The 137,810-nt window shown below is 36.2% G+C and overlaps 1 protein-coding gene and 1 pseudogene across 2 annotated transcripts; one reads left to right on the plus strand and one right to left on the minus strand.

Moving 5' to 3' along the window:
• The first annotated feature begins 1,076 nt into the window (after window positions 1-1,076).
• On the plus strand, window positions 1,077-109,216 carry LOC150076847 (spermatogenesis-associated protein 20). 2 transcript variants are annotated; one of them, XM_090386050.1, is made up of 14 exons: window positions 1,077-1,418; window positions 26,814-26,984; window positions 38,435-38,499; window positions 40,309-40,463; window positions 43,164-43,310; window positions 47,969-48,173; window positions 57,958-58,088; window positions 61,869-62,048; window positions 65,823-66,032; window positions 79,655-79,847; window positions 92,593-92,761; window positions 95,268-95,476; window positions 107,640-107,839; window positions 108,036-109,216. In XM_090386050.1, exons 1-14 carry the CDS (start codon window positions 1,249-1,251, stop codon window positions 108,315-108,317), a joined length of 2,487 nt encoding a protein of 828 aa, XP_090242176.1. In that variant the 5' UTR covers window positions 1,077-1,248; the 3' UTR covers window positions 108,318-109,216. The 2 variants fall into 2 exon arrangements, with proteins under 2 accessions (XP_090242176.1, XP_090242177.1); XM_090386051.1 differs by having other exon boundaries at window positions 1,315-1,425.
• LOC150076848 (5S ribosomal RNA) lies at window positions 97,438-97,557 on the minus strand (annotated as a pseudogene).
• Window positions 109,217-137,810: the final 28,594 nt, after the last annotated feature.

Here is a 137,810-nt window from a genome sequence, read left to right on the forward strand (position 1 = left end):
GATTGGCCAACCCAGAGTTCTGATCTGAACCCTATCGAGCATCTTTGGGATGTATTGTTTCGGATCATCGGGTACGTGCAAGTCGAGATCGCCCTTCATTTGTCAATGAAGTTTAATATTGACAAATGTAAAGTACTACATATGGGAAACAGCAACCCCAGAGCAACGTGTCAACTCTGTGGTATTACACTGACAGTGGTAGAGAATGAAAAGGACCTGGGAGTAATTGTGCAGGCAGATATGAAGTTCTTTGAGCAGTGCAGACGGGCTGCAAGAGTAGCTCATCGTGTCTTGTCAATGATATACAGGAATTTTTCTAGCAGGGATAAGGAGGTGATTATTCCATTGTATAAGGCAATGGTCAGGCCACACCTTGAGTACTGTATACAGTTCTGGAGGCCTCATTTCAAGAAGGATGTAGAGCTGCTGGAACGAGTACAGAGAAGAGCAACAAGATTAGTGAATGGAACAAAGGGTTGCTCTTACGAAGAAAAGCTTAAGTTTTGCAAATTACAGTGTCTGGAGACTAGGCACCGGCGAGGTGATCTGATAGAGGTGTATAAAGCCTTGAATGGTTTGAGCATGCTCAATGCTGATAGGATTCTTCCTCTTGCTCAGAATAATCACCTGAGAGAGCATAAATTCAAATTGAGGAAAGACAGATGTAGGATAGATGTGCGGAAATTTGCTTTTAGCCAGCGGGTAGTTGGTTGGTGGAACAGACTTCCATCCCTTGTTGTGGAAGTTGATAGCCTAAATAAATTTAAGGCTCAGCTGCACAGGTATTTCGAACGAACGGAGGGGTGAAATGGAAGTGTTATTATTATTATTATTTTTTTTTTTTTGGCTGATGCTGCATAAGCTTGCTTTCTTACATCATATGCCTCTACTAATGCTAATGCTAAAGAACAAGGCCGAACTGGTGGCTGCGTTAAAGTACGAGTGGAGGAACATATCACCTGACATTTATAAAAAGCTAAATTTTTTTCTGTTTGAATCTTTAGTCGAATTTATCTTACTAGTGGCGCTTGCGTTGCGCAGTAGTAATCGTGCTGTGAGAGTTTTGTCTTATTTAATGTTTCAACGAAAAGATTTAATTTGACAGGTGTGAAGAATTAAGGAGTAAACCCTGAAGTTCAACCCTCTTTGGTTGTTAACAGATAATAACTGACTTTTTTGTTTCTATGGCTGTCAAGATAAGTATTTGGGCATTGCCATAGGTACAAATGCAAAGCCGGTAACGTTCCGATGGACACTTTAGCTGTGGTTTTTCGAACATTCGGACTTCGATTGCTCGGTGTTCGATTAAGTGCACACAACCAAATTTCTCACAAGAGAGGCGGATTACAATTTTTATCGTCAAGTTCGTTGAATCAACAGATTTCGCCCACCTGTATCATCGTTGACAGGAGGAAGAAGTAAGAGGTATTAGGCCTAAGAGAGCTAGGAATAGAGGAAGGGTACGCATGAGTAAGGGGAAAGAAAACTTGATAGATTTGGGTTACTGATGCGACTGCTTACTTTTTTGAACGTGGGTCCTTGTGCCCTAGGCAGTTTCAGTCATTATACCCTTATTCTAGCTATCCCTGGATGGGAGGGTTTTAGGAGCACAAGCAACCAAGGCCACATTGCTCCAAGGAAGGGAGGTATTTATATTTAGCCCACATTCTTCAGGGGCTCACATCAGGTGAGTATGGGCTTGGCACACCCAGAGTCCTGAGCTGGATATCATTCTTCTCTTTCTTGGTGATTCCCTTCTGCTTTTGACACTCTCTCTCTCTCTCTCTCTCGGCGCCTCCGTAGCCAGGTGGGAAGGAGCAGCAGTGCGTAGCACACGCTTCTTGATTAGACCTGGGTTCGAGCCCGTCACCACCAAATACGGAGGATGCGGAAAGGTCAGGGAATGACCACCGCATATCCCAGAGCAATATGGCCATAGTTGCTAATGCTCCTAAAAACCAAAAGAACAACAACAATCTCTCTCTCACTCAGGGTAACTAGGATTTTTTTTTTTTTTTTTGGCTGCTGCAGCATAAGCCTCAGGCTTCCTTGCACTGCACCATATAGCTAATAATAATAATAATTGCCATTGGCCAGACTAGTTGATGAAATTGAATTCTCTCTATGTTAGCAGTGGAACAAATATATCATCCTGATTTATTAGATTCCATATTAATTTATTTATATCCTTTCACTTTGAACCGTGCTGTTGTGAAGTACAGCATAAAAGGAAATTCAGGATAGTTAAGTTTAAAATATGGAAATTAATATTCTTATGGAAATAAATGCTCCAGCAAACCACCTTGTTTACCCACCAGTAACCTGTAGTACCTTTCAAAAAATGTTTTTGCCCTTTTAGCATTAGCAGAGGCACATTTTGCAAGAAAGCAAGCTTATACAGCATCAGCCAAAAAAAAAAAAAAAAACAACAAGAAAACTTCCCATTTCACTGATCCAGTCGTTCCAAATGTTTGTCTAGTTCTGCCTTGAATTTATTTAAGCTATCAACTTCCACAACAACAAGTTTGTTCCAGCAATCAACTACCCGCTGGCTAAAGCAAACTTCCGTACATCTATCCACAACTGTCTTTCCTCAGTTTGAATCAGGTTTGTAATCTGAGCAAGAGGAAGAATCTCATTAGCATTGCACCTGCTCAATCCATTCAAGGCCTTATACACCTCAATCAGATCACCTCGCTGGTGCCAAGTCTCTAGAAGCTGCAGTTTGCAGAACTTAAGCCTTTCTTGGTAAAAGCACCCCTTTGTTCTCCTCACCAATCTTGCTGCCCTTCTCTGCACTTGTTCTATCAACTCTACATCCTTCCTAAAATGAGGCCTCTAGACCTGTGTGCAGTATTCGAGGTGTGTGGCCTGACCATTGCCTTATACAAGGGAACAATCACTGCCTTATCCCTGCTCGCAAAATTCCTGTATATCATTGACAAGACCCCATGACCTACTCTGGCAGCCTGTCTTCACTGCTTAGAAAACTTTATATCTGACTGCACAGTTACCACCAGGTCTCTATCATTCTCCACTACCTTGAGTGTAACACCACCCAGTTGGTACATTTCTCTGGGGTTACTGCTACCTATATGCAGTACTTTGCATTTGTCAATGTTAAACTTCATTTGCCACTTCTCAACCCATCTGCCCAACTTTTCTAGATCCTGTTGCAGCAGTGTACTGTCATTAACAACTTGCCAACCTTTGTATCTTCTGAAACTTTGACATTAAGCTTGATATACCTTCATGAGTATCATTGATAAATATATAAAACAACAATGGACCCAACACCGAACCCCCCCCTTTGCTATTAAAAATTTGCAAAATCTTTTAAGAAGGATAAAAATTATTATTATTACCCTGAGAGAGAGGAATCATCAAGAAAGAGAAGAATCATGATATCCAGCTCAGGACCCTAGGTGTGCCAAGCCCATACTCCCCAGATGTGAGCCCTTGGGAGTATGACTAGGTGCAACTATCACCTGTTAACCCTCCATTGTTCTAGTGCTTAAATTGGGCAGATTTGTTCATTTAATACCTGGGAGATGCCATACTTTGTTGTTATTATTAAAAAAAAAAGAATGTTTTTTATTGAATTGGAAATGGTGATCTGTTAATTATGATGCACCTAACTAAACAAAAGAAATGAGTACTACTACTAATAATAAAGAATGTTTTTTAGAAATTTTAAGGTCATTCATCACCTGAATTGAAACACAGACATTCACGCACTGTTTGGCAGATGCAGTATGAATATCTGTATTTTTGTCAGCTATTTGCCAGCAAAACCAAAACATCCACTTTCTTTCAAAACTTTGTATCGAGTAATATAACATGAATGTGTGCTTCTCTGTGCTGAAAACCATGTTATTTACTGCTTGTGCACTTCAGTTTTACAGGTTGTTGAGGAATAGACACCATGTGCAGAATAACAAATGTAACTTGGAATTTTCATGTCTCTAGCACTTTTACTTAAAGTTATTTGTATTTTTCTGGATTCTCATTTAAAACAATTGCCCTCTATTTTGTTCCATTAAACATATATATTTTAGAAATATGATTGCTGTTTTGGATAATATAAATGGTTGCTTTAACACATCTCTGTTGATAACTTGCAGAATAAATTGTTTAGCACTGTATTTAACCCAAAGGTGGGTGCATCCCTTGTATAAAGTATGCCAGAGCTGTTAAAATTTAAAAAAACAAAAAATCTGTTAGGTTAACATCAATGTCAATTTTAGAATACATCAATTAATGTTTTCATCCAATCTGCATTATTAATTGTTGGAATTGAAGTAGTTTTATCACAAAAAAATTCATAGCAGGCTTAATTTCATTTGGCATATGTTGTACAAAGATGTGCTTGTGGCTGTAAAGCTGATTTTCACCTAAACATCTTTAGAAAAATGCGAATTATTGCTCATTATGTTTCCATAGTAACACCCATTGTGTTGCTTTGCCCTCACGAACAGTGGTGTGCCTATGTATAATCATATAATTTTTTTTAATCTATGCCGAAGCGTAGATTAAAAAAAATTATTTAAAAATGTTTTCAATATGAAAAATTCCTTATACATAGCTGTGTTCGCTATATTTTTATAACAAAGGATAGCTTTAAAACATCAACAATTCTGAATTATTCCTTTCGGGTTTTAAAGTTATAAAATGATATTCTTTATCACAAGGTGCACTTGTCACTTTTTTTGCTGGCTCATTCCAGGGCGAAGCATGCTAATTACTGTATTTTCCAGATGATGAGTGAGCCTTGCCCACATTTTTGGAGAGGTAAACTTTGGCAGATGTAAGCTAGTCTACCCACAAATCTGTGTTTCAAATATATGCAATGAAATTGCATATATTTGAAACACAGATTCACAAGTGCTTACTGAAGGAATCCATCATGTAAACAAAGCTTTAATTTGTCCTTCCTACTGTCACACTCATCATTACTAGTGTTATGATCTGAACTTTCACTTTCTTCAAAGACCTTATTGTTTTCAATGCCATCAAGGGAATTGCTGATTCACATTTTTCAAAAGACGGCAATTCTTTTGTTTCACAAATAGCCATGAATTTTTCATCCATTTGTGCTTCTATAAAATTGTTAGTTGTTTCATTGGTGGTAGTAGTAGCGGCATGTGATGCAAGAAAGCTTATGCAGCATCAGCCAAAAAAAAAAAAAAAAAAAATCACACCATTCCTTCCAAATGCCTGTCCAGTTCCTCCTTAAATTTATTCAACCTATCAACTTCCACAACGACAGATGGAAGTTTGTTCCAGCAATTAACCACCCACTGGCTAAAGGCAAATTTCCGCACATCTATTCTACATCTGTCTTTTCTTAATTTGAATTTATGACCCCTTAGGTTCGTAATCTGAACAAGTGGAAGAATCCCATCAGAATTCAGCGTGTTCAACCCATTCAAGGCCTTATACACCTCAATCAGATTACCGCGCAGGTGCCTAGTCTCCAGCCACTGAAATTTGCAGAACTTAACCCTCTCTTGGTAAGAGGATCCCTTCATTCCCCTCACCAATCTTGTTGCCCTTCTCTGTACACGCTCAAGTAAATCTACATCCTTCCTAAAATGAGGCCTCCAGACCTGTACGCAGTACTCAAGGCGTGGCCTGACCATTGGTCCTGTTGGTGTCTGATCCTGATTTGATGCTTCCATCCATTTGGTCTACTCCTCATGCATGAAAGCTGTAAAGGATTTGTTAATTGATGTTCAATGACTGCAGTTGGCTAAGCCCTTTTGAATTTGTACCAACTGTGTGCTTAATTCTACAACTGGCCTTTTTGTTGCTGCCACAATCCACATGATCTAAATTGATCAAACACTAAGTGTCATTTTCTGGAGGCCACCTGGACATTTTGGATATACTTTCTCTAGTTTAATTAGAGGTAAAAACATCACTGCATGCTTTTAGAAAACCTTTAGTCCATAAAACACAGTGAAATTTTAGGAAACATTTTTCAAGAAAAAAAAGTGCATCTTATGGTCCAGAAAATGTGATAATAATTTGAGATATCAGAATAAAATATAACATTATTTTACAGCACGTTCCGTAATAATGTTGCATAAAAAGGTATTAATATTTAATATTGTTTTAAATGTAGTACCTAACATGAGATGATAGATATCTATATGCAGATTGCCCTTGTTTATTTTGCTGAAAGGAAAAATAAAAGAAAAAAAATTTACGCTGTGTTTTACCTATAAACTATTGCCATCGTCTTTAACAGATGGAAAGGGAAAGAAAATTGCCATGTAATATAGTTAGGGAAGGATATGATGTGGTTGTTTTCCATGAAAATTAATCACTATAATTAATAACCACTTGTAGACCATGTGAAATTAGTAATATAGTTTATTAAGCGTATAACCCAAACCACTATACATTTAAGGTGGTGTTTCAGCGATACCCACCATCAGACCATGCTCTTAGGGGTAGAAAATAGAAAGTGTTACAATTTGGAACATTTGTAATTAATTATATTCCAATAAATATTATGTATATAAAGTGCTTAGCATCATAATACACAGCCATTTCTGTATAAACAGAAAATTTTTAAGGTGGCATCGTTTTAGGTTATATCTCATATTGTGAATACCTTCACAACGAGTTGCCATGATATTGCACTACTTCGAATAAGTAACGCTTCACCTAAGGAGAAGACTAGTGTTACTTATTCTCAGATAGGTACCACCACCCAGACAGCACTGTTTCAGGGCTATTTGGCCCTTCGTCAGTGAGTGGGTAGGTACCCAAGTGATGCAATGATGGCAAAAACAGTTATGTAGTATAACTCCACAATATGAGAGATGCCTGATGGTGTATGATGTATTTAGACTAAGGCGCATTTAGGGCTAGAGCCTCAAGCTGCGAACAAATTTAGACTATGTATATAAAGTGCTTAGCATCATAATACACAGCCATTTCTGTATAAACAGAAAATTTTTAAGGTGGCATCGTTTTAGGTTATTGCATCACTTGGGTACCTACCCACTCACTGACGAAGGGCCAAATAGCCCTGAAACAGTGCTGTCTGGGTGGTGGTACCTATCTGAGAATAAGTAACACTAGTCTTCTCCTTAGGTGAAGCGTTACTTATTCGAAGTAGTGCAATATCATGGCAACTCGTTGTGAAGGTATTCACAATATGAGATATAACCTAAAACGATGCCACCTTAAAAATTTTCTGTTTATACAGAAATGGCTGTGTATTATGATGCTAAGCACTTTATATACATAGTCTAAATTTGTTCGCAGCTTGAGGCTCTAGCCCTAAATGCGCCTTAGTCTAATTCCAATAAATATTAATTGTAAATTTTAAGTGTAAAGGATTTTAGGTTAAATTTCTGTTTGGGTTACACTAGAAAACAGAAATTAAGGATACATAAATACATATGGATAAACATACATAAAAATGAAATTCTTACCTGCTGTCATACTCCTGCTTGCTGATGCTTTCAAAACTTGATGTGCATACTGGCAAGAGGTGTTGTCAGCAGTTAATTTATGGGTGAGGGTTAAATCTATTGACCGATAGTAAGATGCCAAGTTTTACTATCCCGGATCCAGTAGTTCTTGTTGGAGTGGAAGCCCCGGGGTGAACTTTACCCTCATACTCTGATCATCTGTGGTTTCTTCAGGCTGGTTCTGGGGGTCTGGAGGGGAGTTGTATGTGGGCTGCTCTTCCAGATATCTGGACTATTTTCTTTCTTGTTTTTCCCATTTTCCCATTTCTTATTCTATTTTCTTCTTGTTGAAGATTGCCACGATTTTTAGTTTGAGCAAGGGGAGGCAAAGGTGGTGATGCATGGCCTCTTTATTTTGTATTCTTACATTTTTTAAACGTAAGTAGAATAAATAGGAAAGGCTAAAATTAAAAGTTTATTGTGACATCAGCCTTTCTTGATCCAAGGCACCCCACCCCAGACCACATGTAAAATTGTAGACAAACTGCATCCTTTGATGATTGGCACTATTGCAGAATGCATCCCATAAGAAAGCCTGACAGGTGATAGTTGCCAACCGGGCTAGCCGGGTGGGTAAAGTGCCTGCCTGGCAACCCAAAGGTTGTGGGTTCGAATCCCACCTCGGGCTTGGATCAGAGTACATGCAAAAACTTGGGGAGGCGCATTATGGCCACAGAAGCTGATGTGCCAACAACTAACAAAAAAAAAAAGAAAAAAAAAGGTGATAGTTGTAGTCAGCTTAACTGGTGGTTTAATTTTTTTTTTGTTGTTTAATACACTATATAATCCCCCCCCCCCAAAAAAAAAAAGAAAACATGACATGCCATTCCTACATGTGGTTCATGTGTGTCACATCTGCAAGAGTTAAATATGAACATGTGTTCTTATCCTGTTTGCATGTTTTTCCGGCTAAAGAATTTAGAGGGAATACAAGGATATTACCATATTTAGTAGTGGTGCTGGCTTGAACTCCATTCACTCAAAGCATGTGCAGTTTTGTACCCTCGTGCTTTACTGCTGGGATGTGGTGACCTGTATTTTTCCGGTTGAAAAAACTCTATTACTTCATGAGGGAGAAGAAAATCTTAACTATAGCCCCAAGTGAAAAGACCTTTGTAAGAAATTATGCTAGCTACTTGCATGATTTAAACCTAAACCTATCCAAAGAAACTCCACTATATCATGGTGGTTGCTTTAAAAATGCATTTTGTGTATGGTTGTCAGTTGTTCAGATTTAGAATTGCATGCCCAGTTTTGATCTAAAGTTTTCAGACATCTATTTTTGAATAGTTTTAACTATTTTAAGTATTTATATGAAATACTTTCGTATTTTTAATATATATGCAATACTGAAAAGGCTGACTAGAAGGTTAGCATTTTAAACCAAAACAAAGGTCATTTTAATATTGCATGATATGATGATGGAAAATGTAGATCTTGGTTATCGGTCTTGAAAGCATTTTTGAATCCTTAGGGAGGCGAGATATTGAGAGTGCTGTCTCATTTATCTGTGCTCCTTTTTCCAGGCAGCGATGTCCTGACCCTGTCTTCCAATTTACATAAGAATCCTTATGGGAAGGGGGAGTTTATATTATTATATTCCAGTACAGTAAACTTTATTTCAGCCAGTATAATAGGGCTCAGGTAACCATCCTTTGCTAGTATGGCATCTGACAGATGTCATTTTAAATGTTTCTTTTTTTATTTTAATTTGTAAATGAAATCAGATTCTCCTATGTACCTTGGCCAACCAGCATTCTTTAACTAGATATATAGTATTTTCTGCTTTCATTTTGATATACTATGAATTATGGGACATTAAATTTTTGTTTGATGTTTGATAGACACTAGGTTAGCAAAACTGTATATCTTTCTTCTAAGGAAAACCCCCTTCCCATGTGGAATCTGTGAAATACCAGTGAAAGTCCACTTGGTTTCATCAGATAAATGTGAACAGCTGAAATATAGGTTTACATTGCATCCCAGATGCCAAATGAGTGTCTACCAAATACGATAACAGTGATTGAGTTTCAATCCAGAGGATGTGAATGATCTTAAATTCTAAAAAAAAATTATAAAAACTTTTTAAATTTTTATTATTTTTATTTTCTCTTGTTAATTTTCATTTGATATTTTTAGTTTAGCAGATCATAATTAATAGATTACCATTTTCAATTCAGTAAAAAAGCTAAAAATTAATTTTTTTTAATTATAACAAAATGGGGTATCTCACACAAGTGTCTTGGTTAAATCGAGGACATGAGAGATGGAAGAGTAACAATGGGCCACCCTTTTTTTTTGTAGCATATAAATTTGGTTCCATAACATATACGATTGATCATATTGCTACACCAGGTCGCAACCAGGTTGTTACAGTGAAAAGTAATGGAATTTATTTCATTTATCTTTTTAGTAGCATTGTGCTTATAATTTCAGAGTTCACTTATTAAAAACATTGTCAGCTTTCACATAGTCCACACACAAAAAAAAAAAAAAAAAAAATATTGTTGCTCCCCACAGTGAAAAAATGCCACTAGCATATAGATTGACTGACTCTTAAAATTTTGTCATAATAATTAAAAGCTCATTTTTCAGTAACAAGTTGTAAAAGAAATGATGATGTAAGTATATAACTATTGTAAATTTATTTACAATGCTAATTATTTATTTACAATGCAATACTAATTAATCATCAAATGCAGACATTGTAGGGATAGCAGAGATATGGTGTCACTCAGACATAGGTGATGCTGAATTTGAATATGGAGTACAATGTATACAAGAAGGACACATAGAACAGGAGGGGGTAGAGGGTATGCTCTTAGTTAAAAGGCATATTAAATCTAAGGCAGTGCATTCAGGCAACATGGGTGACCATTGTAATGTTCAGTCAGTTTCGTGTGACATAAGCACTGGGAAAACAAAAATGACAGTAGGAGTGTGCTATGTGCCTGACTATGATGAGTATACCAAAAAGCTATACAGAGAAATAGTGGGCCCATAACTCAGAATGTCTTATAATGGTAGATTTTAACTTTCCAGATATTGACTGGAATTTGAGCTTTGTCACTCGCACAACAGCAAGACTTTTGTAGATTTATTAGATGAGTGTTTTTTACAACAGCGTGTTAGAGAGGTAACAAGAGGATGCATTACTCTTGATCTGGTTATCAGCAGTGATTCTTCAAGCATTAAGAAATTGCAAGTAAAAGACCCGCCTGGTGGCAGTGATCACAGTGTACAGATGCAGAATTTATTTAAAAACATAACTAATGTCAAAGGTAAAGGGAAAGGCTTTTGTTTTCGTAAGGGTGAATACAGTGATCTCAGATAGTTTTTAAATTCTATGCAGTGGAATGGACTGACGCAGTTCTAAAGGGGAAGCATTCAGGGAAGTAATTATAGAAGATACTAGGTTTTTCATAGTGACTAAGAGATGGTGTTCCAGGCTTAGACCGAAATGGATGTCAGATGAACTGATAAGACTTGTGGCAGAGAATTAAAATGCATGGGATGTGTATAAATTATCAGGTGATACAAAATCCTGTGGTAGATTTAAACTAGTCTGTTGTAATCAAGTCACAAAGGAGGCAAGGTAAGCTAAGGCAGATTGATAAAGCACTGGTAAAGAATGCCAAGAAAAGCAGCAGACTTCTTTACTTATATTAACAGTAGAAAGAAAGTGTTGAACCACATTGGTCCACTTGATGTTGATTGTTTAACTGTTGAACCTGCTCAGGTTGCTGGCAAACTAAATAGGTATTTCGCATCTACATATATGCATTAGGAGTTCTTTAGGGAGGGAAATTCCAGAAATTCATCAAAATCTAACTTAGCAAAATGATTTTGTGATAACTGATAGGAAACTTGTTAAGCTTCAACAGAAGTTGTTGCAGTTTAACATAAAGGCACCTGAGGTGGATTCGATCTATCCACTCATATTAAGGGAAGCAGCAAAGGAAGTAAGCAAACCCTTAGCCATAATTATAAGACCATCTTTGGATTCAGGGGAGGTCCCTATGGACTGGAGATGTATGAATGTATTCCCAGTTCACAAAAGGGGATCAAAAGGTAACATACATGATTACAGACCTGTTAGCTTAACTTCTTTTCCTGGGAAAATAATGGAGTTACTGCCCCAGGGGCTCACATCTGCTGAGTATGGGCTTGGCAAACCCAGGGTCCTGAGCTGGATATCATCATTCTTCTCTTTCTTGATGATTCCCTTCTCTTTCTCTCTCAGGAATTTTTTTTTTTTTTGGCTGGTGCAGCATAAGCCTCAGGCTTCCTTGTGCCATATGGCTAATAATAATAAGTAATGCAAGCCCATCTAGACAGGAGTGCAGTTATACTTCAGTTACAGTATCAGGCTTAATAGTTTGCAGATGATACTGAGGTTGGTAAGCTGCTGCAACAAAATGTAAAAAAAAAAAAAAAAATTGGCAGTTGAAGCTTAACATTGACAAATGCAGTGTACTGCATATGGGTAGCGTTATCCTAGATTAATGTACCAACCCTGCGGTATTACATTCAGGTTATTGGAAAATGTAAAAAGACCTAGGGATAATTGTAGTCAGATTTGAAGTTCTCTGAGCAGTGCAAACAGGCTACCAGTATAGCTCGTGGGATTTTGTCTCTGACAGGGGTGGCAAACCTTTTTAAGGGTGTATGCCAAAATTGGCTAAATCTTTTAAAAGACTACCCTCGCGTGCCTCTCGGAATTTTTTGTATGCCCCTCGGAAGGTGATATTCAAGACATTTAATCGCACAGTTTTGTCAGTATGTCTCTTACCACTTCAACTTCAAACAAATCACTGCATGAATACAGCTATTTGCTGAATGGTGTCACGTCACTGCATGCCTGGTAGAGAACTGCCGTGCACAGGTCACGACTCGAGGGAGTTTCCTGGAGTGATGTTTTTAAGTTCGAAATTTTTTTGGCATGCTCTGAGTTCCGAGTGCCTAAAAAATTTGTATGCGTGCTACAGGTTCGCCACCCCTGGTCTTTGGCAATGGTTATATAAGGCAATGGTTAGGCAGCATCTTGAGTACTGCATACAGGTCTGGAGGCCTCATTTTAGAAAGGATGTAGTTCTGCTTGAACAGGTGCAGAGAAGGGCAACCAGATTGGTGAAGGGAACAAAATTGTGCTCTTACCAAGAAAGACTTCAGTTCTGCAAATTGCAGCATCTGGAGACTAGGCACTCGTGGGGAGATCTGATTGAAGTGTTTAAGGCTTTGAATGGATTGAGTAAGCAAAGTGTTTATTACGTTCATCTTTCTGGGACTACACACATGAGGGGACATAAATTCAAGTTGAGGAAGAACGGTTGCATGATAGATGTGTTGAAGTTTGCCTTCTTCAGTCAGTCAATGGTTGATTGTTAGAACAAACTTCCATGTGTTGTGGTTTGAATAAATTCAAGGAAGACCTAGACAAATTTTTAGAGCATTTGGATGGGTGAAGTGTGTAGTGGTTTTTTTTTTTTTTTTTTTAATATATATATATATATATATATATATATATATATATAAGCTTGCTTTCTTGCATCATTTGCCATTACTAATACTAACTGAGTAAGTAATACTTTAAAATAGTCATTGCCCTTTCACTATGGCCTTTAAATTTAATTTTGCTTTTAGTTAAAAATCTGTACAATAACTTAATTATTTTTCTTAAAGCAATATACTAGTTAAAGTATTCATCACATGATTTCTTTGTTTTGTAATTTATTCTTTTTTTTCCTTCCTCATATTAACTTAAATTTTTTTTTTTTTTGTTATTATCTACAGTCCACCCAGAAGGTTAATTTATTTACATAACTGATAATCAGTCATAGATAAATAAATTTTCATTTTTACTTGGTACTGCCACTATACTAATGAAAAGTTTTTTTTTTTTTTTTTGTGGCAGTATTATAGACTCAGTCTACTAATGTTTAATAGGAATTTTATCATGCTTAGAGAGTTTAGCTACATACGGGTTGAGAAAAAAAGCCTGGGAACTCTATCTGTAAAATAAAATTGTTGATATTAAATTTTTTGTTACTTTAAACTTTATTTTTTAAATTTCATTTATAAATAAAAAAAAAATTATTCCATTTATATTGAGAGCAGACAGTTTCGTTTTCTTACCATAGACAAAGGTCTTGAAAAAGAGATCATAACATATTATTATTATTATCAGCCATATAGTACAAGGAAGCCTGAGGCTTATGCTGCACCAGCCAAAAAAAAAAAAAAAAAAAATTCCCAAGTTACCCTGAGAGAGAGAGAGAGAGAGAGAGAGAAAGAAAGAAATAAATAAATAAAGAAAGAAGTAGAAAGGAATCACCAAGAAAGAGAAGAATGATGATATCCAGCTCAGGACCCTGGGTTTGCCAAGCCCATACTCACCAGATGTTAGCCCCTGGGGTTAAATATGGTTGTGATAAAGTCCAAATTTTCTCTTTTTACTGTTAATGTTTATGTAATTTAGACCTCTAAATTTTATAAATATTTACTGATACATGCTGTGAAGTATTTGTCTTACTCTTTACTGAACAGTTACCACTAAACCAATTGTTTGGAATATGAATATAATTATTTATATATCTCTTGACAGTAAATTAAACCAGATATTTTTAACCATTTTCAGAGTATGTACAAGTTTTTTTTTTTTTTGTGTGTGGGCCTTTGAGAAGTATATACATTTTTCCATATAATTTTCAGTATGTTTCAAATGTCCCTAGTTCTGTATAAATTGGCTCGAAATCTTCAAGTAAGTGCTGCCATATCTCATTTGTGTTCCTAAGTGATTGTAGACAATTTATCACAATAGACCATATTACAGACAGACAGAAAAAACAGAAGCAAAACACAAAAATAGGTTTTAAAATCAGAGGAGGAAAATTGTGCCTACCAGCTATTTTTGTGTAGTTTTGGCTTACAAATGCTGAATTTTTCTGCAATTCATATCCAAACATTAAGCACAAGAATTTGCAAGGCAATGGTTTGTGATACTACATACAGTTGCCAAAGTGAGTTAATTGGAAGACAGTTCAACTCTTTGGGTACATTGATCATTGGTCCATTTCCAACATTTCAGATTTAACTGGCATTGGCTGCAAGGATTTTTCAGACCATTCCCTAAGTTAAAAGCAATGTAGAGATGGGGTGGGGAAAGGAAAAGTGGTTTCAGCTTCTTTCATGGGCTGTATAGAATTAAGAGATGAACATTATAAGGCAACCATTAATCATTCTTGGACATGGATTACAATAACTTGCTCATCTGGACAAGATTAGATTATGTAGTGATCCAAAGTCTAATAGGTAATTAGGATTAGCATTAGTAGAGGCATATGATGCAAGAAAGCAAGCTTATTCAGCATCAGCCAAAAAAAAAAAAAAAAAACACACCACTCCCATTTCACCCCTCTGTTCGCTTGAAATACCTGTCCAGTTGAGCCTTAAATTTGTTTAGGCTATCAACTTCAACAACAAGTGATGGAAGTCGGTTCCACCAACCAACCACCCGCTGGCCAAAGGCAAATTTCCGCACATCTATCCAACATCCGTCCTTCCTCAATTTGAATTTATGCCCTCTGAGTTGATTATTCTGGGCAAGATGAAGAATCCCATTGGCATTGAGCATGCTCAAACCATTCAAAGCCTTATACACCTCTATCAGATCACCTCGCCGGTGCCTAGTCTCCAGACTCTGTAATTTGCAAAACTTAAGCCTTTCTTCGTAAGAGCAACCCTTTGTTCCATTCACTAATCTTGTTGCCCTTCTCTCTACCCGTTCCAGCAGCTCTACATCCTTCTTGAAATGAGGCCTCCAGACCTGTATACAGGTCTGGAGGCCTCATTTCATCTACTCAAGATGTGGCCTAACCATTGCCTTATACAAGGGAATAATCACCTCCTTATCCCTGCTAGAAAAATTCCTGTATATCATTGATAAGACACCATGAGCTACTCTTGCAGCTCGTCTGCACTGCTCAGAGAACTTCATATCTGCCTGCACAATTACCCCCAGGTCCTTTTCATTCTCCACCACTGTCAGTATAGTACCGCAGAGTTAATACGTTGCTCTTGGGTTACTGTTTCCCATATGTAGTACTTTACATTTGTCAATGTTAAACTTCATTTGCCACCTCTCAGCCCATCTGTTCAACCTTTCCAGATCCTGTTGCAGCAGCATAGCATCAGTGGTGTCCTTAACAACCCTGCCAACCTTTGTATCATCTGCAAACTTGTACATTAAACTTGATATCCCATCATCAATATCATTCATAAACACCGAAAACAACAACGGACCCAACACTGAACCCTGAGGAACCCCACTAATAACATTAGTCCACATTGAGCAGTGTCCATTGATTACCACTCTCTGTCTTCTGCCATTCAACCATCCCCTTATCCATAGCAGCAATTTGCCTCCAATGCCACACTGCTCCAATTTGTGCAGCAGTCTTCCATGTGCAACAGTATCAAAAGCCTTTCTAAGATCCAAATATATAATATCAAAGTTATTCCCTGCATCCAGTTCTTTTGTGACTACATCATAGTATCCAATCAAATTGGTCAGGCAAGACCTGCCCTTAACAAAACCATGCTGCGTCTGAGCTATAACTGAATTCTTGTCTAGATGATCCTGCAGTGCTTCTTTAACCAGTGCCTCCATTAATTTACCTGGAACAGAAGTTAAACTAACAGGTCTATAATTACTTGTGTCAGCCTTTGATCCTCCTTTGTGAATTGGGGTTACATTTGCACATCTCCAGTCTATGGGTACCTCCCCTGAGTCCAAAGAAGCTCTCATAATTATGGCTAAGGGTTTGCTTACTTCCTTTGCTGCCTCCTTTAATATAACTGGATAGATCCCATCCACCCCAGGTGCCTTTTTTATGTTTATCCTCAACAATCTCTCCTCCATTTTCCTCTCAGTTATTACAAAATCATCCAGCTCACTGCCAATGTTTACTTTACCTACATCATTCTCCTTCCTGAATACCTCATCATGCTTGAATGTAGATGCAAAATACTCGTTTAGATTGTTAGCCACCTGAGCAGGATCCTCAACTGTTGAACCATCAATATCCAGTGGACCAATCTGATTCATCCCTTTCCTTCTTGAGTTTAAATAGGTAAAGAACTCTTTTCTGTTTTTCTTTGCATCCTTTGCCAAGGATTTTTCGTAGTCTGCCTTTGCCTGCCTAATCTCCTTTGTGACTTGGTTACAGACCAACTTATATCTATCATAGGCTTCCATGTCACCCATTAATTTGTATGTATCCCATGCATTTTTCTTCTCTGCCACATGTCTCATTAGTTCATCTGACAACCATTTAGGCCTAAACCTTGAACAATATTTCTTAGTTGGTATGTAAAGCCTGGTAGCCTCCAAGATTAGTTCCTTGAATGCTTCCCATTTTGAGTTTGCTGTTGGTAACATCATCAGTTGGTCCCACTGTATAGAATTTAAATACTGTCTCAGACCATCATAGTCGCCTTTACGAAAACAAAAACCCTTCCCTTTACCTCTGATGGTAGTTACCTCCTTGAGTAAATCCCACTTCAACACACTGTGATCACTGCCACCTAGTGGTTCATTTATCTGCAGATTCTTAATGCATGAAGAATCACTACTGATAATCAGATCAAGAGTATTGCTCCCTCTTGTTGCCTCACGAACATGCTGATGTAGAAAATGACAGCATGTGTCCAAGCACTTCACATTATTTGCCACTACTAATGTTGGGGTCTTCCTGTTTTTTAGTATTTAATAACAATATTGAAATAAGGGTATCAAGTTTCATGTTCAAGTTTGATGTTGATGCAAAGGTGGGCAGGGGATTAATGGCAGTAATTAAGAGCATGACAGTAATCCATATGAGGTTTTCGGCTGTAAAGTAATAACAGTTGAGGTTTAAATATTGATAAATGGAAGGAATTGAAATTTAGGTAGCAGTAATCACAGCATAACATACCATTTTGGTGGTACTAAACTCAAGGCAGTGAAGAATGAAAAAGACTGAAAAAGAATGAAAAAAGAAAAAGAGTAAATGTACAGTCCAACAAAGAGTTCTCTAAACAGTAGGACAGGTGTTCTAGCAGCCTGTCTGCGTTGTTAGTACCCAGGTTTTTCTTGAGGGGGAGCAAAGGTGACAAAATAGGCACTTTTGCTGTCTGTTTGTGATATGGTCTATTTCCCTGTAAAGAAATTGTGCACCCTTCCATAGGTGCCATTTAAGGCAAAAATGTTGCAAGGAGAGCGAATTCTCCCCCTGCACCCCCCCATAGGTATGCTACTTCCTGTCTACCTAACTAGTACAGAGTTATTATTAGCCATATGATGCAAGGAAGCCTGGCCAGAAGAGTTGGTTATTAGTTACGTAGAGAGTCTGTACTATTTAGGTACAGCCTGTCTGTTCCTAACTAGTACAGACATGCTGCTAGGACAGCTCATGAGGTTCTGTCAGTGATATATACAGGAACTTTGCTAACAGGGACAAAGGTGATTATTATTTCATTGTATAAGGCAATGGTTAGGCTACATCTTGAGCATTGCATATAGGTTTGGGAACCATATTTTAAGGATGAAGATTTTTTGTGGGGTTGGGTTCAGAGAAGAGCAGCAAGGCTATGAAGAACGTAAAAAAAGGTATTCTTATGGTGAAAGACAAATTCTGTTTAAATTTCAGCATGTGGAAATAAGGCATCTGCTGGGAGATCTGATTGAAGTGTTTTGAGGCTTTTAATAGTGAGTAAACTAGGTGCTGATGGCATCCAGGTCCGTTTTTTTCCATGGGCACTTTAGCCACTGACTTGACTAGGCCTATAAAAAAAAGAGCAGCCCAAAAAAAGGAATTCAAATAGAATTTAATGATTTTTTCCCAACAATAAAATTCTAGAAACTAATTTTTAAAGACATATTTCCAAGAAGTTTTTTCTTTAGTTTTTTTCTGTTAGCAAAATCATTAAGATCATGAAAGTTCATATTGTAAGTCAGTGCTGGAATAAGTGTTGTGCAAATAACTTCAATACCAAATTTATAGAAACACTTGAATTTCTTAAAAAAAAAAAAAAAAAAATAGACCTAACACAGGGACATTTTAATAAGTTAATATGTTTGATATAATGTACACACCAGAAGATAGCTCTGATGACATCTTTACTCTTTCTTGGATGAAGCACTCAAGTGGACATAAATTTAAATTGGAAAAGGATGGTTGTGCAGAAATTTGCTTTCAGCCAGATAGTAATTGATTATTTGGAATAAACTTCCACCCTATATTGTAGAAGTGAGCAGTTTTGAATAAATATAAGGATTTGGACAAATTGTTAGAAGGAATGGGCAAATGATGGGGTAGTTTTTTTTTATGATGTATAAGCTTGCTATTTTTGTATCTTTTTACTAATTCTGATATTTACCTTTAGTGAATTTTCTATATCTTGATATTTCTTGATTAATTTCTATAAACTCTATAAAAGAGAGAAAGTTTATTTAATTATTACTTAAATTATTATATTAAGTTATTTTAGAGAAAATTTTTAATATGAACCTAGGTTCAAGTGCTTAATACTTTTTTTTTTTTTTTAATTTTCAGAATTAATTTTTTCTGTTTTTTTTTTTTGAAAATGACAAGTGATAAAAATAATAAACTATTTTATAAAAATTTATTTTTATTATTATTAACAAAAATTTTGAATATTAAAAGCATATAGTTTTGCTTATGATAGTGAAAATTGACTATAATGAACAAAATATGTTAGGCACTTAAATTTCATTGTAATATTTATATACCCACAAATAAACATTGTTATCAAAAGTATTGAGACACTAGGAAATTCAACAGTGGTTTACAGATCAGGTTTTAATGTGGTGTGGATCCTTTACCAATTTGTAATACAGCATGTAATCTCTGTGTGTTGGTATAATGAATTTGCTACTTGTCACTCATTTGAAGCAGTCTGGGTTCAAATTCTTTTAGTGACGGGAGGAATTCTAAACCCAAAAGTGGTGGCACAGGTGTTTCTTGAGAGGCACCTGACAAGTAAGTGCCTTTAAAAATAAAAACACTCCAAGTTACCCTTTAATTATTAATTAAAAATCTGAAATTATTTCTAGCTTTATGAATATAGTCAAGCTTTTAACTCAATAGTTCCTCGATTATTATTTTTGTTTTTTTGTAGAGTAATTAAATGCAAACACCTTTCAGGTGCTGTGCCATCATTTATGTGACACTTTTTTCATTTGCATGAATAGTGCTGTGGGAACTGACTTTGCTACAAAGTTTCAAATTCCATGTTTAACTTTCAAGGTTAACTGCCTTTCCACTCCCATAGTTCAGTAAGCGTCTGTGGTCACGCAGGGGTTGTTTTGAAAGGTTTGTTATTGTAGTCACATAGTAAAGGTGCAGAAATGCTGCATGATATTCATTTAAGATGTATGCTATTATGTGAGCAGCAAGATAATTAGGTATCACATGTTGTGCATTGCGAGGTGTGTGCCAAATCTGAAATAAAATTTTGAAAAAATTTGAAAATTGATATAATTGATTGATTATACATATGTATAATAGATACTATTCTACATATGTACATATATATACATATCTATGTACATATGTATTTTTTACATATATATACATATCTAATATGTACATATTTTTTAATTTTTTTTGAAGTAATAAGCAGAAATGTAAGTGCATGCATATGCTTAAAATTTTGGGCACTTAACAGTCTTTTCAAATTGAACATATATCTGCATTTTATAATAATTTATTTTTTATTAAAAAAAAGATATAGTAAGTATTGCAATTTTTTAAAAACTGAAATATTGGTATAGTCCTTGGACATTCAAAAACACCAAAAAGTTTTTCCAGAAATTAAAATGAAAATTGGCACCTCTCAGATGCTGCATTACTGATTGTATAATAAGATTTGCACTCTCACTGCTGAATTAATGGCCTCAACAGTCAAGACTGTAGCTAGCCAATTTAAGCCAGAGGGAGAAGTATATTTTTCCTTTGTGAAGCTATTCAGAGGTTCACATCTGGTGAGTATGGGCTTGGCACACCCAGGGTCCTGAGCTGGATATCATCACTCTTCTCTTCCTTGGTGATTCCCTTTTATTTCTCTCTCTCTCTCTCTGGGTAGTTCAGAAATTTTTTTTTTTGGCTGGTGCATCATAAGCCTCTGACTTCCTTGCACCATATGGCTAATAATAATAATAATAAATCCACCATGCTCAACGGCAGCAAGTATGGATATAACTTCAAAGAAGGAAGAAAGAACCTGTACACCCTCACCCACCTGATGTACATGGATGACATCAAGCTCTATGCGGCAGCCGAGAAGCAACTCCAGCAACTACTCCGGATCACCGAAGAATTCAGCAAGGACATCAGGATGGAATTTGGTCTAGAAAAATGCAAGACCCACACACTGCACCAGGGAAAATTAGTTGGCCAAAACTACCAGCTGCTGACTGGTAAAGAGATTGAAGCTATGACAGAAGGAGAGACCTACAAATACCTAGGGATGATGCAGCCTGAGCAGTTGGAACACAAGGAAATCAAGAAGTGCCTGACCGAAAAATATCATCAGAGACTCAGAAGCCTGCTGAAAGCAAAATTGAACGGAGGGAATACAGTTAAAGCCATAAACATCTATGCAGCTCCAGTAATAACATACACATTTGAAGTCATAGATTGGACTAACACCGAGCTAGAAGATATCATGTGAAAGACAAGTAAAATGATGACCAAGAGTCTCCAACACCACCCGAAGTGAGCAGTGGAGAGAATAACAATACCTCGGAAAGAGGGAGGAAGGGGCCTGATAGACCTGACAGAACAGAAAACAGTGATAGTTAACCTGATGGATTACTTCGAGAACAACACAGCACCACTCCACAGGCCATAAGGAAGATAGATAAGTGGTATATCCCACTCAACCTAAGCGAGGAAACCCCTCCCGCCCAAATGGTACAAGAAACGAAGATAGAAAGATGGGCAAAGAAGACACTCCATGGCAGACACTACAATGACTTCCATCAAGATCATATCAATAACATTGCTTCCAATGCATGGCTCACAAGCGGGACACTCTTCCCCAAGACTGAAGGATTCATGCTGGCCATCCAAGACCAGGTAATCAACACCAGAAACTATAGAAAATACATTGCAAAGGAGCCCAGAATGTCAGATGACACATGTCGACGATGCCACCTGGCCTCAGAAACGAACCAACACATCACCGCGGGGTGCAAGGTGATCACCCAGACTGAGTACACTCATAGACATGACCAGGTAGCCAGGATAATACATCAAAAGCTAGCGAGGAAATACCAGTTGACCAAAGAAAGTGTACCATACTACAAGTACGAATCCCAGGCAGTACTAGAGACCCGAACCTACAAGCTGTACTGGGACCGCGCCATAATAATGGATAAGACCATCCCGCACAACAGACCGGACATAACCCTTGTGGACAAGATGGAAAAGGCTACCTACCTGATTGACATAGCGGTGCCCAACACTAGCAATGTCCAGAAAACCCAAGAGGAAAAAATTAGGAAGTACACAAACCCGAGACATGAGATCAAGGAGATGTGGCAAATACAAGAAGTATCAACCATCCCAATCATCATGTCAACAACCGGTATGGTACCAAAGACTCTACATAGCAGCCTAGCAGCAATAGGTCTCCCAGAGAACGCCTACAAGGAACTCCAGAAAGTCGCAATCCTGAACACCTGTAGGATAGTCAGAGATTTCCTTGACCGACAGTAACACCAGACATTACAACCACCCTGTGTACTTGGTAGCAGTACCTGTCATGAAGTGGAATCCCCCAATCAGGGAGAAATAATATAAGAGCAACAACAATAATAATAATTCCAGGTTTATCAGCCTGCACAACATGCATATTGCCTTGTAAACATTCACCTGTACAGACATAAAAAAAAAAAAGCCATAATATATAATAAAAATGATCACAGGTAAAAACATAGGAAGTGGCACAGTACAAAGCATTCATCAACCAAGAAATCCCTCCCTCCCCAAACAACAATCGTTGTGAAATACTTCAGCCAATTTATGACACATCATAAAGTCGTGAAAAAAAATACAAAATAGAAATATTTCCCCATTTATCTAGCAGAACAGTTTTCAATTGTTCAGCTAGGCCTGGGGTGACTTACCTTTTTCTGCAACATGCTACATATTATGTTGCAAATGCATTTCATGCCACCTATGGGTGGATCCATAAGCTACTTGAATTAATACCCTCCCCACTGATCAGAAAATGTTTTTGTTCTGTAAAGAGGACTTGAAGATGAGCACTTGCAATAAAAAAATTGAAATAATTTTACATTTATAAAATAAATTTAATTTAGATCAATGAATAAATGTTTGACTTAACAGAAGTAGGAGCTTGCCAACCAATGTACCTATTAAAGGTCTTGATTAGACTGGGGTTCGAGCCCGTCACCACCAAATACGGAGGATGCGGAAAGGTCAGGGAATGACCACCGCACCGGAGCAATATGGCCTTAGTTGCTAATGCTCCTAAAAAAAAAACCAAATAACAAATAACCTATTAAAGGTAAACTGCAGCCATTATCAATTCACTGCAGAATGGAAGCCTCCTCAATGATTCATGTTGAGGGAAATGGACCATAATCACGCATGCTGATCCAGTTTGGGTCGGCAGATTGACCTTATTTAGCAGTCAGGGGCTTGAAACTCAGTCTATTCAAAGAGCTTGTGCTACTGCACTCCCACCCTTGACCATTCAGCTATGGAGGCTGTCTTGTGCCTACTTATCTGTGCTCAATTAAAAGGCATTAAATGTGAACCATAGTTTCTCATCACATTAAAACCCAGATCATAATTTTTGGTAGTAAAAGTTATATAATTTTTATATCTAATTTATTTCCTTCCCTAACTATATTAGATCTAATTTATAGTTATATTATTTTTAACATTTCTTTTTTCACATCGGGAGGTATTCTACTAATGAGCTGCTTTATGCTGTGAGTTGGCCACCTCTGTGCTAGGAAAATTATTAGATGGTGATGTTGGCCTCTATGGATGAGATTTTACCCATTTTTTTTTGTTTATCCCTCACTTTTTCTGCTTGAAACCTATTGGGATACTGAGCAGGCCAGTCTGTCAAGTCACATTTTCCCCAAACTCAGATATTATATACTCAGTTTTGTGACTAGGTATATTGTCCTGTTGATAGACAATGTTCTGCACCATAAAATTGCATTGCTGTTCCTGGCAACCCAAAGGTCGCGGGTTCGAATCCTGCCTCGGGCTTGGATCAAAGTACTACAAAAACCTTGGGAGGTGCATTATGGCCACAGAAGCCGATGCACCAACAACTACCAAAAAAAAAGCATTGCTGTTAGAGCAGTGATGTTATCAGTACAGTCACAGTATTACTCCTGCAAGATAGTACCACCTTAAAAACCATCAGCCCAATAACATGCTATGAAAGGCCCAATCCATAAAATACTACTAATGTTTCATAGTTGGATGAGACAGTTTTTTTCAGACTATGTTGCATGTAAGTTCTTCCATCATTGCGATTCATGACCCCAGATTTTTTTTTTTTTTTTTTTTGTTATTTCTTAAGAGGATATTTCCTCTAAGCCTGATGCCATTGCACCTGGCACTGTACATTTCTTTGATGAAAGCTTTGGGATAAGCAGTCTGTCATGGAACCTCGTTTGACATAATGCTGGGAACATAGGAGCAGTTGTTAGTGCAACTGCTCCTTTGTTCTCTTACATTTTGAGTAATTTGGTAAGTTTGTTCATATAGTTTTTCTGAAAATTGCGACCCAGTGTTTAGCGATATATTGTTGTCAAAGTATGCAACCTCCCTGTTGATGGTGAAATTTGGCATAGCCAGCTGCTTTTAGTTTGCACACATGATTCTGGGTGAGGTCTTTTGAATGTTAAGAAGCTCCAAATTTGTTGTATCCTCATATCCTGCCTTGTGGTGTCCAACCTGTTTCGTGTTCAAATTCACTGAGCTTATATCTGTGTGGCTCATCAATTGTAACTCCTTCATTCTGTAGCTTATCAGTGCAACATTTCCTTGAAGACAGTGCAACAGCCTGCGTGCTGTTGCACTGTCTTTTGTAATAGTTGTATAACCAAAAATTAACATAAAATATACTTTTCTGATAGTGTCCCAATTCTTTTGGTAACAATTAAAGTCAACTAAGGTGAACACTTTTAAAATTACAAAAGTAATTTTTTTTCAATTGATATGAAATTACCATTAATTTTGTGACAAATTTGAAATAAAATATGAATCTGTAAAAGTTAATAGATAGTTAATAGTTAAGAGATAAAGTTAATAGTTAATAGCATTTGTTTGATCAAAATCCATGGTTTGACTTTGATCAAACTTCCATGTCATTATTCTTGATTTGTGCTATGATATTCATATTTTTTTATCTTTATATTTTCTTATTTATTATAATTTCCTTTTTTATATGCTTTTTAATTTTTGTGTAACTTATTTCTTATGTAACTTTTCCTTTTTCCAATTTTTATCACATGCATCATTTTCTGCCCTAATGTAAAACTCTTATTGTTCCTGGTACTTGTACCATACTTTTCAGCAATAAAAATAATTTATTTTTAATTTAATTGGATGATTTTTAAAATTTAGAATAATGGTCTGAAAAATTGTCACAACTGTTTTTTACCTGAAAATATTTTGAAATGATATACCATTTTTATCTTTCTTTCCAAAAGTAAAAAGTAGGCTTATGAAATCACTGTGTGTGCTGTTTATCCCTTAATAATTTTTGTGTTTGCCATTGATCTAAACCAAATTAAAAATGTGTGTATGGTAGGGGATTGTTTAGCATATTTTTATATTTCAGTCTACTCTTGTATCAAGATGGTGGCTACTAAAATTTAAAGGCGCCTCCGTAGCCAGGTGGGCAGGAGCAGCAGTGCGTAGCACACGCTTCTTGATTAGACTGGGGTTCGAGCCCGTGCCCACCAAATACGGAGGATGCAGAAAGGTCAGGGAATGACCACCGCATATCCCCGGAGCAATATGGCCTTAGTTGCTAATGCTCCTAAAAACCAAAAAACAAACAAACTAAAATTTAAATTGTGCATTGCCCCACTGGAACTCATGCTTACAGTCTGTGAACAAGATGTGCAATATGAGGGATGTTCCAAAACAAGGTATGAAAGGACACTGATGCAGCAACATTTATTACTGCTTGCACATGTAATTACAGATGTAATATTACTTTTCTGTGTAATCACCACCACCACTGTTTAGATACTTTTCCCAGGTAGAAACCAATATATCAGTGTCCTTCAAAAATAAGTCATAGTCAACACCTGTAACGAGACTGTCAGCACCACAGCATCATTATTCACATCATCACATACCTGATAAATGCTGTTTGAGAGGTTCAAGGAGAAGGTCTGAGTGTGCCAAGTTGGGAATGTGTATGGGTTGTTGAACACTGTCTCCGCCTGTTTGACTTAGTGCATGATGGCCTAAGCTGCCATAATTAATGAAATCAATCAATCAATCATGCTCCTGCCCATACTGCTAGAATGGGCATGGCTCATTGTTTATATCACCATGTCCAGTTCGGAATGCAGTACTCTATATGTACAAACTTGTTTCTGTTCAACATATTCTTCATACCCAGCAGCAAGCTACCAACACATTTGCATTGATGTGTTCCCCTTTTTCACTTCTCAGTTCTCTGCATTTGTCTTCTGGTCTCACTGCAGTTTTTTGAGTGGATGCCATATGTGTATGCCCAGAACTAGTGGACTCTTTTTGTTCAAACAACTACATTTACCACTTCGACAGTTGTCAATAAAATGCCTCCAATTGTGAAAATTTACCACGTGCTATGTCTGTTTACACCTCAGTTTTGGAACATCTGTTGCACTTGAGGTTCCCCTGTGAGGTAATTTTATTTTGATTTGCTATCCTGAAACAAGATGAAATAGGCTCCATTGTTTGCCTTGTTGAAAGAAGCAAAAAGTAGGCTGCACTATTTTTCTCCCTTTAGACTATTTTTTTTATGACTGCTAACTGCTACGTTGTGTTAAATGGGCTAATCCATATAATGTTGGTTAAGAAGTGTGCAAATTTTTATCAAGATAAAAAAAAAATAGTCTGCATTTTGTAAAAGGGTATGCGTTCTGTTAATCAGGCTTAATGCAATAGCTTAATTTAAAAAAAACAAAAAAAACATAAGCAGTTAAAAGACAGTTTGTGTATATAAATCTTATGGCATATTAATTCTGAATCTTTTTATTTGCAGACCACATTTTTTAATACCAAAATTTGAAAGATCCATTATGGCATCTGAAATATCATCAACTTCAACAGACTGTTCTTCAGGAAGTTCATCTGGAGAAAAACAGCATAGTAACAGACTGTCAAATGAAAGATCTCCATATCTTCTTCAACATGCTACAAATCCAGTTGATTGGTAATATATGCTAATATTATTAAATTGGTTATGTTCCAGAAATATAAAATTTTGAATAAAAAATTATAAATTTATTTGCGTGTTTCTTGAAATATTGTCCAATTTGTACTCCAAAATATATGATCAGCAAAGTGCAGCACACATATCCTTTTGGATGGGGGGTCAGGTACTTCATATTCCACCAGAATGGATATATGCATGAGAAATATATTTCCAAATCGGTAAAATGCACACTTAATTTTGTTCACTTTATCCAAAATTTAAATATTTAATATTGCTTTTCTCTCTTTATATTGCAATAAACTAATTTCAAAGGTAATTATTTTAAAATTTTTGAGATTAAATTTATAATTTACCTAGCCAAATATATGAATGGTTAATACATTTTCTCTGTATATTTTATAAACAAACACAGATCATCCTATTATGATGTGCCATATCGCATGTTTCAAGTTACGTGCATATATATTTGACACCTTGTCTGCTATTACATGCATGAAACCCATGCATTGTTATATTACACTCTTTCTCACTAGCATCTCTTTGGTTTATGGTTGTCTGTGAGCTTGCATTGCTTATTTTTTGTGTAAAAATTTATACACAGTTCCTATATATATATTCTTACTACCTGTACTGTAAGCAATGAACAAAAAAAAAAAAAAAAAATAGAAAGAATTAAATATTGAAATAAAAATGGAAGTTTTAAAGGTTTGCAAAAATGGTTATCAGTATGGATCTGGATATTGAAAAGAAGCTGTATGTTCAAAAGAAAATTAAATGATCTGATTAAATGATTATACATTTATTTTAGGAAAAAAAAAAAAAAACCCAGTAAGCTAGGCAACTGATCAACCGAAATTACATTAATTATTTAAAATAACCAGCCCAATACAAGATTTCTGCTTGCTTCCTCCAATTGAAAAATTAACCATCAGAAACAAAAACAATATTGCTTGTGCATGTTTTATTTCAATAAATTTTTATTTAATAATGTTTATTTTAATATGTTATTTACCAATCACAGCATTGTCTGTTTTGTTAAAAATAAGTTTGATAATGGAGTAAGTATTGACAGTTCATAGCTTTTATTGAACCTATCCCTGACTGTTATTTGAAATATGTATGGTATATCACACATTTCTACTGCTTGCTGATTTTTTTTTTTATTTATTTATTTATTTTTTTTTTTTTCAGAACTTATTTTCTAGAAAGACTGGTTATTAGACTTCAAGTAACATGCAGAAGATACTTACTCTTTATTTATTCCCATTAGGAGTGGAAAAAAAATAATATCCATAGTTCAAATTTGATCATGTATGTAGGGAAGGGAGTGAATCATACAGTCCACCAATGATCCTAAGCAGATAGCTGATGGGCTCATATGTGAATACTAAATTAATTTTTTAATTTAGTATTCACATATGAGTACAGCAGACCCCCGTTATAACGCGGTTCGCTTTACGCTGATTCGCTATAACGCTGTTCTTATATTATAACCCATATCTGACTATAATGCTGTCACAGATCACTATAACGCCCTTTTACAGATTGCATTTTTGGCATATTTAACGAAATCGTTTTCATTTGATGGAGTCGATATCTTGAAAATCTTCCCACGACTTGAGAAATTTTTCCCACGCTCAGTGAAATTTCTGGCACGCTAATTTAATTGCAGTACAGTGACTTGTTACGTAGTTCCGAGATCAACATTTTAAAAAATGATCAAGTATATTGCTTGTAATATTTGCGTTATATGCATTTATCCGAAGTCTAGTCTGTTTGCTGGACGAAAGTACAGTACAGATTTAGACATCGTGCATAACGGACAGTTTACTTGAACATTGTATCATAATTAATGCAACCAATGCAGTTACATTTTCGAAGAGTTAATAATGGCCGATAAGCAGTGGCGGATTAAGGATAGTTGGGGCCCCTAGGCAAATTATATTTGGGGCCCCCCAAAAAAATAATAACAATAAAAAAAAAAGAATAAAAATTAAATAAAAAGTTAGGTGGCAAATAAATGAAATTTTGTACTTTTGAATTTTCACTTAAATTAATCAAGATTTTTATGATGTTTACTGAAAACATTAATCTATTTTAGAACACTATAGGAAAATGTCTTGGCTTGGGGCACCCCCAATGCCTGGGGCTCCTAGGCATGTGCCTCATTGCCTTAATGGGTAATCCGCCACTGCTGATAAGAATGAAAAAGCAACAACGTCTGAGTGCAGTACGAAGACTATAAATGTAAGAAAAAGACTGAATTTGAAAATTAAATTAGACGTTTTGAAACGAATCAACTCCGGTCAAAGACAAGCGGATGTATGCCATAATTTAGGACTTGAAGTTTAACTGCAAGAACAATTATAAAAAAAAAAAAATAAAGAATTAATTTTAGCAGCGGGAAAGATAGCTGTTCCACTGCAAGCAACTAGGTCTAGACCGGCTATTAGGATTGAAATGGAAAGTAAAGTGCAGCCATTATCAACCCACTGCAGGATGGAAGCCTCCTCAACAATTCATGCTGAGGGAAATGGACCATAATCTGCCACGCTGGTCCAGTGTGGGTTGGCAGATCGACCGTATTCAGCAGTCAGGGGCTTGAACCCCGTCTACTCAAAGAGCGTGTGCTACTGCACTCCCACTCATGACCACTCGGCTACGGAGGAAAGACTTTAACTAATTTTTATTGAAGATAATACCCAATGCAGAATTCAGTTAAGTTTAAATATTATTAAAAAGAGAGAGAGAGAGAGAGAGATTAGCCAATGTAATGATCTGAAGCAAAACTCACCTAAAAAAAAAAACAAAAAAAACTGTGGAAACCATTTAAAACTAATTAAGGGCTGGTTGAATAGATTTAAAATCCAGGGAGAAGCCGCAAGTGCAGATCAAGGAGCCGAAACTTTCAAAAAAGAACTTCTTAAAATTATTTAAGAGGGATATTATGTGTTATACTTCTCAACAAGTTTTTAACATAGATGAAGCAGGACTTTTGTAGAAATGAATGCCTAAAAGAAGTTTCATATTGAAAGAAGAAAAAAACATGCCAGGTTTCAAAGCGGCAAAGGATTGGTTGACTTTATTGTTGCGTGCTAACTGCGGGGGATTTAAAATTAATACCCCTTTTAGTTTATTTGGAAGAAGGCCAAAGTTCAACCCAAAATCACACATTTTTCATGATTAAATTCATGAATTAAATTAATTTAGATCAATTAAATTCATGATTTTAATTGAAATTTTAAGTTTAATTTTAATACGTAAGTAGTTACCACATAATTATATACGTATGTAATGCAGAATATTTTATATGTACAAATATTTGAATATTAAATATTTTGACCGACATTTGTGCATCTTTTCACTACTGTTTATTATTGATTAAGAGATATCCTATGGCACCGACCACAACTCACAAATACATATGTTACCTTATGGGAATGCGGCGCTCGCTTAGCGCGGATTCACTTAGCGCTCTGTTTTTACGGAACGAATTATCAGCGTTAAGCGGGGATCACCTGTATTGTTTTAGGTTTGATAGTACTACAAGATAACAAGCACACCCTGCCCTTAGTATTCATAAGTTCCTAATACATTCCTGGGATGATTGCAAATAGCAAAATTTGTGAATGAGCTCATGGACTCAAAAATATCTTTTTAATAAATATTAAAATTTGTTTCAAAATAATTGCAACTTTTAAAGGCAATTTTTGGTTGCCAATAAAATAGTAATAACTACAACCACCCTACTATTATTCAAGCCCTCAATGATCCTTAATTAAGTACAGAACTTTAAGTTCTCTTCATTGTTTGTGGTTTATCATCATTGTAATTATTGCATTTTATGATATCTATAGTTAATAATAATTGAGTAATTGACAAAATAATATGTAAATAAAAACTGAAGTATTATATAAATTTTAAATAATAATAAGGATTAATCTTTATACTGTACCATATATTGAGTGAGGCATTCAAAAAAGATTTGTATTCATTCAAAATTAGTTGTGATAGAAAGATGAAACTTTTTTTGTTTGATACCTTGAAATCTCTATAGCAACCACACAAATTTTGGTTGTGATCTGACAATTCATTTTTTTTTTTTTTTCTTTGCAGTGCTGAACGAAGTGTCATGTTGAATAAAGTGGAATACAGATCACAGATTCAGTCCGTCTTTCTGCAAGGGAAACGTGAAAGTGTGTTGAAAGGTGACAGAAATGTGTCATTTTGTCTGGTGACTATGTTGAAAAAGTGTAATATACGATGTTTGTTTCAAACTTCTATTACAACTGCTTCTGAATGAATACAAACTTTTTTTGAACACCCCCACCTCGTATATTTTTATTTTGGTTCATTAGCATTAGTAGAGGCATATGATGCAAGAAAGCAAGCTTATGCAGCATCAGCCAAAAAAAAACGCTCTCATTTCACCCCTCCGTTCATTTCAAATACCTGTCCAGCTCAGCCTTAAATTTATTTAGGCTATCAACTTCCACAACAAAGGATGGAAGTCTGTTCCACCAACCAACTACCCGCTAGCTAAAGGCGCAAACTTCCACACATCTATCCTACATCTGTCTTTCCTCAATTTGAATTTATGCCCTCTCGGGTGATTATTCTGAACAAGCATTTTGAACTTTAGATGGTCTGAATATATCATTTGTCATTCCTTATAGCCTTGACACAATTTTTTTTTTGATTTCAATATCTTTTCCATCTTCATATGAAAGGATGTAGCAAGATACTTAAAATTGCTTACTTGCTCTAATATTTTATTACCATATACACTTTTGCTTCTAACTAGTCCATTCTTTTTTAAATGCTATTACAGGCAACCCCCATATAACACGGTACTTCTACAACATGGTTTCGCTCTAACACGATTGATAAATTGTGGCAATCCTCGCATAACATGATACTACTACAACAAGGTTTTGCTCTAACACGGTTTGAGAATTGCTGGAAATGTCACGTAGCACGGTATTTTTGCGCTTTTGTGCTGAGAAAACCCTGCTATTATGTTAGATGTAATTTTCAAGTTTCCATTCCTTTTTATGAATCCCTGCTGTTGACTCAGTAGTTGTTATCGCCTTTGTGATATTTTTCTAAAGCACATTTCTGGAGGTCACTACCATAAAACAATAAAAACAATTTGCAGTTTCTGGTTTATTGGTGTTTTCTATTAGTGTAATCAATTATAAACGGGTAGTAAACTCAATCTTCATGCATTTGCTATGGTACCGATGGCTAGAATTCTTTGGGTTTTCACGTTATTATGGTGAAATGTGTTTCCCTTCCATGAAATATTCAATCATATAAAAAACATAAATAAATTTTCAGAAACTCATTACTCCGTATCAAGTAGAGTGAGAATGCAGATTTTTGAATGAAGTAAATGTGTGTCTCTCCTGCCCCTTCTCCTGGTGGGTTCCCCACTGCCAACTAACACAATTACTCCTAGATCCTTTAAATTTTCTACCACCACCACCCTAAGTGTAGTATCACATAGTTGGTATGTTCCTGTGGTATTATTTCTACCCATATGCAGTACTTTGCATTTGTCAATGTTAAACTTCAGTTGCCACTTCTCAGCCCATCTTCCCAAATTTTCTAGATCCTGTTGCAGTAGCACACTGCCATTACTGTCATTAACAACCCTACCAACCTTTGTATCATCTGCAAACTTCGACACTAAGCCTGATATACCTTCATCAATATCATTGATAAATATACAAAACAGCAGTGGACCCAATACTGAACCCTGTGGGACTCCACTAATAACATTAGTCCATGAAGAGCAGCACCCATTGATTACCATCCTCTCTCTTCTCCCACTCAGCCATCTTTTTATCCATTGTAGCAACTTACCCTTAATACCACTGTGCTTCAATTTGTACAGTAGTCTTCCATGCGCAACAGTGTCAAAAGATTTCCTGAAATCAAAGTATATGATATCAAAATTATTTTTTGCATCCGGTTCCTTTGTAACCACATCATAATATCCAATCAAATTTGTCAGACAAGACTTTCCCTTAACAAACCCATGCTGTGTCTGAATTATTGCTGCAGTCTTTTCTAGATGATCCTGCAATGCATCTTTAATCAGTGACTCCGTTATTTTACCCGAATAGAAGTTAAACTAACTGGTCTATAATTACTTGTGTCACCCTTCGATCCCCTTTGTGAATTGGGGATACATTTGTACATCTCCGGTGCATGGAGACCTCCCCTGAGTCCAAGGATGCTCTCATAATTATGGCTAAGGGTTTGCTTAGTTCTTTGCCACCTCCTTTAATATAACTGGATAGTTCCCTTCCACCCCAGGTGCCTTTCTTATGTTTAACTTCAAAAATTTCTCCTCCACTTTGCTCTCAGTTATTACAAAATCATTAAGCACCCTGCTACAATTTGATAACCTTCTGGCATTTAAAAAAAAAAGGTACCCGGGGTGGATGGGATCTATCCAGTTATATTAAAGGAGGCAGCAAAGGAAGTAAGCAAACCCTTAGCCATAATTATGAGAGCTTCTTTGGACTCAGGGGAAGTACTCATGGACTGGAAATGTTCAACTGTGATCCCAATTCACAAAGCAGGATCAAAGGGCGACACAAGTAATTATAGACCTGTTAGTTTAACTTCTGTTCCAGGAAAATTGATGGAGGCGCTGGTTAAAGAAGCACTGCAGGATCATCTAGACAAGACTTCAGTTATAGCTCTGACACAGCATGGTTTTGTTAAGGGAAAGTCTTGCCTGACCAATTTGATTGGGTACTATGATGTGGTCACAAAGGAACTGGATGCAGGGAATAACTTTGATATCATATATTTGGATCTTAGAAAGGCTTTTGATACTGTTGCACATGGAAGACTGCTGAACAAATTGGAGGCAAATTGCTGCTATGGATAAAGGGATGGTTGAGTGGGAGAAGACAGAGTGGTAATCAATGGCCACTGCTCTTGGTGGACTAATGTTATTAGTGGAGTCCCCCAGAGTTCAGTGTTGAGTCCATTGTTGTTTACTGTATTCATTGTATAAGGCAATGGTCGGGCCACACCTTGAGTACTGTATACAGGTCTTGAGGCCTCATTTTAAGAAGGATGTAGAGCTGTTCAAGCGAGTACAGAGAAAGGCAACAAGATTAGTGAATGAAATAAAGGGTTGCTCTTATGAATAAAGGCTTAAGTTTTGCAGATTACAGTGTCTGGAGACTAGGCACCTGCAAGGTGATCTGATTAAGGTGTATAAAGCCTTGAATGGTTTGAGCATGCTCAATGCTGATGGGATTCTTCCTCTTGCTCAGAATAATCATCACCTGAGAGGGCATAAATTCAAATTGAGGAAAGACAGATGTAGGATAGATGTGCGGAAGTTTGCCTTCAGCCAGCGGGTAGTTGGTTGGTGGAACAGTCTTCCATACTTTGTTGTGGAAGTTGATAGCCTAAATAAATTTAAGGCTGAGCTGGACAGGTATTTGGAAAGAACGGAGGGGTGAAATGTGAGCATTGTGTTTTTTTTTTTTTTTTTTTGGCTGATGCTGCATAAGCTTGCTTTCTTGCATCATAGCCTCTACTAATGCTAATGTGTGAATGTAGATGCAAAATACTCATTCAGTTTGTTTGCTATCTGGCTATCTGAGCAGGATCATCAACAGTCGAACCATCGATATCAAGTGGACCAATCAGATTTATCCCCTTCCTTTTAGAGTTTATATAAGTAAAGAAATCCTTGCTGTTTTTCTTAGCATCCTTTGCCAAAGATTTCTCATAATCTGCCTTCACCTGCCTAACCTCCTTGGTGACTTGATGACAGACTTGATTACTGCAATCAAAGATTAGTATTCTTTGATTGCTGTCATTAACCACCCCACCCACCTTTGTATCATTTACAGCCTGTGACATTAAGCTTGATGTGTCTTCACCAATATTATTAATAAATATTAAAAACAGTAAGGAGCCCACTACTGAAATCTGAGAGATCCCACTAATAACAGTTGCAGAAGAGCAGTGCCAGTTAATAGCACTCTCTGTCTTCTGCCATTTAACCATTCTTTTATCTATAGCCGTAAGTTTCCCCTAATGCTAGACTGCTCCAATTTGCACAGCAGTCTTTCATGTGGAACAAGGTTAAAGGTTTAATGAAATCTAAGTACAGTATATGATTTCAGATTTATTTTTTTGCATTCAGTTCCTTTGTTAGCTAATCTGAACTAATCATATTGGTCAGACAAGATTTTTCCTTAACAAATCCATTCGGTGATTGCCATATAACTCTATTCCTGTCAAGATGATCTTACATTACTTCTTTAATCACTGACTCCATTATTTTCCTTGGAATGGAAGCCAAGCTTGCAAGTCTATAATTGCCCAGTTTGCCTTTTTATCCCCTTTTCTGAATAGGAAAGACATTTGCACATCTCCAGTCTGTAGGTACCTTCCCAGAAATCAAGAATGCCCTCATAATTATGGTGAAAGGTTTGGTTACCTCCTTTGCTTCTTCTTTTAATATAACAGACGGGGGGGGGGGGAGATCCCATCAACTCCAGTTACCTTATTTATTTTCAGCATTAACAAAATGCTTCCAAGTTCTTTTCACTTACCACAGAACCATTTAGTTGGCAGTTTTAACTTGGTATACTTCTGGTATCACCATTCCTAAAAAGTTTTGTACAAGAATGTAGATGCAGAATATTTATTTAGTTTTTCAGCATCCCAGACAGGATCATCAACAGATATGTCCATTATATATTGTGGGCAAGTGTGGTTCATCCCTTTCTTTCTAACATCGACATAAGCAAAGAATTCCTTAATTTTCTTTGAATTCTTAGCCAAAGAATCTGAATTTGATAACTCCCTCCTGTCGAGTCTGGGTAAAAATCCAGACATTTTCAAATTAATCCTAATTTGCAGATTTTCTCAACATTGCGCTATACCTGTTAACTAAATCCTCAGATTGCTTATTCTTACTATCATTAGTACAAATGTGTACAACAGTATCACCTTTTGTGCTCTTAAAAGATAACCATTCTACAACATCATTGGTTTTTGCCACTTGCATTCATACTCTGGTCCTATTCCACCTATCCTGTTTGCACAATATATTTCTTGTTCCCTTGACAATAGACTTGCCAACAGTAGCTCCTTTGCTGTGGGACCAGAGCCTTTTGCTTTGGAGATACTGTTGTGTTGTCTGATGAGTGTAAGCCCTGGCATTGAACTGGGCAGCTAAGTACTTGATGGATACCTCATTTTAATTCCTTTCAGAGCAATCCTGTTTTTCAAGTTCTCTTATTCATCCATCAGAATGCTGAATTTGCAGATAATCTCCTCCACAGAAGAGACACAAAGTCATCCCCATTGCCAGTATCATTTCTCTCCCTCAGCTTTAAATGGTTTTGCAAACATGCAACAAGTAGCTTACACTATAAAATCCTAATTTGTAAGAGAACTGTTCTCAGCAGTCTTCTCCAAACCAGAGCATTCCCATTACTTTGAACTCTTTGCTTTGCTTCTATAGTCTTAGTCATGATTTTAGCTTAAATTTAAATTAAAAATATCACACTGAACTAAGAGATATGTACGTACAGTAATAACACTACACTATTCCTAGATTATGTAATACTATACCATTGTTTCAGTGTTGTGTTATGCAGTTATGTTATCAAATCATGTTTGTATTATTATAATTTATAGTTTATAGACTTAATAAAAACGCTTCTAATATTAATTATACTCTTATAGAATTACATAAAATAGCATTAAATAGCATTTATATCATTCTTATTGTTGATTCAGTAAACACTAAACAAAGCTGGAATAATTCACATTCATACATACCAGGAATGTGAGGATGAATGTCTTTCTGTTCACTTGCTTTAAGCTCTTGTAGTGTGCAAATTTTGTTTGTGTAATACTAAAGCAACACCCAAAACACCTTCCATGCTATAGAAAGAAACACATACAGTGGAGGTAACAACACTCCTGTTCTGTGACTGTTGCTGTGCAAAGTACTCTGTGATGGTTGTGATCTCCTTGTGTGCTTCATCAGTAACTATCTGCCCTCTTCATGCAGCACTGTGCTGAACCTTCTTGTTTCCTCAAATTTCTTTTTCAGTGGGACTGCACATGGTCCTAACAGTTAACAGACCTTTCTGATATCAATATTCCTCAAATGATACCACCGTTGATAACATTCACATAAAGCAATTCACTAGGAGTTTGCAGTCATAGAGAGAGAGAGAGAGAGAGAGAGAGTGCTATGTTTCAATAGAAATGTCTTCACAACAGGTGTGGAATGGGCAGGGGCATTGTCATACAAAAAGAACAAGCTGCTTTTCTGTTGAAATTGTGGTCTTACCCAGGAAATGCTCTTCAGTAGTCTTAAGGAGCTGTATTGACTCTCTCCCCTTCAGATATAATTACTTGTGAATCACATCCTGTTTGTTGAAAAACATGATCAGCATTGCTTGATCCTGGACTTCTGTAAATGAAACATTTTGGACCTTGGTGATGATTTTGAAGTCCACTGCATGTTGTGACGCTTCATCTCTGAGTTGTAACTGAAACGCCCAACACTCATGCCCAATGAAAATACAGTCAGCAGAATTAGGATTGTCTTGACAAGTCTGGATGAATTTTTCACATGATGATATTCTTTGTTTCTTTTGCTCATCTGTGAGTCTGTGCAGCACAAATTTTGCACAGACCTTCATTTTCCCTAAATCTTCATGCAGAATTTAATGAATCATCTCCTTATTCATACCCAATGCCATCAGCCCTCATTCTGAGGGTCAAATGACAATAACAAATGACAATAACAGGAAATGGTAGCAATCTCTTGCTACCATTTCCTGAACTTTTTCAACTCGGTCCTCATTTTGAGAGGTTCATGGACACCACTTCTTGGGTCATTGCAAATGTCCTCACATATGTCTTTGACCCTCTTATACCATTCAAACACATTGGTACAACTTAAGATTTCATCACTATAAACAGTTTTTAACATTTTGTATGTTTGTATTACAGATTTTCCCAGTTTAAAGCAAATTTGGATATTGTTTTGCTCCATTGCAAAATTGTGACACAGATGTTAGTACTACTAACAAAAGTTGTTACTTGCAACCTGTCAGCCTACTGGACAATCTCTGTACCATCATCTGTTGGGGGAAATATGATCTACAATGTACCACTTCTGTTTATTTTCAAACTCATTGAACGTGGCCACAACAGTACCAGTCTGGAAATTTTATTGCCACACCTTGTATGTTAAAAATGTCTTTAATAATATATAATAGATTGCACATTCACACAAAGCAATATGAAATATTGCACTACGTTTTGCAAAAAAAAAAAAAAAAAACTGCTTATATAATGAAACTAGAATTAAGCATTTATTAAAATTAGTCACTGTATTCTTTAAGAAAACTATGGATTAATTTATTTTTTCATAGGTATTCATGGGGAGAAGAAGCCTTTCAGAAAGCTAAGAAAGACAACAAAATGATCTTTTTGTCTAGTAAGTTTATTTTTTATGTATTTATATAGTATATTTCTTGCTGTATTTGTTGTTACAGCATAAACATTTGTTTTCACCAGTATTGAGATTTGTTCTTCCCCTTTAAAAATAAGCAGTTTTAAAATATAGGATGGCATTCAATGACAACATTCTTAAGCGACTCACAAAATTATCATATATATATATAACTTTTCTCATTTCAGTTTCCAATCTGCTGATGATGAATTGAGTTCTGACTTTTTTATCTGTGCATGTGTGATTTCATTTTCTATCAACTGTTTTCAAGCAGTTAACTAACTAGCTACATTACTATTTTCACATTGGATGGCGAAGTATCTACTACCTTAAGTAGATTTGTTATATTTCTTGTTCAGAAATGAGCAAGTTTCCTAAATGTGTTATCGGTCAGTTTATGATAGGTTTATAAAAGTTATCAGAAACTGATTTGCTCTCTGAAGTGAGTTTTTCATGAAATTTTATAGCTGTGTAAAATTGCCAACTTTGTGCATAAATAGTTTATTATTAATTTTAATAATAATATTAATTTATTCCTATTTTGACTTGATCTTGTCAATAATGTAGTGTGAATTAATGATTAACTATGATCAATCGTGTTTCCTATAAACACAATCGTGTTAATAGGCCTCCATAGCCAAGTGGTCAGGAGCGGGAGTGCAGTAGCACATGCCCTTTGAGTAGACCGGGGTTCAAGCCACTGACTGCTAAATACGGTCGACCTGCCAACCCATATTGGACCAGCGTGGCAGATTATAGTCCATTTCCCTTAGCATGAATTGTTGAGGAGGCTTCCATCTTGCAGTGGGTTGATAATGGCTGCAGTTTTTAATCGTGTTAAAAATCATGTCAGTGATTAAAAAAAATTGCACGTCTGGAGATTTGGCCCTCACAAAGAGATCTGATTGAGGCATTTAAGACCTTGAATTAATTGAGTAAGCTCAATCTGATGAAATCCTTTCTCTTGCTCAGACTGTACACACAAGGGGGCATAAATTCAAGTTGAGGAAAGATGGTTGCAGATCAGAGGGTGGTTGATTGTGGAACAAACTCCCACTTGGCATTGTAGAAGTGCATAGTTTAAATAAATTCAAGGAAGAACTAGATAAACTTTTAAAGGAGATGGGATGGACAGGTGAAATGGGATGTGTGTTGATTTTTTTTTCCCTTGCATTCTTGTTTTCTTGCATTATTTATTTGCCACTACAACTACTGTTTTTGTAATGAGAATAAAATGGAACCTTCAGTTGTAATGAGAATAAAGTAGATCCTTCAGTTGTAATGAGAATAAAGTAGATCCTTCAGTTGTAATGAGAATAAAGTAGATCCTTCAGTTATAATGAGAATAAAGTAGATTCTTCAGATGGAGAATCCTCTCTATTCTCCCTAAGTAGTAAGAAGTCAAATGGTGCAAAAGTTTGACTTCTTACTACTAGCAGGTACCAAAACTTTGCTGTAATAGATGCATTTTTTTCCTTTGGAGGAAATCTAGCAATATATATTTGAGGGCACTAAAATTGATATCAGTAAATGAGTTCTAAAAATGCTTCTAGTTGTGGCAGAAGAGAATGGCTTCATATAAAACCTGCCAAAGAGGTTACTTTGAAGGATATAAAAGCAGGTAATTGTTAAGTTCAGTTTTAATTTACTTATAAAGTCATTCCTGGAACTTTTTAGCCACACTTTATATTTAATACTTAGTGGACTATAATACAAAACATTGTACTTTATAATTTAAAATTTTAAGGATATTTGAGAGCACTCTGAAATTTTTATACTGTTTGTTATTTATAGTTGGCTACTCAACCTGCCATTGGTGTCATGTGATGGAACGGGAATCCTTTGAAAATGAAAATATAGCCAAGATCATGAATGAAAACTTTGTGAACATTAAAGTGGATAGAGAAGAAAGACCTGATGTTGATAAAATTTATATGACTTTTGTTCAGGTATAATTTCTTTTTAAATTAGTCAGTAATGATATTTTATATTAATTAATATATGATATTCTCCTATTATGCTAAAATGCTGAAAAGGGAGGAGGCAAATAGTTCTGATAACTTAAAAAAAACATATTTCAAATATTAATATTGTTGAACTGCTTCTATTATCAAATTGCAGATATTCTAAGGTGAAGAGCAACTTAAGTGTTTTTATATTGTTTTCATCTAAGTTGAATAAAACAAGCCAGATTATTGTCTTTCAAGTTTCCTTTCCCCATATCTTAACTACAGATTTTTATTTCATTATGAAATAAATATTATACAGAAATGTTATGCAAAAAATGAAATAATTATTGCCAATTTTTTGGTCTTACATTTTACTGATATTTGTGAAATTTGGGATGATGGCTCTTTCATGTAGATTTGTAAATCTTCCTGAAAGAGCCAAATATAAAATTTAATGAAAATCTGCCATTGGGCATCCAGTTGTTAACATGCAGACAGGCAGAGATATGGTGAAGGTAATAGACACTTTATGTATATGCATATATGCTTGAAAATGAGCACTGTTTTGTCAACATGTGATTGGAAAGAACCAATGAAGAATTCAACATTTTATGATATTAATATAGCCATAGCCAGTTAAAGTAATATACTGGAGATGTGAATGACTTTCAGCAATCCTCATTTACAGTGAAATTAAGAAGGAAAGTACTTATTTTCCTTCTTTCTTTTAAGATAACAAACGAATGTAAGAGTGTGTCACATCATTGTGCAGCCTGTTTTAAGTTGGAGGGAAGAGAGTAAGAGAGGATGGAAAAGGGAATCTTTCATTGAATTAGTCATCAGGCGGTTTAACGTATCCTGACTCTGTTTGGATCCTCTTCTTTCTGAAGAGGCTCCAAACAGAGTTAAGATATGTTAAATGCAACAGACTCTCAATTTACCGGGATCAGTTTAACCGGGACACTTCAAGACTCCAAAGTAAAAAAAATCCACCGGAAATAGGTATAAACTGACGTTTTGCAAGTTTTAAATAAGCAACAAGAAGTGCTGTTATTATAAGTCATCATTGGGAGATGAATGTACCATATTATTCCTCAACACCTGCTGTCTTCACACCCACTGCTCAAAAAAACAATAGAAAGAGAGCAAATGTTTAGTTTGTTTTAGTGCGTTACATGGATTGTTGTGTTCCATCGCACTGCAAAAAAAAAGACAAATTTTGTTTCGTTATTTGTCAGGAGTGTCAATTTTTTTTTTATAGTAAATATTTTTTTTTTGTTTAGAAATCACAAAAATGATTGGTAAACACAAAAGAGTTGTGCTTTCAATTGAACAAAAACTTTAAATTATTCAAAAGTTTGGAAACGGTGTGATAAGGCAGCGTTCAAACGGCGTGATTTTGGATTAACCAGGAAATCGATTGTCCAAGATTTTATTTTTACTGTCTATCCCAGAAAATTGAGAGGCTACTGTATATGTTTATGAGTGTGTTTCTAAAAGTTCATAGAATAGCCTAGTTGTATTATTCAGACGACCTTGAAATTTTTATATATGTAGAATGTTATTCAATAGATAAGCCTTGTGTAATGATATAACTGTACTAATGGTAGTGAATTGTTTTAATTACTCTCATTTTCAAAATGACAGAGGAATATAAGAATTGGCTGGTACTATCATGAGCCAAAGTAAAATAACTACTTTTTACTTTTTTTGAAAAAAACTCAAAAGTTTAAAAATCTCAGAGGTCCCAATTCACACTGTTACCAAGTGTATGCATTTAAAGGACATAATCTCACTGTGGCCTGGAAACATGCCATCTCTGCTATCCAAGAAATTGTGTTGCTCTTTCAAAAGGCAGGGTGATGGCCTCCATTTTTTGGGATGCTTGTTGATTACTCCAGTTATATAACCACATTTCCCAGCCCAGCCAGTATTATGCACAATTAATTGTGAAACTCCTTTAAACTGTCAAGATGAAGCAGTGAGGGAGATTATATTATAATGTCTTTTTCTACCAAGACAATGCACTAGAACATAAGTCCACTGTTACAATGTCTGTCATTGCAGATTTGGGGTTAAAAATCCTTAAATATTAATTTATTCCACAGATCTGGCTCTTATTGGGTAGCTTCTCCTCCAAAAGGTAAGGAGCATCTTCATAGACAAAGATTTCACTCTGATGAAGAGGCAGTGTATTCTGCAGTTCAGGGGTCAGATGTTGAATGCTGAAGTAGGAACTTTTTTTTTTAAAAGCTTTATTTTTGCATAATCATTCTGTGAATTTTTTGAACCACCTTTGTGCAGTAACCTGCAGTTTTGATATACTGTAACTCAACAAACATCGTTATGTTTGTTATCAGCTAAGAATAAAATTTAAAGACTTTTTGTCCAGCTTTATTTTCTTAGAGACACTGAAAAATTTCAGCAGGAAGTCTTTCAGAAATGTTTGAGCAGATATTCTTAAGTGCTGAGAAATTAATTACATGAAACAATTCTTTTATGCAAATCACACTTGAGTCACTTAGGTAAAATTGAATGACCTTATCTTCCTGTTATCTGTGCTTTAGCAAAAACTTTCAGGTATTAATAACTGTGACTACTTATCATATATATATATTAAAAATTATATTATTTTCCTGTAATTGAATTTAATGTTTTAACTTGTTAAATTCTATTAACTTGTTAAACTTGTTTCATTAGGCAACAACTGGTGGAGGAGGATGGCCAATGAGTGTTTGGCTTACACCAGATCTGAAGCCTGTTTTAGGAGGCACCTATTTTCCACCTGATGATCGCTATTTTGGTAGACCAGGGTTTTCTACTGTTTTAAGACATGTGGCTCAACAAGTAAGTTTATTTTTTTAAGATATTTTCTTAACTATTTATAACAGGATAGAAGTATACTTAGGGACATTTATATTGGAATTTCAGAAGTTATTAAATATAGAGACATACCCATTGTGGTAAATCGAATTTTGTTTATTGATTATATATATGGAAGGATACAATGTCCTCTACCTTAGTACTCTCAGTTACTAAGTTATATAGGCTACATTTTGGGCCCACTGTAGGAGTCCTCTTTGGACTAAGAGTGGACTGGAAATTTTAAGTGTAATCTAAGAAAAATCAACACGAAAAAGTAATTGTGAGAGACCACTGCCAAAAAGCTTAAAAAATTTGTTTACCAGACAAACTGGAAATTATTGTTCAAAAAGTTTGTGGACAACCTGCTGATATGTGCTAATCCTAAATGGATGCAGAATTTGTATTAACTGTTAATTAACATCAACTGGCTTGCTTAAGTTGTAAATATAATAACTTGTCAACAGGAACTTACTAGGCCAAAGGGAATGGGGGATAAATTGTTCAGGTACGTACAAGTTGCAATAGCAGCTCTAGAGTCTCACTAAAGTTATAACCCCATTCTATAAGGCAATTATAAGATTGCACTTGGAGTACTGTGTCCAAGTCCTCACCTGAAAAAAGACATCGAGCTTCAAAAATGGGACCAAAGACAGGCAACCCACGTGGTGAGATATGTAAAAGGATGACCACACGAGGAAAGACTTCAATTATGTGAGTTACAGAGCGTGGCAACTGGGGGCCTTAGAGGGGGACCTGAGTGTAGTCTATAAGGCTCTGAGAGGGGATAGTAAAATGAATGAAGGCAAAATTTTTAGGTTTAAAGGATTCTTGAAAAAGGGTGCCCATAGATTCAAATTACAGGGGAAGAGGTTAGACTGGATTGCACGAAGTTTTCTTTTAGCTAGCAAATTGTTGATTACAAGAACAAATTACTTTCATGGGTAGTTGAGGCTGACAGCTTGGATGGATTCAAAGAACTGGACAGTTACTTACATGCAGAAGGAAGCACATCATTAGTCTATTTTCTTATGTACTTTTTTAATATATTTTTATTTTTTATATCTTTCTTTATATTTTTATTGTTATTTTTGATTTATCTATTATTTTTATCCTTTTATTATTATTGTTTATTATTATTTATTTTATTTTATTTTTTTGCTGATGTAACAAAAGCATATGGCTTCCTTGCACTATATGGCTGATACTTTTCTTTAGCCTTATGATAGGATCCTCTAGCAAATCAAGGAACATCACCAGATAATTTAAGTAGGTTGATAGTTCAAGCATTCAGGAAGTTTGCATTCTTGTTGTCTGTAACCTTTATAAATTGACATCAGTGAACTAAACTGAAATCCAAATCATGTGTTATAAAAATGTCCTTTCCTTATGTTGCAACATATGTTATGAAATATGGAACTATTCATTGTAAATGAAAAATCTTTTAATTAATAACCTCTGTTGATATGATCACAATATATAAGAAGACAAACTTGTTTATACTTCTGTTAAACACTGACATTTTTTTCCAGTTGGAGGGTTATTATGTATTATTTTGTTAATGCCTAAATATTAACGACATCTTAATCGATAAGATTTGTGTAAATAATTAACTAGAAAAAGATATTATTGATATCTTAATTTGAAATAATGAAGTTATTGACTGTAATTTTTCATTTATTATTATGAACTCTTCACTGGAAAATATATTCCTCTAGAATGGCATATACATTACAGTTTAGTGTTAATCTCATATGTTCCACTCTCAAAAATTTCAGTTTTGAAATTTGTTATCCATGTTATCAGTTTCCTCAGAAATTAGCTTTATGCTCGTCTTCATTTTTAACTGCAAGAATTCAATTAATACAGTTACAATAATTTACAGTTTTTGTATTCATTTTTAATTACAATATAATTAAGGCACCTCCGTAGCCAGGTGGGAAGGAAGAGCAGTGCGTAGCACACACTCCTTGATTAGACTGGGGTTCGAGCCCGTCACCACCAAATACGGAGGATGCGGAAAGGTCAGGGAATGACCACCGCATATCCCGAAGCAATATGGCCTTAGTTGCCAATGCTCCTAAAAACCAAATAACAACAACAACAACAATATATGATGAGGCTATAGCCCTACCAAAATCTGAGAGAGTTTGGTAGGGCTATAGCCTCAACATACATAAAGATTTCACTTAACAAAAATAAATATATGATAAAAACAATTTACCAATTTGGTAATTCACTTCTTAAAAAACATGATGCAATTTCACTAACTTTTTTTGTTAGTATAATTAATCTTAATTTTGTAGTCTAACCAGTTGGCTAATCCACATAAAATTCATATAATTTCCTTAAAATTAGATAAAGGTTATGTGGATTAAACAAACATTTGGTATGTCTTCACTGTGCCAGAAATATGAGGGTGTAGCAATATTGTGGTCAGCTGCTGCATGTCATTACGGTTGTAAATTCTCTGGTCTTATTTGACTATCCCAGTGTAAAAACTGAAAATTTACTTATGTAAAAACATTGTGTTCCTTCTCTCTTGTCTTGGCTTTGAATAATTCACCATTTTGTCATTTATTATCTCCATAAGTGATTTTTTAATTTTTACATTAATTACATACTCAAAGATTTTTAAACTATTGGGCCATTCATTTCTATTATCTATTATTCATCTTCTTTGAATTCTTTTTTGGTTTGAAATTTATTATTGAAAGTGCTTCCAAAAATTGAACCTCATTTATAACTCTCCTTAAATAGAACACCACAAAACCTTTTTTCATTCTACTATGTTGATTTTGAGTCTTATGCAGAGCTGTCATACTTTATATCCGCCCCTTCCCACATACAATAATTTATATACTTCAGTTAAAGCACTTTTTATTCCTTTTTTGGAGCTCAGTTATGTTAACTGAATGAAGAATGTATTTCCCGTTCTTTTAGCATCCATCTGAAAGCTTGGTGACCAAAGAGAGACATAATTCCAAATAATGAGTGAAATATATAGAGGTACTATAATTTTTATTGTTCTGTAGATTATTTTTGTAAATGAAATAATTGCTAGTCTTAGCTATGTGCTTTGCTAGCATGTATTCTGAATTTCAATTTCATTGTTCATTGAATTTCTTAAAATATATATATTTATACTTGAAATATCTTTATGCTTGGTAATATTTTTATAAAAAATGTTATTCCAGATATAGAGTCAAGTAATTCTTACATGATTATATTTGATTGTATTCATTCCTTCCTCACTTTAAATCTCAAACTCTACATACTGTCAATTCTCTTCTCTTCTCTTTAATTCAGATTTTAAGCTAAACATATATAAATCTCTATAATTTCCTCTTACTATTGCTTTTAATAAGTTATTGTTCTATATCAAAGGTGACCATACTCATTTAGAGCTGCATATGGATCAATAATACAGCATCAAGTAAAAAAATTTAAATCTTTAATACATTTTTAATATGAAATTCAAATGGTAAACTTTTTTTTAATACATTCAGTTTCATTTAAAACTACATTACTTCCAAAGAATTATTATTTGGTACATTAAAAATTCCAAACTCCAAACTGACTTCTTAAAATTATTAGTCATTTTTAATAAAAAATTGAATTATTTCTTAAATTCTTTACTACTTGTGATTTATTACACCAGAAACAAAGTTATGTTATCTATAATCCTAACGTATCATTACACATTCATAATAATAGCAAAAAAAGTTATATTTATCATAATAAAGTTTATTAAAAAGATGAGTAAAAGATATTTACAATCCCTTTACTACTGATATTTGATACCTCTGGTTCAAAATTCGGTATGGTCTTGTTGATCTATAAATGCTGTACAGTGAATTTTGTGTGCTGAAATATTTTAATTAAATGTTTATCTTAAGTGTATTATTTGATAGGACTTAACTTTTGTGCATCACATTTAAACATTAATTTTTCAAAAGTTTCATTAACTATAGAAACACGAATTTCCGTAGCAGTTCGCTCTGTTACAAGAGGTTGGTAGTAGAGTTTAGATTCCTATTTATCTTTGCATCAAGAAAAATAAGCAGTTTATTTCTTATTTATATATATAAAAGCTTCCTTTTTGTGTGTCATCCTGTTTGTTGAAATTATATTCTTTTCTTTTCACTTTGTATTCTTTTTGTCATAGAAAGTGTTGAGTAATCCTATTCATGTTACTCTGAACTGGTGATAGTTTTTAATGTAACTGAGAAAAACTGACAAAATAGTAGAACAAAAATGTTCAGATTTTTTTTATTTCTTTTAAAATTAATTTTCTTCATGAGTTGTTATGAACCATCTGAAAACTGTGGGTTGAACCATTTCCTATTCTACATAAATGAACTTGCTGTCTCTATCTTTTTTTTTTTTTTTTTTTTTTTTCTTGAAGGTTTTTTTTTTTTTTTTTTTTGAAGGATTTAAATTTTCAGATTAATATCTTTCAGCAGTAATTTAATCCTATTGTACCTGTGTTTATATCTGTTGGCTTTTTTGTTTTTGTTATTATTTTACTTTGTTTTCATACTTTATTTTTAGGAAAATGTTTAATATTTATTATTAATATGTATACGCTATATATAATTTTTATTTTATAGATACACATGTTTTGTATGTATATTTTTTAGTGGAAAGACAATGAATCAAAAGTAAGTGATCAAGGGACAAGAATTTTGGATATTCTGATGCAGACATCAACACTTAAGCTTCCAGATGAAATTCCTGCTACAGCACCAAGTTTGCAATGTGTACATACTTGTTTTGAGCAGTTAACTAGATCATTTGATAAGCAGTATGGAGGATTTGGATCAGCTCCAAAATTTCCTCAGTGTGGTAAGAAAATAGTATGTTATAGATATAATTTCATAAAGATAGTATGTAGTCCTGAAGATGCATGTAGGACATATCTTATTTTTATATAAAATAATTCATAGTTCATTTAGGAGTTTATTTACCTCTATTATTTCACGAGTTCTTTCCTTCACAGTGAAAATTTGCTATGCTTTCCATATATTGACATTAGAGCAAAATTTCATTTAAAAATGTATATCTATTATTATTACTAAATTATTTTATTAAAATATAGTGTGGCACCATATGTGCAGCATTACTTGTTTTTAAAATTTTGCACTGATTCTGCTTGTGATATGTTTTTCTTGAACTCTATATTCACAATATTCTGGATGATAATGCTATATTCAAAGGAAGAATTATTTAACCTTCGTCCACTGAACAAAGGCTTACCATTCTTGTCTGCTATTGCTATCAGTATTCTTATTGCATGGAAGCATCTCCCCCTCCCAAAAGTAGAACCTGTTTGAAGTGTTAGGCACCACAAGATAATACATGATATGAGACTAACACCTTTTTGAACCCTATCAATCAGATTTACCTGATGTGTCATTTTAGCACTGTATAAATCTCACTAAATGCTGTTGTTGATAGTTATTGTGTTCCTTTATTCTTTGGAAACAATAATTGCCACTTTCAGGAAATGGTCAGCCTGCTCACATTTCCATAGATAAAATGTTATCAACTCTCCAAATTAACTTTCTAAAGGTGGTTCTCAAAGTGAAGTTGGTAACTACAGACTGGTTAGCCTGACTTCTGTGGTAGGGAAAGAATTAGAGGTGATCATTAAGAGTGCAGTCCAGGAACATTTAGAAGGAAATGGCATTCTGAATAATGCATAGCATGGTTTTGTTAAGGGAAAATTATGTTTAACTAACCTAGTAAACTATTTCGACACAGTTACTTGTGAGCTGAATATAGGGAACAGTTTCAGCATTGTTTATTTCGATTTTAGCAAAGCATTTAATGCAGTTTCTTATGGGAGATTACTGAATGGAACAAGCTGGAACATGTTGAGATTACAGGAAAGATTCTAAGATGGATTGCAGGGTGGCTGCAGGCAGAAAGCAGAGGGTTGTGATCAGTGAATATTCTTCATATTAGTGTAATATCAGAAGTGAAGTCCCCCAAGGAACGGTTCTTGGACCACTTTTTTGTGATTTTCATAAATGACATAGATTGAAGGAATAAGGGGTGTGATGTCAAAATTTTCAGGCAGTATAAGATTAGGAGAGTTGTTAATGATCAGTGCCATTCCTTCAGGGTGACTTGAACAGACTTCAAGAATAGTCAGAAAAGTAGCAGTTATGTTTTAATGAAGCAAAATGCAAGGTTACCCTTGGGAATAGCAACCCAAAAATAAATTATACACTTGGTGGGGTCGAATTAAAAACAGTAGAGGAAGAAAGGAATCTGGGAGTTACAATATGGGCAGATATTAAGTTTTCAGAGCAGTATAAACAGGTGGCTAGGAAGGCTCATAGTATCTTATCGATGATTTATCGAACATTTTCTGTGGAGATAGGGAGGTGTTAGGCACCACAATAAGGCAATTGTAAGACAGCATTTGCAATATTGTATCCTAGTATAGAGAGCTCATCGAAAAAAAGATATTGAGCTTCTTGAACTCACATCGGGAAATTGGCAGAAGGGTGACCGTATGAGAAAAGACTCCGATTATGTGGGCTACAGTTTGGCAACCAGGCACCTCAGAGGTGATCTGATTGAGGTTTATAAGGCTCTGAGAGGAATTAGTAAAATGAATGAAGGTGGAATTCTTACTGTTATAAAGAATTCCAGAACTAGTGGCCATAAATTAAAATTACAGGGGAAGAGATCTAGACTAGATTGTAAGAAGTTTTATTTTAGCCAGCGAGTGTAGATTATTGGAACAAGTTACCTCCATAGGTAGTTTGAGGCTGACAGTTACTTACATGAGGCAGGCAGTTCATAATTTGTATTTTCTTATGTGCTTTTTTTTTTTTTTTTTTTTTTTTTTGCTGCTGCAGCAAACACCTGTGGCTTCCTTACACTATATGGCTATATTAATGTGAATATTCCTTGTAATAGTTTTCACAGGATTAACTTTTTGGGGCAAAACATATGTAGCTTAAATAATAATATCTCATAAAGAAGATCTCATTCTTTCTCAATCTTTTGATGTCATATGTCTTAATGAAACATGTTTATCTATAATTACATCTGGTCTTCTTTTTCCTCCCTATTGCAACTTATAATATGATTCTAAATAATAGAGACAATAAAAAAAGGTGGGACGTTCTTCACTCTTTAAGTGTGCTTTCAAAATTTGAATTTTGTTATGCTACTGTTATCAAATATTATTATAATATATATTATCTTAATTATCAGTAATATTTATTTTCTGCTTATGGTCGATGAAGAGATATTTACGAGTTTATTTTGTGGTTTGTTTCTGTGGAATATATAAAACTTCCCACCATAATGTATGGGGATTTTTAACTTTCTTTTCCTTGCATACAAAACTCTCAAATTGATTGTTGAGAGTACTTTGTCACACTCAATTGTATGTTGTCACAAATTGTATGTCATCATACATGGAATCAACAGGTACTGGATTTAGTATTAATATATCATTGAATAACATAGTGCTATGGAAGAGTGCCTTCTCATCACACTATAAATTGCCGACCGGGCTAGCCGGGTGGGTAAAGTACCTGCCTGGCAACCCAAAGGTCGCGTGTTCGAATCCCACCTCGGGCTTGGATCAGAGTACTGCAAAAACCTTGGCAGGTGCATTATGGCCACAGATGCTGATGCGCCAACAACTACCAAAAAAAAAAAAAAAAAATCGCACTGTAAATTCATTATTTGGTCCTTTGACATTAATAAAATTCAATCCTAAACACGATATCATAAAAGTATGTCTAAATTCTCCTTCTCTCTTAAATATTTAAATATAAATATGGTTATTGAATTACTAAATCTCTTTCCTTGGGAATTTCTTAAAAAAAGCTATTATCTCTTTACTACCTGGCTGGCCGGCCTGTTTTTCCAAGAATAATGCAGCTATGGTCAAATTTCTCTAATCTCCAGCTCAGTTGAGATGATGAGCTATCCAATGCTTTTATGATTAAGGCAGAAGCTATATAGGATCATATTAAAAAGTCCATTAGATGAAAATACACATAATCATTGGTTAACAAAGTCAAAATTTGTTGTCCTTAAGAAATTCAGACTTAATCAGTTACCAAAGAGCAGATTGCCACTCTTAAAAGTTATTCCTGATCAGAATACTAGTATCACACTGCCAAATATAGAAGAATGGATGGGCTTCATCTGCAGGTTTTCATCATAAAATCTTACTTTATCTTGGAAACAAAACTGTCATCAGAATCTTCGGCCGACCGGGCTAGCCGAGTGGGTAAAGTACCTGCCCGGCAACCCAAAGGTCGCGGGTTCGATTCCCGCCTCGGGCTTGGATCAAAGTACTGCAAAAAACCTTGGGAGGTGCAATATGGCCACAGAAGCCGATGCGCCAACAACTACCAAATCAAAAAAAAAAAAAAAAAAAAATCAGAATCTTCGCTTTAATACATAGATTTAGTAAAACTGCTGTTTTTCATTGATGATGGTATATCAAGCTTAATGTCCAAGTTTGCAGACGATACAAAGGTTGGCAGGGTTGTCAAGGACACTACTGACACTATGCTGCTGCAACAGGATCTGGAAAGGTTGAGCAGATGGGCTGAGAGGTGGCAAATGAAGTTTAACATTGACAAATGTAAAGTACTACACATGGGAAACAGCAACCCCAGAGCAACGTATCAACTCTGTGGTACTACACTGACAGTGGTAGAGAATGAAAGGGACTTGGGGGTGGTTGTGCAGGCAGATATGAAGTTCTCTGAGCAGTGCAGACGAGCTGCAAGAGTAGCTCATGGAGTATTGTCAATGATATACAGGAATTTTTCCAGCAGGGATAAGGAGGTGATTATTCCATTGTATAAGGCAATGGTCAGGCCACACCTAGAGTACTGTATACAGGTCTGGAGGCCTCATTTCAAGAAGGATGTAGAGCTGCTGGAACAAGTACAGAGAAGGGCAACAAGATTAGTGAATGGAACAAAGGGGTGCTCTTACGAAGAAAGGCTTAAGTTTTGCAAATTACAGTGTCTGGAGACTAGGCACCAGCGAGGTGATCTGATAGAGGTGTATAAAGCCTTGAATGGTTTAAGCATGCTCAATGCTGATGGGATTCTTCCTCTAGCTCAGAAAAATCACCTGAGAGGGCATAAATTCAAATTGAGGAAAGACAGATGTAGGATAGACGTGCGGAAATTTGCCTTTAGCCAGCGGGTGGTTGGTTGGTGGAACAGACTTCCATCCCTTGTGGTGGAGGTTGATAGCCTAAATAAGTTTAAGGCTCAGCTGGACAGGTATTTTGAACGAACAGAGGGGTGAAGTGGAAGTGGGGTTTTTTTTTTTTTGGCTGATGCTGCATAAGCTTGCTTTCTTGCATCAAATGCCTCTACTAATGCTAATCTGTTTCAGATCTTTTACAAAATTTTGTTATTAAAATGTCCTGTATGTACATTCTTGAACCCCTGACTAATATTTTTAATTATTGTATAAAGAAGAATTTTTTTCCTGCCATGGTCATTGTATAGTCATACCTGTTCCTAAAAGTAAATATCCCACATTTGATTGAAGGGTTGGTGGCCTATTGCAGTGACCTCTTTTATTTTAAAACTTTGCACAGATTGCTATTACTTCACTGACTAGAATAATTCTTCTCTCACAAGTTTCACATATTCACTATGGAGATAAAATGTCTTGTGTATTATGAATCAAGGCTACATTCTTTGCTACTGATGCAATTAACTTCAGTGCTCAGATGTATGTTATTTATATTGATCTAGCTTCTGCCTTTGATTCTGTCCATCCAGTGATTTTTTTACAAAACTTCTTTATGAATTGTCTAATATTAATAGTGATATGCTTTACTTTATACAAAAATCACCATCTAATTGTACCCTTATCTCTGTGTCTGACAATTAAATATAGCATAGGGTGGTTTGAATGGGAATTCCCTAAGGAGGTACTCTCTCACTGTTCTTATTTTTTTTCCAGCTATTCTTCCTCTCCTCGTTCAGGAGAACATTCTGATAATTGGGTATGCAGATGACTTAAAGATCTGGGCTATCTCTGGTTAAAGTTATGAATCTTCAATTAATAACTCATATGGTACACTTATTACAGTCTATACCTACTTTAACGCTTTTGATGTAGGCCTGACATAGCTGAATGGTCAGGGGCAAGAGTTCAGTAGCACACACTCTTTGAGTGGACCATGGTTAAAGCCCATGACGGCTAAATACAATTAATAATTGTATTCATGATTTATTGTAAACTCCTCTGACCCGGTCATTGTGCTGGATTATAAACAAGAACATGAACCCAAACAAATCTGCTCATCCAACCATCTGACAAAATCACTGCCATTTATTTTATAACCTACATGACACAATCATTCTATCAATAAAGTTTATATTTAGAATGATTTTGGAGTCTACTTTGATGAAAAGCTTTTCCATATTAACAATATTAAGAGTAGTACATTTTGCAGGGTATGGGGTGCTTAAACAAAACCTTTTACATATCTCTACCCACACACATTCTAATGAAATATGTTAAATCTCATATTTTTACTCATCTGTTATATGGTGTTCAGATTTGGTCTGCTGTTGCCAACACCAATCTGAATGGCATCCATTCAATAGACTACAGTATTATTAAGTGGGTTAATGTTTAGTCATGATTTAAGTATACCAGATCTAGAATGCAAATTTATAGAAACCTTGAAAATATTCCCATAGACAGGATCATTCAAGCCAGAGTGATGAATTCTTTTTTTACAGCTCAAAATGGGATACCCCACTCATTGTGGAACAAGATGACATAGAACAAACCCCCCCTCCAAGAAATACCAGATCAAGACCAAAGTTAATTCCATTATGCAATAGAATTCATTCTCTTGATAGATTTTCCTCTTATCCTTCCATCAAACTAATGAAGAAGCTTGAAATTGACTTACTTTTGTATGTATCTGAAAAGAATTATAGGAATAATATCCTTAATATCCTCTTGACCTTAATATCCTCTTTACAACCTTGTTGTGCTGCTATCTTTTACTTTGTGTTATTTTGAAGTATACTTTTGAATTATTATTTACATGTATTATTGTTATTATTATTTTATGATGCTTGTAAAATCTTTCTATACATTAAAATAATTTTCCTCCTAATGATATTTATTCAGCCAATGGGAAAAGAGAGATGCGGATTACGTGGTAATACGTAACAAATACAAAAAGACGCAACGGAAGCTTGTTTTACTGTGGTAAAACAAAACTTCTGTTTAAGCATGGTCACCCGCTATGTTTCTCTAACATGACCACGCTGTACCATTCTTGATTTCCTTATGTAACATATTTATTTAAATAAACTAAATGCAACAAGGCATAATATTTTAAGAGTTTAAGATTCTATATCTATATAATATTAGTGTAGATACACCACAGACAACTCTTAAAGAAAAACTACAATTGTAGTGTGAAAGGCACCCACTGATGAAAAGTCAACTAGCTTTGAAACGGTGCCATCTGGGTGGTGGTGGTGCCTACCAAGAATAAGTGACAATAGTCTTCTCTATTAGTGAAGCGTTACTTATTCGAGGTAGTGCAATACATGGTAACTCATTGTGAAGGATGAGCACAATATGAGATGCAGATGAAATGTGATGCCTTCCACATTATGATCGTAGTTTTTCTTTGAGTTGTCTGTAGTGTACCTACACTGATATTATATAGAAACATATTTATGTATTCATAGCTGAGGAAGAGACACACACAGAGTCAAAAGCTCCTGTAAGTATTTTATTTTATCAAAAGAAGCGAGTGCAGCGAGCAGGAGACAAAGCCCCCTAGTATACATTAATTTTGAAAGCTGTGCAATGTTATGACTTATCTATTCTTTCTTCTGTAATTAATTTGCTGTTATTCCATAAATAGGATTATTCCATTAAATTAGATATCTTATATCTGATTTACTGACTAATAAACTGATATTTATCTTATTTTTATAAATTAATTACAAATTTTAGCAAGGATTGTCAGTTCAGATATACAACTGTGTTATTTATTTCTAGTTATCAAATAGCATATGTTCCTGTACCACTTCCTCTGAGCGGTAGCAGAAGTTTCACACTTCATCTTGATAATTTAATATTGTCTTTGTTTTGCATACATCTCTTGGTTGGGGCATAGATTTATGAAATTATGGTTACTTACTAGTAACCATAATTTCATAAATCTCATAATTTCATTGATTGTTGATAATGATTAATCTCTGGAAAGAAGTATGAAAATAAAGACAGGAATTTAGAATGTTTTGTTGCCTATTCAGAAATATATAATGATATGCAGAAGGAAGGAAAGCAGTTGCTTGTCATTAACAATTCCAGGTGCCCTTCTTATGTTTAACTTAAACAATTTTTTCTCGACTTTGGTCTCAGTTGTTACAAAATCATTTAGCTCCCTGTTAGAATTTGATAAACTTCCTGCATCCTCTTCCCTAAATAATTCCTTGTGTGAATGTAGATGCAAAATACTCATTCAGTTTGTCAGCCACCTGAGCAGGATTATCAATAATCAAACCATTATTGATAATGGTTTGATTGTTGATAATCGAACCATTGATATCGAGTGGACCAATTTGATTCATTCTAGTCTTTAAGTAAAAAAGTTCTTCTTTGTATCATTTGCCAAAGATTTCTCATTATCTTTCTTCACTTGCCTGACATCTTTTATGACTTGATTACAGACCAGCTTATATCTACCATAGGCTTTTGTGTCTCCCAACAATCTATATGTATCCCATGCAGATTTCTTCTCTGCTAAGAGTTTCATCAGTTCATCTGAATCCATTAATATAAAGAGCCTAGTAGCTTCTATGATTAATTCCTTGAACATTCCCATTTAGAATTTGCTGATGGTAACTTCGTCAGTTGTTCATCGCTGTATACAGTTTAAAAACTGTCTGAGACCACTGTAGTCACCTTTACAAAAGCAAAAACCCCTCTCTTTACCCTCAGTGGTAGTTACGTCTTTAAGTAAATTCCAAATGAATACACTGTGATCACTGTCACCTAGTGGTTCTTTTATCATCAAATTCTTAATGCATGAATAATCACTGCTGATAATTTAATCAAGAGTATTACTCCCTCTTGTTGCCTCTCTAACATGCTCCTGCAGAAAACAGTGATCCAATAAATCCACTAGTAGCTAATGTGCCAATAAAACCAAAACCCAAACCCCAAACCCAATAAATCCACAAAAGTCTCGCTAGTCTGTGAGTGACCAACCCACAAGTTCCAGTCAGTATCTGAGAAGTTAAAATCCCCCCTTATAAGACATTCTTATTTACTGGCCCATTTTATTTCTCTGTGCAATTGTTTGTTGTATTAATCAGAGTCATTAGGCCTATAAAACACTACTACTATCATTTTTTCTTCCCCAATACTTATATCACAGAACAGTCACACCAAACTCACTCGACATTGCACTGGCCACCCATGTCAACTGTATGCACTGCCTTAGATTTTATGTGCTTCTTAACTAAGAACATATTCCTTTCTCCCTCCTATCCTGTCCTTCCAGTATATGCTGTACTCCCCATATTCAAATTTTGCATTCCTTATATCTGTGTTTTTTTTTTTTTTTTAATCTTAGTGATGTGAGCAATACACAAAGGAACCAGTTTTTTACTGCTTCCTTCGTGTTCGTGGCCGTGAGGTCCAACCGGAGAGTACGGCACCATCGTAATATCCAAGCCCAAGACGGGATTCAAACCCATGACCTTTAGGTTGCTAGGCAGGCACTTTACCCACTTAGCTAGCCCGGTCAGCTTATATCTGAGTGATACTATGTCTCTGAAATCCCAACAATGTCTGCATTTGATGTCTTGACCAGCAGATTCACTAAATTTAAGTACTATGCTCCTAGCATTCGTGTACAGCCCATGTATTTACTTGTTTCATGATTACTACCAGCAGTTCTTGAAATCCCCAACACCTTCCTTTCAAGGCTGCTGCTCATTCCAATAGACATAGTGCAAGAATCACTTTCACCTTTGCCTGCAGCTATTGTTAATCACACATTAGTCTGTGTATCCCCTCAAAGATAGCAGTTTTCTGACCCACCTAACTTTGCCTCAATAGCATCAGCAAATATTCTTGCATCTTTTCTATTTAAGTGTATCCCATCCCTGAAGAAGCAATCTCTCCTGTTAACAAGCACAGACCACACTGAGAAAAAATCTACTCTATGTGCCTTGCACAGTCTCTCCAGGGTTGAATTGATTGACAAGACTCTCATCATATACTCCCTCCTATCATGTCTGGGCAGAATTGCAGACACTCAATTTCTTACGTCACTTAGCTATTTTAGCCTCTAGAGAAAGAGCATAGAAGAATTCATAACATGACTTTTTATAAATTTAGTTAAATTCTAAGTTAGTTGCTTTTTCTAAGTTAGTTAGCACTAGCTCGTTGCTTTTATTTTTTTCTGGGTTATTTTTGAATTTTCCAGATAATCCCCTTTGATTGTTTGGAGAATTTTTGTATCATTTTGAAATTCTGACATCGGATTTAATTTCAATTGTTTTAACTTTTCAATACCACTTTAATGGCATTTGTATTACATTTAATGAATACTCTTATTTTTCAGTAAACTTGAATTATCTGTTTCGATTATATGCTATGAAATCTTCATCTAAAGAAGGTCAGGAAGCTCTGAAACAGTGTCTTCACACATTAAAAATGATGGCTAAAGGAGGTATCCATGACCATATTTCACAGGTAAGTTTGCATCTTATACAGATGCAGTTTGAAAATGTAAATCTATATTATAACAGTCTCATATTTAGCTTCTTGACACTAACAAGCATTCACATGAAGGCATGTCTTTACTTAAATCTCTCCTGAAGAATTAGTGTAGAATAAACAGTTTTGACAATGCCATAAACATGTTCTATTTGCAAAATGTATCAAATTCAAATTGCACTGGCCACCTTGCACATTGTTGAACAGTGAATGTGTGCTTCTTGTTATCACTTTGCTTCCTTTTTTCATTTTTTTTTTTTTTTTTTTTTTTTAGTATTTGTGGAATGGTTGAATTGTTCACTCATAAGAAATCATTGCTCAAATCTGTTATAACCAATGCACACACAAGTGGCATTGATAGTACAAATCAGTACTACTGGACTATCAGCCTTTAATTTGCTATTTTCCTCAATTCTGGCCTATTTCTTGTTAGATCTTTAGCATTAGAGCCAGTGTAAGCATTCTTTCTTCTAATGGTTGCTCGATACCATCTGTCTACTTGCCACTGGACCTATTACCATTCATTTTTGCTTGGAATATCTGTTTTTGTTTGATACGTGTATCCCTTCTTTCATCCGTTTTCCATGCTCTTAACTGTGACTGGATTTTTTTATTTCATCATTTGTAATATGGTATTGCCATTGCTTCCATCTTACTTACTTGCCATTGCGTCCATCATTGTATTTATTTTGTTTCAAACTTTCTTGAAAGAATTTGGAAGGCCATAGCCCTTCCAAATTCTTTGAGACTTACTTGAAAATTCTATTTTGTGATCAATTTCATTATTTCTTATCCAGTTCCCAGTTCCATATGTTAAAATGGCTTGAAAACTGTGTTATAAAGAGCCAATTTTGTCTTTATTGTGAATGAATGTGTTTAATAAATTTGTTTAATTAATTTCCTGCTTTACTAATTTGTGTTGTTTATTTGCATGCTGGATCTTACATCTTTGTTAAATACAGTTTCCAGAACAAAATTACTAGCTTGTTCCAGATTTTGGTTTGCTTTAAATTCTGCTCTAAACAATACTGCACTCCATTTAAATTTTAAAGGCAAATATGATTGAGTTTACAAACAAGCTGGAAAGAAAACTTTACATAAAGCATCAAATAACCCAACAATTTAGATGCCAAATTTGATGATGTTTCAAAATCCTTGTGGATATCATTTTCAAGTCTAAAATACAAAGCAGACTGCTCATTATCAATGTCCACAATACTACATGGGTGCTGATAAAGTCTAAAGTGCAAAGCCAACTGCCCATTATAATGGTTGTGGAAATCTGAGAAGATCTAACTTAGCAGAGTAAAATAATTCTTCAGAAAGAGTAGATTATTGAATTGTTAAAAACTTTATTTATTGGTGGAAGAATTTTTAAATATTGGATTGATTTTTAGCAGTATTTCATAGTTGGTTGGAGGGTTAAATGGCTTCCTACAGTTTATTATTACAAACCATAATAACAAACTACTACTTTTTTGAGTAAATTCTGTATCTTTTATACAAATGTTTGGGAAGGCTGCATCAAAAAATGCAGTTGGAAATTAAGTTTGCAAGCATATGAAGGAAATTAAGTTTGCAAGCATATGGTACCAAACGTATGCTAAGTTTGGTCCCTTATGCTTGCTTTTGCCAATTAAAATACAGTAAGCACCGGTTATAGTGATCATGTTCTGCAAATTGAATTTTGATTCTAATAAACAGCAATTCTAATAAGCAAAAATTGACAAATATTATCCAGAAACTATAAAAATAAGATATGAAGCACAAATTTACACTTCATTAACAAAGGTTTATTAGCAATTAAATGATACGTGAAAATTGGAAAATTTATTATCCACAGGTTAACAAAATAAAAATAAATTTATACTTACGTGCATAGCTTAATTAATATACATATTAACTAGAAAAAACATTTGTAACTAGAATTCATTCGGATTCATCTTCATTTTCCTCCTCCTTGGGGAAATTATCAGTAACAGATTGGACAATCTCTTCATCTGTTAAAGCTGTAATAACTTGTAGATCAACGTCTATGTCCACCAGGTCGTCAAACTCCTGTTCACCCAGGCTTTTCAACGTGATCAGTATTGTGACTTAGTTGACCACCATGAGTAATTAATCCACATTTTTTGAAACAGTTGCTAATGCAAGTTTCGGAAACTTCATTCCAGGCACTCATTGTCATATGAAGTGCATCGAGAACAGTTATCTGCTTTGCGGTATTGGATGATGTTCCCAAACCTTCATCTATAGACTGAGTGATTCTTCGCCTCATAATCCGATTGATAAAAGGGCTTAAAGGTTTTTATTATTCCCTTGTCGAGAGGTTGAATCAGTGATGTGGTATTCGAAGGTAGAAAAACTAATTCAATGTTTTTGAAAGTCAACTTTGGATGAGCTGGGCTGTTGTCCAAAGGCAATTTTTTTGTTTTTCTTATGCAATTGCAAATCCCATTTACAAAGATAATCTTCAAATAAAGAAGCTATCATCCAAGCATTGGCATTATTGCCATATTCAACAGGCAGCTGTTTTACTTCTTTAAAATATCTAGGTGATTTACTCTTTCCTATAACTAATGACTTCACCTTGATTGTTCCAGTCATGTTGCATGTTAAAAGAACTGTAATTCTGTCCTTGATCTTTCCTGCAGATGCAGAGGAATTTTTAAAATCATGCAGTAGTCTAGGGTAGCCCTTGTAGTACAACCCTGTTTCATCTGTATTAAAAATGTCTTCAGAATTATGAGTGCTTAACACAGTTTGCCAAGAGGTTTTCAACCAGGTGTCAGCTGCAGAACCATTGAAATCCTGTTTTCTGTGAAGTTTTTCATAAACAATATCAAGCCTCTCCTTCCATCTTGTCAGCCATCAGTCCATTGCTTTAAACTCTTCGTGTAGTTTTTCAGCAAAGTCATTAGTTTTTTGAAGAAGAATTGTACAGTGATTGGTGCCTTAAGTGAGCTGGCCCATTTGAACCAAATGAACAGATTTTGTTTGGCATTTCCTTTCACGTTTCATTTTTTTGGTTTCAGTAATTACATTAGTGTTTAATGTGTGACGTGATTTTAATAATTTTGATAAAGATGACTGAGGCACTCCTAATTTTACTGCTGCTTCCCTTTGAGATGTATTGCCTAAGTTTAATTTATTGTACGTTTCTATAATTCGTAGCTTATCTTTTACACTCAAATTCACTCTCTTTTTTGTTCACTGGCTTTTATTGTAGTAATTTACTTTTTGTAGTAAAAAAGATAAGTGGCAATCGATAACAAAGCACACGGCACACATGAATTGGAACTGACACAACACACGCAAGTGAAACGAAGTTTAGATACAGAGATGAAGAGCAGATTTTGGTGAAGGGGAAACTCATTCACCGTGATAACGTGAAAACACAGAATTCCAACTATTGGTATTATTGCAAATGCAATAAGATCAAGTTTACAGAAAAGCCCAATAAACTGGAAACTGCAAATTGTTTTATGGTTGTGACCTCCAGAAATGTGCTTTAGAAAAATATCACAGAGGCATTCAAAATTGATTGAAATGTGATTCTAATAAACGATGAAAGTGTAGTGCATTTTATTTATTTGAATTGGTTCTTCAACATTTGATTCTATAAAGTGGCTGATTCTAATAACCAATGGTCACTATAACCGGCACTTACTGTAATTGTCTTAATTTTTTTGAAACTATGCAATGATAAAAATGTTCAGATTTAATTACACATTAATTCTTTTGTCTGTATTTCAGGGATTTCACAGATATTCAACAGATGCCCAGTGGCATGTTCCTCATTTTGAAAAAATGTTGTATGACCAGGGCCAATTGGTTGTGTCATATCTTGATGCTTATCAGGTGTCTAGAGATGAAGTTTTTGCTGAAGTGGCTCGTGATATTTTGAAATACGTTGCAAGGGATTTGAGTGACAAAGTAAGAAATCAGTTTTAAGCAAATGTTATTTAGTAATTATTTAGTGGTTTGCATTACTTTATATATTATCAAAATTAAATTGGTTTAAAGTTACCTTAGGTAACTTACATGGTAGGTAACTTATTCTAGTGATCTACAACCTAAATCAATCTAAATTTTATGAGATCCAGCCTTCTGTTACTCCCAAAAATTTTATATTTGTGCCTCCTAGTTCTTGTCTCTCCTACCAATGAGAATATACTTACTTCATTCATTTTTACTAACCTTTAAGGGCCTGATACAAAAAATATAATATATTTAAAATTTTTTAATAATAGTTTTACAATAAGCAGAAATTAGTAGAGGCATATGATGCAAGAAAGCAAGCTTATACAGCATCAGACAAAAAAAAAAAACCCTTCCCATTTTACCCATCCTTTGCTCCAAAAGTTTGTTCAGTTCTTCCTTGAATTTATTTAAGCTATGAACAATAACCGATGGAAATTTGTTCCAGCAATCAACCACCCACTGGCTAAAGGCAAATTTCTGCACATCTATTCTACAACTGTCTTTCCCCAACTTGAATTTATGACCACTCAGGTGTGCAATCTGAGCAAGAGGAAGAATCTCATCAGCATTGACCTTGCTCAAACCATTCAAAGCCTTATACACCTTCATCAGATCACCTCGCAGGTGCCTAGTCTCCAGATGTTGCAATTTGCAGAACTTAAGTTGTGCTTGGTAAGCACAACCCTTTGTTCCCTTCACCAATCTCGTTGCCCTTCTCTGTACTCCTTCCAGTAGCTCTACATCCTTCCTAAAATGAGGCTTCCAGACCTGTATGCAGTACTCAAGGTGTAGCCTGACCATTGCCTTATGCAAGGGAATAATCATCTCCTTATCCCTGCTAGCAAAATTTCTGTATATCATTGACAAAACCCCATGAGCTGGTTTGACAGCCTGTCTGCATTGCTCAGAAAACTTCATATCTGACTACACAATTACCCCTAGGGCCTTTTCATTCTCCACTAACCTGAGTATAGTGCCACACAGTTGGTAAGTTACTCTGGGGTTACTGCTTCCCATATGCAGTACTTTGCATTTGTGAATGTTAAACTTCACTTGCCACCTCTCAGCCCATCTGCCGAACTTTTCTAGATCCTGTTGCAGTAGTGTGCTGTCATTACTGTATTGAAATTTTGTGCACCTAACGATCTTTTAAACTGGAAAATGGAAGAGAATAAGAGATTGATGTTTTATGTCTAAAATTTTTTTTGCAATTAAAACAGTAGAATTAATGTTTTTTGTTTTTTTTTCAATAAAAAGGGTAAAACATAGTAGGTTTTAAAATTTTTAATTTTTCATTTAGTCTTACATATACAATAAGTACAGTAAATCTTCGCTAATCCAGAGTAATTGGTGGGAGAGGTCATCCAGATTAGTGAAGCAAAAGATAGCCCTGAAAGACAAAAAAAAAAAAACTTAGAACACAAATAAATGGAAAATTTAATGATATAGGTAGTGCTGATGAAAATAAATTTTAAAAAAATCACTGCAGAGCCTTTATTTAAAAACTATAAAAAGGCAATACATTTATCCATCGGTAGAAGGATAAATGTATTTTTATACATTTATCATTTCATTTACCTTATTCTTTAATGGCACTGAAGATGATAGCAGGTGGGATTGTTGAAATGTGGCAAATGGTTAAGGCTCTGAAACAAAAAAAAAAAGTACCCTGCGTATTCCTGTTTATAATTTTAATTTAAGCTAACACCTTTTGCTGTATGTACAAACTGAAATTTTTAGTATAACAATACATGATTATATATACTATCAGAGTTAAAAATAAGTTATTATAAATAAGTGGCAATAATACTATTCGTATGCCAGAATATTGTGAGAAGTGGCAAATATCAAGTGTGGGAATGGTAGCTAAAAGATAGTTGAAAATATTCAGGTTGCCTACAATACTAAAGACAGTGGTACAAAGGGGCTTTCTGTATTGTTTCCATTCATTCTACAGTTGTGTGCACATGAGTCTGGAGAGAAAGTTCTAAAAGATAACTGAGACCTAAGTGAGAGATGCATATTTGCAAAAATCTGTCTTAGTTATTTAGGGAAAAAATAAAAATTCCACTGCAATATAAGCACTCATTGTAGAAAAACATTTCAGATGGTCATTTATTTATATTTATTATTACTAAATTTAATGGTACATCACTAATTATTGCTGTATTGGACTTGTTATCACAGGCCATACTTAGTGGAATTTTTACTGTATTTTGCTAAATTGGTATAATAGATAAAAATCTTAATTTTTAGTATACCCTAAATGTTAAGTTAATTCAGAATAATTTAACTTATTAATTTAAATTAATAACTATCCAAGATATCACCAAGTACTGTATACATGATTATTATTATGCTTTATTGTACATTTTTATAATCTTGTTCAACTAATTTTAACACTCATATTTTTGAATAACATAATCTCTCTTCTGATTAGAATTTATTGCAGTATTAATTCAAATACAGGTAGTTCCCGATTTTACAAGTTAATTCATTCCTAGCATGCTTGTAAAGCGAAAACTCATAAAGCGGGAATTTATTTCCCCTAGACATAATGTTAAAAATTGGGGTGATGTTCTCAACAATGAAATTAATCAGCTAATTAGTTTATATTTAAACAATGATTGATTTATCCAAAGAAATGAAAATGTAGCCTGTAAAATCAAACAAATTATAATAATAGAGAAATTATTTATGACTTACAAATGTTAAAGAATGTTTATTCTTCATCATCATCGACTAAATGCACACTCGTAAGCATGTCATTACTCATTATTGGCTCAGCACTCGTTGGTTTGTTGCACAAGGAGTAGTCTTCTTCAGAAATGCTTCAAGAGGCATTTGTTTCCAAGGTAATCTTCTCTTTTCTTTATAAATTTCAATAGCATGCCTAAGCATTTTTTAACAGCATGCACAAATTGCAACTGACATGCTTTGCATAGAGTAACAAGTTTTCGAAGCTTAAAAAAAAGGAAAAAAAGATTCTGAAAATTTGTTTTTTATACGATTGAAGATTTCAGTAAAGGGAAAACACATTTCACCATAATAACGTAAAAAACCACACAAACCAGCTATCGGTATTTTCGCAAATGCAAGAAGATCAAGTTTACTACCCATTTATAATTGCTTGCAGTAACAGGAAAGCCCAATAAACTGGAAAGTGCAACTTGTTTTTATTGCTTTATGGTTGTGACCTCCAGATGTGTGCTTTAGAAAAATGTCACAAAGCCATTCAAAATTGGTTCTTATAACAGAACATATGATAACGATGAAAGTGTAGTGCATTTTAATGATTTGAATTGGTAACTAATACAATTTACACTATAAAAATGACCTTTTAGAGAGTTATATAGTGAAAATTTCAACTTCCGAGGTCGTGGAACGAATTACCAAAAAACAATGTATTATTGGATTGACATTATGATATTTTCATGATTACGAAGGTGTCTCTGGAACGGATTAATTAATATCGTAAAGCGGGGTACTGTATTGTGTATCATATGGCTACGCGTGTGGTTTGAAATGTGGTATTTACGAATGTTTAACATTCATTTTTTTGCAATTAATGTTCATATTTTTTATTTTGTTGATACTTGATATTTGAAAAAAAAAAATACTCACACCCGGGAATCCGTAAAGCGGGAACTGCTTGTATTGTCCATCGAGCAAATAAAAAAAAAAAGTTAATGTAACTGATATAATTATTTTGATAATGTTTTTTAGAATGGTGGATTCTATAGTGCTGAAGATGCAGATTCTCTGCCTACTTTTGAAGATACCCAGAAAAGAGAAGGAGCATTTTGTGTATGGCTAGAAAGTGAAATTCGGGATCATTTACATATTCCAATTCATGATGATTCAGGAATTACAGTGGCTGATGTTTTCTGTAAGCATTACAATGTAAAGCCATCTGGTAATGTAGACCCATATCAGGTAAAGATATAGACTATGACACTAAAAAGATATTATATCACTATGAAGTTTGTGAAAAATTTAAATTCCATCTGAAATTTATCAAAAAAAAAAAAAAACAGAAATAAATGTGAATTTCTTGATAAAATTACACATAATATATATTTATATATTTAAAATGTGTTTATTTTTTTATTTATTTATTTTTTTCATGACAGTGGGTTATAGGCTAGTTTGGGAGTTCAATAATTTGTTTGTTTACTAGCTAGATAATAAATAAACTAATTAATAAATAAAGAGAAGTTTCAGGTAACAGTCAAAATAATTTATTAAACAAAATTTTAATTCTTGTAGAGATTAACTTATAGAATCCTGTAATATTATAATTTTAATTATTGATTTCACTTGAATTTTATTTGAAACTAGGGAATGGTATTGAAAAAAAAAAAAAAATATATATATATATATATACAGGCATACCTCGAATAACGAATAGGATGCGTTCCACGAAATTACTTCGTTAAGCGAAACTTCGTTTTCAGAGGTAAAAATACTATGGCCAGAATAGGGATACGTTCCTATGTAAAGAAAATGAAAAGCTTTTTTTTCGAACAAAGAAAAGTTTTATTAAATAAACAGTCAACTTACATACAAAGTGAAATCACATTTTAAAATATGAGTCTAAAGTTGATTGTTTATGCTCTTTTTCTCTTTCATTTAACAATTGCCTATACGGAGTTATTGCATTTAACACTGATCGCTTAAAAAATAACACTTCTTCCTAAATCAGGATCATTTTCACTAAAAAAATTTAAAACGTTTTCAATGTCATTTAAGCACCTTTTTAAATCTTTGGTTGTTAACACTTTTTCGGCAGGAACTTCTTTTAACTTCGTCTTCATTATCTTTGTCTTCGTTGCGAACAAGGTTTTCTAAATCTTCCACTGAAAAACCATCATCTTCTGCATTCAATAAATTTCTAACATCCTCTTCATCGACATTTTCGAAACCTATTGATTGAGCCATCTGGATAACTTCATTTCTAATTTCTTGGATGTTATTTTCTTCTTCTAGTACAACTTCTGGCCATATTTTGCGCCAAACTCCATTTAAGCATTTCTTAGTGCCTTCTTTCCAAGAACTATCAATGTTTTCAATTGCGTTTTTAATGGTGTAGTTTTTCCAAAAAGTTTTAACTGTCATTTCCTCTTTATCCTGGCGCCTCCGTAGCCAGGTGGGAAGGAGCAGCAGTGCATAGCACACGCTTCTTGATTAAACCGGTGTTCGAGCCCATCACCACCAAATACGGAGGATGTGGAAAGGTCAGGGAATGACCACCGCATATCCCGGAGCAATATGGCCTTAGTTGCTAATGCTCCTTAAAAAAAAAACCAAACAACAAACTCTTTATCCTCTAGTTCAGTTAAACTGCGTAATGCTCGACGCAGGTAATAAGCTTTAAATGATGCTATTACTCCCTGATCCAATGGTGGAATCAGGGAAGTTGTGTTTGCTGGAAGAAACACAACTTTGACAGGAATGCATGTGTCCAACGTGTTAAGATCAGTAGGATGTCCTGGAGCATTGTCTAACAACAAAAGAGCTTTTTCTTCAAAGTTGGTTTTTTTTTGACAATACCGTTTTACTTCAGGACAAAAGTGGTTAACAAACCAATCAGTAAATAACTCCTTGGTAACCCACGCTTTTCTATTTGCTTTCCATATTACAGGTAAATTCATTTTTATGTTACCTTTTAACGCCCTCGGATTTTCTGAATGGTAAACTAATAACAATTTTAATTTATAATCGCCAGAGGCATTTGATCCAAAGAGTAACGTTAAACGGTCTTTGGCTGCTTTGAACCCAGCAGCTGATTTTTCTTCAATAGAAATGAAGCTTTTTGTTGGTAGCCGTTTCCAGAACAAACCGCTTTCGTCAACATTGAACACCAAATTTGGAAAATTTTCACGTTCAGTTATTTCCTTTAGTTTTTCTGGAAACTTATTTTGCAGCTTCTCCTGTTAATTTTACGCTATGAATCCTGGCCCGTTTTTTAAATTTCTCGAACCAACCACGAGAAGCCCCAAAGGTTTCCGTAATTTCTTCAGTTTGTTTAGATTTCAGGTGATTAAAGTGGAATATTTTTATGTTAAATGGGGCTTGAAATTGCCGACTTCGTTATAGCGAAGCTTCGTTATCAGAGGTAACGTTAACCGAGGTATGCCTGTGTGTATATATATATATATATATATATATATATATATATATATACTATCATTGAATTATATTAAATAAGTTAAATTATAATGCCATACTACTGGCTTATGTTTTATTTTATTTAATTCAACATATTGGATATATATATATATATATATATATATATATATATATATACAGGGTTATTCAAAATGAAGTCTGGGGTTTCAAACAATTCATGTACACACATGAGCAGACATAGGAAGAAAGAAATAGTTCGAGATTGCAAGTATAGTAATGACGTTTTTTTACATACCTCATAAATGTTCAATATGAGAGCCTTTAGTGAAATCGCCCAAAATTGCACATTCTGCTTATTCACTTTCCCCGACAAATGGAAGGTCGATTCATCAGAAAAAATCACTCTGTCAGCAAAGTGGCGTTGCACAACTGTAACAAATTTACTTACATGAAACTCCAACACAGTAAAAGCTTTCTCATTACATTCCGAAGCCGTGGCGCAACAGAGCAGAACTGGCATCACAGGCAAACGAACGGTGGTATGCGTCCAATGCCATCTGGTGGATGGCCGTGCGGCATACCGAACATCGTGAGCGTGGGAACGAAACTTGAGATATTATGCGTTCTTTCGAGATGGCTACAAATGATTGACACGTGTGCTTTCCCAAAAAAAAATTCTGAAACCCCGGACTTCATTTTGAATAACCCTGTATATATATACATATTTAAGTTTGTATTAATATATTGAATAAAGTATGTATAAATGGATATGAAAATTACACAAAGTACCAGTAACTAGAAGGGTGAGGATAGTAGAAAAGGATGTGTAGTAGATATGTGAAAGGCAAAAGAATGTTAATATCCTAAAAGTTACAATGAATTAAGAAAATTATGGGCTGAATTACAAAACCAATAGAGGGTGGGCGAACTGTAAAGTAAAATTAAATACAGTAAAATACAAATAAAACAAATAATAAAATAAAAAGTGGTACAGCTCTCATTAGATATGGGGGGAAACATATTTAGATAAAGGTCGAATACAGGTAAGGCAAATGTGCAGAATCTGATGTCAGCTGAAGCAAATATTGATACATGGTCAGGTATTTCATCAGGAGACCACACCTAACAATATATCAGGAACTACATTTCTATACTTGTCCATAGTAGTAGAAGAAAGGTGAAAGGCCTAAACCCATATTCTGAGGCATACACTTGTGGTTTCTAAATGTCTAAGATTTTAATGAGATTATGATTTAACATGGCCTAACTGTGTGAAAAGGGGATATTTCATGGTTTGCTATTTTTAGAAAAATTTAAATAAAATGTAAAAAAAAATGTAAAATGTAAACTTAGTTATTTCTAAAACTGCAACCAAGGATATGTGTACGTAATGAGTCTCTCTTATGGCATGGTATTTTCTGTTGTATGAATTTTTCAGACCAGTCTGTCCTTTATTTATCATTTTAATCTCATCTTCAATTGACTACTCGATATAAAAGTGCAAACTAACTGCAACACACTGCATCCTCCCTTGGGTGCATAAACTGTTTTTAGTGCTTTTTTTGTCAAATGTGTGATTACAAATCAATTTTGTGAAATCTATCTTTACACACAACCTCACTTAATTCAGCACACAATCAAAATGAGTTGTAGGATTGGCAACTTATTCAACATGTTGCAGCTTGCTCTATTCCTAAACCACTTCATTAACCTATTCTTACACATGCAAGTAGACATCTTTTCTGATATCCTTTATGTAGGAGCTCACTGTCACAGCTATATGAGAGATAAGTACAAAGAGGATTTTTGTGGACTGTACTCAGATATGCCAGGAGTAGTGATCTTTTTATATTGCTGCATCATTACTCTTGCTGTTGATCTCATGTGACTGGCTGTATGGACACAGGCTCATGTTAGCTCTCTTTTCCTTTTATTAATCATGTTTAACAGCTAGAATGGGATAATGGGTAAACCCTGATGAAGATCGATGCCCTTGCTGTGAATTTTAAGAGGGTAGGGAGAGCAGATATTCAATAAGTGGCTTTTAGAACATTTTCAAAACTCTTACCAAAATTATACCATTTAATATCAAGTAAAAATAACAATAAAAAGCCAAACTCTATATGAAAGTAAAGGTCTGAGATGGTGTGTTTACTGATAGCAATGAAATCAGTGGTTGGTCTGTTGCTCCTGTTAGAGGATGGGAACAATAGCAATATGGCACACTTTCCAAGAATACACTTTTGCTGATACACTTTAATATCAGACAAAAATAACAATAAGAAAAGTCAAACTCTGTACTAAAATTGGCAAACTTGGAAAACTTGGTTTTCCAAGTTTGCCAAAGAAGTTTGTAATTGATGTGTTCTATATAGTGTCACTATGGCCTCCATAGCTGAGTGGGCAGGAGCAAGAGTGCAGAAGCACAACTGCTAAATATGATCGATCTGCCAACCCGCACTGGACCAGTGTGGCAGATTATGGTCTATTTCCCTCAACATGAATCATTGAGGAGGCTTCCATCCTGCAGTTTACTTTTTTTTTTATATACCACCACTACTTATGTTGATAATGAAGAACCTGTTTTACCTCATTTCTTACTTTCCCCATCTAGCTTTATCTTAATGAAAGTAGTATATCCAGTGAGTTTAGAAAAATGGGGATCACACAGTGAAATTTATATATATATATATATATATATATATTTAAATGTAATTTTTTTAAAAAGTTACAGTGGATGAAAAAGGTTTTCAGTAAATGAAAAAGTTTCAGTTGATGAAAGATTAATAAGTCTGGTATAACAGATGCACCTAAAAGCGCAAAGCAGCATTAAAAGAAAGATGAAAAAGTATATACAGCAGACGATCGATGAGGAATATTACAACTTTCTGAAAGTGATAAAGCCCAAGAAACCTATAGGTAAAAAGAAATCCAAAGAAGAAAAAATCAGTCAAGAAACACTTGTCATGATGAACCGAAGACTACAAATGAAGAGCAAGAAAAGCACTGATAGGGAGAAAATTGAGTATACTGAGTTATGCAAAGCCATTAAAAAGAGATTCAGGGAGGACATAAACAAATTTAACACATGAAAAGTTGAACAAGCATTAAGGGAAAACACAAAGGATTTATATCAGCAGCCATGAGCAGTAATACAGAAAGACAAATGATACTGAAACTGAAGAATAGTGATGGCGTACTTATAAATAGCAGAGAAGGCATAATTCAAATAGCAGAGGACTACTATAAAGAGTTATACAAGGAGCAAGGGAATGATTCCAGCAGTGGGGAAGATGGATTGCAAATTAGTAACATATGCAACATACCTGATATCCTTCCTGATGAGGTAGAACATGCATTGAAGAAAATGAAGAATCAGAAAGCCCCAGGGGAAGACGGAGTTACTGTAGAGTTGTTAAAATTGGGAGGAAGAGACATGACACAAAAACTGGCAAGATTCTTCACAAAATGCATTAGAAAAGGTGTGACGCCTAAGGAGTAGAATAATGCAATCATAGTTTTGCTGCATAAGAAAGGAGATAAATCAGAAAATTGAAATTATAGACCAATTAGCTTGTATCCCACATCTACAAGTTGTTCACAAGGGTCATTACTAACAGATTAGAAAGAATACTTGATGAGAATCAACCGAAAGAGCAAGCTGGCTTTAGGACAGGATTCTCAACTATGGATTACCTTCACGTAATGTCACAGCTAATGGAGAAAGCAAATGAATATAAAACACCACTATGCCTGGCATTTGTGGATTATGAAAAGGCATTTGACTCCATACAGCATAAGGCAATATTTCGGTCACTGAAAAGACAAGGCATAGATACCCCATATATTATGATTTTGAAGAAAATATATGAGAACGCTACCTCCTTTATTAGACTAGACAAAGACAGTAGTAAATTTAAAATTGAGAAAGGAGTTCGACAAGGAGACACAATATCTTCGAAATTGTTTACTGCTGCCCTTGAGGAAGCTTTCAGAAGATTAGACTGGTCGCAGAAAGGAGTCAATGTGAATGGAGAGTACCTAAACCATTTACAATTTGCAGATGACATTGTGGTCATAAGCCACGATCCCAAAGAATTAGATTAAAATCTTAATCAGTTATGCAGAGTTAGTAAGGATTTTGGACTAAAGATGAATATGGCTAAACAAAAGTAATGATGAAGAAGTATGCCACAGAAAGGGATATAATGATTGAAGGAGCAGTAATTGAAAAAGTGGAGTCATATACTTATCTGAGACAAGTCATCAGTTGTAATAATGATAAATGGCTGGAAGTCAAAAGAAGAATAAATTTTGGATGGATAGCATTCAGGAAATATAGTCACATACTGAGGAGCAATATCCCAATTTGTCTGAAATGTAAAATAATGAACCAATGTATACTCCCCACCATGACTTATGGAAGTGAAAGTTGGGCACTCACCAAAAGAATGGAAGAGAAACTGAGAACTACACAGTGAAGAATGGAATGAATTATATTGAGAATCAGACTGTTAGATAAGAAGAGAAACACATGGGTTAGGCAGAAAACTCAAGTAAACGACATCCTTATCAAAACTAAAGAACTAAATTGGTCTTGGGCAGGACACATAGCTCGAAGACGTGATGACAGATGGACTAAGAGAATAACAGAATGGTACACAAGAGGAGCTAAGAGAAAACCTGGAAGACAGCAATGGAGATTGACAGATGAAATTCATGAGTTTGTGGGTAGTAAATGGATGGCCATTGCACAAAACAGAAGGAACTGGAAAGTTGCTGGAGAGGCCTTCATCCTGCAGTGGATCGAAAATGGCTGATGATGAGGATACAGCAGACTCTCGATTTATCGGGATTGGATTAACCGGGACACTTCAAGATTCCAAATTAAAAAAAAAAAAAAAAACGGAATCAACCAGAAATCATAAAATTCAATTAATAAATAGAATAGGTATAAACAGATGTTTTGCAAATTGTAAATAAGCGGTGTTATAAGTTGTTAGGAGATTAGAGGTTAGTGTGCCTATTATCTTGCAACCCCCGCAGTCTTCACACTCTCTGCTCAAAAAAAAAAAAAAAAAAAAAAAATTTAGTGTCAGGGATGTCAGACTTTTTATTTTTTGTTTAGCAATTGTGAAAATAGGCAAATGCAAGAGTTGTTTTCATTTAAACAAAAACTTTAAATTATTCAAAAGTTTGAAAATGGTGCATCCGTTAAATCTCTACAGGACCATTATAATGTTGGTGACCAAACCATACGCGACATTGTAAAAAATAAAGGGAAGCATCGTATTGGACATGCGAGTAGTGCGTGGTAAGTTTATCTATTGCCATACTTTTTACGTAAGTTGCTGAACATTTTTCGATACAGCAAGACCTTGACTTACGTAGCTCCGGACTTATGTTATTTATAATTTTTTTTATATGACTGAAGATTTCAAGTGAAGGGGACACACATTTCACTATAATGTAAAAACTCACAGAATTCCAGCTGTCATTCCAGTATTATTGCAAATGCAATAAGATCGAGTTTACTACCCGTTTATAATTAATTGCACTAACAGAAAAGCCCAGTAACCCAGAAAGTGCAAATTGTTTTTATTGTTTTATGGCAGTGACCTCCAGAAATGTGCTTTAGTAAAATGTGAGCTCGCGTGGAGTGATAATAGTGAGTTTTTGCCTTAACCCTGTGAAGTTCTTTCAGAAAATTTATTTTGACCATTATCATGGTACCGACTATGAGAATAAGTGACAGCGGTACTAGTAAGTCTATCAAGAAAAGGAAAGCAATCAAGTTGGATCGGAAAATTAAAATAATAAGGATGTTTGAAAATGGTCAAACAATAACAAGTATCGTGCGGAATTCAGATTTCTCAGTGGCAATGGTGAACACAATAAGGGAGAAAGACAGAATAAGAGAAGTGGTCGGCACCAATGAAGGTCAACAATAATAATCAAGGCTTCGAAATACTGTATATACCAGTTTTTACAGTACAATAACATGCATTTTTTTTCCTTCCTTTTATGTTTTCTTTTCTTATGTGCCGCTCTGGCTACTTCACCGCTGTCCCCAGATAAAGCTTTTAATTGAACTAATTAAAAATATAACTATTTTTCTTCATTCTTCTGAGGATATTATGTGGTTTTTGTAATTTTGGCATATCAGGGATATAGTAGCAATATTTTATTAGTCAATCGCGAGTTATGCAAATCTCGACTTACGTAAGAAGTCCTGGAACATATCTCTTACGTATGTCGGGGACTTAATGTATTTTTGGATTAACCAGAAATATTTTTTTACCACCTATCCCGAGTCTACTGTATAAGTTTTTATTAATAAATTGAATATATAAAGTATGCATAAAAAGTGCCAGTAACTAGAAGTGTGAGGATAGTAGAAAAGGAAGTGTAATAGATACGTGAAAGGTAAAAAAAATGTTAATATCCTAAAAGTTATGATGAATTAAGAAAATTATGGGCTGAATTACAAAGCCAATAGAAGGTGGGTGAAATATAAAGTAAAATTAATACAGTAAAATACAAATAAAACAAATATAAAAATAAAATAAAATAAAATAAAAAATAAAAGTGGTCCAGCTGTCATCAGATATGGGGGGAAAACATATTTAAATAAGGTCGAATACAGGTAAGGCAAATGTGCAGAATCTGATGTCAGCTGAAGCAAATATTGATACATGGTCAGGTATTTCATCAGGGTCTACACCTAACCATGTATCAGGAACTGCGTTTCTATACTTGTCCATAGTAGTAGAAAAAAGGTGAAAGGCCAAAATGCAGCAAAAATGTAATTAGCACATTCTTATTCAATATGGACAAGGTAGTCCCAGTGCAGTGTCAATTATTAAGGTAAAAATAAGGATCAAGTTAGAATAAAATATGGTTAAGTGTTTACAGAATGTGAAAAGGTGTATTATTATTATTATTAGCCATATGGGGCAAGGAAGCCTGAGGCTTATGCTGCACCAGCCAAAAAAAAAAAAAAAAAAATTCTGAATTATCCTGAGAGAGAGAGAGAGAGAGAGAGAGAGAGAGAGAGAGAGAGAGAGAGAGAGAGAGAGAGAGAGAGAGAGAGAGAAGTAGAAGGGAATCACCAAGAAAGAGAAGAATAATGATATCCAGCTCAGGACCCTGGGTGTGCCAAGCCCATGCTCACCAGATGTGAGCCCCTGGGGTTTGTGCAATACCTGGTATATCGTTGTGAAGGTAGCCACAATATGAGACAAAATCTAAATGATACTGTTACACTATGTATGTATTTAAACTTATAGGTAAACTATGGTGTATTTACACCATTATTATATAGTTATTATATTTAAATATAATGTTTGAACAGCAAGCTGCACAGGCCAGCTTTGATCTAAATAGATGCATAAAGCTTCACCTGTGCAAAGTTTTTTAGAATCTGTTTATTCTTAACAGAGTCCACAATTTGGGTACATTAGGGGATGTTTTCTTCTCCTCCTCTTTAATTTGAAGAACTTTTCAGACTTCTTCAAAATTGAGGTTGGAAACTAATGTCATTCTTCAAATGAACCTGAATGTATATACAAGCCAGTTCCTTCTTAATGACCATGTTATATCAGGCTTCTGGACAAGAATCATTTTTCAGATCTTAGGTTTACAGATTAAGATCAGTGATAGGCAGCATATATATCTTTCTGAAAGTGTTACTGTGTCAAAATAGATTTAATCTAGACATAAATGCTCTTATGGATATGTCTGACATTTTTATAAAATCTGTGAGTTACACTTTACATTGGCATTAACTTCTTTTTACCTCCATGCACAGTTTTTAAGGCGCATCTTTAGCCAGGTGGGAAGGAGCAGCAGTGCGTAGCACACACTTCTTGATTAGACCAGGGTTCGAGCCCGTCACCACCAAATACAGAGGATGCGGAAAGGTCAGGGAATGACCACCGCATATCCCCGGAGCAATATGGCCTTAGTTGCTAATGCTCCTAAAAACCAAATAACTAACTAACTAACTAGCACAGTTTTTATTTGAGTATTTTATTGATTTCATATAGCCATTGAATCGTTCATATTGCTAACTTGTTCACTTCATATTGTAATCATTTGGGCTCTGGTAAACAAAATCTTGTGCAAGCTTAGTAAATTAGCTTAAATTAGCAAACACTAGAACACAGAATTAAATAGCATGATTAATAATTAAATTAAATAGCATGATTAATAATTAAATTAAATAGCATGATTAATAATTAAATTAAATAGCATGATTACTAATTAAATTAAATGCAGAATCAACAACATCAATAATTCTAAACTTGCCACTGGTATAAAATTACACGTCTCTCTCTTTCTTTGGTTAAACCTTGCAGAAATAAAAATTGTTTCTTAACAAGGAATTGAACTAGCTATTTTACAAATTTTACTAAAAAAATTAATAATCATTAAACAACTTAAGGTATTTTATACAATTAGGTAGTCAGTTATGTATTTGTTTACCTTTGTGGCATAATTTTACTAATAGATGATCTGCATGTCATACTTTTTTTTTATATATGTGTGTGTGTGTGTGTGTGTGTGTGTGTGTGTGTGTGGAAAATCCCTGATATTATTACTTTATCATATATTTTATAATTATACACTGCCCGACAAAATTAACGGAACAAAACACCTAGAAAACGTGGTGATACTTATGCAGCTTGTAATGAACCGGGATAAAATTTGGCATGGTGGTGTACCATGGAATAATAATGAAATGAGGAGACAGCTAGAAACCTCAGACAGTTATAAGGGACATTTATAGGGACTGTATAAGAATGACTGAAAAAGGTCATATTACATAAGTCAATACAAGATGCTCGAAAATATAGTCATATGACATCAGTACAGTGTACGATCTCTCCAACGGCTAAACAGGCCTGACAGCGGTGAACCTTGCTTGATATAAGGATGGCTATAAGATTCTGTTGCAGTCATTGGATATCTTCAGTTTCAAGATATTCCTCCACCACTTGAGTGCCATGTGCAGTGGCATTGTTGTGCATGAAAAGAAAATCTGGGCCAACCGCACCCCTAAAAAGTCACACATAAGGTTCAAGGATCTGGTCTCAGTACCTCTGTGCAGTTACAGAAACCCTATCAAAAACATGGAGGGGTGCAGCCACTGATCGTTATTCTGCCTCCACCATAAGTGTTCCTTTCTTTGATGTTGGATGGATGGTACCGCATTCATAGTCTCCAGGTGAAATAATGTCTAGAACCTGTTTGTAGCTTAAAACGAGACTCATCAGAGAATAGAACTGTACCCCCCATTTGTCAGGGCTCCCAAGTCATGTTCATGGCATCAGTTTCAACGAGCTCTGGGGTTAATTGGGTACAAACCACTGGCTTCCTTGCGTAGAGTCCATTTGAATTAAGCCATCTTAACACAGCCTAGTTGGAAATGTTTTCACCTGTGGCTGCAGAAACTCAAGAGACAGTTGATAATAGGACATCGTAAGGTTCCGTCTTGCTGATAGAGCTAGATAGCAGTCTGTTCTGGTTGATGTAGTCCTCAGGTGACCTTGGCCTTGGTTCCTGTTTCCTGAAACTGCTTCCATAGTGTCAAGACAACAATACATGACACATTAAGCCAATGTGCCACCTCAGCCTGCGACTGCCGGGCTTCAAGTTGTCAAACAGCCCACCACGTCAAAGAATCAACTAAACAACAATGACTTGCCATCCTGAGTACTGGAGATGTGACTATCCAACTGAGCAAGCCAAAAAAATGGGAATGAGTCTTGTTGTTGGAACCTGTGTTTTTAATAGCATGAATATTTTGCATAATGTGCAACTCTGTAAGGTGGTAGATTGATTTGTATTGGATACTTAGAATTTGCATGCCAGGATGCCTATTATAAAACTCATATTCACCTTCGGTGACAATGTTCACAATAAAATATTCACGAAAAACATTTTGTTCTATAAATTTTGTCGAGCAGTGTAAATATGTGCAAAATAAACTTAATTTTTTTTTCATTTTGAAAACAGTTTTATATCTCAGAAAAACCTGAACATTATATTATGTTTTTCTAAAGTAAAAATAAATAAATAAAATAGAAATAATTTAAATAGATGGTGATTAATATATACACTATCCAGTCAAAACATTGGCTATCCCGAAGTTTTAGCAGTGGGCTGTTCCTTCCTATCTGATATTGCATTGAGAATCAGTAAATGTGATACTGTAGGTTCCTGGCATGCGATCCATAGTATGAAGTGCTTGATCAGAATGGGCAAAGAATGTGATCTGACAGACTTCAATAAAGAAATAATTGTCGGGTACTGCTTGAAAGGTAGCAGTGTTTCAGAAACTGTGAATTTTGTGGGCTGTTTGCAGAGTGCTATAGTTAAGGTGTTCCAAGGGTGGACAGATAGTAAACAGAGCAGAAGTTGCTGGGCTAATAGCACCTCACTGATAGTGGTGTTCAATGTAGGTTGTCCTGGCTAGCAAGCTGATAGATGGAAAACAGTGAACAGCTGATCGTGGATTTTAGCTAGGGGACAACCAGTATTTCCAAGCCCATGATACAACGAATCCTCTTCTTAATGGACCATCAGAATAGGCACCTATTCAAGGTACCCATGCTTTTGGCCACCCATTGTCAGTTATGCCTAAGGTTGCAGCATCATTAGATGACTGGAAAAGAGTTGCATTTTCTGATGAATCATGTTCTGTGCTGTGCCATATGGATGATAGATGGAGGTTAAGGCAAAAACTGCCCAGAGGAATCATTCCAATGTCTTGGTCCAACAGAGATAGGCAGTGTTTTGGTTACGGGGATATTTTCCTAGGAATCTCTTGGAGCCCTCATACCCCTAGACTACACTCTGAATGCTCAAAACTACTTATCCATTGTGGCTGATCAGGCACGCTCCTGATCAGCCACAGTGGATAAGTAGGTGATGAGCAAACACAAAAGTGGCTGCCAAATTTTACCTTTAATATTACCTCCTGACACATACCAGATGGCTCGGGTATGTGTCAGGAGGATAATGCACCTTGCCACATTGGAAGTATTATTCAAGTGGCATCCAGGTGTTCTCCCTTGGCTATCAAATTTTGTGGATGTGAATCCCAAGAACATCTCTGGGTTTATGTTGATCGACAAATCCAGTGTTTGGATCCTCCACCATGGACCATTGCAGATCTACAGAATGCAATTGTGGCAATATGGTACAACATACTCCTTGCAATGTTTAGAAGCTTTATGCATCTGAGAGTTCATGCCTGACTCTCAGAGAGTTCATGGTGTGGTACTGGCACCAAGAGGAGGACACACCCACTATTAGTTACGTGGTCATAATATTTTCCTTGGACAGTGTGTATATATAAATCAAAACATATTCTAAAAATAGAATCTACATATAGTAATACATATATAATCCAAAACCAGGATCCACATGATGAGCTAAAAAATCAGAATGTATTGATCATTCATGGTGATGAGCAAGAAACAGCTCAGTTCTTTGGGATTAGTGAAGAAGTTGTCAAGACAACACTTGAAAAGGCAAAAGAAATCCTATATGAAGTTCGCCAAAAAAGGCCAAAACCACATCTGGATGATAAATTTGTTTCATCATGGAATGGTAAGCAAATCAAAGCCATCAATAGTAATTTTAATTTTACCTGTAGTAATGTAACAACATTTTGATTTTAAATTGCTTCTCAAATTCTTTTTGCTGTATACCTGGCTGATATTTCAGACTCTCACTATATACTCAAAGAATCAGAATATCAGGTTTGTAAATTGTGTTTGTGCATGCAAACTAATGTTGGTATGTGTGAAAAGAAAAGAATGAGGAATCCTTGAGAAACTTTTACCTCCATCTTAAACTAGCTATCTCAACCCCTCTTGGAAAGGCCTCACTAAGTTTCTCTCATTTCCTTGATTTTAGCTCCTGATATGGATAATGACAAATTTTCTCAGCAAGGATGCTAATTCATTTCAGAAAATAATGTATGCATTACTTTCCTTAATTCACGAATTACTTATTGCACTGCTTTCATGTGAATATTAATACAGTCAGTCCTCGTATAACACGTGTTTACATTACACAAATTCGATCATACACGATTTATAAATAGGGGAACGATATCTTATATAACACGAACCGAATTCGCTTATGCACGATTCGCCTTTGTGTTTACAAGAAATGGCAGTCGAACGCTGAATCACCCCAACCGAACGCAACGTGATAGGAATGAAGAGAAGATTCTAAAAATGTATTTATGTTTTTTATATCAGTGAAGGGGAAACACATTTCACAATAATAACGTAAAAACCAACACAATTCCAGCTATCGGTATAATCGCAAATGCAATTAGATCGAGTTTACTACCAGTTTATAACAGATTCCACTAGCGGAAACGCAACTGGAAATTGTTTTTATTGTTTTATGGTAGTAACCCCTAGAAATGTGCTTTAATAAAATGTGAGGTGTTAATAGTGTATCTCAGCCTTTACGGTGTTGTTTATTCAGCTGCTACACACGCGCAGCTTTGTTTATGTGTATCAAGCATGCCTCCTCGTTTTGTAATTGTGCTTTGTTCCATAAAAATGAGTAAAATACTTAAAAGGTGTGAAAAGGAAGCGTCCTGGGTGAAGATACTGCAGATTCAGAGAGAAAACGAAAAGCAATATCGATAAATAGAGGCGGACTGAGTCAAAAATTCTTACCCGGGAAAATTTATAGTGGCCTCATACTATGGTCTATGGCCAAAATCACACCGGGGTTTCCCCGGTAAGGCTTATGGCCAGTCCGCCTCTGTCGATAGAGAAAAAAATATGAAATTGTGAAACGCTTTGAGCGAAATGAAAGACCATGTGATATTGCACGTGCTACAGACCTAAATGAAGCAACGCGGAGAATTAGAAAGAATGCAGAGAAAATAAAAACAACTTTCATAGCAGGAACAACTCAAAGTGTAATTAAAATCCATTAGATTAAGACACAAAGAATTGGAAGAGATGGAACAGCTGTCATCTGTTTCGATAGAAAATCAAACAAAAAACAAGTTTGCTTACGATAGAAGTAAAAGCATCAGCAATATTTTATTACGTAATAGTCGTAATAAAATGCATAAGTATTTTATTACGATTATTTATTGTGTTTGGTAATGTTTTGGTTACAAATGTGTGTTCAATCTTGGATGGTCGGCACCTAACCCCACTTTTCCCATAGGGCCTGTTTATATTGCACGATTTTGCATTGCACGAGGGTTTCTAGGAACGCAACTATCGTGCTATACGAGGACTGACTGTAATTATAGTTATTTTTTAAATTACATTTTAAGTATTTGTTTAGTAAAATACTATATATATATATATCAGGGGTGGCCAACAAGTCGATCGCAGCTTTGATTTCAGTCGATCACGATGAATTTTAAATTTATATAAAAAATAAATTAGTTAAAATCTAAATGTTATTGTTGCATAATACGAATATTACTATTACAAATCTGTTGCATCACATGAAAATTCAAGCAATTATGTTGTGGAGAGGATAGTGTATGTGTTGAACTCTTATTTAGCTTACTTAATATTAATAACTGGACAGTACTTATACTTTAATTTAATACCCTTTGATTTAAAATGAATGCTAGGAAAAAGAATAAAACGTATCATTTTCATCAAGAGTGGGAACTAGAATACTTTTTTATAATGATAAAAGAAAAATGTTGTTTGATTTGCAACGCTTTCATGGCTATACCCAAAAAAGGAAATTTATAAAGGCACTTCAACGCACTCCATGGTAAATACCAATTGGATTTTCCGCCTAATAGTGACCTTAGAAAAAATAAATTAAAAGAACTTAAATTCAGATGCGCACAACAAAATTTCTTCATGACATCTAACTTACAATCCAAAACAGAAACTGTAGCGTCATCCTTGCAAAAAAAAAAAAAAAAAAATGCAAACCATTTTCTGATGGTCAAAGACGCATTTTTAGATTCATCAAAGACGCATTTTTAGAAACAGATTCTCTTTTTGAAAATTTTAAGAACAAAAATGAAATTAAAAGTGTTCTTCAAGATCTGCAATTATCTCGAAATACTGCAATGCAACGTAAAAATGTGAGTGAACAATTGCGTGCTCGTTGCTAATGGTGTGTCCGTCCTTTTCTTTACAAGTGGATGAATCTACAGGCATCAGTGATACAGCTCAATTGCTCGTTTTTATTTGTATGGTTTTCAATGATTCTACCACTAGAGAACTGCCGGGTATGGTTTCGTTAAAAGAAAGAACTAGTGGCCTTGATATTTGTAATGCATTCAAAAATTTTATTAAAAAAAAACCACTATCTAAGCTCGTATCAATAACAATAGATGGAGCCAAAGCAATGATGGGGCATCTTAATGGATTCATTGCATTGTGCCAAAAGGATGATGAATTTCCTGATTTTTTTGAGTTACCACTGTATCATCCACCAAGAAGTGTTAGCCAGGAAAAGATTAAATACTAAAAGTGTTATGGACATAGCTTTCAAAATTGTGAATTCCATCAGAGGACAATCTCTTCAAAGGAGACTTTTCAAAATGCAACTCAATGAAAATGAACCAGATCTGATTTTACACACAGATGTGAAGTGGCTGAGTCAGAGTAAGTTTCTACAGAGATTTTGAAATTTGCTGAATGAAACAAAAAAAATTGTTGATCAAAGGGGAGGTGATTATCAGCAGCTACAAGATACGAAGTGGTTGTGTGATCTGGCTATTTTGGCAGGTTTTACCAGTAAATTAAGTGATCTGAATTTGGAATTACGAGAAAAAAATAAAATGTGGGTGACATCATTAGTGTATTTCTGCATATAAATATCAATTTTTGGCAATGTCTAAGGATCTCAAAGAAAAAAAAAATTGATCATTTTGCAAATGTGCAAGATCATTTGCAAAAATATCCTATTTTTGAATTTAATAGTGAGAAATATGTTTCTGAAATTGAGAAAGTTGTGGATGATTTTGAAACCAGATTCAGTGATTTTAAAACAGTTGAAGACATCATTCAATATATTTCTTATCCATTTAATGTCTACTTAGATACGAAACAAATTGCAGAAAAAATCTGAGATTTTTCACGTGGAGAAAAATGAAATGATTACATTGCGAAACGACATCTTCCTAAAAGCCAGATCATCTGAAAAAGACTTTTGATGATATGTTTGCCGAGAAAAGTACCCAGATGTTAAAAATGCAGTGAACTTTTAAATTCCTGTTTTGGTTCCACATATCTATGTGAATTGGCCTTTTCGTATTTGAAACAAACAGAGACGAAGAATCGCCTTTATCACAGTATATCCCCAATTTTGAAAGCTTGTCAGATGACATGAAGACACAAACTTCGCATAAATTTAAATTTTAAATACGTACAAATTTAAAATAAGAATTCTGAATTGTATATAATTTTAAAATTTATAAACAGCATTTTTCAATATATATTGATTAACTTTTTTAACCATGTGCAATGAAATTCTTGAGATGGTAGATCACAGCACATTTTGAAGAAAAAAAGTAAATCGCATCACAAATTAAGTTGGCCGCGCCTGATATAAATAATACCTTGTTTTTAATAATTTTGCAGTCCCATAATTTGGTGGTCACTGTTGATCATTACTAGCTCAAGTGCTTATTCTGCTTGTGAATTTTTTTTTTTTTGTATGAAGCTATTACATATTGCATCCAATAACTAGAATTACTGAGAGATATTGAAACTTTAGCATTAGTAGAGGCATATAATGCAAGAAAGCAAGCTTATTCAGCATCAGCCAAAAAAAAAAAAAAAAAAAACACACCACTCCCATTTCACCCCTCCGTTCGTTCAAAATAACTGTCCAGTTGAGCTTTAAATTTGTTTAGGCTATCAACTTCAACGACAAGTGATGGAAGTCGGTTCCACCAACCAACCACCCACTGGCCAAAGGCAAATTTCTGCACATCTATCCGACATCCGTCCTTCCTCAATTTGAATTTATGCCCTCTGAGGTGATTATTCTGAGCAAGATGAAGAATCCCATTGGCATTGAGCATGCTCAAACCATTCAAAGCCTTATACACCTCTATCAGATCACCTCGCCGGTGCCTAGTCTCCAGACTCTGTAATTTGCAAAACTTAAGCCTTTCTTCGTAAGAGCAACCCTTTGTTCCATTCACTAATCTTGTTGCCCTTCTCTGTACCCGTTCCAGCAGCTCTACATCCTTCTTGAAATGAGGCCTCCAGACCTGTATACAGTACTCAAGATGTGGCCTAACCATTGCCTTATACAAGGGAATAATCACCTCCTTATCCCTGCTAGAAAAATTCCTGTATATCATTGACAAGACACCATGAGCTACTCTTGCAGCTCGTCTGCACTGCTCAGAGAACTTCATATCTGCCTGCACAATTACCCCAGGTCCTTTTCATTCTCCACCACTGTCAGTGTAGTACCGCAGAGTTGATACGTTGCTCTGGGGTTACTGTTTCCCATATGTAGTACTTTACATTTGTCAATGTTAAACTTCATTTGCCACCTCTCAGCCCATTTGTTCAACCTTTCCAGATCTTGTTGCAGCAGCATAGCGTCAGTAGTGTCCTTAACAACCCTGCCAACCTTTGTATCATCTGCAAACTTGGACATTAAACTTGATATCCCATCATCAATATCATTCATAAACACCGAAAACAACAACGGACCCAACACTGAACCCTGAGGAACTCCACTAATAACATTAGTCCACATTGAGCAGTGTCCATTGATTACCACTCTCTGTCTTCTGCCACTCAACCATCCCCTTATCCATAGCAGCAATTTGCCTCCAATGCCACACTGCTCCAATTTGTGCAGCAGTCTTCCATGTGCAACAGTATCAAAAGCCTTTCTAAGATCCAAATATATAATATCAAAGTTATTCCCTGCATCCAGTTCTTTTGTGACTACATCATAGTATCCAATCAAATTGGTTAGGCAAGACCTGCCCTTAACAAAACCATGCTGCGTCTGAGCTATAACTGAATTCTTGTCTAGATGATCCTGCAGTGCTTCTTTAACCAGTGCCTCCATTAATTTACCTGGAACAGAAGTTAAACTAACAGGTCTATAGTTACTTGTGTCAGCCTTTGATCCTCCTTTGATGGGGTTACATTTGCACATCTCCAGTCTATGGGTACCTCCCCCGAGGCCAAAGAAGCTCTCATAATTATGGCTAGGGGTTTGATTACTTCCTTTGCTGCCTCCTTTAATATAACTGGATAGATCCCATCCACCCCAGGTGCCTTTTTTATGTTTATCCTCAACAATCTCTCCTCCACTTTCCTCTCAGTTATTACAAAATCATCCAGCTCACTGCCAATGTTGACTTTACCTACATCATTCTCCTTTCTGAATAACTCCTCATGCGTGAATGTAGATGCAAAATACTCATTTAGATTGTTAGCCACCTGAGCAGGATCCTCAACTGTTGAACCATCAATATCCAGTGGACCAATCTGATTCATCCCTTTCCTTCTTGAGTTTAAATATGTAAAGAACTCTTTTCTGTTTTTCTTTTCATCCTTTGCCAAGTATTTTTCGTAGTCTGCCTTTGCCTGCCTAATCTCCTTTGTGACTTGGTTACAGACCAACTTATATCTATCATATTCTTCAATGTCACCCATTAATTTGTATGTATCCCATGCATTTTTCTTCTCTGCCACATGTCTCATTAGTTCATCTGACAACCATTTAGGCCTAAACCTTGAACAATATTTCTTAGTTGGTATGTAAAGCTTGGTAGCCTCCAAGATTAGTTCCTTGAATGCTTCCCATTTTGAGTTTGCTGTTGGTAACATCATCAGTTGGTCCCACTGTATAGAATTTAAATACTGTCTCAGACCATCATAGTCGCCTTTACGAAAACAAAAACCCTTCCCTTTACCTCTGATGGTAGTTACCTCCTTGAGTAAATCCCACTTCAACACACTGTGATCACTGCCACCTAGTGGCTCATTTATCTGCAGATTCTTAATGCATGAAGAATCACTACTGATAATCAGATCAAGAGTATTGCTCCCTCTTGTTGCCTCACGAACATGCTGATGTAGAAAACAATCATCCAATAAATCCACAAAAGCCTTGCTAGTATACGAGTGACCAACCCACAAATTCCAGTCAGTATCTGGGAAATTAAAATCCCCCATTATAAGACTCTCTGATTTACTGGCCCACTCTATTTCCCTGTACAATATCTTATTATACTCATCAGAGTCATTAGGCCTATAGCACACTCCTACTCTCAATTTTGATTTCCCTATGCTTATGTCACACCAAACTGACTCGACACTGCCCTGTCCATCGATGTCAACTGACTGCACTTCCTTGGACTTTATGTGTTTCTTAACTAATAGCATAACCCCTCCTCCCCTCCTGTCCTGTCTATCCTTTCTATACACATTGTATTCCCCAAATTCCAGTTCCGCATTACGTATATCTGTGTGACACCACATCTCTGATATCCCAACAATATCTGCCTTTGATGTTTTGAGCAATACCTCAAATTCATCAAATTTATTTACCAAACTCCTAGCATTGGTGTACATGCAGGTATACATGCACCTGTTTCTATTCTTAGCTACCCTAACACAACCCATGTGTTTACTTGTACCGCAATGACTCCCAGCAGTCTCTGAAATATCCTGCATCTTGTTTTTCAGGCTTCTGCTCATTTCAATAGAAGCAGTGCAAGAATCACTTCCACCTCTGCCAGTGGCTACTGTTAATCTATTAGTCCTCGTATCCCCCCCAACTAGCAGTTTTCCGACCCACCTAACACTGCCTCGACAGCATCAGCAAAAATTCTTGCACCCTTTCTATTTAAGTGTATCCCATCCCTGTAGAAGCAATCGCTCCTGTTAACAAGTACAGTCCAGGCTGAAAAAAATTCTACCCCTTGAGCCTTGCACAATCCCTCCAGGGCCGAATTGATCGACAAGGCTCTCATCATATACTCCCTCCTATCGTGTCTGGGCAGAATTGCAGACACTTTCAAATTCAACCCTAATTCACGGCTTTTTTTCAACAGTGATCTGTACTTGCTAAGTAATTCCGCCGGTCTCCTACTCTTAATATCATTAGTGCCAACGTGTACAACTATATCACCTTTTGTGCCCCTAAAAGATGATATCCGCTCTACAACGTCATCAACCTTTGCCCCTGGCAGACATACCCTGGTCCTATTCCACCTATCCTTTTTACAAAGCATGTTCCCCGTTTCCCTGACAATAGAGTCACCAACAACTACTAGTTCCTGTGGGACCAGCGCATTCTGCCTGGGGGGCTGCCTCTGTGTTGCCTGATGACCAAGGGCAAGCTCTGGCGTTGATGTGGGCAGCTGAGAGCTTGATGGGCCCCTCAATTTATTTCCTTCGAGGGCATCCACCCTGTCCTTCAAGCTCTCATAAAGGCCCATAACAACGCTGAGTTGTCGCCTGATTTCCTTGCACTCCTCACATCGTGCACACACAAAGACATCCCCCCTGGCAGTATCATGTCCCGTACCCGACTGCTCCGCAAACATCAAGCAAACAGTGCATTTTAAAAGACTGTGATTGAGAGGGCAACTGCCCCCCTCAGTTCTCCCCTGAACCACAGCACTCCCATTAGCTTGAGCCTTTTGCTTTGCTGCTCTGGTCAAAGTCATGATTCCGATTTAATTCAATAAAATTTCAAAACAAAAATTAAATCCTTAAGTTATATCCCAAAACATTTATGTTATATATATACAGGCATACCTCGATTAACGAATAGGATGCGTTCCACGAAATTACTTCGTTAAGCGAAACTTCGTTTTCAGAGGTAAAAATACTATGGCCAGAATAGGGATACGTTCCTATGTAAAGAAAATGAAAAGCTTTTTTTCGAACAAAGAAAAGTTTTATTAAATAAACAGTCAACTTACATACAAAGTGAAATCACATTTTAAAATATGAGGTTAAAGTTGATTGTTTATGCTTTTTTTCTCTTTCATTTAACAATTGCCTATACGGAGTTATTGCATTTAACACTGATCGCTTAACTATAACACTTCTTCCTAAATCAGGATCATTTTCACTAAAAAAATTTAAAACGTTTTCAATGTCATTTAAGCACCTTTTTAAATCTTTGGTTGTTAACACTTTTTCGGCAGGAACTTCTTTAACTTCGCCTTCATTATCTTTGTCTTCGTTGCTAACAAGGTTTTCTAAATCTTCCACTGAAAAACCATCATCTTCTGCATTCAATAAATTTCTAACATCCTCTTCATCGACATTTTCGAAACCTATTGATTGAGCCATCTGGATAACTTCATTTCTAATTTCTTGGATGTTATTTTCTTCTTCTAGTACAACTTCTGGCCATATTTTGCGCCAAACTCCATTTAAGCATTTCTTAGTGCCTTCTTTCCAAGAACTATCAATGTTTTCAGTTGCGTTTTTAATGGTGTAGTTTTTCCAAAAAGTTTTAACTGTCATTTCCTCTTTATCCTCTAGTTCAGGTAAATTGCTTAAAATTCGACGCAGATAATAAGCTTTAAATGATGCTATTACTCCCTGATCCAATGGTTGAATCAGGAAAGTTGTGTTTGCTGGAAGAAACACAACTTTGACAGGAATGCATGTGTCCAACGTGTTAAGATCAGTAGGATGTCCCGGAGCATTGTCTAACAACAAAAGAGCTTTTTCTTCAAAGTTGTTTTTTTTTGACAATACCGTTTTACTCCAGGACAAAAGTGGTTAACAAACCAATCAGTAAATAACTCCTTGGTAACCCACGCTTTTCTATTTGCTTTCCATATTACAGGTAAATTCATTTTTATGTTACCTTTTAACGCCCTCGGATTTTCTGAATGGTAAACTAATAACAATTTTAATTTATAATCGCCAGAGGCATTTGATCCAAAGAGTAACGTTAAACGGTCTTTGGCTGCTTTGAACCCAGCAGCTGATTTTTCTTCAATAGAAATGAAGCTTTTTGTTGGTAGCCGTTTCCAGAACAAACCGCTTTCGTCAACATTGAACACCAAATTTGGTGGAAAATTTTCACGTTCAATTATTTCCTTTAGTTTTTCTGGAAACTTATTTGCAGCTTCTCTTGTTAATTTTACACTATGAATCCTGGCCCGTTTTTTTAAATTTCTCGAACCAACCACGAGAAGCCCCAAAGGTTTCCGTAATTTCTTCAGTTTGTTTAGATTTCAGGTGATTAAACAAAAATAATGCTTTTTCTTGAATGACCATTTGACTTAAAGGCATATGACGTTGTGACATATCATCTATCCACAAACTTAAATTTTCTCCATTTTTTCTAAAATTGGATTCCTTAAGCGAGTTAATTTTGCCGCTGTAATTCTGAGCAGTACAATTCTGAGCAGACCGTTTTATTTTTTCTGATTGACTTAGTATGGTTGTTAAAGTTGATTGTGCTAATCCTAAAGAATGTGCCACATCGGATTTTCTTTCGCCGCTTTTAACACGTCGTACGATATTTAGTTTAGTTTCCAAAGAAATTGCTTTTCTTTATGTTAAATGGGGCTTGAAATTGCGGACTTCGTTATATCGAGGCTTCGTTATCAGAGGTAACGTTAACCGAGGTATGCCTGTATATATTTTTTCGGTATCTAGTGTTTTCTACGAGTTCCCTTTATACAACTTCCGTATCACGTGTACCACTATAGTTATGTATTAATTATTTGTTACGATTAAGTCGTTATATATATATATATATATAGAGTTAAAAATACAATTTAATTGACAATAAAGTTTATCAAGATTAATTGACAATATTATATTATGCACTATACTACACTAAGCTTATGCTATCGTGTAAAAATGGCGGGAATTCTCGAACAGTACTTCTACGGACTCGTAAGTATTGATTAGCTTCCAAATCTCGCTATCTCAATTTAGAATAAACTAAGGATCCTGACTAGGTCTATAATCTACTTATAGAAGATAATTTGATATAACAATTGGTTAATAAATCGACTAAATTTGGTTAAAAAAAAAGACCTCTCGTTCAATTTGTAACACGTGGATTTGATACCATTACCGATACTAAGTAATACCTACAAAATCTCTGTCTAAGTTAAACTTTAAACTAAGTATCGTAACTAGGAATATAAAGCTACTCTAGAAAATAAGTTAATATGACAATTTAAGCTAATAAATCAGAAAATAAATCAGGAAAAACTTCTCTGTTCCAAGAGCTTCAAGGAGCTTCGTCCGCACAGGTTAACCTCGCACCCAGACTTCTTGCTGTTACTGAAATTGCAAATTTCATAAAACAGATTATCCACTGCCTCATCAATCAGTCATCAGTGGTAGTGATTTAGATGTTACATCTGAATTCATCAGTATAATTCTTGCTGTCACAGTTCATGTAATTGCTAAGAATCAAATAGTGGTCTGACTCAGCACTAAATTTGCACAGGAAAAGGAGAATAAGATTCTGATTAGTTGATATAAAATGCATGGTAAAAGGCAGTTAGCAAAATTAATTATTGCTCTCAGTTAGGCTCAGAAATAATGTTTATCTAATGTACCATAACTGTCCCTGTTTACAGTTTATGAGGGCCAAAATGCAATCTGGCTTTATATAATGTAATATTATTATATACGGGGGTGAACAAAATAATAGAAACACCTGTGATAATTGTCATAGGTATGCAATAATATGGTTCCAGGCCACCCATTTCCATTAATACAGCTTGTAATCTATGTGGAAGAGATTCAAATAAATCTTCAGCTTGTCTTAAGAGGAATATTGGACCATTCTTCACAGAGGAACATTTCAAGCTCCTTGAGTGATGAAGGTGGAAGAAATCTGCTTCTCACTCTCCTCTCCAAATATGTCCACAGTGAATCAATAAAATTTAAGTCTGTCTAGTAATTGTGCTGGCCATGGCAATGCTTAACCTCAGTTTCATGTTCCTCAAATCAGGATTGGACACATCTGGCTGTGAGTATTGGACGTTATCACCTTGAAACCTGACATTGTGGGAAACAATGTTTGCACCATGGAATGAACCTGATCACTGAGAATATCACAGTAATCAGTGGCAGTAATTCATCCATTCAGGGTGATCATAGGAACTAAAGAATACCAATATATTGTTTCACAAACCTTTTTCGATCCTCCGTATGGTAAACATTCATAAATACTGCATTTCAAACCACCCGCGTAGCTATACAATACAGTGTACCCAGCTTTATGATAGTAATCTGTTCAAGAGATGCCATCATATCGTGAAAATATTGTAATGTGAACCCAATAACACATTTTTTTTGATAATTCGTTCCACAACCTCAGAAGTTGAAATTTTCACTATATAACTCTCCAAAAAGTTATTTTTATAGTGCATATTGTATTAGTTACCAATTCAAATCACTAAAATGCACTACACTTTCATCGTTATCATATGTTCTGTTATAAGAACCAATTTTGAACGCCTTTGTGACATTTTTCTAAAGCACATTTCTAGAGGTCACAACCATAAAACAATAAAAACAATTTGCACTTTCCGGTTAATTGGGCTTTTCTGTTACTGCAAGCAATTATAAATAGGTAGTAAACTCGATGTTATTCCATTTGTGAAAATACCGATAGCTGGAATTATGTTTTTTTTGCATTATTGTGGTGAAACGTGTTTCCCCTTTACTGAAATCTTCAATCATATAAAAAACATAAATAAATTTTCAGAAGCTTAAAAAAAAAAAGGTTCGTAAACTTGTTACTCCGTGCATGTTAGTTGCAACTTGTGCATTCTGTTAAAAAATGCTTATGCATCTATTTCCAAGGCATTTGTTTCCAAGATTATCTTGGAAACAAACACCTCTTGAAGCATTTCTGAAGAAGACGACTCCTTGTGCAACAAACCAACGCGTACCAAGCCAATAATGAGTGATCAACGAGTGTGCATTTAGTCGATGATGAAGAATAACCATTCTTTAAAATTTGTAAATCATAAATAATTTCTTTATTATTATAATTTGCTTGATTTTACAGGCTACGTTTTAATTTCTTTGGATAAATCAATCATTGTTTAAACATAAATTAATTAGCTAACTAATTTCATTGTTGAGAACGTAACCCCTGTTTTTAACATTATGTCTATGGGATTTAATTCCCGCTTTACAAGTTTTTGCTTTATGAGCACGCACTAGGAACGAATTAACTCGTAAAGTTGAGAACTACCTGTAATGTGAAAAATTGTTTCTGCATGTTATGGTTCATATTTGGTTAGCATTTGTGGTAATAAGTTGTACAACCTTACTTTATTTTTTTGTGGGATGTGATATGAAGTAGGAAATGCATTTTCCTGAATACTTTAATATTTTATTAGGTTTAATGATTAGTGGATTTGCAAGAGGTGCACAAGTACTTGGCGAAACCCAGTATGCAGAGAGAGCTATGACAGCTGCAAAATTCCTACACACGTATCTGTATAATAGTGAAACAAAGCAGCTACTGAGAAGTGCTTACAGAGGGAGTGATGATTCTGTGGTTCAGGTGTAAGTAAAATTCATTATGATTGAGCGACTGATTTGATTTTTATTTTTTTTTAGCCTATTATATTCTGATTTTTAATGCTAAGATGGATTTTTCTGAAACTTTTCTGTAATGGATCCCTTTCTTTCAAATAAAATTTTAATTCAAATCTATTAATTAAATTTTATATCTCAATGAATTTCAGTAATTCCTTTATCAGAAATTAATTACTGGGGTTTTATTAGATAAAATAGTTATTAAATGTAGATTTTATGTAAAAACTAAACAAATATTAGTATGATTTTTATTTAAATAATTTAATTTTAAAGTACATATTAAATTAACTTCTAAAATATATTATAGTAATAAAAAATATATTATGACAGTATAATACATACAAATGTTATAAACAAAGACCAGATATGTGATTGTTGTTTGGTTCTGCTTTAGAAGATTTGAAAAACAGTGCACACATTTCAGCTGATGGCTCTAGATCCTAAAAGAAATTTTCAGATATTCTCAGCATGTTATACACTTTTAAAGACCTGGGATTGTTACAAGGATCACTTGGACATTTAGCTACCTTGTTATAAAGAAACAACATGGCCTAATTTTAAAAAAAAATGACAATACATATCCTACATTTTGAGGGCAAAGAGAAAATACCTGAAAAAAGAATCTTTGTTTTGGTCTGAAACAGCCATTTACAGCTTCTTTGAGATTGTCACTACTTGAAAATCGATGCCTGTGCAGGAGCTTCTTCAGATTTCTGAATAGGAAATAATCACTTGGGGCAAGTTGTGGACTGACATTTCCAAAATAATACAGATGTTTTCACTCTTGCAATCTCTCAGAGCAATAATTGTTTTACAGAACTATAGTGCAAGAGCATTGTTATGAAAAAGCAAGATACTTTGTCAGGTTCTCTCCTTTCTGTTCCTTTTTGGCTCCTCTTAAATTTTGAGAACAGCAGCATAGGCATTTCCAGTGATTATTTTCTCATGTGGTATATAGACTATCAAATTAATTCTTTCATATCCCAAAAAAAATGGTGGCTATGGTCTCAGTGGACAGTTGAGTTCTAAATTTCTTGAGTGGTGTGATTTAAGGTGTTTCCATTTCACAAACTCCTGTTTTCTGTTTCTTGACCTTAGTGATGAATCCACATTTCATCACCAGTTACAATTTCTGAAAGAACCCTTATGGATCTGCATCATGTATGTGTAAATTTTCCTCATTAAATTTGAGCTCTGCTCTGTTTCTGAAGAGGCGTGAGTATTCTTGGCACATATTGAAAACTGACCTTTGAAATAAATGAGTGTTTGTGGAGGATGGTTAGTACTAACCTGCCTTCATGGGTAGCACAGTTACTATAATTACCATCCTCTCCACACTGGGTGAAAAAGACCTGAGTTCAAATCTCATCAATGACATGAGGAATTTTTATGGGTCTTTTTTATGATGTGGTTGAGTCAGTTGGTCTCAGCTGAGGGCAGCATAGTTTTTCTCCTGGAAACTTGGGTTTTTCATCCAGAAAAATAACAAATTTACAACAGAACACATGCAATTTACAGCTATCTTATATATACAGTACGATATGGCCTAAGCTTATGATGTGTCTAAAAACCTTACAATAGCAACAGTACTAATTCCAGAAATAGAAACTTTCATTGGTTGCCTGAGTGGGAATCAACTTCCATTTAAACTGCTCAGACCAAAACGTTTTCTGGTGTTCAGAAGGGGCAGCATCACCATATATCACTTTCATAAATGTTTTCTTTTGGGATGGCTAATTTAAATCTCTTCTGTTATTCTGTACTTTACTGTATTGTTCTGAATCATCACAAATGAGATAGACATTTCTGAGAGTGTGATAAACCTACTTTTTTTATACATCAAGCATATTAATTAGTCAAAGTCAAGGATTTGCTGAATGCCCCTTGTACGAGATCCTCTACAATCACTTGCTTTTTGAAATCGCCTGCAAATGCTGATAAATATAACAATATGTCATGTCAGACAGAAATAAAATGCCAGAACAAAATATTTGATAAAAAGCAGAAAACAAAAATAGAATGTTGGCAACAAATTACCTATGTTAAAGTAACAAATATAGTAACAAAACACTAAGTAGATAGCATTCTGAAGAATAAAACTCATTTTTGAATTACTGTTTTGTAATAGGTGGAAGGACATTACAGATTTGTGATATTTTATTCATACTTAAAATAATCAAATATTGAAAACCATTTAAACCTCATCATGAAACCTAAGGTTCCACAGAAGACAGTTTGAGAAAGCATCTTAACTTATTGTTTTCAAGCAATAAACCTGATTATAAATATATTAAGAAATTTATCATGTGTTGGTGGTAAGTTCTACTTCAAAAAGATTAATTAAAGAAAAATTTACCCAAAATATTGCATTCAAATCACTCGTTCAAATAATGGATCCAAATTCTTATAATTTTAGATGTGTGCATTTACAGAACTTTTTAATTGATGATTCCTTCATTGTTATCTTTTATAGTATTAATCCTATAGCTGGTGTTTTAGAGGACTATGTATATATAATTCGTGGCCTTCTGGATTTATACGAAGCCTGTTATGATCCGTGGTGTGTAGAATGGGCCGTTCAACTGCAGGAAACACAAGATAGGCTGTTTTGGGATACTGAAGATGGAGCATATTTTAATAGCATTTCTACAGATTCTTCTATTGTTTTAAGGTTAAAAGAAGGCAAGTTATGTTTAACTTTGCTTCCAAATAATTTACTGTGTATGTTTCCTTTTTTTTTTTTTTTTATCAGGAACCATTAAAGCTGTACAAAAAATTCCATACCTATTTTTAAAAAAAAAATAAATAAAATAATGAAGATAAATTTAAATTAAAAATTTATTTATCTTCAAGGTATAAATTTTGTACATTTTTTTTAACTTAAAAAGCTAAAATATTTTGGTTCTCTTGATAGGTTTTAAGTGTAAGATTTATCAGCCTTAACTCTAAGAAAAGTGGATTGTATCGTTCCATATATTGCATAATTTAAGTTCCTATATATGGAATTCACCAAAAACCAAATTAATAATCAAATTGCGTTTGGATTTAATGCTACGTAAGGGAGGATTTGGTTGTTGCAGTGTGATCTAAATATCAGCTTCATCAGTGAAACGGCAATACCACTGTACCTTTACTCAAAAGAAAATTTCCCCATTTGTAATGCAAATGCATTACATAAGTCTAATGGGTTGTATTAGAACCATGTGATTTATAATTGAGAAACTTGAATTCCATATATATTCAATAAAGTTATTAAAATGCTAATATCACTTCCAAAGCACAGTACGTAGAAAAACTAAAACAGATATTACTGTGATGTGTCACTAAACATCATTGTGGAAAATAATGCCGCTAATTCATTGTGGAAAATAATGCCTGCATTACTTTCCTTAGTCATGAGTTACTTATTGCACTACATTTATATAAATATTAGTAATTGTAGCTTTTTTTAAAAATTATGTTTAAATATTTGTTTAGTTAAATACTGCATATAATGCTCTGTTCTAATAATTTTGCAGCCACCATTATATGGTGGCTGTTGTTGAAGATTAGTTGCTAATGTGCTTATTCTGCTTATGAAATTGCAAATGAGATTAATACCTGGTTGATATTTCAGTCTCTCACTATATTATCAGAGAATCAGAGTATGATGTTTGTAAATAGTACGTGTGTGCATACACATTATAATTTTGGTTTGTGTGGAAAGAAAATAAGGAATTCTAAGAAAATTCTACATCCATCTTAAACTAGCTACTTCAACCCCACTTGAAAGACCTCATTACATTTCTCTCATTTCCTAGTTTAGCTTTTAACTTCTGAGATGAATAATGACAAATCTACTTAACCACTGATGCTAATTCATTATGGAAAATAATGAATTAAAATTTCGAGCTATATAACCAGACATGCCTTCTCTGAAAGGTACTTCGGACACAGTTAAGTAGCTAATATGGTTATAGCTCTGGAAAAGCCTTTAAGACTGGAAATTAAATGTGCACTCCATGCAAAATGAGGCAAATTAACAGGCGACTTGCATTATGGGTCATAATATACATGTCTAAAACTTTTGTAGATCAAGCCTAAAATTTAGCTGACCAAGCTGTTTTCTTTTTTGTTAAAAAAACTGAAATACATTTACCACTGTTACTAAAATTGACACTTAAAGAGAGCAGGCAGGTGGTCTGAATTATAAAGTCCAAATTTTAGAATATAATTATATGTAAATATTTCAAGTTATAGCCCATAAAAATAAGCCAATTTATTCACAATCCAACAAAATATGTTAGATTAGATGAAAAAAAAAAAAGGTAAACTGTAGCCATTATCAGTCCACTGCAGGATGGAAGCCTTCTCAACGATTCGTGTTGAGGGAAATGGATCATAATCTTCCAAGCTGGTCCAGTGCAGGTTGGCAGTTCGACCATATTTAGCAGTCAGGAGGTTGAACCCTGTTCTACTCAAAGGGTATGTGTTACTGCACTCCTGCTCCTTGATCACTCGGCTATGGAGGCCGCTGTGTAGATGGTAAAAAAAAAAAAGAAAAAAAGGTAAGCTGCAGCCATTATCAACCCACTGCAGGATGGAAGCCTCCTCAATGATTCATGTTGAGACCACTTCGCTACGGAGGCCATCAGAAAATGGCAGAAAGCCAACTACCTGGTATTCCCAGGTGGTTACCCTCCCAAGTACTAATCAGACCTAACGCTGCTTAACTTCGGTGATCAGACGAGAACCAGTGCATTCAGCTTAGTATGATAGCGTATTAGGACACAAATATGATGGGAGGAAAAAAGCTTTTATGAAATTTATATCCAAAATAAAATCAAACACTAAGTTGATTTTTTTTTTTTTTTTTTTTTTATGTAAACCCCAAACACGAGGGGTATTAGAACCTATGGTACTTGGTACCGTGCTTGGGTTGGAGGTTGAGAAGATGAAAGAAGATATTTGTTGACATTGGACTTGAACTTCTGTAGACAGTAATTTTCAGGAAATACGTATGAAGGAAGGTTGTTCCAGAAAACAGCAGTTGAATGAATAAACGAAAAAGATGAAAAATTGGTTCTGTGAGTTTGAAGTTGGACAGCAAATGGATGTTGGCTGGTGGCGGCACGTGTTCGGACTGTTTTGAAAGAGAGAGCAGGAATTGTAGAAGCCAATTCAGAAGAACAGTGCCCATGGAAGTATCTGTAGAAGAGGCATGCAGCAGAAACAGAACGTCTATGAGACAGCGAGTGGAGAGACTCTGTTAGAGATGAATCATTAATTAACCTAACTGCCCTCTTAATGGAATTAAGAAGCCTGAGAGAGGTTTTTGGGGCACCACCCCAGATGTGGGAACAATATTCCATGGCAGGGCGGATTTGCGATTTATACAGAGTGAGCAGCTGTTTGGAAGAAAAGTAACGGCGAGAGCGAAAGAGAAAACCAAGTTTTTTAGATGCAGAGGAAGCAATATTTGTAATGTGCTTGTGCCAAGAGAGATTAGAAGTCAGGGTAATCCCCAAAAGAGATATATCATTTTGCCTAGAAATCGGAGTGTCACTAAAGATAAGCATAGGAGCAGAAGAATCCTTTTTGTGAGATATAAGACAAGACTGAGTTTTAGAAGGTTTGAAATCAACTAGGTTGTCTTTGCCCCACTGGAGAATTACCTGAAGATCGGCATTTAAGGAATTGGTAGCAGATTTTCGAGAAGTTGAAGCTGATTGAGCAGGGCAAGGTTTCTCAAAATGGAAAGTGGAATGCAATGTGATATCATCGGCAAAACTATGGATAGGATTTCCAGTCAATGGAAGATCATTAATATACAAGAGGAAAAGAGTGGGGGAAAGAACTGAACCTTGGGGGACACTGGCATTAGTGGAGAAGTTAGAAGACAGAGAGCCATCTACCATCACCCTCAGTGAGCGATCAGAGAGAAAACTGGATAACCAATTACTAAAAACAGTTGGTAAACCATAGTTGGAAGCTTTATGCCAAACACGATCGAAAGCCTTTGAGATGTCAAGAGCAACTACTTGTGTTTCACCAAACCTTTCTATTGAATTAGTCCATAAATGGGTAACATAAGCCAGAATATCACCAGTGGATCGACACTGACGGAATCCATACTGGCGATCGTTGATCAGACGGAAGGTTTCCAGGTAGTTTGAGTTGGCAGTTAATTGATTTCTCCAAAGAGTAGAAGTAATTGGATGGGAGAGATTTGTCACCCTTTTTAGGAACTGGCTGGATATGAGGAAATTTCCAAGCAGAAGGAAAAACACCTTTGGAATAAGAAAGTGAAAAAAGGCGGCAAAGAATAGGAGTAAGTTCAGGAGCACAGGTTTTGAGAACAAGTGGAGAAATACCATCGGGACCTGGAGCTTTCTTAGCATCAAGATTCGTCAAAATCCTTCTGACATCCTTTTGACGGAAGACCACAGGAGGCATTGAATGGAGCGTGTTGGGAATGGGGGGGGGTGTTTTACCAAGATCATTAATACATGAGTTGGAAGAAAAATGGGATGCTAGCAGGTCAGCTTTATCCTTGGCTGAAGTGACAACAGAACCATCTGGTTTGGACAGAGGTGGGAACAGAAATGGGCAAAAGTTGCGGCCAATAGCTTTGGCGAGAGATCAGAATGCTTGGCTAACATTAGGGCAAGAAGCAAGTTTTCTACTCTTAACCTGTTCAAACTCTAGTTTGGACTGATTAATAACTGCTTTACAATTGTTGCGAGCTTTGGTGTAGGCAGAAAATGAAACTGAAGAATTAGAAAAAGCCGATTACGATATGCAACATTCTTCTCTTGAACAGCTTTAGCACATTTATTGGAAAACCAAGGTTTAGATAATGGATGAGATTTTAAAGTGGAGTGTGGGATAAAGGATTCCATTTCTGCAAGAATAATTTCACTTACACGATCTGAGCAAACGTTGACATCAGAAGTTTTGAAACAGTAATCTGACCAAGGAAAAGAAGAGAAGAAATCGCGCAGGTCATCCCATTTTGCATTGTTGTAATGCCAAACAACACGAGGTTGGGAATAGCCATGAGATAAAGGCTCCATTGGAGAAGAGACAATCACCAAGTTGTAATTTGAAGTGCCTGAAGGACTTCTCACTTCGACCGTGTACTTAGAAGGGTTGTTTGTGAGAAAAAGATCAAGCGTGTTGGCTGTATGAATAGGATTGTCCAGTATTCTTGTAGGTAAATGAACAATCTGTGCAAGGTCATTAGTAATTGCAAAAGCTTCAGCATCTCGACCAGCTGGGTCGGTGTGACTAGAAAACGGAAGCCAGCTGGAGTTGTGAATGTTGAACTCACCAAGGAAAATTACCTCACTGTTAGGAAAGTTGGACTGGAGAAAGTCAAGTTGCAAAGAGAGGAAATCAAAGAGCTCCAAATGATTAGTGGAGTTGGGAGAACGGTAGAGACTACAGATGAATTTGACACAATGAGGTAGAGAGATTTTAAGCCAGAGAAGTTCAAAGAGAGGAGATTCCAAATTGCCAAGTCTCTGACAGGGCATATCAGAACAGACATATGCACAAGGTACCACCTTTGAGGCGAAAGGAATCATACAGCGAATAATTTGGGCATCTGAGATGAGCAGTAGTTGAATCAACTGATAACTGAGATTCTGTCAGAAAAAGTACATGGGGTTTGGCAGACTGCAAGTGGAAATGGACATTGTTGAGATTAGAATTGAGACCACGTATATTTGTGAAATGAATTAGGAAGTGCTTGGGAGGTTTAGATCTTTTTGCAGATAAGCTTGCTCTATTAGTTTGACAATTCATGGTGTATTCAATAGTAAGAAAAAGTGGGTTGGACATGCTGTATGAAGTAATGAAATTTTTGGATATGGCTTACACATGGTAAGAATATGCCCAGATCCTTGACATAACGTGGCCTCGACAATGCTCCTCGCATACACACTGCTCAGACTCCCTCCAGTCACTGTCTGGCAGAGTAGAGGTAGCAAGATACACTAGCTGATCCGGAAGCCTCCTAGAGAGTTACCAATAGGTTTGGTCCAGCGTACTAACTAGCGGCCGGCTTGCGAACACCGTTTTAGAGCTGTACCCTCGAAATGTAAGGAATGTTGGATCTCATCACGATGTTCATCATAACCTCAAAAGTCATCAATCATACTGCATGATGGAAGAGATAGGGAAGGGTTGACCAGAACTTAGCTCTAGACACTAAACATGGGTTCCACCACTTCAAGCATCCAATAAGCAAAGTGGTGGTATTGTGCCGGTTGATGAGAGTCATCTGCCACCTAGTACTGCCTGGTAACATAGAGGGGCGGCATTCCTCCATGTGGTGTGGGCACCACACCTCAATCCCTGCTTACGTTGGTTCACACCTGAGTGGTCACCCACCACGTTCTTGTGCATGGAGGTTATACCCAGGATTACTAACAGTCCCACCATCGTGAAGGTGCAAGCTGAAGGATTGGACACAGAAATCAAATCAAATAGAAAGCAATCAGTGCAAATTTTTAACAAACATTTTGTGTTAAATGTTGTTAACTATAAATCTAATCAGAAGTAGACACACCCCCTTATTTTTATTGTATTTATGAAGAAATGGGGAAATTTTCTTTTGAGTAAAGGTACAGTAGTATTGCTGTTTCATCACATCATTTTTTGTGTCTTGTAGATTATAAAAATATTCTTCATATTCCTAGTTGGAATTAGCAAATTTAATTAGAGTATTGAGGTAACTTTTCGCTTTTAGTAATTGCTTGAAATGGGGATAACATGTGGTTTTCTGGTTCACATTAATATCATTAATGTTTACTTCTTTACTTTCTGCTTCTATTTCCATATGATATCAAGCTTCATTTTGTAACCACATCCTTACATTCCCTAAATTAATATTCTTTTTTGCTATTGTTCTGCAACATGATTTGTTGCTATCTTTGATTCTTTCTAAATGATTAAGAACATCATCATTTAATAGCTTTTTCTCTGTACTTACTATTGTATTTTGCTTTTCTTTATTTCAAATTGAAGCCCAGTTGCAAATGGGTCTTATTATGTTATGTTTTAATATTGGTCACTGTCTTTTCTCCTATCATATCCTGCTTACTGTTAAACTAATAAAAAAAAAAACACTCTTGAATTGTCATGTTTTTCACTACAAAAAATTCACTGCTCAAATATCACTCCTGATACGATCCATGTGTTATATGAAGGCTGTGGTACTATAAGGTAGATAAGGCACTTTATTTTTCCGTTGTCACTCGATTCTACATTCTGCAGTAATAGAATACATGCGTAAAAAAGCAGTCAATTACAGAGGGCCTAGATTGGTGAAGTTTGAATTGGTGAGGTTTTGTTGTATTCTCAGTTGTGAAAAGCATGTATTAAAGTAAGGATAATTGTTTATAGTGATCTCACCTACAATGTACAAATATACCATTGTGAGATAATGATGAGTCATATTTCATTGTCTCACTATGAAATTATTTAAACAGCACTTTCCTTCATTGGTAGATAGCATAGAAACTTACATAAAAAGTTTTATAACATGAATTTAAAAACGTACATGCTCTTTGCAGAACATCCAGACCCTATTGCAAATTGCATTTATTGGCACACAGGGCCAAAGTTTGCCTCTAATTGCCTGAATGGTGAAATGTAATCTCCACTAAATGTGTACATAAATATCAATTAAGATTCACTTATTTCTATTAAAGTGGATCATTCCATATATGGCTGGTGATAACTTAGATTGGTCCATTCCAAGTTACCTCAGAGATGTTCACTAGAATTTATATGTTTGGCTGTGAACTGAACCATGCTGTGAAAAGTATGACTGTGTTGAAGCCATTACTTATCTCTCTGTTCTCTTTGACAGGAAGCATTAATATTTTGGAACAGTGCTTATGAATCATAAACAGAAAATTCTGTAATTTTCTCTGGTGCTATTTTGGATACACAATTGCTGTAAGAAGAATCATGGAAACCTTCAGCAACTCCACAAAGAAGGCCTGGAGCTATAGTAAAAATGTTTCTCACACCATTATGCCACTACCTTCATAGTAGACACCAGGCACTTGGTTCATATGCATTCAGAACAGTGTATAAACCAGATCCACACACACACAACACATCTGTTGTTACCATCTTCAATTCACCATATCAAGGTCTACTGGTAAAAAAATCCAGTTCTCTCTCTCTCTCTCTCTCTCTCTCTCTCCCCTCCCCCCAATTATCCAGAAAGTGATTACTCTCTTTGTTTTATCTAATTTCATAACATGTGGGAAATATACAAAATTACTCTGAATTTGACAAAATTGCATTCTGTATTTCTTGATCATAGTTCAGATAGGAAATTTTCTCTAATCAGACACACTATTAGGTGGAAAAGACATTGTTTTAATTTTGATCGACATTCATTGTTACCATATAATATTTGCATGGATGATCAGTTATGGTGCCAGCATTGTGGATGTTCTTCCTTCTTAGATTTCTTAAAGAAACACATCGTAATTAGCATTAGCATTAGTAGAGGCATATGATGCAAGAAAGCAAGCTTATGCGGCATCAGCCAAAAAAAAAACAAAAAAAAAAACCATTCCACTTTACCCCTCCATTCATTCGAAATACCTGTCCAGCTGAGCCTTAAATTTATTTAGACTATCAACTTCCACAACAAGGGATGGAAGTCTGTTCCACCAACCAACTACCCGATGGCTAAAGGCAAATTTCTGCACACCTGTCCTACATCTGTCTTTCCTCAATCTGAATTTATGCCCTCTCAGGTGATTATTCTGAGCAAGAGGAAGAATCCTGTCAGCATTGAGCATGCTCAAACAATTCAAGGCTTTATACACCTCTGTCAGATCACCTTGCTGGTGCCTAGTCTCTAGACACTGTAATTTGCAAAACTAAAGCCTTTCTTCGTAAGAGCAACCCTTTGTTCCATTCACTAATCTTGTTGCTCTTCTCTATACTTGTTCCAGCAACTCTGAAATGAGGCCTCCAGACCTGTATACAGTACTTAAGGTGTGGCCTGACCATTGCCTTATACAAGGGAATAATCACCTCCTTTTCCCTGCTAGAAATATTCCTGTATATCATTGACAAGACACATGAGCTACTCTTGCAGCCCGTCTGCACTGTTCAGAGAACTTCATATCTGCCTGCACAATAATCCCCAGGTCCTTTTCATTCTCTACCACTGTCAGTGTAGTACCACAGAGTTGATATGTTGCTCTATGGTTGCTGTTTCCCATATGTAGTACTTTACATTTGTCAAGGTTAAACTTCATTCGCCACCTCTCAGCCCATCTGCTCAACCTTTCCAGATCCTGTTGCAGCAGCATAGCGTCAATAGTGTCCTTAACAACCCTGCCAACCTTTGTATCGTCTGCAAACTTGGACATTAAGTTTGATATACCATCATCAATATCATTTATAAATACAGAAAACAATAATGGACCCAACACTGAACCTTGAGGGACTCCACTAATAACATTAGTCCACGATGAGCAGTGTCCATTGATTACCACTCTCTGTCTTTTCCCCCTCAACCATCCCTTTATCCAGAGCAGCAATTTGCCTCCAATGCCACACTGCTCCAATTTGTGCAGCAGTCTTCCATGTGCAACAGTATCAAAAGCCTTTCTAAAATCCAAATATATAATATCAAAGTTATTCCCAGCATCCAGTTCTTTTGTGACTGCATCATAGTATCCAATCAAATTGGTCAGGCAAGACTTTCCCTTAATAAAACCATGCTGTGTCCGAGCTATAACTGAAGTCTTGTCTAGATGACCCTGCAGTGCTTCTTTAATCAGTGCCTCCATTAATTTTCCTGGAACAGAAGTTAAACTCACAGGTCTATAATTACTTGTGTCAGCCTTTGATCCTCCTTTGTGAATTGGGGTCACATTTGCACATCTCTAGTCTATGGGTACCTTCCCTGAGTCCAAGGAAGCTCTCATAATTATGGCTAGGGGTTTGCTTACTTCCTTTGCTGCCTCCTTTAGTATAACTGGATAGATCCCATCCACCCCAGGTGCCTTTCTTGTGTTTATCTTCAACAATTTCTCCTCCACTTTACTCTCAGTTATTATAAGATTATCTAGCTTACTGCCAGAGTTGAATACACCTCTGACATTCCCCTCACTGAATAACTTGTGTGTGAATGTCGATGCAAAATATTCATTTAGTTTGTTAGCTACCTGAGCAGGATCATCAACAGTTGAACCATCAATATCAAGTGGACCAATCTGATTCATCCCCTTCCTTCTAGAGTTTACATAAGTAAAGAACTCTTTGCTGTTTTTCTTTGCATCCTTTGCCAAAGATTTCTCATAATCCGCCTTCGCCTGCCTAACCTACTTTGTAACTTGGTTACAGACCAGCTTATATCTATCATAGGCTTCTGTGTCACATGTTAATTTATATGTATCCTATGCATTTTTCTTCTCTGCCATATGTCTCATTAGTTCATCTGACATCCATTTAGGCCTAAACCTTGAACAATATTTCTTAGTTGGTATGTAAAGCCTAGTAGCTTCCAAGATAAGTTCTTGAATGCTTCCCATTTTGAATTTGCTGTTGGTAACATTATCAGTTGGTCCCACTGTATAAAATTTAAATACTGTCTCAGACCATCGTAGTCGCCTTTACGAAAGGAATACCCCTTCCCTTTATCCTTGATGGTAGTTACCTCTTTGACTAAATCCCACTTCAGCACACTGTGATCACTGACACCTACTGGTTCCTTTATCTGCAGCTTCTTAATGCATGAAGAATCAGTACTGATAATCAGATCAAGAGTATTACTTCCTCTAGTTGCCTCCCGAACATGCTGATGTAGAAAACAATCATCCAATAAATCCCCAAAAGCCTTGCTAGTGTGTGAGTGACCAACCCACAAATTCCAGTCAATATCTGGGAAATTAAAATCCCCCATTATAAGACTCTCTGATTTACTGGCCCACTCTATTTTCCTGTAGTTTCTTATACTCATCAGAGTCATTAGACCTATAGCACACTCCTACTCTCAATTTTGATCTCCCAATGCTTATGTCACACCAAACTGACTCGACACTGCACTGTCCAGCGATGTTGACTGGCTTCACTTCCTTGGATTTTATGTGTTTCTTAACTAATAGCATAACCCACCTCCTTTCCTATCCTGTCTATCCTTTCTGTACACATTGTACTCCCCAAATTCTAGTTCTGCATTCCTTATATCTGTGTGACACCACGTCTCTGATATCCCAACAATATCTGCCTTTGATGTTTTCAGCAATACCTCAAATTCATCAAATTTATTTACCAAACTCGTAGAATTGGTGTACACGCAAGTATACATGCATCTGTTCCTATTCTTAGCTACCTTAACACAACCCGTGTGTTTACTTGTACCCCAATGACTCCCAGCAGTCTCTGAAATATCCTGCATCTTGTTTTCCAGGCTGCTGCTCATTCCAATAGAAGCAGTGCAAGAATCACTTTCAGTTCTGCCAGTGGCTACTGTTAATCTATTAGTCCTTGTATCCCCCCCCAAGCTAGCAGTTTTCTGACCCACCTAACACTGCCTCGATAGCATCAGCAAATATTATTGCACCCTTTCTATTTAAGTGTATCCCATCCCTGTAGAAGCAGTCTCTCCTGTTAACAAGTACAGACCAGGCTGAAAAAAATTTTACAGCTTTAGCCTTGCACAGTCTTTCCAGGGCCAAATTGATCGACAAGGTTCTCATCATATACTCCCTCCTATCATGTCTGGGCAGAATTGCAGACACTTTCAAATTTAACCCTTATTCACGGCTTTTTTTCAACCGTGACCTGTACTTTTTAAGTAATTCTGCCGGTCTCCTACTCTCAATATCATTAGTACCAACGTGTACAACTATATCACCTTTTGTGCCCTTAAAAGATGATATCCACTCTACAATGTCATCAACCTTTGCCTCTGGCAGACACCCTGGTCCTGTTCCACTTATCCTTTTTACAAAGCATGTTCCCTGTTTCCCTGACAGTAAAGTCACCAACAACTACTAGTTCCTGTGGGACCAGTGCATTCTGCCTTTGGGGGTTGCCGCTGTGTTGTGTGATGACCAAGTGCAAGCTCTGGCGTTGATGTGGGCAGCTGAGAGCTTGATGGGCTTGATTAGATCCTTCGAGACTTAATGAGACTTAATTCATCTCTGTTAGGTATGGTTTGCCTGTACAACTTTCCAAAGGGTTCGTTATGACAAAGTGTGATCAGAAAACATGCACAAAGTCGCTTTGAAACTAATGCTTTCAAATTATTTTCCTGTTGGTGTAATGTTACATACAATGTAATGGTGTCGGGTCAAAATTTAAATATTAGCAGATATTATCCTGAAGTTTCAACATTGCATCCAAGTAGTAGTATGTGAAAATGGAGGATAATATTGATATGCATATGAAGCAGCAGTGTGTTATTGAATGCGGATAACACTGTGCCCATTGAGATTCATCAATGTTTGAAGAATGTTTATGGGGGCTTGGTATGAGTACATGACGAGTCAGACTTGGCTCATCACTGATGGTGGTAGTTGTTTGAAAGACATGCAAAAAGGTCAGTCTGTCCTTGCACTGCAGCAATGACAGAAAATGAGGAGAGAGTGGATAAACTGGTTCGTGAACATGTTGGTCTTCACAAAAAAAAAAAAAAAAAAAAAAATGTGAGAGCAGAAATAGGGTTTAATGCATGGAAAACAATACCTTCATTCTGATTTCAAAATTTTTTTTTTTTTGTTACATTTCCACTGTCCACATAATTACTATATCATGCATTTTTAATTAATTAATTTTTAGTTATTTATGTACTGATCAATTAAATGTTTTATTTCAGATCAGGATGGAGCAGAACCTAGTCCTAATTCTGTAGCCATCTCAAATATGATAAGGCTTTCAAGCTTCCTTAATAATTCAGAATTGAGAATCCGAGTAGCAAAGGTATTGAGTGTATTTGGAGACCGGCTTACAAAATTACCCGTTTCTTTACCAGAAATGGTGTGTGGCCTTATGTTTTTTAACACACCATCAAAACAGGTAAGCATTGCAAATAATGAATGTGTTGATTATAAGATAATTCTAACAAACTTTATTACTTTTTTTTTATTACTTTATTAAATAACTAAGATTATTTAGAATGTGTGTGTGTGATTTCTGTTAGTGTTTATCTACTTGCATTAGCCTAGTTTGTCATTACTTAATGCTCACTTTGCTACTGTATTTTACTTTTCAGATTATCATTGTGGGTCCAAAAGAAGATTCTGATACTCAGTCCTTATTGAGTTGTGTTCATGGCCATTTCCTTCCTTTCAAAACTCTTATTTTAGCTGATAACAATAGAGATAGCATCTTTTATCGACAACTAGAAATTCTTCCGAAGTTAGAAAAGGTAGATGGGCATGCAACTGCCTATGTTTGTGATGATTGTGCATGCTCACTGCCAGTCACAAATGTTTACCATTTGGACAAACTCTTGACCAAAGAAAATGAAACTGAAGATAAACAGACCCAGTGAATGTTTGTAGCTTATTTTTATAGAGTATGTAAATTGTGTGGTCTTTGAATTCAGTATTAAGGCAGCAACTATATTTGTTTTCACATCAAAAGCTGGTATTTTTGTTAATGCATGTAAATAGTTGTGCTAAAAGTAAGATTTTGTCAGGGATGAAATATGATGGCTGTTACCATCTATAGTGCTCAAATAACATAAACCGATGTGAATATATATATATATGTATAGCAAGTTACTGTTATCAAATTTCACTATATTGGCATGAAATCCGGTAGGGAAAAAAATTGATGGAGAGAAATCTACGCTAATATTTTCAGATTTACTATTTTCCTTTTGTTTTGTGTATCAATATGGGCTTCATGTTATGTAGATAAATTCCATTTTAACTTGCATTCTTGTATGCAAGGAATTCTCTCACTTTTGAACGAACCACATTTAACACTGAATCGTATTGTATTTTGACCTGTAGCATATAGTGTAGAATCAGTTTTAGCTTAGTAGATATTGATAGAGGCCACATTCTTCACAGGTAATGTTCCTTATTAGAGGAAATCTAGTGTTGACTTTGATCAGGCAGCTCATGAGTGTCAAAACATCTTTCTGTATTAATGGTTTAAATAGTCATAAATTGTGGATAATTGCAAATAATGCTTCTCATTCAGTTTTAAATTATGGAGTATTGAGAAGTCAGTAAAGCTTTTAATATGACAAGAATGGTTACGAATTGCTCTAATTTACTGGCGAGCATTTGTAATGTATACAGTATGTTTTGCTCCTGTAGTATTCAAGGTGTTTCAAGAGTGTGCACAAAAAATTCTTAGATATATTCTAGTGTACAAAAAAAAGCCATATAAACATGCCCGATTCTGAACGGTATGGCTGTTTGAATTTAAAAAAAAATGGTTATGGAGTTATGAATGATAAAAAAAAAATTAAATAAAATAATAAAAAAATAAGAATTAGCAGACACATTTCGAGTTCTCTTGCTGTAGAAGATAAACAGGGTTGAAGCTAGCAAAATACTTTTTATTCTTAACATGGTTTTATAATTTTGGTTTTCAACTTTGCAGCAAGTATAACTAGCTTTAGTTTTTCTTTCTCCCCCCCCATTATGCCACTGCAAAAAATTCTAATTTTGAGAGCTGTTAGAATGTTGTTAACAACTAATTTAATTTTTATCATATTCACCAGTTTTAATAACTTTGTTGTTGTGACAGTCAAGCAGCATTGTTCTCGGTTAATGAGTTATGCATTGTACAGTGCCATACAGATTCAGACATGTGACACATGTAACTTTGAAAACATCCGTGTTACCAAATGTTGTTGACCATTTCATCAAGTAAAGAGGTTCCCCTCCATGTTTTGACTACTTTAGCCGTATGATTTAAATGAATGCACTAGCTAACCACCTTAAGTTTAAGGTAAATGTCTTTCTGTCACAGAATAGTAATTTTATATTAAATAGGATAGTTGCTTTATTTTGATAGACATCTTAAAGAAGGAATTTTGTTTTAGCACTTAGTGTACACATATGCAGTTTTAATTAGGTAGAAAAGTCAGTGTGTAGTGATGTAGTTGTTTGATTCTCCTTGTTAGAATAGTAACAGACCTGAAAGTTTACAATTTAAATATATCGCTCCTAACTGCACAGCCGACAAGGCAATGGAATTTTTTTAAAATTTGATTTCATTGATGTTCGTGAGGAGGGAAAAGTGATATTTGTCATCAGTTAATGATTATAATGATGTACGAGAAATGAATATCATCACATTTGATTATAGAAAGTTTTTAAACAATTGTTGATCATCCAAAATTTGTGCCACGCTGCTTTTGTATTCTCGAACCAGCCATTATATCATATACATACTCACAGATTTTTGATACATTTTAAATATTTTTGCTTGAACCAGTTTTTTATTTGTGAGTTACTAATCTGATGGTCACCTGTTTTGTGTATATTGTGATCATTTTGAATTGATTAGAATATTGCCATTTATTTTAGAAGACAGAATTCAGATAAATTATAAGAACAAGTCTTGAAGAAGAAACTATCCTATTTACTTTTATAAAATAAAATATTTTGTATTTTTTGTCGTATCCGATCATAATTTTTGGTTTGTAACAGGGTAATTTGTGTGTTGTTAATTTTTATTAATAGCAGCAAAGTATTATTAATTAGAAATATTGAAAAATGTTCATCCTTTCGGTTTAATATGAAAATGCCCATGCTTGCCAAAAATATCTTTTACAGAAAATAAAAATTGATTATCCCTTGCTTTTGTCTATTATTATATGAAAAGTTACTATTAAGGCCCTTTCACCAGTTGTGTGTAGGACTGTTTAGTCCCATGATAGGCAATTCTGTATTCTCAGAAAGCAACGTGAATCTACATCTACACTCATCTGATACTGACAACTGCCATATGTTCTCTCCTGCAGAATCACAGTGCACAATATTGAAAACAAATAGATTATTCTTCCCAAGAATAGAAAAGGAAATATCACATTTCCTGCCAGTTCAATTATAAAAAAATTCTTCCTGTATGCTTCCAGCTATACAGAAAGAATTGCATCTCCTGCTGGAATGTGTTGTGCCGACAGCTTCATTCTTGGCATAGTGCTCTCCACCAGGAGATGATCTCCAGGCATCCTCACACCCACCCATTTCATTGGAATAGGCGTAGTAAGCTTTATCACTCCGTTTGAATATGTTTCCGCTGCTTTTTGGACCAATTACAATGCTCGTTGCACTGTGCAAGGCAAAATGCTGATTGTAGTTGGTGTTCTTCAGCTTATGCATTGCTGCTCTCCCATGAAATAGACTCTGTACAGCTCTGTACACAGGTGGGGAGGAGCAGCAGTGCGTAGCACATGCTTCTTGATTAAACCGGGGTTCGAGCCCGTCACCACCAAATACAGAGAATGCGGAAAGGTCAGGGAATGACCACCGCATATCCCGGAGCAATATGGCCTTAGTTGCTAATGCTCCTAAATAACAAACAAACAAACAGCTCTGTACATAGGGTGAGCATAATGATCTCAACTCCTGTTGACACCTTAACATGTTCATTTCTGCCCATATTTGTGAGAGCCTGTTCCATGTGCCATAATTTCTAGAATGTTTTGAGACAACTTCAAAAGTAAATAATGGTAGAAAAGTAAAAGTGTGAAGTTCATAGCTAAAAGCTACTTTTGGGTTGAGCTATAAATCAGAACAGACCTTAATTTTATCAGTTTATTCTATGTACTTAAACTAAGAAAGGCACTGGGGTAATGGGATCTATCCATTTATATTAAGGGAGGTAATAAAGGAAGTGAGCAAATCCCTAGCCATAATTATGAGAGCATCCTTGTATTCAGAGGAGGTCCCCACAGATCGGAGATGTGGAAATGTATCCCCACTTCACAAAGGGGGGGGGGTCAAAGGGTGAGACAAGCAAGACAAGGTGCAGTTTTAGTTCAGACACAGCATGGGTTTTTTGAAGGGAAATCTTGTCTGACCAATTTGATTGGATACTACAATGTGGATGCCAAAAATAATTTTGATATCATATACTTGGTTTTCAGGAAAGCTTTTGATACTGTTGCACATAAAAGACTGCTGTACACATTGGAGCAGTATGGCATTAAGGGCAAGTTGCTGCTGTGAATAAAGGGATGGTTGAGTGATACTAGCACAAAGTTATTTGGTGTGCTGATATCAAGCAGTTGTTATGGGCAATTTCCATTCAGAAACAAGTTTTTCAGAATGAAACATTGTGTAGTAAGGTTCATCATATTATAACATTTCTGCAACTGTTCTACAGTCCAGAAACGCCAGTAACACCACTATCACTTCAAAAAGTGATTTTTGTTGGCTAATGATATTGAGCTTATGTGTAGCTGCTCTACTACTATTGAACTGAAGGGTCTGCAGCTCTTTGTAAGTGGTTGACATTTTGATAATGTTCCTGTGGCTTCTTGGACTGGCTACATGATGGTTTTAATAGATGATACAATTGAGGCACAAATTATTGTCTTGTTTGTTGAGCATGTTTTCTGAATTATTGAGGATATCCAGACCTTTTTTCCATCTTTAATTAATATCCACCAGATTGGCTTTTGAGAGGTTCAGATGAATTACAGTTACTGTACACAGAAAGATTAATGACATACGAAAAAAGGCTTCTAACATACTACTACTGCATAATCAAACCTGTGAGATTTATATTTGTTATATTTTATATCCAATGTTAGTATTAGTGGTGGCTAATGATTCAGAAAGCAAGCTTATACAACATTAGTCAAAAACTCAACACCTCCCATATCACCTCTTCATCCACTCTAATAGTTTGTTTAGTTTTTCGTTGAATTTATTCAAACTACTTACCTGTGCAGTGCCAGCTAGAAGTTTGTTCCAACAATCAACTACCTGCTGACTAAAGGCAAATTTCTGCACATCTATCATGCAATCATCCATCCTCAGTTTGAATTTGTCCCCTCATATGTGCAGTCTGAACAAAGGAGGGGTTCCATCAGCACTGAGCTTGCTCAATCCATCAAAACCTTTAAACACTTCATATCTCATTGCGGTGCCTGGTTTCCAGACACTGCAGTTTTTAGAACTGAAGTCTTTCTTGATAAGAATACCCTTTTGTTGCCTTCACTAATCTAATTGCTCTTCTCTTCACCTGTTCCAACAGATCCATATCCTTCCTAAAGTGAGGCTTCCAGACCTGTATGCAGTACTCAAATAAATAAATCTTCTGTTTATACTCCGGGACGACTAAACGGTCAGAGGAGTTTACAAGATACACAGAATACAAGAAACAGCACCATATTCAGCAGTCATGGGCTTGAACCCCGGTCACTCAAGGTATGTGTACTTATGCACCCGCACACCGGACCATTAGGCTATGGTGGCCTTAAAAATTCTGTTTATACTCCGGGACGACCAAATGGTCAGAGGAGTTCACAAGATACAGAGAATACAAGAAGAAACAGCACCATATTTAGTAGTCATGGGCTTGAACCCCGGTCATTCAAGGCACGTGTACTTATGCACCCGCGTGCCTGACCACTCGGCTGCACGAAAACTGTGATGCATCCTGTATTTCCTTCAATGGGATAATCACCTCCTTGTCCCTGCTCGCAAAGTTTCTGTACATCATTGACAGAACCTTATGAACTGGTCTAGCAGACAGACAAGACAGATTACACTGATTAGAGAAGTCATATTAGACTGGAAAATCACTCTAGGTCTCTTTCATTCTACCTCACCCTGAGTGAGGTACCACCAATTGGTATATTGTTCTGGGATTACTGCTGCCCACATGCAGTATCTTACATTTATCAATGTTAAACCACAATTGCCACTTCTCAGCCCATCTGTCTCCAACCATAGGCCTAGCACTGAACTCTGCTAATAACTGTCTACAAAGGGCAGTGACCATCGATAACCATTCTGTCTTAAAATAAATAATTTTCTATTTATACTCCAGGACGACCACATGGTCAGAGAAGTTCACAAGATAGAAAGAATACAAGAAACAGAACTGTATTTAGCAGTCACATGCCTTTGAATCCCATTCACCCAAAGCATATGTGCTTTGAGTGACCACTGAGAATAAGTAGTCTTCTCCACTGGTGAAGCATTACTTATTTGAGGTAGTGCAATATCAGGTAACTTGTGGAGGTATTCACAATATGAGACATGATAAAAACAATTCCATTTTGCCATTTTTGATAAAAACAATTCCATTTTGCCATTTTTGGTAATTCACTACGTACAAACATGCTATTGCACTAATCTGTTATGTTTAGTGATTTTCCTGTAAGTTGAGACTTTAGCCCTAAATGTTTTCAGTGCGTGCTTGTGCACCCTCACATCCGACCACTGGGCTACAGTGCTCCCACTCAACCATCCCTTTATCCATGGCAGTAACTTGCCTTTAATACCACAGTGCTCGAGTTTGTACAGCAGTCTTGTGTGCAACAATATCAAAAGCTTTTGTGAAGTTTTAAGTATATGATATCAAAATTATTTTTTGCATCCAGTTCCTTTGTTGCTGCATCATACTATCCAATCAGACTGGTCAGACAAAATTTCCCCTTAACAAATCAATGCTATTATTTTCACTAACTGCATTCCTGTCAAGGTGATCCTGCAATGCTTTAACCACTGTTGGCTCCATTGTTTTTCCTGGAACAGAAGTCAAGCTTACAGGTCTATAATTGCTCATATTGCACTTTAATCCCTCTGTGAATTGGAGATACATTTGCACATCTTCAATCAATAGGAATCTCCCTGATTCCAAGGATCCTCCCATAATTATGGTCAAATGAAATAGTTTTGCTATGTCTGTTTTTTTTTTTTTTTCTGCTTCTTTTAATAGATCTCGTGATCCCTAGTTGCCTGATTTATTTTTAGCTTCAGAAATTTCTCCTCCACTTTCTTCTCAATTATCATAAAATAATTTTCCCCCTAATATAACTTGTATGGTTCTGGTGTTCCCATCCCTGAAAACTGTGATTGAATGTAGATGCAAAATATTTAGTTTGTCAGCTGTATGCTGACAGATTGTGGTCTGGATGACCACAATCTGTGGAAGATTATGGTCTGGATGACCACAATCTTATTTTTTTTTTTTTTTTCCAAATTTACAAAAATATTTACAGTTTAGCAATAAAGGAAATATGTATATTAATATAAAAAATGTTCTTCATTTCTGGATGTCTTCATAGAGGAGCATTTGCAACACTAAAATTTATTAACTTCCTAACCGAATGTCGTGTTGACCGCATTACTCAGAGTAACAAAAAGACAATGGGTTCCAGCTAGTATTGTTGCAACTCAATTGTTAGTAGATAGTCTTTCTGTAGGCCTTATTGGAGCATATTTTTTCATAGTTAACCTGAAATTGGTTTAGGTTTCTATGGTATTTCGTGGAAACATCCTGTTTAAACTTTTCAAGAGTTTAGATTAGAGTGAAGTGGCTTAATTTGCAGGCTGCATGATTGCCTCTGACTTTGTGGGTGCGAGATAGCTTGGCCAGGATATGAATATTTATCCAAATGACAATAAACATCCACGGCGTCCACTCCATATTTGCATACAAAATGCCTCTGGAGACAGAGAAGGGGAATTAGAAAATCTTGTTTAGCCACCTGAGTATCCAATATTCTGTTTAGGAAGGTTTTAGCGTACGTTTCAGGAGCTGAGGACCACATGACCGAAGCGTATAAGGTGACCTTGGCAATGCACCTAACCATGTATTCCTTCACTAGTTGAGCATTTTGTACCCCAGCTAATTGCATTGAGTGCCAACAGATGATGTTACCAACAGCAAATTCAAAATGGGAAGCATTCAAAGAACTTATCTTGGAAGCTACTAGGCTTTACATACCAACTAAGAAATATTGTTCAAGGTTTAGGCCAAAATGGATGTCAGATGAACTAATGAGGCATATGGCAGAGAAGAAAAATGCATGGGATACTTACAAATTAACACATGACACAGAAGCCTATGATAGATACAAGTTGATATGCGACCAAGTTACAAAGGAGGTTAGGCAGGCGAAGGCAGATTACGAGAAATCCTTGGCAAGGGATGCAAAGAAAAACAGCAAAGAGTTCTTTACTTATGTATACTCTAGAAGGAAGGGGATGAATCAGGTTGGTCCACTTGATATTGATGGGTCAACTGTTGATGATCCTGCTCAGGTAGCTAACAAACTAAATGAATATTTTGCATCGACATTCACACATGAGGAGTTATTCAGCAAGGGGAATGCCAGAGGTGTATTCAACTCTAGCAGTAAGCTACAGAATCTTGAAATAACTGGGAGTAAAGTGGAGGAGAAACTGTTGAAGATAAACACAAGAAAGGCACTCGGGGTGGATGGGATCTATCCAGTTATATTAAAGGAGGCAGCAAAGGAAGTAAGCAAACCCTTAGCCATAATTATGAGAGCTTCCTTGGACTCAGGGGAGGTACCCATAGACTGGAAATGTGCAAATGTGACCCCAATTCACAAAGGAGGATCAAAGGCTGACACAAGTAATTATAGACCTGTGAGCTTAACTTCTGTTCCAGGAAAATGAATGGAGGCACTGGTTAAAGAAGCACTGCAGGATCATTTAGACAAGACTTCAGTTATAGCTCAGACACAGCATGGTTTTGTTAAGGGGAAGTCTTGCCTGACCAACTTGATTGGATACTATGATGCAGTCACAAAAGAACTGGATGCAGGGAATAACTTTGATATTATATACTTGGATCTTAGAAAGGCTTTTGATACTGTTGCACATGCAAGACTGCTACACAAATTGGAGCAGTGTGACATTGGAAGCAAATTGCTGCTATGGATAAAGGGGTGGTTGAGGGGGAGAAGACAGAGAGTGGTAATCAATGGACACTGCTCATCGTGGACTAATGTTATTAGTGGAGTCCCTCAGGGCTCAATGTTGGGTCCATTATTGTTTTCTGTATTTATAAATGATATTGATGATGGTATATCAAGCTTAATGTCCAAGTTTGCAGACGATACAAAGGTTGGCAGGGTTGTCAAGGACACTACTGACACTATGCTGCTGCAACAGGATCTGGAAAGGTTGAGCAGATGGGCTGAGAGGTGGCAAATGAAGTTTAACATTGACAAATGTAAAGTACTACACATGGAAAACAGCAACCCCAGAGCAACGTATCAACTCTGTGGTACGACACTGACAGTGGTAGAGAATGAAAGGGACTTGGGGGTGGTTGTGCAGGCAGATATGAAGTTCTCTGAGCAGTGCAGACGGGCTGCAAGAGTAACTCATGGAGTATTGTCAATGATATACAGGAATTTTTCCAGCAGGGATAAGGAGGTGATTATTCCATTGTATAAGGCAATGGTCAGGCCACACCTAGAGTACTGTATACAGGTCTGGAGGCCTCATTTCAAGAAGGATGTAGAGCTGCTGGAACGAGTACAGAGAAGGGCAACAAGATTAGTGAATGGAACAAAGGGGTGCTCTTACGAAGAAAGGCTTAAGTTTTGCAAATTACAGTGTCTGGAGACTAGGCACCAGCGAGGTGATCTGATAGAGGTGTATAAAGCCTTGAATGGTTTAAGCATGCTCAATGCTGATGGGATTCTTCCTCTAGCTCAGAAAAATCACCTGAGAGGGCATAAATTCAAATTGAGGAAAGACAGATGTAGGATAGACGTGCGGAAATTTGCCTTTAGCCAGCGGGTGGTTGGTTGGTGGAACAGACTTCCATCCCTTGTGGTGGAGGTTGATAGCCTAAATAAGTTTAAGGCTCAGCTGGACAGGTATTTTGAACGAACAGAGGGGTGAAGTGGACGTGGGTTTTTTTTTTTTTTTTTTGGCTGATGCTGCATAAGCTTGCTTTCTTGCATCAAATGCCTCTACTAATGCTAATGCTAATGCTAATGTGCCAGATGGTGGCTAGTGTTTTCTTCCTGGTGGTAGTGAAATGCTCAGTGAAGGATAACTTGTTGTCCCAGGTAATTCCCAGATCCTTGTGATGATCAACTTTTTGGATAGGCTGGCCATTTAAGAGAATGGCGATGTTATGTATTTTGTGCTTTTTTGGAGGACATCTGGGCAGTTTTAAGAGGGTTAATTTTGAGCCCAGTCGAGGCAAGGAAGTTGGTCAGATTAGTTAAGTGCTTTGTGGCTTGTAGAGCAATGTTATGCTCACTATCATTACTGCTGGATGGGAAGAATATTTTCAGGTCCACATAGGTTAGTATGTTTTTGCAAGTTGAGAGGAAAGGATCGAGGGTTGAGGCAAATAGTGTTGCAGAGAGCACCCCTCCTTGGGGAACCCTACTGCGTAATTGATACTAAAATCTTCATGCTTTACTATTATGATCATCTCTGAGTAAATCTTGCGGTAGTGTAAGTTTCCCGTAATGCAATAGTGAGATTCCAGGAAGTGGAGGAGGGTTGGATTGCTATCCTGTCATAAGCAACTTTGATGTCCAGGAATATGATATCCATCTGGCTTTTGCTGCTCAGGGCGGTTTGAATCCTGCAACTTGTCTCTAGGAGGTTTGTAACAGCAGACCTGTTTTCAATGACAGTGATGATAGGATGGATGATGGCCAAAACATTGATTATTTATTTGTCTGATTATGGATTTCTCAAAAATTTTTAATAGGTTGTATCCTATGGAGATAGGTCTGTAGTCTTTCCATGTTTTAGTTCTACTGGTTTTAGGTATGGGTTTTGTGTAGTATGTTTTCCAGGCATTAGGGGGAGAAACTGGACCTTGAGTATGTGGACTTAGTATCACATACTTTCAATGATTCTATTGAAAGTATGCGATAATAATCCGCTACATAAGGGCTACATAACAATAATGAAAAGGGGAATTTGTCTGTGCCTGTGGTGCACTTGTTTGGTAGGCCCCTGAAGACCATTGCTATTTCTCTACTAGAGATGGAGAGCTTCTCCAGGGGATCCGATTGGCTATTGGGTTAAGAGGTTTGCTTCAGCAAGGTGGTATATTATCATAATCTCTAAAAGTGCGATCTGCCCATTCGTTGAAAGCCTCCCAAGTCATATGGAAGTGTTTCGAGTTAAGCATTCCCTTTCCCACTGCAAGTTTCTCCTACATTATTTTTATAATGGGCTTGTCATCTTATCTTGTTGAATATGGCTCTTTTCATTTTGAAAAAAAGTATAGAATTCTGGGGTTTGTGTTTTTCGCCATTCTCAATAGGCTTTTTGCTTGTCATTGAAAGATGATTTCATTTACATGGAGAACCAGGGCCTGGTCCATTCACAAATTCTTATTTTTCTTGCTGCCCATAATTGAGCGATGGTCCAAAGGTGATCTGCAATGCAGTCTATTGCACGAGATGGTTGTGTCCAGTTTATTGCTTTAAGCTGACTTGATGGACTTGGTGGAGAAGACGAGTTTTGCGGTTTTTGCTTTTTTGTTTTTATCCTGGTTAATATTCTTAGGCGAGGGGCTAAATTCAATGATAAGAGGGCAGTGATCTGAGTTAAACCTTCCGAAATTCTGCAGAAGGGTAGCGGTAGCCTTACTTATATTTAAGTATATAAGATCCAGCTTTTGATCCTGTCTTGTTGATGGGGTCTGCAGAGGAAAAATACCCAGTGATGAAAGAAGGATATCCAATTCTATTTTTGCTTCTGCGTAACATGGGAGGGGCATTTTAAAGTCTCCTGTAAAGTGGGGAGGTTTTGTTTTAAGCAGGGTCAACCAGGTGAATAGTTCCGTTCTAGACTGATTATGGTCTAGGGGTAGATACACCGACAAGCCAAAACATGACTAGCGAGTTGTTATGCAAATCGAAGCAACTGCAGGTGAACTACAGCGAGTGCGCGGGTCGGGACATGGTATAAAACACACCTGATACTGGGCTCTGTTAATCGGTGTTACTCTTGTTCTTCAGATGGGAAAGGCAGTGGACAAGCGAGTTTGACAAAGGGCAAATTGTAATGGCCAGACGACTGGGTCAGAGCATATCCGAAATGCACAGCTAGTGGAGTGCTCATGGTCAGCCGTAGTTCCTACCTACTGAAAGTGGTCTGGGGAGAACCTACGAACTACCGGCAAGGTGTTGTATTACCACTGCTCATCAATGCTCGAGGTGAGCTAAGGCTCTCCCAGATAGTACGTGGCAACTGTGGCGCAACTCACCAGTAATTGGAATGCTGGTGATGGGAGTAATGTTTCACGAGACAGTACATTGAACCCCGCTGAAAATGGGGCTGCATAACCGCAGGCCGCTCCAAGTGCCCATGATAACCATGGTTCACCGGCAACAGTGCCTAAAATGGGCATGCGAGCATCAAAACTGGACATTGAGTGATTGTAGGAAGGTCATCTGGTCCGATGAATCACATTTCCCATTGCACCATGTGGACGACTGGGCATGGGTGCGTCTTTTACTTGGGGAAGTGATGGCGCCTGGATGCACTGTGGGATGAAAACAAGCCAGTGGCGGCAGTGTGATGCTTTGGGCAATGTTCTGAGATACCCAGGGTCAAGTCATCCATGTACTGGGCACTCTGACGTCTACCACCTACCGAAGCATCATTGCTGACCAGGTACACCCTTCATGGCAACGGTCTTGCCCTCTGGTAGTGTCATCTTTCAGCAGGATAATGTGCCATGCCACACTGCCCGGATTGTTCGAGACTGGTTCGCAGAACATGAAGACTTCCAGGTATTGCCCAGGCCTCCAAATATGCCAAACATCAATCCCATCGAGCATCTGTGATTTGCGTTGAAACAGCAACTCCAATCTGGGGCGTCTCAACCACGGACCTTACAAGAGATAATGGATTTGCTGGTTACTTGTTGGTACCAGATACCACAAGACAGATTTAAAAACATTGTAGCATCCATACCTTGCCGGGTACAAGCTGTTTTGGCTGCACATGGAGGACCAACATATTAGGTAGGTGGTCATAATGTTTTGGCTCATCAGTGTAGAGTAAAAAGACTTGAATGTTAAGAAGGTTATTGCGACAAGTGACAAGCCTTCAAAGTTGGAGGAGTCGCTTGTGATGGTATTTGTGATGTGCAGGCGTTTGTGAGAAAAGATAACCCTACTACCCCCTCATTTATGGGTATGTTCGTTTGAGGTAATGTGGTAGGTGTTTCCGTTAAAGAAATGAAGTTGTTTGTCAGTGGTTAACCATGTTTCTGTTTGACAAATGTGAAGTCTTCAAGTAGCAAGAAGTTCTGTAGTGTGTGCAATTTACTTGCTATACTCTGGACGTCTTGAGCAAAGAGGATAAGGGGTTCAGCAGAACTCTGTCCTTGAGATACTTTACTTCGTTGGTATGCCCTATAATTCCGTTTTCCTCGGGTGTAGTACAAAGATCTTGACATTTGCACCAAAAGGCCAGATGTTCGGGCAGAGGAGGCTGTTCAGGTCTCGATGATTACATTGACTGTTCCTCCTCTTATTAGGAATGATACATAAGTGCCATGTCTGGTTTTCATTTAACGGATTTTGACATAGATTTCAGTTTTGTTATTGATTAGGGCTTGTAGAGGGGCCACTGTTGTATTTGAGTCTAGTCTAGTGGCAAAGAGTCTCACCTTTCCTGGTTTTGCTCTTATGCACGAATTAAAGTCTGTTCCAATGATGAAATCATACTCAATTTTTCAGGATTGACTTTTAGTTGGGTTATTGCTTTGGTTCCTTGGGGCGTCCACCTGGTTTGGTCAGTTGTCCGTTATTCGGGAAGGACCTTGGTGCCTTCTCTGTGCTAAATACCTGGGGTGAGTGGTGGGATTTGTGCCTTGTTTGTTGTTCACTGAGCTTACGTAAAGTTACCCTTCTTGTCTATCTCCGATATCGCAAGGGGGCAGCGAGTGTTTGCTGATTTTGTTGCTCAGGGTGTGTATGCGCAGCAGGCGGAACCCCGGTTTGGAGCATCTAATTTGCGGTAGTGCTCCCTCCACAAGCTTCGGCAATCGAGTTGAAACTCCGTGCATGTATGTTGTAGCAGTTGTAATTCCAGCGCACGATGTCATCATTCAGGGTTTAACCAGTATTTCGCTGTGCACAGAGCACAGGTGCCACGGATTGGTGGTCTAAGAGCCGTTTATCAGATCGACAGCCGGACTGTCCAAGGGGGCACGTGTCAGCTCCTTTTTCTCCAATAAGTGACTGTGGGACCACTTTCTCTTCTGTTGTTTTGTTCCTCTTTTAGCATGTGCAGTCCTTTCCTTTATGGCCCGATGTGTTGGAGGTGAAGGCGGAGATGGATAGATGAAATTCATGAGTTTGTGGGTAGTAAATGGATGGCCAGTGCTCAAAACAGAAGGAACTGGAAAGTTGCTGGAGAGGTCTTCATCCTGCAGTGGATTGAAAATGGCTGATGATGATGATGATGTATTGGAGGTTATCTGTTTGTGGCGTGCTTTGGCTGGTTGTTTTAGGATTTTATGGCGCATTAGCGTATAAGGCTATAATGCGCCACATTTGCTCTTTAATATACACTGAGTGATCACTGAATTATGACCACCTACCTAATACTTCGTACGCAGCACAGCTGCAAACAGCCTGATGGCGACCTGAAGAGGGCATCATAGCCCCTTTCACCTATTGTTCCCACTTCCTTGTGGGGGACGTTCTCTGTCCCCTCCCCCCAGCGAACTGGTTCATCCACAATGAAAACAACGCGGAGATGAGGGAAACCCCTACCGCCGTATGACAATAACACACACTTATACTTCGTACGCACGTCCTCCTTTTGCCCTCAGTACAGCAGCTATCCGACGTGTCAGTGATTCCACAAGATGTTGGAAGCGTTCGGGAGGTATGGACAACCAAGTTGTGTGCAATATGCCCAGCAATGCAGGTATGGAGGTGATTCGTGTATCCAGATGCCTGATATGCCTTTCCATAGTGTCCACACAAGTGCTCTATACGATCGATATCGGTGGAGTTCGGAGGCCATTCGATATGCTGGAAGCCAGAACTGTGTTCCTCAAACCATTCCTGCACAGCAAGTGCCCGATGGCTCGGCGCATTGTCATCTTGGAAGACACCATCACCATTGAGAAAAAAGTGTAACTTCTATGATCAAGGCATTAAACAACTGATCCACATATGGGAGAAAAGTTACTATACATGGAGAGAACATAGAAAAGGATTGAAGTCCCTGTGAAGTTTCACTTTTCTAGGGCTATTATTTCTAGGTAAGGGTACGAATTTTTGATACCCTGTCATATGCGATGCTAGCTTGACTTACAAAAATGAAAAACAAACCGGTAAAGCTTAATTTAAATAGTACAGTGGCAATAATAGCTGAAATCACTGTTTCTTGAGCCATTTAATGCCATAAATAGTTTAATAATCTTTTATGGCTTCTTTTCATTTAATAATCTTTTATGGCTTCTTTTCATTTAATAACCTCCTGTATTTCCTTTCTGGTCAATCGTTAGGTTTTAATTTTTCAGTCTTTTACTTTTTTTTCAGTCACTTTATATTTTAAAAGATTTATCTCTTAATATATTTTGTTTATACTCCGGCACGACTACCATAACCCAGAAAAAATTAATCCCAGAAAACTCAAAGTTTCTGGGAATAAAAACCATGCAAGCCTCACCTTACACTAACACTTTGTGAAAAAAGCCCATAAATATTTCTCCTGTCATTGACAGGATTCAGTATAATAATTGTCCTCCCTGACCCCAGATCGCGGAGGACAATTATTATATTGTGGCACCTGTGAGAGCAATTCTTTAGTAGAACCTCATAAAACTGAAAATACTGCTCTAGACAGTAATGAATCTTGAATGTTAGTATTAGAATTGGCATTCTGAATGGCTAAATGATTCAAGCGAGTGGACTTTCCTAATTCTGTCTCAAAGGGATGAATTTTTATGGGATCTTTATTATTCTCTGGGACATCTAGATAGACTTCATGGTTTTGTTCAAAACAATCTTAGAATGATCTTAGTCAAACTTCATTGTTTGGGATAACAGTTCAGCAGCTAGCTTTTTCCAGGCATCACTGCCATCCTGGTCGACCATGTATCGACTTGTCACTCCAAAATACTGCTTTTCCATTAGCTTAGCCGTTGGAGGGGATCGTATGTCATACTGATGTCATGAGACCATATTTTTGAGCATCTTGTATTGACCTCTGTAATGTGACCTTTTTTTGGTAATTTTTATACGACCCCTAACAAAGTTTCACTGTCTTCTCATTTCATCATTATTCTGTGGTACACCATACCAAATTTTGTCCTGCTTAATCGCAAGCTGCGCAAATTACACCACATTTTCAATGTGTTCTGTTAATTTTGTCGAGCAGTGTATAAATCGAGGGGATGTCTGGTTATTAATTACACGTGGTTGTAATTGGTTTTTAGGAGCATCGGCAACTAAGGTCATATTGCTCCATCTATGCTGTCTGCAAACTGCACGTGTCCTGTGTTTAATTTGACTGCTGGATGAAAAACCCGAATTTCCGGATTTAAAAAAAAGATGCTACCTTCACCTAACTCAGCCACGTTGTGAAAATTGTCCATAAAATTCCTCATTCCATCAACAGGATTCGAACTCAGGTCTTTTCCAGTCAGTGTGGGGAGGACTGCATGCAAGGGCATGATGCAAGGAAGAAAACACTGCAACTGCTAAAAATTAAAATAAATACCCACCTGATCAGACCACCTCCCCTCTAATAATTTGCGCTTTCTTAAATTTATTCAAACTACCCACTTCCTGAACACCAGATGGAAGTTTTTTTCCAATGATTATAGTGTATAGTATTTCTTGTCTAATGGCACCTGGGGGTTCCCCCTACAAACTGCGAAGTATGCTTTGTGATGTAGTGCGAACTGTAAATGCCAAAGATAGTGTAAGTATTTGTGTTAGTTTGGGTAAAGTGTATTAACTAACCAGGGGTTCCCCCATTCCTTGTAGTGTACATTGTTGTGTGGAACAGGGCACTGTTAAGACCAGAGATTTAAAAGTGAATGTATGGCCATTTAGTCGATGGGCCCCTAATTGGGACCCACGGTTGGCCACACTTTGTCCCGTGGAAGCTGACCAGGTACCAGTACCCAGTACTATTGAGAATTCAGTGGCTAGGTCTTATATAGATATATAAACGGATAAGCGCTTGAGTTTTAAAATGCTCCAAGGGATCATTTTAAAAGGGAAGACGGCCCAGAATATCAGTGAGGCAGGCCCGTGTCTCACCAGGCAAAGATAGCGTGGCTGGGGGGGGCAACAGCAGATCCTCTCCCCCCGCCCAGGAAGGGGAAAGATAGGGGTACCTCACAAGAGAGTGAGGTAATCATCATCATCATCATCACCCATTTTTAATCCACTGCAGGATGAAGGCCTCTCCAGAAACTTTCCAGTTCCTTCTGTTTTGTGCAATGGCCATTCATTTACTACCCATAAACTCATGAATTTCCTCTGTCCATCTCCGTTGTTATCTTCCAGGTTTTCTTCTATCTCCTCTTCGGTATCATTCTGTTATTTTCTTAGTCCATCTGTCATCGTGTCTTCGAGCTATGTGTCCTTCCCAAGAATTTTAGTTCTTTAGGTTTGATAAGGATGTCCTTTACATGAGTTTGCTGCCTAATCCACGTGTTTCTCTTTTTATCTAACAGTCTGATTCCCAATATAATTCGTTCCATTCTTCGCTGTGTAGTTCTCAGCTTCTCTTCCATTCTTTTGGTGAGTGCCCAACTTTCACTTCCATAAGTCATGGTGGGTAGTATACATTGGTTCATTATTTTACATTTCAGACAAATTGGGATATTGCTCCTCAGTATGTGACTATATTTCCTGAATGCTATCCATCCAAAATTTATTCTTCTCTTGACTTCCAGCCATTTATCATTATTACAGCTGGTGACTTGTCTCAGATAAGTATATGACTCCACTTTTTCAATTACTGCTCCTTCAATCATTATATCCCATTAATTTGACGTTGTATGGGCCATGTCCTGTGATTAGAGAGGTCATATTCCGCCCTGGATGAAACTAAGGAGGGAGCCGGGAGTGCACCCTATCAATATCTGGTAGGAATTTCCTTGTCACTTCACTTTTCGTCAAATGCGCCCATCTGTTCTGCCATGCTCGCTGCAGGTGTTGGATTAGGTTGGCTTTCTCCGTCTTCTGTTGCAAGATGGTACAGCATGGCTGTCTTGATTACATCTAGATCCAGAGGGAGGGCTCCGGCGACGACCTGCAGAGTGTGCGTACTGACCATACAGCAGGTTCGGGTGATAAGAAGGAGTATAGTGCTTTGGATGGTATCCAGAGTTCTTCTGTTTAGAGCAGTAATGGATTTGTGGTACCATATAGGTGAGGCATATGTGATTACCGGGATGAAGATGGTTTTGTAATATACAACGACAGGGTGCGTTTTTAAGCCACCAGTCCCTCCTGGTGATTCTTTCAACTAAGGCCTTGTAGTTTCTTATTTTACTCCTTATATGTTTCAAGTGAGGTTGAAACGTCAAGTTGGCGTCCAGAACGATGCCTAGATATTTAAGGAGGATAGTGCAAGTGTTTGTGGAGGAGATTTGTAAGAGATGGGTCGAGCCCATTCCTGCAGTTTTGTCATTGCCTCGCTTGCAATGGTCTCCAATTGGGCTCTTGAGTCTGCCAATATCATAAGAACGAGATCGTCTGCAAAGGTCTGGGTTAGTTTGGGTAGTGTAGTGTGAAGAAAAAACTCTAGAAGGGAAGACGTGAAAGGGGGTGACAGTAAAGGGGAGGGACAGAGCAAGTAGGTTAGGGTGGATGATAGGAAGGCACCAAGAAGTTAAAGGAACAGAGCGGCACCCCTGTGGAAGAAGCCCATCATCCACACGGGGAGGAAACAAGAAAAGTAAAATATTTGTGGTGGTAGGGTCCACCAGGCGAAAAATAGAGATGGGATGTGGGGGGAGAGGAATTTTGGCTAAGTTGCGAATAAAGCATATCTGCGTATATAAGTTGGGTGTGATCTCCACCCAACATAGGGCTACCTAGGGTGCCCTACATGGAGTGGAGATCGCACCGAGAATAGTGGTTCCCTATGAACGATCCCACACCAGCCAAACCAGCTGTGGTACAGACTGGCCCAACCGGGTCATCGGCTATAGGCGCAGGGATCAAAAATAAAATTGGGTCATCAGCTAATAGCTATAACATCACAAATGTTTCATATCAGGCCAAACTTTTTGGAAGTTCCAGGGACCAAAACCTGCTACTCCGGCCCTCCTGAAAGCACAAAATACATGCGCACTGTTATTAGTCTCCATGAATAAATTAGAATTAGCATTAGCATTAGTTGAGGCATGTGATGCAAGAAAGCAAGCTTATGCAGATCAGCCAAAAAAAAAAAAAAAAAAAAAACCTGCCATTTCATCAATCCGGTCACTCCAAATGTCTGTCTGGTTCAGTGTTAAATTTATTGAAGCTATCAACTTCCACAACAAAGATGGAAGTCTGTTTCAGCAATCAACTATCCGCTGCTAAAGGCAAACTTCCGCACATCTATTCTACAACTGTCTTTTCTCAATTTGAATCTATGCCCCCTCAGGTTCTTAATCTGAGCAAGTAGAAGAATCCCATCAGAAATCAGCCTGCTCAACCTATTCAAGGCCTTATACATCTCTTTAAGCGTCTCTTGGTAAGAGCACCCCTTTGTTCCTCTCACCAATCTTGTTGCCCTTCACTGTACTCATTCTAGTAACTCTACCTTCCTTCCTAAAATGAGGCCTCCAGACCTGAATGCAGTACTCAAGGTGTGGCCTGACCATTGCCTTATACAAGGAGATAATCACCTCATTGTCTCTGCTAGCAAAATTCCTATATATTATTGACAAAACTCCATGACCTGCCTCTGGCAGCCGGTCTACACTGCTCAGAGAACTTTATATCTGACTGCGCAATTACCCCAAAGTCTTTTTCATTTTCCACCTCCCTGAGTGTAGTACCACACAGTTCGTATATTTCTCTTCAGTTACTGCTACCCATATGCAGTACTTTGCATTTGTCAATGTTAAACGTCAGTTGCTATCCTTCTCAGCCCATCTGCCTTACCTTTCTAGATCCTGTTGCAATAGCACACTGCCATTACTGTCATTAACAATCCTGGCAACCTTTGTATCATTTGCAAACTTGGACATTAAGCCTGATATCAATATCATTAATAAATATACAAAACAACAATGGGCCCAATACCAAACCCTGTCGAACTCCACTAATAACATTAGTCCACATGGAGCAGTGTCCATTGATTACCACTCTCCGCCGTCTCCCACTCAACCATCCTTTTATCCATTGTAGCAACTTGCCTTTAATGCCATACCTCTCCAATTTGTAAAGCAGTCTGCCATGCAAGTGGCAGATTAACTTTTTGGCTTTCGATGGCATTTGTTTAAAAGTGGTACAATACCAAGGAATCTTGTTGTGAAAACATTTAGAATTTATTTTCCGATCTGTGTCTTTCCATGGTTCTTTTTCTATTAGATGACTCTTTGGAGAAGTGATCACTGTGTTGCTAATCTCCCATTGCACCTAACCTGTTGGGGTTAGGTGCAGTGGGAGATTTCGAGTGTTTTATTTTCCAGTACTGCCCCTACTGTTTCTAAGGTATGTTAACTAAACAGGATAGTTTGAAGTAGCGAAAGGACCTTGATTCATTTCGCCAACTTGTCTTTCCCATCATTTCCCATTAATTAGCAGTCCCACCCCCTTATATTCTCCTCTATGATATTAGCAGAGTTACACAGTTAGACAGTTACACTTCCACTTTTCAAAAAGAAATTTTTCTTACTCATCCCATAGACAGATTAATCGATAATCTTGTGGTCCCTGGATGGACGAAATCACAGACACAATGACAGTTTTAACCATTTCATTTATAATCCTTAAAAACTGAAATGTGGCTAGGGATTATTATTACTCCAGACAGACATTCTGGTTGGTTTGTATTTGTATAAAAATAAAAATAATATCGATCAAGTTTCGTTATACCCCAAATCACTGTGCAACTTCTTAATTCCTAGGTGGTATTAGAGTTGAGTGAGTTGTTGATTGTTGAAACAGGCTTCCATCTGTTGTTGTAGAAATGGATGTGTTGAATAACCTCAAAGGTGAACTTAACAAAAGGTGAACTGTGCTTTTTTTTAGGCTGATGCTATATAAACTTGCTTTCTTGCATCATCTTCCATCATTTGAGAACAACTCCTCCACCTTCCTTTCTCTGATGTTGAAGGGATGGAGATGGTATCGCATTCTTTGCTGTCTACAATCTGTTTTTAGGCTAAAATGTCTCATCAGAGAACAGAACTGCACCCAATTTTGTACACCACGTTTTCTACGTGTTCCGTTAATTTTGTCGAGCAGTGTATATGTCTTGACATGTACAAACATGTATTCTACCACCCATAAATTTAATTCAAGATGGATATTATTCTAACAACTGCATTTATAAATTGGTTAAGCACCACAAGGTGGATAGTCAGTGGCACGAAGAATCTAAATTCTTCGTGTCACTGATGGATCGTTGTTGGTGTCTGTGACAGCTGCCCTACTTGATAAAGTTAAAAAACGATCTTGTAGACCAAGCCATCACGTTAAATCATTATTAGCCACTGTGTATCGTATTGTTAGCAATTTTGGGTCACCAATCATATAACCGAGTTGTAACAAGTAGGATTTATTTTTTTCCAATCTGCTACACCATCGATTTCCGTTTAGTTGCATGACCAAGTCGCTGTTTCTTCTGGAATAGAAAGTTTGCTCGTAATGGAAGGGATCGATTATTGGTGTTGTTTCGTGTTGCTCCTGTTTGTTTTCGAGAACACTCCACTGATCTAAGTCATTGACAATTTCTTACAAGAGGAATTGCGTTCTGCTTATACTAAGTTCGAAAGAAACAAGCAAAATGGAGTTGTATATAAAATCTAAATGAAAGAAATGAGGCTGGCCTCCTACTATTCATTCATTACATTCACTAGCCAAAAATTTAGAAACCTTTTGCAATAGTCGTCAATAGATAATTAAGCGTACAATATGGAAATTCCATTTGTCATACAATATGATTGCAAGGTCCTGGGTGTCAGATAAATACTGTAAGATTTCCTGGAGCTTCTTAGTCGATGGTCTAACAAGATAGGTGATCTTTCCGATTTTTAGAAAAGTGTTACTCTTGAAGAACCTTAAGCAGGAAGCACGATTGAGAAAACAGAGGAAACCACTGGTGTGATTCAATTTAGGCAACGAATGACCCATTTCCAAACGACTATGCAGTGGGAATTGAAGAATCTGAGATTTCGGAGTTATGCGCCTATAAGAAATCTTCTTTCTGCAAAAAATTGAAAGATTCGACTGCAGTGGTGTAGCCAACGCCAAGGCTATACTGTGGAACAGTGAAAAGAGATCATGTACTGAGATCATGTACTCTGACGAGTCTCAATTTGCATTGTTTTCAGCAATGGTAGGGTGAAAGTGAACCCCATAAAGTCGTCCATCCAGACTGTTTCGTATCCACCACTGAATCGACTGGAGGTGATATCGTGGTATTCTTTTGGTAAATAAACTTACTCTTGTAAAATGTAAATTCATTATGAGAAGTTATTCTACACTCACCCTGTATATTTTATGCCCTCTTCTAAATGGGACAATTTCAAAGATGAGTAGTGGGATTCATATAGCTCTGTCTCGGGTTGTTGTTGTTAGGATATTAGGAGCATTGGCGACTAAGACCATGTTGCTTCCTATATATTGTGTGTAAACTATGTGTGTTCTGAAGTCGATTTTCTGTTTGCCGGACGTAAAACCAGAGTTTCTGGGAGAAAAAACCATGCTGTCCTCGCCTGAGACCGACTAACTCGGCCACGTTGTGAAAATGGCCCATAAAAATTCCTCACGTCATCGATTGGACTCGAACTCAGGTCGTTTCCACCCGATGTAGGAAAGACGGCGATTCCACCAACTGTGCTACCCACTAGGGCCTTTTTAGGGCCTTAGCCTTCTGATTACTGTAATGAAGCTATAAATGAGTTGCTAATCGAGATGTACACTCGCATTAATGCCTTTGTTGATAGCACAGTTAGTAGAATCACAGTCCTCCATACACAGTGTGGAAAAGCCCTAAGTTGTATATTTTAATCATCTTATCGATTTTTTCGATTTGAATAAGGAGTTTTAATTAAGGGTAATGTTAATTGTGATCGTTCGACTTCAAGTTGTGCTTCTCGTTAAGCTTTTTTTGTCTTTCATTTAATCAGGGATTGCATTTCATTAAGAAGTGATAGAATAGCTGGTGCGTTCTTCGTTGTTAGTTCTCTTGCAAAAAAATAAAAATAAATAAAGTGCATTTCTTTATCTTGTAAACTCCAGGTTTCTCATTTTTTGTCCACTTAGTGTATCTTCCTCTTTTTCTTGAAAACTCCTCTGACCCTCAGTAGCCGCCTCTTGGTATAAACAGAAAATTTACTGTACTATACTGTACTTGAGAAAGTTATTGTCTGATCCGTTCCTTAACTTTTGTTTAATGGTATACTTGTGTATGATTTATTTTTTTTTAAACAACAAAGACGCAAGGAAACAAACTTCTGTTCACATCTTGGCATCTTGTACACATGTCTATAACTTGTAAGTACACGCATGCGCAAAATATAAAAGCGATTAATTGCGTGTCCTGTCTCCAGTGAAAACATTGTTAGAGAATCAGGGTCGGCTCTGCTCTTCTCCCACGTCATCCCAATCATACCTTCTGCCTACTTGTCACTTGTTGTCAATTCTCACTTCCGTGTTTGCGTTTTGGTGGGGGAAAGGGCCCCCTGTCTGTCTTTGACAAAGAGTGACAGACAGTGCCACTAGCTTGCTCTTCTACACACGCTCTGCTTTATTCTGCTTCAGTCGAGCGACAAATATTAGCATTAGGTTGGTTAAATTTATACGAGTCTGCCCTTGGAAACTGATATTTGTTATGTAGCGCTGCCCTCTGGTGTCAGAGTAACTCGGAACGAAAACTTTGTTTTCCTACTTAAGGGTTGTTGGAGTATACAAAAACAGCTTCTTTGCCAGAAGCACAGTGGATTAAACAATCTCTTCGAGCTTGACAACTTATAGGATCGAATGAAAACTGAACTGATCACGTGATTTCCTTGAAAGGTTTTAGGAATAGAATTCTAAATCCACCTGATTTCCAAACGTTGTGACAGAAGATACTCGCTGTAGAAGTATCTTGCACAGTAGATGGACAAAATAATGGAAACACCTGATATTAAAGTATTAGTTTTGTGATGGTTGGGGTGACGCATTTATGGCAGATGAATTCCAAAGAAGTCAAATTGTTGATGCAGTTTAGCAGGGCCATCGATGACTAGAACTGTTCATTATTTTAATGTATCCAGGGCAATTGTATCAAAAAGACATGTGTAGACATGATAATATCTTAAGTAGGCCGGTTGTTGTTATAATAGAGTTTTAGGAGCATGGGCGACTAAGTCCATATTGCTCTGTGTATATTGCTTGTAAATGGCGTGTGTTCTGAGGTGGATTTTCTGTTTGCTTGACGAAAAACTCGAGTTTCCGGTAGAAAAAACCATGCTACCCTCACCTGACACCGACTAACTCAACCACATTGTGAAAAAGGCCCATAAAAATCCCTCACATCATCAACAGGACTCGAACTCAGGTCTTTACCACCAGATGTGGAGTGGAAAAGATCTGAGTACTCCTTGGTACACTGTGATTTGTACAGAACTCTGTAGAAGGCCATAAATGTGCGTAATGTTACGTTTGTACAGTGAGTGTGTGTTGTTGTGTCGTTTAGTTGATTCTGGCCACTCTGCCACCGAAAGGCGATCGCCTGGAAAGCCTACCTTGTGTCAATACACGCACAATCATTCCCTTTCAGTCAGGAGAGTCCTCGTGGGTAGCACAGTTGGTAGAATCGCTGTCCTCCCCACACCGGGTGGAAAAGACCTGAGTTCGAGTCCTGTTGATGACGGGAGAAATTTTTATGGGTCTTTTTCACAACATGGCTGAGTTATTCGGTCTCTGGAGAAGGGAACATGGTTTTTTTCTCCCGGAAATTCGGATTTTTCGTCTAGCAAACAGAAAATCAACTTCAGAACACACGCTATTTACAGGCAGTATACACCGAGCAACATGGCCTTAGTCGCTGATGCTCCTAAAACCCTACAACAATAATAACACTCAGGAGACAGGACAGCAGAAAACGAAAAAAAAGAAGAACAAATAGCATAAAGAAAAAAAAAAGAAAGTGGAATACGATAAAGGATGCTACACGATCATGTCTTTATCCAATATAGCCCAGAGTAGTCAGTAAAGTTATCCAAAAACAAGTTCAAAATGTTTATCTGTTAATCTGGAGTGGTATCAGAACTGACTAATTGATAAAGGTATTACTGTACAGAGCCTGGATTGAGTTGCGGGAAGCTTAATAAAGGAAGCGCACGTGTTAAAAACCTTCTTGGCGTGTTCTTGAAAAACCAGCAAAATTGTTCATGAGGTCATAAATACGACAGACAAGGCAACAGGTTGAATTTACATTTCTGAGGCGTCTTCAATTCGATTGCTTGCATTAACATCGGGGTTGAAGGTCGTCCTACAATTAAAAGCGGCATTGCAAAAGATAATGGATAACGGAACTGGTGTAGTTACCTTGGGAAAGAATTTTTAGTGATGGCTCCTTTCTGTAGAATTCCATCTATTCTGCCATATTTCGAGTAATAAATTCCAGCATCTAATTCGTTCACTTATGGGATCAGCTTAAGGATTAACAATGATTCTTTGAAATTTCGTATAAATGACTCGGCGAATGTAAAAACAAAGGCCTCTAAATGCAACGTGCAGGTCCAGTGGTAAAGTGCCCCCAAAGAATCCGTAGAGCTGGTGTTGATACTGTTGTGAAAAATGCTTACAGTATCGCAGAAAGAATCAGTATTCCATCAATTTACACTTCTCTACAAAGGATGACATATCTAGAATAAGGAATCAATTTATGGGAGAATGGCAAAACGAATGGTCAAATGCACTACAGGAAGAGTTACATTTTTGTTTATGCCAAATGTGGCCGAATTTAATAAGTATCAATTGTCATGGTTCAATCCGGGTTAAAACTTGACCTTTTTGTTGTCCGGACATGGCAGTTTAAACTCAAAGTTATTTTCTTTGGGTTTGACTGTCTCTCTGATGTACAAATGCTGCTTTCCGGAGAATGTCCAACATCTAATTTTTCAATGTAATTTTTATGTAGATTTAAGATCTGAGCTTCAGCTGTTGTAGCTCCTCTGTTGACTAGCATATATGATGAATATGACCTATCAAAATTCCTTGAAAATCAGGAGAACAACCTTGCCTTGACAAGTTTTGCTGACAGGGTTTTTTGACTCATGAAGAGAATTGTTCACACAATATCTTGAGTTTCCTTTGAAATTGAAGATGATTGGAACTGTTTATCAGTTTAAACTTTTCATTTTGGGACAGTTCATATTAACAGTCATGTTATTATACCACTGTGTATATAATGTAGATAACTTGATATTTTGGTGTATTGTATGTGGTTTATGTTTAGTTATATCCCACAGAATATTTTGGTGTTGAATAAAGGTGAGGTTGATCATAAGATCAACTGGTTGGATTTGTTTCTCACTGTGTTCCCGATTCTAGTGTAGCAGGACAATATTTTGACTTGCATTGTAGGTGTATATTCAGTTAGTTTTAGAACTTGGACTGCAATTGTATTTGTGGTTTGACCCTGGACTGTAATTTAGTTAGTTTTGTCCTTGGGCGTGTAAAAAATTGTATTAGCTATGTAATTGTATATAGTAATGCATATAATTAATTATTGATTTCGTATTGTCCACTAGTACTATCTCTGTCTCTGTACTTCTATTTGCTTCGTTTCGGGGATGTCTCTTCTTTTCATCCTCTTGCTTTCCATCCACTTTCCTACCTTACCATTTTCTATACTATTCCTTCTATTTCCCTGTTTTCCTTTGAAAATTCGGGGATCCCAGGCTTGCCTGATAGCTTCAATCAGTGTTTCAGGTTGATAGTAGACCCTGGAGCGTCTCCTCATGGTCAAGGTTGGGAGTCAAGGGACAGGGGGACCTGGTGTTCCGTGGCTGCGAAGTCGCTAGGTGCTAGCACTCAACATAATAATACACATACTTACACACATACATACATACACTTGCCAGCCAGCATTATGCCTCTTCATTTAAATAATAAAGGAGGAACCAGAGAAATGCAGCAGTGTTAAAAATCTTATTGGCGTGTTCTTGAAAACCAGAATATCTTAATGTTTAATGTCTTGGAACTTTAGAGACATATAGAAACTTCTTTTTCTTATTCATTGTAGAATAGGAATTGCGATTGTAGTATATGCTGCTAAATTTATTCCATGTAATTTTGAAACATCCAGATCGATTTTAGCACACGAAGCAAAATATAAACTTGAAAAAAATTTCAATAATTCCCTTCTCCATAAAGTTGATTAAATGTAGAAATTGCGCATACGCAGTTCTACGACGTGCACATGGTAAAATGGGTACAAAATGTATCAGATAGCTCATCATAAATGCGATTTTATGTTTTTATTTTCATTATTAGCAAAGTTGCTCCCAGATAGAAGCTATTGATGAATGATTTTATAATACTCTGGAGATTACAACTTTGGCCACGAGAGGACAGCACAGGCATATTTTAAAGTGCCAGCGTTTTAAATAAATCGAAGAGTCAGGCCAGAGACGAAATAAGCTGCAATTTGTCTGGCAGTGTGTTCCGTTGTGCATTATGCTGCACGTGCTGCGAGAAGAATCTCTTGACACTCGAATAACTTCTTCCTGACGCGGACAACGAACACAAATCCCCTGCTGAAGAAGATTGATGAGCGTTCACTTAAGATAATCACCTTAGCTTGCGTGTTTGCCATTAAGCGTGTTGTCTTTGCGAACAACACGTGGCATTAGTTTACAACTTTGTTTGGCTCTCTTTGATTTGCCACCTGACGACTGTGGCTGCACCCTTCCTTATGAGAACAACCCGGTAAATGATCCACACGCACCAACTAGAATTACTTCCAAATCCCACATTTCCCCATTTCCAACTCCAGTCAATCACAAAATTGGATACTCAAATAAAAGTAACTGTAAATGCTATTGGTGTCCTCTGTCTTCAGTTTTCACGTTTAGACTGAAAGCGTATTAGTTTTTATTGAAATATTAAAATGGTCTGTATTTTCTCGTTTATTTAATTATTCTGTTAGTTAAAGAAACAGTTTTTATATGTTTTGTGTAATTACATTTTTAGTAGATAATGATTTTTTATATATTTTAATTAATTTTGTTTATTTGATATATTTTTCAATTAAAAAAATAAATTAATTAAATAACTTAATAAAAAAATAAAGAATGAATATTGATTGTAAATGCTGTTGGTGCCCTCTGTCGTCAGTTTTCACGTTAATAATGAAAGTGTATTTGTTTTTACTGATTTTAGCGTTTATTTGATTATTCTGGTAGTTAAAGAAACAATTTTTATAAATATGTCTTGTGTAATTACATTTTCGGTCTATAATGATTTTAATTATTTATTCAGTATTTATTTAATTTTTTATATATTTTTAAAATATTTTTATATTTTGATATATTTACCACCGACTGGTACGAGATTTCAGTCTATTTATACTGTAATCTCATTGGCTGTAATGTTGGCAGAAGTTTTCCCAAAATGGAACTGTCATTTTCATTCACGAGTTATGACGTCAGATGGCACCAAACGATCAATAGACCCTTGAAAATCGTTGTCCTTCTATGGTTTCTCTTTGCATTCAAAATGGCATTCTTTAATCATATTTTCAGACAGTTTTATCAATTTTCTAGAAGATTATATGACAAAGATGGACTACCATTGTAGCCAAAGTGACGCGCTTGCGTACATTGACCTGCTAATAAAAGAATTTCGATTGCATTCGAATATTGGCAACTTTTCAGGAATTTTTCTGCTCACTGCAAAAGTAAGTAAATTTGCATATTTGTAATTTTTTTTTATTTTTGTCTTCTCGATTATAATGATTTAATTTGTGACAAGAAGAGGGAACAATGGGAGACATGTCTAAACAAATCAAAACGTCATTTATTATATATATCGAGAGAATATGCTTGTGTGTATACATACACACAAACACTATTAAAAGAGAAATATAAGATAACATTACTGATCTGAAAAAATGAAGTAAAATAATGACTAGATATAACAAGATGGGCGCGCGCGTGTGTGTGTGTGTGTGTGTGTGTGTGTGTGACATCCGGTTCGAGTGCACAATGCCACTGCTGTGTTAATGCACGTTCTCATTTTTTTTGTCTTCTTTTTTTGCCGTGGGTCAAAGAATCAAAAGATTTTAATAGACATAGGACCGGCTCGAAGCGAATATGACCAATGCGATGGGCTACTCACTTATATATTTAAAAAAATAATAAAAATGGAGTACTATCGTGGAAATGATACTATTCCTTTTTCAGAAGTTCCATCAATATTTATTAAAAAAACAATAGTAATCTTTTTTTTTCAGAAATTTCGTCAATTTTAAATATTGTTATTTTTAAAATATTAATGAGGCAATAATTATTTTAAATTATCCAATATTATAATTATAATGATGTGTTATTGATTCACTAAAGTTGATTCACTCTATCGAATTCCGTCTCACATTTTAGTGACTGAGTTAGCATTATTTAGGCAGTGACGTCATTTTCGTCAATTCCGTCTCATATTTTCGTTACCAATCGGTTTTACTTCAGTCAGAAATATTTAGTATGAACTTTGTAACGTTTTATGCTCACGCTCGCCAATTACTCTACCGAATCAACGTGAGTGACTGAGTTAGTGTCATTAAGGAAGTGACGTAATTTCCGTCTCTCATTTTCGTTCCCAATCGATTAACGATGTAACGTTTTATGTTCACGCCTGTTACTTACTCTACCGAATCAATGTTAGTGACTGAGTTAGAGT

The sequence above is a fragment of the Mastigoproctus giganteus genome, chromosome 12 (assembly GCF_048544385.1).
Source record: "Mastigoproctus giganteus isolate SK-2022 chromosome 12, ASM4854438v1, whole genome shotgun sequence".
In the NCBI taxonomy this organism is placed as follows: domain Eukaryota; kingdom Metazoa; phylum Arthropoda; class Arachnida; order Uropygi; family Thelyphonidae; genus Mastigoproctus; species Mastigoproctus giganteus.

Excerpts from the sequence above, each read along its gene's own strand:
- LOC150076847 (XM_090386050.1), top strand. The coding sequence starts at position 1,249 with ATGGACACTTTAGCTGTGGTTTTTCGAACATTCGGACTTCGATTGCTC. Across the intron at positions 40,464-43,163 it reads TTTATATGACTTTTGTTCAG|GCAACAACTGGTGGAGGAGG; the intron begins GTATAATTTCTT and ends TTGTTTCATTAG. Across the intron at positions 48,174-57,957 it reads TCCAAAATTTCCTCAGTGTG|TAAACTTGAATTATCTGTTT; the intron begins GTAAGAAAATAG and ends CTTATTTTTCAG.